General features: G+C 41.0%; 4 protein-coding genes and 1 long non-coding RNA gene across 12 annotated transcripts; 4 read left to right on the plus strand and 1 right to left on the minus strand.

Annotated features, from left to right (window-relative positions):
- Positions 1-2378: 2378 nt before the first annotated feature.
- On the plus strand, positions 2379-5442 carry msantd1 (Myb/SANT DNA binding domain containing 1). Its single transcript, XM_004079786.4, has 3 exons — positions 2379-3355; positions 3447-3734; positions 4665-5442. Exons 1-3 carry the CDS (start codon positions 3102-3104, stop codon positions 4951-4953), a joined length of 831 nt encoding a protein of 276 aa, XP_004079834.1. The 5' UTR covers positions 2379-3101; the 3' UTR covers positions 4954-5442.
- Positions 5443-9233: 3791 nt separating this feature from the next.
- LOC101160594 (regulator of G-protein signaling 12) lies at positions 9234-49265 on the plus strand. Of its 2 annotated transcripts, none has more exons than XM_023966027.1 (18): positions 9234-9428; positions 12698-14467; positions 16154-16246; positions 32923-32944; positions 36050-36216; positions 37300-37392; positions 37602-37745; positions 39348-39530; positions 39622-39772; positions 39856-39947; positions 40136-40327; positions 40397-40470; positions 40551-40677; positions 41059-41155; positions 42763-42821; positions 43564-43666; positions 43835-44395; positions 48180-49265. In XM_023966027.1, exons 2-18 carry the CDS (start codon positions 12749-12751, stop codon positions 48401-48403), a joined length of 4101 nt encoding a protein of 1366 aa, XP_023821795.1. In that variant the 5' UTR covers positions 9234-9428; positions 12698-12748; the 3' UTR covers positions 48404-49265. The 2 variants fall into 2 exon arrangements, with proteins under 2 accessions (XP_023821795.1, XP_023821796.1); XM_023966028.1 differs by lacking the exon at positions 48180-49265 and adding an exon at positions 44566-44975.
- A 5342-nt stretch (positions 49266-54607) lies between these two features.
- On the plus strand, positions 54608-74842 carry hgfac (HGF activator). 2 transcript variants are annotated; one of them, XM_004079804.4, is made up of 14 exons: positions 54608-55969; positions 56042-56105; positions 56245-56332; positions 60002-60075; positions 60152-60295; positions 61307-61438; positions 63037-63147; positions 63576-63750; positions 65006-65103; positions 68853-69117; positions 70704-70852; positions 71025-71165; positions 72740-72879; positions 74538-74842. In XM_004079804.4, exons 1-14 carry the CDS (start codon positions 55916-55918, stop codon positions 74709-74711), a joined length of 1809 nt encoding a protein of 602 aa, XP_004079852.2. In that variant the 5' UTR covers positions 54608-55915; the 3' UTR covers positions 74712-74842. The 2 variants fall into 2 exon arrangements, with proteins under 2 accessions (XP_004079852.2, XP_020567298.1); XM_020711639.2 differs by lacking the exons at positions 63576-63750; positions 65006-65103 and having other exon boundaries at positions 54610-55969.
- A 1581-nt stretch (positions 74843-76423) lies between these two features.
- On the plus strand, positions 76424-119096 carry LOC101161092 (protein Dok-7). 4 transcript variants are annotated; one of them, XM_023966184.1, is made up of 13 exons: positions 76426-76695; positions 76794-76839; positions 78445-78675; positions 87471-87671; positions 92858-92977; positions 101072-101170; positions 102836-103596; positions 104788-104839; positions 104988-105515; positions 107398-107486; positions 108813-108882; positions 114639-114818; positions 117492-119096. In XM_023966184.1, the coding sequence occupies exons 1-13, from the start codon at positions 76642-76644 to the stop codon at positions 117626-117628; spliced, it is 2568 nt and encodes an 855-aa protein (XP_023821952.1). In that variant the 5' UTR covers positions 76426-76641; the 3' UTR covers positions 117629-119096. The 4 variants fall into 4 exon arrangements, with proteins under 4 accessions (XP_023821953.1, XP_023821952.1, XP_023821951.1 ...); XM_023966183.1 differs by having other exon boundaries at positions 76427-76695; positions 102833-103596; XM_023966185.1 differs by lacking the exons at positions 114639-114818; positions 117492-119096 and adding an exon at positions 110216-111504 and having other exon boundaries at positions 76424-76695; positions 102833-103596.
- Positions 119097-126156: 7060 nt separating this feature from the next.
- On the minus strand, positions 126157-134776 carry LOC111946328. Of its 3 annotated transcripts, none has more exons than XR_002872007.1 (9): positions 134024-134776; positions 133768-133880; positions 131700-131767; positions 131328-131381; positions 131026-131250; positions 130546-130793; positions 128961-129923; positions 128446-128678; positions 126157-126465 (listed from the first exon to the last, which is right to left on the minus strand). It is a non-coding gene; the product is annotated as an uncharacterized LOC111946328 (long non-coding RNA). The 3 variants fall into 3 exon arrangements; XR_002872008.1 differs by lacking the exon at positions 126157-126465 and having other exon boundaries at positions 127732-128678; positions 128961-129047; positions 129706-129923; positions 134024-134775; XR_002872009.1 differs by lacking the exon at positions 126157-126465 and having other exon boundaries at positions 127732-128678; positions 129706-129923; positions 134024-134775.
- Positions 134777-144179: the final 9403 nt, after the last annotated feature.

Raw genomic sequence — 144179 nt, forward strand, 5'->3', positions numbered from 1 at the left:
AACTGAAGCAGCACGTGAAACTGGTTTTCCCTTAACTTTTGAAGTGGTGTCACTTACTTACATTCATTTGCAGACTCAGGCACCCTAAACGTTTGTTTCCTGAGGCTGCAATGATGCAAACATCTAAACTTTTTCCAAAAAGAGTGAAATAACTCAATTTATCTGGCCAAAAACCGACACATTTTTCATGTTTTCATTGCAACTTGAAATGAAAACTGGCTAGACAGATGTCATGTACATCAAAATATTTCACTTTGCTCAAAAAACCCTTTCAAAACATTCCTATAAATGAGCTGCAAAAAGGACCGGTAGTCAATTTAAGAGTACTACTTCGTCTAAAGTGAGGCAGTGTACTTGAAATGTACCTTTTATACACAATTCATGTATTATAAACCTAAAAAGTTCCAATTTAGTCTGAGGAAGTGTTCAACTGCCATACTTCCTACATGTACATAGTCTATACCGGTAGTAACCTTGCTATACTCATACTCCAGTAAACTGTTTAGACCGCAGAGTTTACCACTTTTTGCTGAGGGGTACCTTGTTACCAAATGGCCGGATTATGTAGATCACTGAGAGTTTTAACCTTTGCCTCAACGTGAGCAATCAGTATCTTAATCTGCTCACTAGATTAGCAGACAGGATTACCCTAATTAATGAAAAAGGGGGCTAATTATAATTCTGGCTGCCGTCCTGGGAGTCCTGAACTGCAACGACCTCGCAATTTTCTTTTCTTACTGCACCTTTAACCCTCATATTGTGTTCAGGTCCAAAATGACCCCTAAAAAAAAATAAACTGGTCCAATTTGACCCAAAAATAAGGGTTGAACAAAAACGTTGACGCTGCCACTTACTCAAAAACTCACCAAAATATGCACGCACCTAATACTCTGGTGAAAATGAATTTCTGGTAGAGTGACCCCCCAAAATAAAAAGAATACATCACAGCTGGTAAAACTGTAACAAAACATTAATAGGGCCAGCCATTGTGTCAGGGACATCCAAAGGAGGTTAAATTTTGGGATGGCCACAGGACTCACGGCTCGGTGACCATTTTGTTGCAAAGTGTGAAATTTGGCAACTTTCACACAATGTGGGAAAAGAAACCTTTAGTTTGAGCAATCTTTAAAAAATTTCCCCTACAGCATAAATCTACAACCACAACTTAAATTTCTTTTACCTTTGACCTTAGAAAAAATACATCATCCTAATTTTTCCTTGAAAACAATCGTCTTTAGTACTTTGTAGAAATTTAAACTCCTCCTTGAATTATTGCCTCCTAGCTCCTAAAGCATGGGAAGCTACTTGGGGGAAAAAAAATGCTCTTTTTAAAGTTTAAACCTTTTGAACAGTGTTGTGTGGCGAGTTCACAAAAGTTGTGTTTCCCCACTCCACACACATTTTTTTGCCAAAATGCTGTCACAATTTAATGCATGAGTCCCTGGCTTAAGATGAACAAAACAGTATGAAAATATCAGGAATGTGGGTGTGGTTAACACAATCCCCTCCGTTGCCAAGGAAATGCAAAAGTTCACTTTTGAGGATTCTTCTAAAAATTACATAGATGTGTTTGTCACCTCCAGCTGACCAAAAAATAATTAGGTTGCTATGGAGATAAACCAATAGAAAAGCCGCCATTTTGAAATAAGTGTTTTAGTTAATGAATTTGCAGCTCTGACCAGGGTGGCAGGGGCAGAAGGGGGAGGGTGAGGGGCGTGTAGCTGCTGCTCGGCCAGTGAAGGCGGGTCAAGGCGGGGTGGTGAGGGGGGGTGACGGGTAGCAACATCCAACAGCTTTGATTAGGACATTCTAACCAGACCAGCAAACAAACCAGAAAAGCAACATTATAGCCAAGTTTGTCCACCTTGTTTTCTCTTTCAAAAAGCAATTAAATGATAAGAATTAGCGGGGAAGTGGTCAAATTCAAAGTATTGCTGTAGAGCGATATCCAAAAGATCCCTAACCTTTTGTTAACTCTTCGTTGCTGCTGTGCACTGGGTAGAAACGTGGCGTGAAGTGCAGCCGCCTGTGGGGTTCAGGCAGCCAGCAATGAGATCTAATCGTTCCTTAAGTGGCCAGACCGACAACTTTTGAGCAAACACAGATGAAGAGATAAGAGATTCTATCACAAAAGGTTTTTTTGTGTGTTTTAGAATGAAAACAACCTAAATGTTGCACAAGAATACACATACATTTTAGTGCAGAAAAAGGGTTGCAATGGCGGAGGGAAAAAGTGCTCCTAAAATAGCAGATTAAGCAGGGACCTAAAGTGGGGGAGGGGGTCTTCTGCTAGTCCCCCCCCCCCTCTTAGAGGAGCCTTCAGTTTAGTATGCAGAGAAAAGTGATGGTGCAGGATATGATGTGGATTGCTGCTTTCATGTGGCAGGTCAGCGTATTTCCATCTCCGCCTTTGATTCTGACTCAGACGTTGGGCTTTGTTTTGCTCCAAGCTGCAGGCTTGAGCTGCTCGCTCCTGCATGACTCCAGATAAAGCAAATCCTTCCTCTCAAAACGACTTGTCTATTATTAAAAGCTTTTAAATGGAGCAGCATGCTGGCTGCCTACCAAGCCCAATGCCGTGTTGCCAGGGAAACACATCCCCACGGTCTGGGCTCGCTCTCTCTTTGTGTCTAATTCTATTCCTCCCCAGAGGCTCATATTTCAGAGAGTCAGCAACGGCGCTCGCTTGCTCACACTGCTGCCTTTCAACTAAAAGCTTTTTGTGCTGCCATTGGAGCAGAATGGAGGGCAGGAGGGAGTGGTTAGAGGAGAGGGGAGGGAGAAGAAAGGGTCTCTCTCTCTCTCCGTTGCCGAGGCAACTTGATGTCACGATGACATCACGCAGCATTAAAAGCTTTTAACCGGATTCCTCTCCTGCCTTAGGTCCCATTTTGAGTTCTCTTTCAGCGTGGCTAAGGGGGGGGGAAGGGCACGGGCAGGCAGGAAGGCAGGCAGGCAGGGATCTGGTCAGGACTTTGCTCGCATGTCTCCCTCCCTCAGAGCGCCACAACGGCTCTTAGCGCTGTAAAAAGGCTTTTAAAGCAACCTCTACAGATCCTGCAAACACAGCACGGGCCAGAGGGAGGCAGAGCCTCAAAAGCATGGCAGCAGATGATGGTTTCAGCTACCTGATACCAGGTCATAGTGAGAAACACAGACGGGCCCCAAACTGGACCGACGCCGAAATGAAAGCGCTCATGTATGTTTGGGAGGAATACCACAACGATCTCAAACTGAGCAAGAGGAACGCCAAGGTGTACGAGAAGATGTCCCAGAGGTTCTTCCAGCTGACCGGAGAGCAGAGGTTCAAGGAAGAGATCAAAATGAAAATCACCAACATGTCTTTCCAGTACAGGCAAGTGCTCCCAGCCCAAACTTTTCAGCTCCCAGCAGTTGCATGATTGATAAAAGCCCAATTTTCTTTTGTCCCCTTTCTACCCCTGCAGGCGACTCAAAGCCACAGCCGGCGAATCTGGCGAGACGCCGGACTGGCCCTTCTACAAGCCCATCGAGAAGATTCTCTCCAAGCCTCCAACCATGGAGACCTCTCTGGAATTTCAGGTCTCCACCGCAGGTCCTTCCACTTCCTGTCAGTCCACAGACAATCTGTTCTCCCAGCCAGAAGAAGGCGCGGTTGGTTTCCTGCCAGAGTACACGGGCTCCTCAGATGAAATGGAGATAAAGCAAGAGATGGACTCCTTAAACTCTGACAGTGAGCACACGCAGGGCTCCAGGTAACAGGCTGCTTGAGATCAGGCTTTTCAAGGCCTACACCAACCCAGCTTTCTTCACCACACCTGCTAGATTATGTGGACTCTTCCCACCTCAGAAACCGATCCACATCTTCAGGGTTAGTGGGGTCAAATCCAACCTGGATTGCTTCTGTCCCAGAAAAACCCTTTTCTTACAAACAAATAATCATTTTCTTCTTTTTTTTTTCATTTTTTAGCTAAAAATGGTTAAAAAAATGGGGAAGAAAATGTTTTTTAGACAATGAGCAGATAAATTATATTATGATAAGAGGCTAATTTAAAACTTTTTCCTAATTTACAAATGGTATCTGTCAGAGTGACATAATTTGTCGGATAGGTTAAATTAGACCCGTACAGATAATTTTAGTACAATTATAATTATTATTTTTGACAAAAACTTATTTAAAAGAGGAGATGACATTGGTATGATGTTTATATATAATTTATTTATATATTTACATATATAAATACATGTATTATTACCAATGTCATCTTCTGTTTCAAAAAAAGTTTATATACATATATATATGTTTATATATATATATTGCAAACTGTGCCATAGTCAGTTTTCTGTGTGGGGTCATTTTGACCCGTTACTCAGATAGCCTTAAACATAGATTCTGTCTTTTTTTCACTCAAAACTAAGCAATTGTTACTTTCTGTATATAGAAAATGGGACAAATTTGACTCTAACAGTACAGATGTAATGAGGTTGTGAAGAAATGCATTTAATCTATGTTAATAATCTATTATAGGTGTCATTATTACTCAATTCATTTGTAATTTCTACTATAAAATGTTTATTCACATTTAATTAATATATTTGACTAAATATGAATGAATTGAGTTGTTCTTTACAATGGAAGTGTAACATTTAGTTTGTTTTTGTAATCAATTTCCCGTGTTCTCCAGCTCCCATCCCATGTCATCCAGGAGGCATGCAACCAAGCGGCTGTCCCTAAAGAAAAAGAAGGTGCAGGTCATGCAGGCCATGTTGCAGCAGCAGAGGAGGTCCTGCCGGGCCATAGAGGAGACGTGCAGGGAGGTCCGTCGTGCCATCCACCAACAGAACCTCCTCCAGGTCCAGTGTCTGCAGCTGCAGGAGCGCATGATGAACCTCCTCGAGAAGATGATTCAGCCTTTGCCTGCCAGCTCTCCTGCATGTGGTCATAATGGAGCGAAAGATTCTGGAAAACCTTGAGGTGTTAGGATTTATAGAATGAGATGTAAGGAATTAGTTCAATAATGGAAGAGCTTTTTTTTTTAATTACTTTTTTGCAATAGTTAAGATTCAATCCATTTAGTATAGATATGCATTGAAATAGGCTTTTTACAGTTTTAGAGGATGCTAGTAGATTACTAGAGAATCGTTAGTTCAATCTCTGTAAATAAGCGTGTTGATATTCCAACTTCTAAAAGTCAGATACTGTAGACAGAGCAGCAGATCTTGTCTAAGCGTTCTTCATCGTGCATGGATAATCACGTTAGGGAGGCAAAGTGCCAAAACAACCAATTTTCTACATAATAAACTAGGAATTTAGGCAGCAATTCCGCTGTCACTGAACTCAATGGTAAGAATGAGTCAAAAGAGAGCCCGAAGCTTGTGATCACCAGAGAAAATGCTATTTTCAAGTTTTTTTTTCCTTGTACAGCCTTATTTATATCTATTAAAAATTGTTATACAAAAACTGTTTCAGATTTGGATGAGACTTTGATGAGACCAAGCGACTCATCATTGATTGCACAATCTTACTGTAACTTAAGAAAAAGAACACAACCATAAGACACAAGGTGATTAATACGAGGAGTTTTATTGCCAGCTTACAAAGAATTTTTTTTAACCTAAAGTCGTAAACTTACGAGAAAAAAGTCACAACTAGTAAATTATGAGAATAAAGCCTTGAATTTAAATCTTCAAATCTCATATATTTACAAGAAAAAAGTCGTAAATTAACGTGAAAAAAACCCAAAGTTGTCTGTTTATCGGAGCCTAGCTTGAAGATGAAAGACGTGGAGCATTTTTGAGAGGCTTTATTTCTGAACAGGTTTCAAAAACAAAGAAACTCTGAATCTTTTGGCGACTCAAAATCAAATCTTTTTTAGTGTAGCCAGCTTTCCGGGGTTCGGTGTCGGTAAAGCTGAGTTTCATCAGTAAAATCAGGAGCTCAGAGACACATTTGGATGTAGAGGACTGCTACTTTATTCTGCCATCATTATTCACATACCCAGAAGTCCATTTGTCTCAATACATCATGAACCTGTCATGCGCAGAATGCCAAAGCGGAAGGAAAACAGTGCTACAAACTACCTCTCTTCCAGATGAAACGTCCCGTTTCAACATAAAAACAACAAAGATAAATAAAAATGGTCTGCTATATTAGCAGAAGAACCTTCCAAATGCCTAAAAGTGCTCCTCCTCAGACATTCATTCAGTTCACCTGGTCAACTAAGTTTAGTCGGTCTGCTCTGCTGCTGAGCGGCGTTCACTTGCTGCTGCACTGTATGCTGACTTTGACTTTAATCTCATAAATGTACGAGTTTAAATCTCGTAATTTTACTTATTATTATTTCTTTTTGGTGGCCCTAAAACTCCGTTGTAGCTTAAGACTCAAATACCTTACTTGAAATTTTTCATTTTGTTCAGCATTTCATCCTGGATAGATATGACATGTTTGAAGGCCATGTCACCTAGCTACTACTTACATTTTGTACATTTTCCGCATATGGAGTTTCGGTTTCTTGTAAGACATGCGTGATATGAGTAAATTACAAGGGTTTTTTTGCGTATGTCAATGTGCAGAGATTTCCATCGAGGTTTTTGGGCTCACAGGCCAAACGTGAATTCGGTTTTGGGCTGTTCAAACGTATTAGTTGGTTAAGAATTATGTCGTTTACGTAGTTTATACGCACTTATTACGTAAATCTTATGCAATTGTCGTTTTTGCGAGATGTATACGCAAATTTATGATTTTCCACGACCGTTCCATGTAAGTCTAACAGACTTTTCACGCATGTTCCACCGATGTGCACATATCACATTCAAATTACATAATTGATGCACAAACGACTAATGAATTGCATATCAAAAGTACAATAATCACACACGGTTCATGTTCTACGGGTGTTTATGTGCTCTTTGCCTGGTTTATTCAGACTTTATTCACATACAGACCACATCTTTTCTCACTTTTTCCACGTTTATTCACGAATGAGCAATCGTCATCCGTGCAATATGCGCAAAATGTACGTAGTAGCTGTGTGACACGGCCCATTGATAGTAGCATTATTAGAGACGCAGATGCCTTTTTTTTTTGTTTTAAACGCGCATTAGAATTACTTCAGCATGGAGCCAAAAGTGTCCGTTTTATACATAGTTTTACACATATACATGAAAAAAAAACTTTTCCTTTGTAAACAAAGTTGAATTAAAAAAAAAAAAAGATATTTATTTTAACCAATCAGTGCATTATATTGCAAGATCATGCAGAACACTGAAGGACCTGTATATTAATAAACCTGATGTCACATGGTGTTAAGTCAACTAAAACATATCCTTCCCTCCTCTTGAGAACTATAAACCTGACTGCAGGTGTGGTGAAACCAAACAGCCGCTGCAGCCCTTTGACCATCAGACTTATTGGTTCCAGTAGACAGTAGGGAAACAGTGCTGTGAGGAAATCAGATGTGACTGTGAAGTTATTAATCGACACTAATTAAACTTTTTGGATTAAAATGTTTGTAATCTATCTACATTTTACAAAGTAACCCTTAGCAAAAAGCAGTCCATTTAAGTGTACTACAGGTATACTAAAAGTAAGGCAGTACACTACAGTTTACTTTTTATATATTGTAAACTAAAAATGTTCAAATTTAGTCTGAAGAAGTATTCTCTTAGTATACTTCCTACTCTATGTGCAGATGGTCTATAGCAGGAGTCTATAACCTTCACATGTGGCTCTTATGCCCCTATATTGCAGCTCTTTAAATTGAAAGAAAAGTTTTTAATTTATAAAAGTAACTGTAAAGTAAATAAATTAAGTAAAAATGAAGTCAAGTACCTCAAACTATTCATTCACAAACCGTTCTGAAGTGTGAATTACCCATGACATGTTTGTTTATTAGAGGTTGTAACATCCTTTTGCTTGTTGAATGGTTTATAGGTTTAGTTTTGCTTAGATTCTTGATTTTGTTTGCACCAATAAAAAGTAAAAAGGAACAAATAAACAGTCGAACTTAAACATTTAGACAGATTTTTGTGTTGCGCAGCACAGTAAATCAACTGGAGGTCACTAAGCACAACCAGAATTAAGGTGCACTGGATTATGAAGAGGATTATCTATTTTTGAACAAATTCAAGGATTTTAAAGACCCACTCCAATCATATTTTGATCTATTGTATCAGCCCAGTAATCTTTTAATAACAATTGTGGCATTTTCAAGCAAAATAAAAAATCCTGTGTTATTTTCTAGGGCATAGTTTCTGCAGGGTGGCAGGAGTTAATTAAAATTCACCTCTGAGTGTTGGTGCAAAGTTTCCCATCATCCCTTTGTTTACACTGTCTATGGCACGGACACATTGTGCCTTTTCAACTTTTAATTGCAGGTCATCTTTGGTTTTCATGAGCAGATGAGGTTAGTGCCCAGCCTGTTTGTAGTTTCTTGTTTCTTTGCTTCATGTACACAACATAGCTCATAAAACAATTAGCATAAAAACAGGAAAAATTAGAACGAAAAACACCCTTTGACTGTACGAAAAAAACTAAATGAAAAACACCTGTTGTTTTTTTTACTGCAATATGTTTCCATAATTACATTACTCATTTTTATATTTGAGATGATTCTATGTGGCACAGAGAGTCTTTTATTTTGAAAGGAAGTCTTGTGAATGTCAAAAAACTATAAACTATTTAATATGACTTTTTTTCATTAAAATAACATTTTTATTTATATTTTATTCCTAAAAACATTGTTTATAAATATTTATAATAATAACAATAACATAAATACAAAGCAGTGTTTTAATTTTCTAAAGGGTGAATGAAGTAAGGCTTCCTGGCTCCTATGGTCAGTGAGAAAACGGCCCAAATGGCTCTGTAAGTGTTAAAAATGGCAGAACCCTGTTCTGTGGTACACTTGCTATACTTACACTCAAGTATACTTCAAAAAATCAACTTCAAGTGTACTACTTTTTGCCAAGGTAGGCTTCTGTATTGACAAGTGTTGACCAAAATAAATAGTTTCCGGTGTGGGTGACGTCATACTTTGAAAGGGACAACATACGGAAAAGGCCAAACTTTTAAATTTCACGTCCAGCATGAAGCTAAAGGTTGTCAACCGCCGTTAGCATCAGCCAATAGAGTCACCCAGACCTTTTAAATATCGAACCTGACAGGCGCGCTGATTGGTCAGAGGGACGCACGACGTCCCCGCGAGACGTTACGCTGTCATGGTTACCTTGAAAGACGCTTTGTGAGCTGAGCGGCGAGTCAATGGAGGTAGGCGGAGCTCTCGCGCGGCGGCGGCGTGGAAGTTAGGACGACGGAATCACGGCAACGAAAAGTTGTTATTAGGGGGGGGGGTGGAAAGTAAACATTTAGAGTAAAAAGTAGGTCTTTTTTTATATAAAAATGTAGCTTTTTCTTTGTTTTTCTCCTTGAACTTTCAGCTCCGGAACAGGTAAAACAGCAAGTTTGTTTTTAGTCGGTTGTTTAAAAAATGTTGGTTTACACGTAAAATACAGTTGTTAACTTTTTTACGACAGTGAGGTTTAAAAACAGCTACTAGCTTAGTTTAGCTTACAGGTTTTGAATAAAGTTATTAGAACGACACTAAAAACTCGGGGTGTATTAAGAGCCGAGGAGTTTGGTGCCATCTGGCACTTTGTTTGTGGAGGGTGGAGGGGTGGAGGTGAGAAAGATGCAAGCTGTGTTTGGACAGAAACGCGACCTCTGTAGGGAATCTGACAGCTAATTGCTAAAATAAGATGGATGTGACTTTTGTTACCCTGTTATTAAATGATTTCGTTAAGCAGGTGATGGGAAAACCAGGAGTTTCAGACACGTACACCATTGAACATGGATAAGGACTGACAGCATAACAAAATTTTAGTCACACCTTATGGGGAAAAAGAAGAATTTTAAATATTAAAAAAGTATTCAACGAGAGGGGTTTCACTGACTAAATAAAACTATATCTACTTATTTTAGGATTATAAATTAATTGCATATATTTTTATATTCTAAAAACGTAGTAGCAATGCAGTGCCATAAATGACCCTGAATAGGGGTTAATCACCCCTATTTCTTTACGGAAATTGGACTGTTCCAAATGTCGATACGGTAGGAACCATTGATATGGGTACGAGTAGTCCAAAAAAACTTTTAAACAAGGGGTTTCTGATTAATCAAAACATATAGTTTACTCAAAAAAATGTTATAACCTATTCAAGCATAATCAATTCCACAGTGTAGGATTTTTGCAAAAAAAATGTTTTAAGAATAAAAAATTGATAGTCGTAGCAGCAACAGGTTGTGCCCTTATCAGGGAACAGATACCCTGACATAAAGAAAGTGGACTGTTCCAAAAATTGATATATATTGATATAACGAACGAACGAATAGGCTTACTTTTAAAAAGTATGTAAATAAAAGTGTTTCAGATTAACAGACACATAAAGTTGACCAAGTAAAAAAAAGTTACGGTGGTGTATTCTAAAAAAACAAAAAAAACAAGTCTAGTTTCATTTTTAAAAACTGTACCTGAAATATGGGCTCCTTTTGAAGTAAACTGGAGTGTTACAAAAGTTGAACTGCGGTAAAAGCTTTACTTCAATGAAGTATTTAAAGGAAGGGGTTTCAGATGAACAAAAACATATTTTTGACTGTAAATAGACCAAAATAGCGATTCAGTACCCCTATTCAATAAAAATGGACTCCACCAAAAATCTCACTGAGATAGTTGTTTAAAGAAATATCAAGGTTAAAGTTAAAATTAGTAATTCAACATTTATGAGTTCAAAAGTAACTTCAAAGGTTTTTACAAGTAGTTTTCACATATTTAATTATTTAGTCCAAAACTGGTGGAATGAAAATCATTTACAATTTTGAGATATTGAGATTAGGTTTTGAATTATGGTACTTCTTAAAAAAGAGGTACCGTATTTATTTCAGATTCATTGCGTTTGGAGTATCGACAATCACCCTGATTCTTTCTTCTTCTTCTTCCACTTTCGGCTTCTCCCATCAGGGGTCGCCACAGCGAACAAGTCGCATGGTAAATTTGGCAATGTTTTACGCCGGATGCCCTTCCTGACGCAACCTTCTCAAACCGGGCTTGGAACCGGCAGAGGTAGAGAAGGGAACAGGGAGCAGCCCGGAGTCGAACCCGGGTTTCACGGACGGAAGGCGCCGCAAACCAGCACGAGCTAAACTGGCTCCCTAATCACCCTGATTCTTTCAATGTGGGAAAAAAAACTCAGATTCACCAAATAAATACCCAATAAATAATTAACGAAGGTGCAACATCAGTATGAAATAAACACAACAAGGACTAAATAAAAATAAGACATTCAGTGTACACAGGTGCTGTAGTCCATGTTAATGTGCAGCAATGCAAAGTCCAGTTCACAGTTATTTCGAAGTGGATATGGTTATTGTGGAGAAAGTGTGGGGATAGTATATACAGTCTGATGGGATATGAAGCAGGGGATATTTATGATTTTACTGTTTCAGTAATAACAAGGCCGATGTGTACAGTAAATAATACCAATATTTAAACTTTTTTTTCTTTTGTTGAAGAAATTATATGAAGTCTTGAATGCTTTTGAACTAAAAGTGCAGTGTTTCTCTTAAATGTTTTTTTGTTTTTGTTTTTACCACACAGTACATCAGTGATGCTTTACATATCAAACTGCAATGTTTTTTGTCTCTTAAGTAAAAAAAAAATGATTGCAGGAGCTCCTAATTAAACTTTAATACTATAGGATACTTTGTAGTGGCCAATGCAAACATTTAGTTTTTGATGCTAACGTCGATGACACTGTTAAAATATCATTGTGCATTGCTAGAATAAAACGAAAAACAGAGAATAAGGTAGTACACAATAACAGCCCACTGTAACTAAGAATTGTTGTGTTTTTTTCAAGAAAAATCTACACAAGTAATAGTAGAAAATACAAAGCTGTAGACTAGTACTAAAAGTTGTTTTTTAGTAAATTGTACTGTTTTTTTTACCTTTCTGCGTTTTATGTGAATTATCCAAATTAAAAAGTCACAGCAAAGTGCTGCTAAGCTCATTAAAAGGATTATCACTAATTCATCTAGATAATGTTGTTCCTGTTACTGCATTTTCCATCGTTTTTAGTTTGTTTAAAATGCGTTTGAAGTGCACATATATGCAGATAGTCCTTTTCACGTTTTCAACATGCAAAGTCTGCAGTATATACTGTATACTGTAGTATCTGTATATATGTGTGTACGGTATATATATATATATATATATATATATATATATATATATATATATATATATATATATATATATACATGTGTGTGTGTGTGTCTGTGTGTATCATGAGTTTAAATGATTCTTATAGTTTAAATGAGCTAAATTGTTACAAAATATCAATTTGACCTCAAGGGCAACAGTTGAAGACACCAGTAATGTGACTCCTGTGTGTAGAAAATGACGGCGTCCTATTTGCATAAAACAGACTGAACTTACGGTATTTCATTTGGTTAAAGCCAGAAGTAAAGCATTTTCTATGGTGACGTCACACTCACTTGGTCTAGTTGACATGAGAACAAGAAAGGACTTAGAACATTAAACATTGAGCAAATTCTTAAATCTCTGAGGCTCACTCTCATGTTTTCCATACAAATATTTATGTTTTTTCTCATATTTTTTGGTGTAAAACTCTTAATCTTTGATCTTCCTTTTTCCTGTAGAATGACAACAGAGTAGTGTGGACTCTCACACGCTGAAATCCTGCAACAAAAATGAGGATTCAAGGACAGCCCGAGGGCACGCGGAGGCGCCTTGATTTCGGGGAGCTCAGGAGTGTGGAGATCATCCGAGGTCGCGCGGGATATGGCTTTACCATTGCGGGACAGAGGCCGTGTCTGCTGAGTGGAATCATGGAGGGGAGTCCCGCTTACCTGGTGGGGCTCAGACAGGGAGATCAGATCATGTCCATCAATGGGGCGGATGTGTCGGCGGTGTCGCACGAGGCTGTGGTGCAGGTCATCGGCAGCTGCAAAGGACCCCTACGATTGGTGGTGTACACGGAAGGCCGAGTAATGGGAAATCCCATCCTTAATGATGCCAAGTTTGGATTCGCTCACAAAGGTAATGTTTTCCAGAAGCCCAGTGTTTTGCGCAGCGTATCGGATGATCCCAGCCACCCCTCCTTTAACTCTAGCCAAGCGGCTGCTCCTAAGCAAAGGCCGGTTTCAGAGCCCGACATGTCGCAGTGGAGTGTTTCAGCCCATGGCTCAAAGAGGGAGGAAGCCTGGGTGAAGGATACCGATTCTGTGTTCACAGACACCGAAGAAGCTAGCCGAGACTGGGCCAATATAAATATGACCTTGGTGGTGGGGTACCTGAGCTCCACTGAGCTGATTTTGAACCCCAGAGAATCCGACGACAACTGTGTGAAAGCCATTCGAGAGAGAATCCGACAGCTGGGCATGGAGCAGGACACCCACACTCTGGTGATGATGAAGATTATGTTTGACTGCGTTCGACTGTGTGACGACTCGGGAGCTGTCTTGGCTGCCTTTCCTGCAGAGAACCTGGTATTGGGAGCTGTTTGCGCCGAAGACCCCCGATTCTTTTGTTTGGTTACCACTGCACACATCATCAATGGCCGTGTCCCTGACGATGGCCCTCTGAGGGCCTCCTGCCATGTTTTTTTTATTGACCCCGACCTGGGAAACCACGACGACCACTTGGGGATTGCTGGTCGTTTTGGCTTTGACTGCACTCCAGATCCAGAAGCTATGGGCTGTCTGGAGTTCCCTCAAACCCCCGCAGACGTCCTCCACTTCGTAACGGTTCTCTACAGTGACATGGGGGAAGCCGTGGAAAGGCTTCGGGTCAAGCTGGACGCAGAGGTTCAACACCAAGCCAAGGAGAGTGACGAAAGCAAGCAAGGCAGCACCAGTAGCAACGGGGACAGTGGGATCGGAAATGCCTCTCCCCCCGAGAAGAGAGGAGACAGGGATTTCCCTTCCGAAATCCAAAACCACCCAGAGGCCCACCTCCCCAGCTGTCCTTGGGATTATCCTCCGGCTATAGACCTCACCCAAATAAACCTCTCCAAAGATGGCCAAGGTCTTAATCCGGAGGACAGCTCTGGCACACATTCCCTTTCCGAATCACTACCAGGCCCGGATTCCCTAACTAGCTTTTATGGAGGGCCTCCCCCCAGGCTGGAGTTCCAGTTTAAGCCCCCACCCTCACCCCTACCTTTGTGTAAGAAAAGCTTCTTCTCAGGAGATCCCCTCAGATGTAGCCAAAGGTGGTTCTCAAAACCTAAGTGGCCTAAAGTACCTCAAGAAACAGCCAACAAAACATGCAGCTTGCCCCCTCAAACCCTAATACCCCCATCGAACCTGGAGTCAACAGATCTCATGATGCTGCCCCCCAGAGAGGAGTGGACCAAAAGGTTTTTGGAACAGAGACAGAAACAGCGGACAGATGGCAGCAATAAAATTGTAAGCACTGCACCCTTTTTTTTTTCTTTTCCTCCAAGTGTGTCGTACAATGACTCTTTGTGTTCATTTGTGTTTGTTTAAGGCCCTGGTGTGCCCAGTTGGTATTTAGGGCCTCCTCCACGTTAAAATAGGTCACTAATGAATCAGCACAGAAAGGTTAAACTCCTAAAAAGAAAAGTCTTTAGTTTCATATTTAGTAGATGATATAATGGGAAGTCATTGTTAGGCTGCTTTAGAGAGGTGCTTAAAACGTAATCCAACACTACCACTTTAACAGTCGGTTGTCAGCGTGAATACAGTTCAGAAAACATCTGGTAGGGTTCTTTCCAGCATGATTCGATACATAAGAGTCATCTAACTTTGTGGCGATACGACACAGTCTAGTTCTTTCAGCTAAATGGACAATATCTACTAGATATTCATTATTCAATTGGTGTTTAAAGTTATACATAAAAATGCCTTTTACATAACAACTATAAACATAACATAAGCGCAACATGACTTTGTGTTATGCTTTTATATGAAAAGTGCTTTATAAATAAAATTTGATTGATTGATTGATAAAACATAGGCATTTCAGGCCTGATTGGATGTATTTTTGTTTGCATCACGTGTACATGAAAAGAAAAAAACGTGTACATGAAAAGGCAGACAGGAGAGACACAACGGGAAGAGTCACAATCTATTTGATACCTTTTTACCAACATAATATTGTTCATATCTGTGGTTTTAAACCAATACTGCTGTTACTCTCTGTACTAGATGGGTTTTTCTCAATGTATCTGTCACATCCCTAGAATCACTGATGTCTCTGTCAGAAATTTAAAAAAGGAACTCCCAAGTCCGCTTCTGTTGTTAGTTTCTTCTTTGCCCACAAGAGGTCCCTCTGCATCCACATCCCGGTGCTCCTCTGAAGTCAGCATTCACCCGAAGCCGAGTGTTTTCTGTCATCCTCAACCCAGTACGGCCACGGGCTCCCGATTAGCCAACGTGTTGGTGAACCCACGCCAATGCGGGGTCCACACAGATAAAGTTGACCCGCTCCAGTCTGACATCCACCTACTTTTTCTGGTTCTAGTCTGAGCCGGATCACGGCTTCATCGCGCCCTCCCTCTTCCTCCAGCTCGCCTTAAGATCAGAAAGAAGACAATCTTAGACAGGAAGCCGGGCAAATTACAGGGTTCAGCCCATGTCATGCAGTGGTAATTATCTGCAATTCTTCAACTGCACTTTAAATATTAGGCACAGCCGCTCCAACCATAAGAATAAGGAGAGCTGGAATGTTTGGTTTAAAACACCCTGTGGTGGGTTTAATGGATATCTAAGACTTACCAGACTTGAAAGAAACAGTCTGCACTGGGATATTTCCAGGTTTTTTAGTGGCAATTCAAGGCATCACAAACTCCAAACTGTTTTTATCTCCAGAAAAACTCCTGCCGTTTAGCATGAAATGTGCATTATTCTAAGGGTTTGATATATATACCGTAAATATTTTTATGGGGTTAAAAAAAGAAAAGAAATATTTTCATATTTTGCCATGCGATGGACTGGCTTCATCCAGCTGGGGATAGGCTTCAACCCGTTGACCCCAAGAGGGAATAAGCGGGTTTGGAGGATGAATGAATACACTTTCAGATGCTGACAAAAGTGTCAGTAATGTTTGTGTCTTTGTGTTGTTGTTGTCAGACGTCCAGGTTTTGGGGGATGGGAGGGATCCGTGCCTCCAAACGGCGTTCGGCCAAACGTCTCAGCCTGGCTCGATCCCTGGATGACCTTGAGGTGGGCATCATCTTCTTTGTCTTTTCAAAATGTCAGCTTTCATTTGTGTACGTCTAATGACGGTTTCAAGCGATCCTCCGTACCTTCCATCACGCTTTCTGCTCGCATAGAAGCTGGACTGGTTTTTCTATTGGTGGACCGTCACCTTTTCAAACCTTTCATTTGCTCGGCCTTCAGCTGCGTTTGCCGCTTCGCTTGTGGCAGGAGGGTCGCTCACAGAGTGGTCTTTGTTGCGCGCCAGAGGCACGGACCAATTTGTTTGGTTGCTAATGAGCGCCGCTGCGCCTGCTGACTGTGCGGCGACATGCATTCCCTCGCATTAATGTCAGTCAGGGCCGCTGCTTCCTCAGTTGTCTGTGTTACTCATGCACTGTGAGTCATATTCAGATCATGCACACTCCCGACTTCCTCCATGCTTTTAATTGCTACAGACACACTCAAAACAAAAGTAAATTGTCTTGTTGGATACTTTGGTCCTTCAGAAAACAGACAGCAGAGCTATTCTTCATCTTCACCTCATTCTGAAACTGTCCTGGACGTTGCAATCACGTGTGACGTAATCCTTGTCTGCTTTACTCACCAAAGTTCAGGTTCAGAAGACAATTTGGATGACCTTTTTAGGGAGTTATTACAAAAATTTTAAGGTAATGGCTGCAACTGAAATGATTGTTAGGTCATCCTGCTGTATCTTGTTGCAATTTTAATGTCAGTTTCTTTTATATTCTTATAAATATTGCATTTTTGAGTTTCTACAGTCTCTCATAGCAAGAATTGGTACTTTTCTGCGAGATTTGGTTTAAGTATGTTTTCAATAATGTGAAATAAGTCTATAGTCTTTGGCGGTCAGGCTCTGGGATGACCCCTGAAACCCAGAGGCTACACACTAGCTGTGCTTACATGGAAAAAAGTATTTGGAAAGAATGACTGATCGGAAGAAACATGCGTCATACAAAACACGCCGTTCGGAATACTCTGCCCCGATCAGACTCGTTCGGATCAAAATTTCTTTCGGATCAAGATAGATGGATTATCCCAATTGTTGATCCGATCGTTTTGCATGTAAACGGTTTTTTCCGATCGTGTGTCTGGTTTAACGCCACACATAAACGATGCGGTGCTCCAGAGAAAGCTTTGGAGCGCATAGAGTACCGGCCGGCTGCTCCACACGAGTGAACCGTGTCTGCGAGCAGACAGCTTTGTGTTTGCGGACAGGGGGGTGGGGCTTTGTTACGTGTTTGTTACGGGTGCTTTGTTATAGGGGTGTGTATTGGCAAGAGTCTGGCGATACGATACGTATCCCGATATGCGCCCCCCGATGCGATACGTATCCCAATATTATATTATACCAAAACATTTTTTCTTTCTTTTTTTCTTTAAATATGAATTTGAAAAAACTAAACCTGAATTTTAATGTCTCATCTGTAATAAAATGGTCAAATTCCGTTTATTTAATAATCATAATGTTAAGCACTGCAACTGGATCTCATATATAAGTTGCGTTTACCAAAGCAAATTCCTAGTGCTTTCATTTTGGTAAGTTAAAATAAAGAAAGAGAACAGGCAACATTGTCTGACTTCCACAACAAAATATTTTTCAGTATAAGAAAAACAAAGAATGAATGAGCCTTAACCAATACGTTTCTATTAGGGAAATAAAATGCTGTTTATTTACAACAATGCTCAATGTAGCTTCACCAGTGCTTTTAAACAGTTCAGGAGCCTGAATGGTGATTCAAAAATTAGGGGGGGGGGGGGGGGGGGGGGGGCGCACTGATTCTTTCCAGAAACAATAAACTGTGATGATGAGGCAGGATGACAGAATGAAGGAAAGTTGCTTTAATGTGACAAAGAAGGTGCTTTGTTTACATATCAGTCTGCTCTGCTGAACCTTTGCAGCCACGCTTCTCACACACAGAAGTAATAAACTAACGCTCCTCGCCGCGATGTCGGCCTTTTTTCAGAGCGTTCTACACATTCCTCTGATCCATCAGGTCGCTAAACTAGAATTCATTGCTGGGAGGTTCTGTAGAACTTTAGCCCGCTTTGCCCGCATTTTAGCCATGCTTCACTCGTATTTATCTGAGCCGCTAAAAAGCACCCCAATCCTTGCTTTTATATGTTGCTGGCAGCAACATGGCTCAGAGTTTCTGTTTGGTATCCATCCCAAGTAAAAACGAAGTAGTTCATGTCTCATAACAACAGAACAAGCTGCCTCTGGCTGCAGTCTTCCTGTTGTTTTGTGCAGAGTAGAGCTGCTCTAAGAGGCTCAGTGTGCTCTGCTGCCAACTAGCGGTCGGAGGGTGAAGTGGACATCAAGAGTCAGACACTGAAGGACACTCAAAAAAATATTAAATAAATATCGTCCTGGCAACATTTTGAATCGATAAAAGTATTGCCAAATGAACTATCGCAATTTTTTCTTACACCCTTACTTTGTTAGGCTTCCGTACCGCTGCTCTTAGAAACTATTGAAAAACAATCATGGATTTGTGTTTCCAGTCGTGTCCGACAAAAAAAGCCTGATGTTATTCCCACATATTTACGTGCAGCCAAGATGCAGGTTGCGGCATTTCCCGCATGGATTTTGTTGTTCATCAAAAAAAGGCTAATGTTGTTAACCTTCTTAGCCTACTCCTAACCCTGGCTTCTTCCAGCTCCGTTCTTCCACAAAAAAGCACTGACCACACGGATTAAAAAAAAAAGAGCGAACAAGCGCTTCATAATATTCATAACACTAATAAAAACACGTTTAGAAGATCATCTCGTATATTACCAAGCTGCCGCATAAATGTATGTGGCATCTCGGTTTGTTTACAGCGGGAATCATTTCCTCTTCCGGTATTTTCAACACCACTGCGCATGCATATGACATCACCCATTTGGGCAAAGTAAAAATGCATAACAAAGACTAATCCACTGTGTTCTGACAACTTAGATAATTTATAAAAAAAATATGTATATATACATTTTTTTAAATGAATAATTGTTCAAATGCAATGCATTGTGGTCTATATTTGCTAATTTAGTAAGCATGGAAATGGGAAATTTCTAGGGCACTGGATTTCAGAATTGTAGATTTGGATTCTTAAATGCATCTTTCAGTTGATGCTCAGTCCTTATCTGATCATCATCAATTTTTAATCTGCCCAGTTTCCTCTTATACCTCTATGCATTCTATCCAACTTTGGGAATTTATTCTGCTTTTTCATTGTTCTCTTTAGTTTGACTCGTTTTATGCTTTGTTTCAAAGCAACATTGCATTTTAGTAGACATTTTTTAAGCTTTTTACCTACTGTGGTTAAAGTGGGGTAAGGGGTTGGTTGAAGAACAGAGTGATTGTCAAGATCAGGTGTTTAACCTCCAACTAGTTGACTGATTGAGCAGCAAATCAACTTTTTAGGGGGTTAATTTGGGGAAAATGCACTAGACGTCTGTACACAAGTCTTCTAATTGGCTGAGATGAAACCAGATGAGACTATAGGTATATTTCAATGCATCCATGTAACAAGAACATGGTTAGCATTGAGTACCTGTAACCAGTGATTTCCAAATTTCACAAAAACCAGAAAGTCTGTTCCTGTAACTGAGGTAGGGATTTACAGAAACATGGTTTCCTCAGAAGGGCTGCACGGAAGCGTAGTGGCTAGCGTTCTCGCCTCACAGCTAAGCTCTGGTTTTAATCCTGGCTGGTACATTTCTGTGTGGAGAATGCATGTATACATAACTATACAAAATAGTTATATCTACTTTACATAATTATGAAGTAATTCAACATTGTCATGTGATTTATTGATAATTAAGCATACGTAATGACCTGAAACTGTGTTGGTAAAGCATTGATATCAGATGAAAAGTTATGAACCAGGTATTGATAAATCATGTAATAAAATGATTACGGTAGAACAGGGGTGGGATTATATAAATTCGCCTCCTTCCACCCCCTTTCAAGCAATCTTTGATTTAATATCTTATTATCCTAAGTTTGTTACGTCTTTGTATGAATGATTATTGTATCGTTTTGTGCATTATTCCTTGATTGCTTGGAATAAACCATTTCAAATCAAATTAAAAAAGAAAAAAAGTTGTTCTCTTGATCCCATCCCCAACTCACTTTTTGAGTCAGTTTTTTACATCCTGTGAGGAGAGTTACGGAACATCTTGAACTGCTCTCTTCAGACTGGAGTCTTCTCTGCATCCCTAAGGAATGCTATTGTGAAGCCCCTTCTGAAGTAGAGTGGTTTAGATGTCTCCAATCTAAACAACTGCCGGCCAGTATCCAACCTGTCATTTTTAAGTAAAATTTTAGGAAAGCTTGTTTTTATTCAACTGAATGATTTTATTAATAAAAATAAAATTTTAGAAAGGTTTCAGTCTGGTTTTAGAACTCACTGCTCAACAGAGATGGCATTTGTCACAAAGAAGGCTAATCAAATATGAAATAGGAGTTACAATCTTTATACCTATCCAAAGCAAAGTGATCAAGCAAAATACCCAAAATAAAGTTGGCAGCTTTTGGAGCCAATTTATACTTTTGTTCCCCTTATTTTACTGCTACGCTACTAATTTAGAATTAATTTAGACTGTTAACGAGTGTCTTTTTACCCTTGGTTGGGGTGTTTGTGTTCGTGTTCCCAGAGTTTTGGCCCTGTTTGTCCTCTGGCATCTCTTGTTCTGGGTCCGCCCACGTCGGGCACATTGGTCTGGGGGGTTTGGGGACTGGGAGGTGCTGGGGATGAGTTGCGTTCGTGCTGCTTGGATGCTGACACCCCGGTCAGCAGTTGGACAGGGCGGACGGCGGCGGCGCCTTCTGGGTTCTCTTTTTTAATTTGTGTTCGTTTTTGTGTATTTCATTATGAGGGGCTTATTTTATTGTTTTTATTGCATGTGTGGGGATTGCTGTTTTAGTGTTCTAGGTTCTTGTTTGTTTTTATGTACAGCACCATAAGCTGTTCTTTTTTCATGAAAGGTGCAATAGAAATCAAATTAATTTTAGTGTGAATTTAGCCGATTTCTTGTATGTACAAAACTTGTGGCGATATGCTTCGGGCACTAGTTCATGTGCCCTCAAAACGGTTGCTTTTACCACATCAAAATCCCAACTCTCTTTAATAGAAAAAGCAGAATGCACTTCTTGCGCTGGACCCACAAGTTTACATTGGAGTAGCAAACTCCACACATTTTTCGGGCATGCCAAAGTGGCTGCATGCGCCCAAAAGCGCTGAAATACTAGTCCACCTTAGATTCTTGAAAACTTTGAAAAAGAGCAATTTATTTACTTACTTAAAACATTTCATGAGCAGTGGATGTTAAGGGGACATCAGGAGCAGCTGGTTTGACTTTTTGCGTCTCCAAAGCCCGCATTCGCAAGTGCATTAGCTCTACTTCCAGAGTCTTCCACACAAGCTCCACTTTCTTCATCCAAAGCATGAGTTTTAAATCCTGTGGCAACCCCAGCCTGGAGCAATGGAATTGGGACAGCCCCTGCATTGGCTACGGCTGCAGGAACTTCCGCACCTGCCTGCGCCTGATCGGGGTTAGTGGTATTAGCAACAGCTGCAGCAGCCTCCACTCCAGGGAGTCTGGAGGAGTCTCCTCCAAGTCTGCAGGGTTAGGGTTAGTCTGCTCATTTAACTATTTTATCAAAATGCTCTTGATCTCAGGTTTGCGTACTACTGAGGAAACGTGGCAATAATCAACAGATTGGCTTTTTCTAGTGTCATCTAATTTCTCTTTGTTCGAACAATGACAAACAAGGTTATTTCAAGTACAATACAAATTATACAAAACTCAAATAGACCAATTACCAGCAAAATTAAATTAATCCATATGGTTACCCATCCCAGACTTAAAGACTTGTATGTAGACTTATATACTTCTATGTAGACTTATAGACTTTTTGTAGACATAAACTTTTATGTTGACTTCTATACTTTTATGTGGACTTATAGACTTTTATGTAGACTTATAGACTTTTATGTAGATGTATAGACTTGTATGTAGACTTATAGACTTTTATGTAGATGTATAGACTTGTATGTAGACTTATAGACTTTTATGTAGATGTATAGACTTGTATGTAGAACTATAGACTTTTCGGTAGACTTTCTAGACATTTATGTAGCTTTCTAGACTTATATGTAGTCTTATAGACTTGTATGTGAACTTGGACATTTGTACATGGCTTCATAGACTTGTATATGGACTTGTGGACTTCTATGTGGATGTATAGACTTGGTTGTGGTCTTATAGACTTGATGTGATTGCATACACCTGTAGGTGGCCATGGCACATTGATTTAAGACACATATACCCTGCTCTTTTTTTTCTAGTTTCACATTTACTATTGAAGTAAATTTGTTCCTTGCATTCACATCGAACACACAAGTCTTTGCTCATGTTCATTACCACTCATATGTGGCTGTGCAAATGTGTGTCTGGGCATGTCAAGGAATGTACTACTTTGGGTCTTCCTCCTCTTTCCAGAACTTGTCAGAGCACTCCTCCGGCAAAAATGCCCTGACATCACTCTGTATTGGTGCGGCCGCTGTGAGCCATTTCTTGCTCATCTGGTTTGCAGCTCGATTCAGACACGTTAAGCCTCAGCAGCTGACGGTGCGTTCAGCTTTTTAAGACCATTAGCCTCTGTTTGCACTGACTCCGTCTGAACTAGACGTGTATTAATGTCAATGTGATCCATTAGCAGGATTGTCATTCAGAGGAAACTTGTTTCTTTTCTCTTGCTTGAACATCCCCCTCTTCTTTTAGGTGTAGATACATTAGCAGCTCTTGTTTGCGCACATGTGGGTAATAGATCCATCCTGTGGGTGTAGCAGAAGACACACAGACAGGGAGGGGGGGTAAATAGAGAAGGAAAGAGGAGGAATTCACAGGGAAGGGAAGGAGGGAGGGAGAGGAACCGGCAGTGGAGGAAGAGAGAGGGAGCTTTTGAACTCCCAGTAGCTGTCAGGATTTTCGGTTCATCTGCACACACTCCTTCTCCTCCTCCTCCTCCTCCTCCTCCTCCTCCTCCTCCTCCTCCTCCTCCTCCTCCTCCTCCGCGTGCAGCTCTTGCGTCTGCCTTGCAAACAGACTCGCGCCGTTGAGATCCAGCCGATGGACTCCTTTACGCACAGCAGCAGCCGCAGGAAACAGCGCTGAAGACGAGCCTGGCACCCAGCGCCATACATGGAGCAAATTTTAACTCTTAACTCAGTAAGTGATGAAATCCCCTTATTTTGTCTGATGACTCCGCCGACTTTTCTCCCTGCTGTAGCTGCATAAAAAGCTTGTGTGGTCTTTAAGGAGAATGTTTTGACCCATGTGTCGTGTGACACACACCGCACTTCTGTATAAACCAACACTACAGCAAGAGGTGCTTCTGCAGCAGAACGCGCGCTGACTTTTTTGGCGTTTTAGGACACCCAATAGACTCATTCTCCATAAATGCACTCTGTTGCACTTGCCCTGAGAAATGACCCCCAATCCGCTGTCAGTTAGCCGCACTCAGAGACGTCTAAGTCAGTGTGAAGGACACTGAGATGTGAGCTTGTTGCTGCCTGATAAAATCAAGCCTACAGTGGATGTTCATCGCCATTGCGCTTTGAGGTCACCGCGTTACAGCCAGCTGTTTACTTTGAACTCGACACGGTCGCCTCTGGTTTTACTTCAGCTCTGATTTGTTTTGCAGAAGCCCGTTTCTGTTTCCAATCACTGCCCCTTCATTGTTTTCGTCTCGCCTTTAAGGCTTTCTTGCTCATAAATGAACTTCACTGCACCATAAGTTGTTGATGTTTCTGCTCGTCAAGGTGCAATATCTTTTTTATATGTGATGGGTTTTTTTCTTGATTTTTTTGTTTTTTTTTTACATCAGATGATGTAGTTGTGGAGATTAGCAGCACGGACCAGCTCTAGAGTGTGGGCGGACAGTTCTGCTCAAAAAAACTGTCCTTAGGCTAGCATTAAATGATGCACAGACCGTACAGTACAAGCACAGCAAGCTCCCTTACTGTCTTGCATTTTTTTTCCCCCCTGAAGCTTTTTTTTGATTGCACATTGATGGACCGAAACCCACCAAGTGGTAAAAAACCCCAAGTAAGACACCAGAAGTTGTGCAGTGGGCGTTCTCGTTGCTATGAGCATGCAACAGTCACCAGCCAGAAGACCAGATGTGGCTGTTGGCTGCTGAGTTTGCTGTGTGGTCACACTGTAACCACAAAAATACAAGCTATCTATCCCTGGACATCCATATTTAAGAAATAGTTTTTTTTTAGTCAAGACCAAGGATTAAACTTTGAGAATTGATTGATCCCTATTTGTTTTTTTGTGGTTTATCCTCCTTAGTATAACTCTCATTTACTACCCTGATTTTATGCTTCACTTAGGGACAAACTACTACAAGAGTTTGTGGAGATTACTCAACCAGAACCAATGTCTTCTCCTCTGTGTTGACAGTTTGGACATAGCTATCTTACGTGTGTCGACTTGGCGTGTTCAATCTTTTTTTTAACCTAAACACCCAGAGCTAAACACATGCGGCATGTTTGGGCCTGTTTCCTTCGTGTCCCTCCTTAAATGAACTGAAATAGGTGTGAATGGGGGATCTTTCCAGGCTTGGATTGATGCAAAATGTTTTAGCTCCAAGCTGAGGGTCTTGTTCTATCAGGCCTTCGTTGATTGACGGGGCCTTTTGTTGGCTTTAATTCTTAACCCCCAGCTTTTCTCTCATAGTCAAAAAGGAAACCTGCTCTTAAAGTGAAAGAACTGTGTGTCAAATGACTCATCATAACATGTTTTAGTTAATTGAAAGACGATTGGCTGAGCAGCATTAATAAGTGTGTCAGATAGACAAAGCATCCAAATTATGTAATCAAAATGTTCCACTAAGCCAAACACAGCCAAAATGAGAAGATGCCACCTACTGTAGATTCCTATATGAAAGTAAAAGCTTTCAATTGAAAAAGCACTAATTACAGTAATTCTAACAGATGCTTTGGGTAGTACTGTTAAGACATTGAGATTAGATGGAGGAAACATGTCACGTGTTCTGAGTTGGCACACTGTGGGTCCATCTTCAAACTGCTGCAGAGTGATGGGCACATCTGTCCATCCCTGTAGGGACCAGATCACATTTGTGTGACACCTGGAGACAGCCCTTTAACTTCCGGGTTGAAGCACGTTTAAAATCAAACGTGGCTTGAAACAGGTCAGGTCCCCAATAATCACCTGGAGTTTGTTATACACAGCAGATGTCAGTCTCTCCTTAGTTTGAACTTAAAAATAAATGAATATATTTTTTATTCATTTAGTAGATCTAATTTTTTGTTGTGTGTTTTTTTTACCCTCTTACACCAGAACTTTTAACTCCACTGTTTAAATTCTTTCAATTACCGTAACTCTTCAACCGTCTTGAAGTGGAGAAAAACAGCTTTGCGCTGATATGCAACACTTTACAGTAGTTTAATGCCTACGCAATTGATGTCGATCAGCACTTAATGTTTGGACAGTATATGTTCTGATTAAACAAAAAAAAAACGAACTCTTCTATCAGTAGATTGTTTTCTTATCCCTGATATTTTTTGTGTTAGTCAGAAAAGTCCCAAAAGTATTTGGGAAGACTTCACATATTGAATTCTTAGGTATAAAACGACCCAGATCTTAACGCCTTAAAACAGAATCAGTTTGAAAAATAAACCATCAGACTAAAGATCTGTGTGTTTCAAAAATCTTTGCCTACAAAGTAAACATTTACCTACAGGTTTATTTCACTTAATTGTCGGTACTTGTGAACCTCCAGGTGGGCGATACTGTTGTTTTTTTTTTTGTGTACTCGATATATCCCATCACAACAAAAACAAACATTTTTTCCCTTAAATATTGCACAACAAAGCCTTCCTTTGGTTCTGTGGAAACTTTGTGGAGACTCGCAGAGCTAATTATAAGTGTCGAGTTTCAGGTTGGAAATTCCGTTTGTGTTTTGTACTTTTTTTTATGGCAAAGAAAGGCATTGGTGGGAGGTTGTGGTGGCATCTCATGTGGTTGATCTACCCTAGCCCTTCAGGCTCATGGAAGCAAATCCCTCTCTGATAATAAACTGGGGGTTGATCACTAGTTTCTGTGTCCCTCCTGAATGTGGTGGAGTTCAGCTGTGTCTTAAATCAAACCTTTCATACTTACTTCCTATCTAGAATTTCCTCCACCCAGTTGGATCACGAACAAATTATTACTCCTCTGCTCTTTAGTACACAAAAAAAGCTAATTTTAGCAATTGGTCAAATCTAAACTTAGAAAAAAAAATGTATTTAGCTAGCAGAAAAGGCTGCAACGTGTTGTCATATTTGACATGCACCATAAACATGTTGATGCTTCATAATATATGATCTTGTTAGATAAACACTGTGCAAACAACAGAGGTACAATAAAAGAAAGGGGTGGAACTATTGTCTATTTTAGTTTTTCCTCTGTGGTTTTTCAGACTGTTAAATGTCTTTTGAAAAGTGCGTCCTTCAGGATAAATGACTTGACAAGGCCAAATAATTCCAAACTTAGCTCTTTCACACCAGAGAAGTCGCCGGCGACACCTAGATAATACGCTTTTTTTACAAACCGTAACTCTTTGACCGTTTATGCCATCAACATAAAACAGCTGCTTCTGTCTCGGAGAAAAGAGGCTTTTTATATTGGCTTTGCGCTCATATGCAACATTTTACGTTAGCTGCTTTGCTCCGCTTTGGAATCCGATGGAATTAAGTTAATTGCATAAACAGTTGAAGAGTTACGGTAGCTGAAAGAATGTCAACACTGGAGATAAAGCTCCATTTGGTAAACGTCATGGGGTTGCTAGCATTGTAGCATGATGCTAGCAGCAGTTTGCGAAGCTTTAATTTAAAGAGTAAATAAAACCAGAACCGAAGATCGTTTCTCACACACGTCAGTAGATAGAGATAGAAATAAAGCTTCCAAAATTTTTGCAACTAATTAAGAAAATCCAAACTGCTTGCAGCTGCGAAAAACCAACACTTAAGCAGCAACAAGTGGTCGATATAGCGGACTGATTAGAATAATGGCATTTTAATCCACGACACAACATGGCAGCACCCATCTGCTACGGCTTACCTGTTTGGGTTAGGGAACAGGCAGGAGGATTAGTTGCGATCAGAAGGATTAGGAGATGAAATGTGGCTTGATGATGACCTCGGTTTACATGTAAATCACTCTTGTAAGTCTTTTGAACGACTGAGATCACATTTAAAAGGCTGGATTGCTTTCGTAGTCAGTGTTTGATGGAGCGTCCTCATCCATGGAAGCACACTTTTGTCATTTCGGTTAGGGATCTTGAATAATTTAAATACGCTTTACTCATTAGAAAGACCATAGTTACCGGTATTCCTCATCAGATGATTCTTAATATAATGGACATTAATCAGAATCTGTTAAAATGTCTCGTCACTTGCTCACTAACTTTCAAAATAAAAGTGTTTACTCCTAAATATTGTCAGAGGACTTTCTTCCTCTCTTCCTCTCACACCCAAACTCCTTGCATGGTTTAGGGAGAAGCATGTCTCCCAATCTTATCAGCTCACCCCGCCCTTACCCTCCCTCAAAAGGAAGTTGCCCCCATGCTTGATTCTTTGTTGATGTTATTTTTCAGTGGTTGGTTTGTCTTCTGCCGCAGATAGCAGACTTGGATAATTTTCGAGACTAGGTTAAGAGGATTTCCATGGCTATACCTTCCTTGTGTAATTTTTTAAATCTATTTATTTGATGACAAATTGAGTTTTTGCATCTTAAATGCAGTTTGTTTGCATAAAAAAAAGAAGGTTTGAGATTTCAAAAGAGATTTTACTTTCAAGTGCTACAATATTCTCTGACCTTTCCAAATTATGTGACCTCATTATTATTGATAAGTTGTCAAGCAATAGATGTTATTTTCACACCAAAATGCCACCATTAAGTGTACAAACCAGTAAAGTCTTTCTGCTGCTAGTAGACCTCAAATTCATAATTTTAGTTTAAGAATAAGAATGTATCTTCAGTGCTCTTTTCTTTAGGTGAAGCCCCAAAAAAATGAAACCTCAGGTATTTCCCATTTTCTCTTCCAAGGTAATGTAATGTCGTTGAGCAGGAAGCTGAGCTCTTTATCAAATAAAAGCCTCATTTCTTCACTGCGATGTGAGGTCCTGCAGGCATGCACAGCGTTAGGATCATTGCGCGGAAAATGCATCGCTGATTAACAGGATGACTCCAACCTAACAAAATAGAAAATTAAAGACAACCCACCGGCATCTGCACCAAAATGTATGTTCAAACCATCCAAGTGATCAAAGAAGCTCTCTAAATTGGCCACACAAATGAAAGATCCGTCATTGAAGCTACTTCCAGTGGATGCCTGAAGCGGTTGAGTTTGGGTTGGTAGAAATTGTTAGAAGTTAATGTGTTGGAAGATGATCCGTTCCTTCCTCCTTTTCACTCTTTTCTAATTATATCAGCTCACACCGCTCCTTAGATATCTGCGCCACTTCTCCCCGCCAACCAGGAACCGAACGCACAAATCAAATAACTATGGTAGTAAAAAAAAAAAAAAATCCATCACAAACAGAAGGGGGTGGTTATTGAACGTCTCATCCGGTCATCACGGCAAAATTGACTTCAAAGATGGCGTTTCATCTCTGAGCCACCTGCGCTGGAAGAACAGCTGGGAAAAAGAAAAGTGAAATCTCACCTCAGGAGAGAATCCGCCCCCCCCAAAAAGAAGTATTTTTTGTTGCATGAGTTCAAGAGTTCCATTACTGGACGACCAAACTTTTACTTACACTGACGAAGAATTCATATGGCTTCAATTTTCCAGAGTGCCTGTTTCTTGTGTCTTTCATGAAATGCACCAAAAGAGAGGGTTTGTGGACCCTTGTGGTTTTTAAGTGTGTGTTTTTTTATGGGGGGGTGGGGGGGGTGTTAATTCCTCTGATTCCTTCTTGCCTCTGTGGCATAGTCAGTATGTATTGTCAGCCTCGTTCCCATGGCAACAGCCGCCGAGTAAGGGAATCTTTCTTTCCTCTTTTGTGCCGCCTCGTCCTGTTTGTTTCTCCCCCCTTTTTTCTTTTTTCTCTCTCTGTCCTATTACCTTGTCAAATCTGTGCCTCCTACTCCCTCCCTCTTTTTTCCCTTTCTCCAACTTGTACAGACATGGTTTGTGGAGATTTGGGTGGAGAGTGTTCAGGTATGCGTTTGCACACACACACACATATTTTGTCTGCATGCTGCTAGTGTAACAGACCAGGGAACAATGAGTCTTAAAAAGAGACTCTCCTTCAAGAGGAGCTGGAACTTTAACTTTGTAAGTAGACAGTGGCTCGCCCGGTTGCGCCTCCTCTTCCTCAACAGGATAAAGCCAGGAGCCTCCTTTTCTTCCGTCAGCTGTTTTTCTCATTAATCTCCTTCTTTTGTAGCTCATCTCTGCCTCTTTCTGTGTGGGGCTCTTCCTCTTTGAACAGCTGCTTGAAACGATCGGCGCTCCTGCTTGTTTGTTTGTTTGGAGGCTTCAGACCTGTGTAAAAGTGAACTTTTCCGAGCAGTAACCAGAAACCGGGAATGTGTAAAGTCAACGTTTAAAGACGGGGACATGTCTAAACAGGTTTCAAAGTTGAAACATTTTAATTTTGACCAAAAAAGTTTGACAAGTAGGGAAATATTGTGTCCTGTTGATATGGTATCACCTTCAGCCTCTTCTCCATGGAAACGTCAGACCGTACGGCCAGGTGGATCCACCACCACCCTAAGGTTTCAGACTAGACAGCTGAAGTACTGCTATTTTCTGCCCCATCGTTTGACTTTGGCATTGATCTGATTGACAATCTGAAGTGGATGACAACATTCCAGGTAGACAGCGAGAAGTGGTACAGACTGAGTCGCCCACCCCGCAGCCGTTTGTGTACAGAGGTGTTAGCAGAGGAAGGGAACGGACGTTCAAGAGGTGACGATCTCATCGGGTCATCTCTGCGACCAAACCTGTAGGCAAGAGAGCAGATTGTTAAGCGCACAGAGGTGGTGTGTGTTTGATCAAACCCCCTTAAGCATCAAATTATTTGTTTACGAAGCTTTTTTTTTTTTTTTTGCGTTCCGATCATAATAATATTTGAAAGTAGCCCCAAACTAACCATACGGCTAAATAATTAAGTGAAGATTTTCCATATTTTTCCAGCGTGGTTTGATGTTGGACGCCTCTTCCTTGTAAGGAGATCGGTTAAACAATGCGGTATTGCATCAACTCTGAGAATGATTAATTCTTACTCTTTCGCTTCCCAAATGTGTCATGAAGAGCTGTCAATAGTTCATGCCTTAGTCACAACTGTCCTTATGGGGCAAAAAACTTGACAAATGTGTTTGAGCCATGAAATTTAAAAAATTGTCAACAACTCTGAGTGAAAATGTTCATGCACATTTTTTTTTTCTACTGCAAACAACAGGTTGTAGCGAAGACTTAAACAAGACGTAAGGGTGAAGTAGATGAGACGCAGGCAGGTTGTACAGATTTTTCTTTACTTTTTTTCAATCTCCGCCCAGCTCAAGGGGCCTCTAAGTACTGTTCAAGTTAGAAGTGCACGCTCCTCGTCTGTCCACAGTCTGTTAGAAATGAGGAAATTAGACCATCAGAGTGTAGAATGTCTGCGTCCTACAGGAACTTTTGTATCACCTGCACACCCCGTCCATGCAGCTTCAGTACAGGAGTTAGTCCCATATGTCATAATGTGTGCAACTTCCATTACCGTAACAAATACTTAACGATACACTTACCACACGCATGACGATGGCATGTTCCATTTATCCCCACAAACCTCAAGGGAACTGCAAGACACACCTGTGCTCCTCTTAAGATGTGGTCTACGAGCCTTTACAGACCTGGACAACGCAAAATCCCTCAGCACCCGTACGGGTCAAACCCCTTACAGGTGCATGTGACCAAGCCATAAACTGGACTTCTCAGGGTACAAAGAAATGGACTTGACATTTAGCGTCATTATTCCAAATCTTGATCCTCGCTTGTATCAAAGGCTCGAGCCTGAGCTGTTTTTAGATCTAAAGAGACACATGGATTGAGTGGGTGTTTCTGTGTTCCAGCTTCACGTTGGTCCTCATCCCACCCATGATTACTGTACACATGCAAACCACCACAGAAGTGGTGGCCTGCTGCTGCAGGGCTGGACTCCTCATGGAGGAGTTGTAAAAAAAGGCAGTGACAGACAATTAGTGGCTCGGCGGTCTGTGTCTGATAGAGTTTTTACATGTGGAGTTCTGTGTCTACCATTGCTTTATGTGGGCAGGAAGACATCCACAAAAGAACCGGCCGGGTTTTTGTGTGTGTGTGTTTTTAACAAAACAACCACTATTGTGGCCCTTCAACAGCCTGGTGATCTGTTTAGGGTGTACCTCATCTTCGCCCAAGAGCAGCTGGTTTGGCTCCAGCAACCCCATGACCCCAAATAGGATCCAGCAGGTTCTGAAAATGGATGAATGGACCACTATTGTTCTTTTATTTTTTTCCTTTATTATCTTTTTGCTACATCCCAGTTCACTAAATGAGGAGCACTGCAGCAGAAAAACCTTGTGCTTTTTCTGCCAGCTTAAACCTAAAGCTTGGAAGGAAACGCATATTATCAGCCTTGAACATTCACACTTTGAAGTGGCAACTCTGTAAACACTTTTCTGGAAATAGTCTTCCCTTTTTTATTCAGATGAATCCACCGACGCATCAAGAAGCGAGTGTTCTTGGACAAAGTTTTTTTTAAGATGTTCTCCACGTTTAATTAAAACCGTGCCAACCCCGTCCAAACTTCTTTTAATTAGTCTTAAAAAACATCGTTTTAGTTCAGTCCTGGACAATTTTTGATGAATAATCGCATACGAAAATGACAAAAAAAGTCATGTATTTATCTGTGTAGTCTCCTGTTAATTTGTTTTTTCAGAAATCGCCACATCTCCCCTAGAACATTGGCTTTTACCTTGACTTCCTTTCTTTTTTTTATGTCGATCAGATACAGCAGACATCAGTGCAGAAACACTCAAAGGATAAAGCTTCTCAACAGGCTGTGAAGACAGTACCGTTTCCCTAAGCAGGTTTTTTTTTTTTTTGGTTCTTATCTTCTGACTCAACCTCAAGACTCAACATTTGCTCAGTTTTGAGGTCTTCGTAGGCAGAGCAAATACAGATTTCGACTTTTCCTTTTTTTTTTTGCTTTTGTCTTGTAGTCAGGGACCTTCTTCCATGTGTGAAGCACTCGGTGCTTCATTTGCATGTGAGCGGAGGGCCGTCGCACACGGAGACGGCCTCTTCAGCCCACTGCCTTGATGAGCTCTTATCAATGTGACTGCAGTTAGCAGGAATGCAAACAGTTGGAGATGTGGATGTGTGGGCATGCGCGTGTGTAGAAGAGGGCACTAGAAACTGAAGTCCAAACAGGGAGGTGTGAACAGCTGTGGGTCCACCCACTCGCAGATCAATTGGTGCGTTTAAGGTCCCAAACTCTTGAGAGCCAACCCAGCAGAGGCACACTCTTCAGGGACAGAAGCCAAGAAAAAAACAAAACTGCTCGGATGTCTGCAAAAACTCATGGTTTAGTGTCTTTCTCAACGCCGGAGGTCATGAGGGCAGCTTCTCACTCATGTCTCTCTTTGTTTTCTTCCAGTCTGCGGCTTCTTCAGATGGTGGTGAGTACAAATCCTTTTTTCTTTCTTTTAAAACCCTAAAAAAAAATCAAGAAAATGACAAAAAACAAACTTTTGTTTCGTGTTTTCTAAAGTTTTCTGTAAAAAAAAAACAAAAAAAACTTCCTCTTGGGTTCTTTCCCTTCCTTTGTTCATTTTCCCACTCGATCCTTAAACCCGTAAAATGGTCTGGTAAAACATCTTTCTTTGAGTAAGACTCGCCGTCGGCATCATGCCTCATTAACGATGTTTGCTTGGGGTGTTTTTTGGGATTTCCATATATTAATGCAGCTTGGCTGCACTGGTATGATTCATAGCACTTGGAGAAGAAAAAAAATAAGGGGGGAAATTTCAAATTTTGTTTCGACATCGGAAACTAAAACACAAAGAATGTGGAAAGAAAGAAGTCCGTCTGCCTCCATATGAATAGCGTGGGAAATAAAAGCAACAAGCTGTTCATCACTTGGTAAACTGACAATCTGTAGGTGTGATTGCGCCTATAAAAGCAGAAGTTTAAACAAACAGTCTATGGGGGGGGGCAGATGGAAAGCAACGTTTGCCGCCTGTCAATCCAGAGAAAGCTCATATTACATTTTCTATTGTGTGGTGATCCGTTATTTAGAGAATATTTACAGTTTGAAGAAATTCCAGACAAGAAGTGGATGTCCCCGCCAATCATGTCATGGTCAGACCGCAACGTGCCTGAGAAAGCAAAAATGAAAAAGTGAGACTGATAGAGAAAAGGGCAGAAGACTGGAAATGAGGAATAATTGATTAAAGTGAGCTTGGACATCATTTGATTGGTTGGAATCATGGGACTAGGGAGCCTCACAGCTACAGATCTAGAACTTTTTTTTTTTTTGTAGACACAAGGGATCTAGATTTAAGGTTTTGCCAGAAGTGGGTCATTTGATAGCCCAAATATCTCATGTATCCTTGAAGGTCCAAGACAAGAAGCTATCATAGAAAAGCACTGCTTTATCAGAGCTTGAAAAACCTACTGGAGTCATATTTTTGGAAGTGTCTAGTTTTTTAATGACCAACTTTATTGTCAACTACTTTAGCAAGAAAATATTAGAAAACAGCACTGTCTTTAAGTTAGAAATAGAGCTAAACAAATACAAATAAATATTATATATTATATATGCATACTCTAAAGGTAATTCTATATCTGCTGTCTTTTACAACAACATTACAGCAAAAGTATAAGGATGCAGCAGTAGATGTGGTAAAAATTTACAGTAGAGAAGGAAGAAGCAGAGGAAGAGGAGGATTTGTTTTGTTACTTTATGCAACTGTTGAGAAGATAATGAGGGGGGGATAAAAGTAGATTTCTTGAATCTGACCATGATTTCCAATCACAGCATGTGCCAAAAGGAAAGCCTTTTGACTTCCGGGTTGAAGCATGTTTGAAAACAGAAGATGCCCATTTAGCTTAATGTCAACTTTGTTCGGTTTTAAACTTTAGGCAGATGTAAACATGCTCTCTTTTTCAACTCTATGGGTGAAATTCTTACGATTTTATTTGTGTGTGTGTGTGTGTGTGTGTGTGTGTGTGTGTATATATATATATATATATATATATATATATATATATATATATATATATATATATATATATATATATATATATATATATTTTAGAACTTTTCTCATTTTGAAATCCCCCACAGGGAAAAAAAATCCACACAGTTGTTCATCAATTTGACAAATTTTATATCATTTTAAGCTAATTTTTTTTTTAAATGTCCTACTTTTTCTTTTCTTTTAGCTTTGATCCAATATAGGCGCACAGGTAGCGACAGAGAGACAATTCTTCTTTTGTGTACATTCTTTATCAGCCTTCGTCCGCCATCTACAAATAAGAAGAGGCTCGGAGTGCAAAGTCAAAGAGGTGTAAATTCCACAGATCTTCCTCCAGACTTTTTGTTTTCTCAGCTCTGTTCTTATAAATGTCCGTATCATTTTCATCCGACCGGAGAAAAACCACAATTACTAATGTCTCCTTCGTGATCATGTTTACAACAGCTGGTACTTCCGTGTCTTGAAGCGAACGCCACCCACACGTCACAAACAAATCTGAATCCCCGATTGGTCACAGGGCTGTGTTGCTTTGACTTAAACTTTTCATCTTTTATAAGGTAACATTAAAATTCATGAACTATCCATGTAAAATTTCAATTTCTGTGATCACACCAAACGCCGAGTATCAGCAGTACCATACATTATGCGAACTTCCACTGACCAAAACTATCACCTTTTATTAAAAGAATAATTGCCCATCACCTTATGTACACAGTAATCGTTGACTAATCAAAAAAATAATCGTTGACTAAACGACTACTGAAATAATTGTTAGTGACAGGCCCTACCGTCAATGATAGAAACCGGCTTGTGTGTGTGGAAACAGGACTGTTGATGTACATCGGATTCAAGTAAACCCTCCCATGAAGTGAGCAGCACACTCTGTGGTAAACACACATCCCAAAAGCTCAGCCTGAATATATCAAAGCCAATCCAAACACGGGCTTGAAATAGAGACTCGGTGTGACACAAAGCAACACACCATTTGGCTGTGGAGTCGAACCCCTCCCTCATTGTAATGCTCTTCCCAAAAGCAAACATCAAGGCAATGATATGCAGGCTAGTTGAAGAGTTTGTTCAACTCTTCATATTCCAACACAGGTCAAACTTGCTCCATATTTTCTGATGTCAGACAGGTTTATTGCTCTTATACTTCCTAACTAAAGCTGTGTGTAAATTCCTCCCACCCACAAACAATGAGGATCTGCAAGATGGTTTTAACCTTTACAGAGTATCCATAACTAATGGTTGACCCTGACCCTTTTGTTTGTGATTCACGGAGCATTCTTTACCCTGTCTGCCCACAGCTTTAAAGTCTTGGGTAATATTTTCTTTACCACCTGTGAAAATACAAGTGCTTTATTAAAAAACAATTTTTTTTTGTCTTTTTTGAAGATCTCTTAAGTGCTGGTAAAGCAGATTTAAGAAAAGGAGCATAAACATGAAAGAACTAACCAAGAAGAAGGGTTTCAAAACGCTTACAGGACATACAGATTTCTCATATACGTCTCATTATCTTTGCAGACTACAGTGGGATCCAGTTGCAGGGGTGCTGCAGCCAGACCAGCTTGAACAGCAATGGCAGTCTCCCCGGAGCAGGCGGTCAGGGGAGTTCGGAGCATCGCGTTGAAAGCTGGTCCTCCTGCTTCGAGCGGCTTCTCCAAGACCCCGTGGGAGTGCGCTACTTTTCAGTGAGTTTGGCTTAGACAAAAAGTCTCATGGGTTAACTAATTTGACTTCAAGGAGCTGACCTGAATGCTGTTAGTGTCGTAGACCTGCTTATCCCTTGTGCTATCCAAGGCACTTTAACGTTGGGAGTGGGGTCATCTAGACCCACTAGACAGTGCACTAAACCTTTTTTCTTCAATGATTTGTGATCTTCACTGGTATTCATGGATTACTGACCCCACAAGATAGCACAAGGGTTGTAGAAGTTTGGCTTATATTAGTAGTTCCACTGAAAAAGGTAACAGTAGTCCCTTGTCTATCGCGATAGTTGTGTTCTAAGAATAACCCGTTCAAGTAGTGATCTTTATATTTTATGCTCTCCAATTATCTTTTGATCTATTGTAAAAACGTTCCTTGTTGACAATGATGATTATGCCTTTTTTAGCCAAAATCTTGTGGGCGGGATTGTTAACCAGGATTGAGCCCACCCCCGCTTCCCGTCATCCATCTGTTTACACGCTCTCCTGCTAGCTCAGAGCCCTTCATAACACCAACTTAACATTAGCGGTGCAACAAAAATGGCGAGCAATATTGGAGCTACCCAGGTCAGACGTAGAAAGCAAGTTTTCAACGGAAGCACTTTCATGTTAACAGCCAGTTTCTCACATACAGACAACTTGTATTCGCTAATAAAATCGATTCCAATGAAACTCCTGAGGTGTACTTGTCAGGAGGAGTACTCAGTTTCAAAGACTTAAACCAAAGTCACAGTTTTCAGCATTTTTGGTTTTATTACCAAGTACTTTCTCCTCCTCCTACACAAAAGATGTGTCTTTGTATCTGGTCCACAACACCTTCGGCTTGCTTCCACATTAAATTCTGGCTTCCCAGATCCACCTCCCTCCTCACCTTCCCTCCACACACCGATCAGCTGCGGTCGCCCACACCATCCTGTGCCCACACTGGCAAGCGCACCGTTCTCATTACACTGCACCCAGCAGTTTCTGCCTTCGCTAATGGCCTCAACAGCAGCACAACTGGCAGGACGAGAAAGCGATCCTCTTTCCACGTCTTACCAAAAAACATCCTCTTGTGTGCCTCCGTAGGAATTTCTCAAGAAAGAATTCAGCGAGGAGAATATCTTGTTCTGGCAGGCCTGTGAATACTTCAGTCATGTCCCTGCAACAGATAAAAAGCAGGTAGGTACAGCTACAGATGTGGTAAGAATTTATTAGGCAGGTGATTCATGTTGAGCAAAGAGGTGTTATTCAAAGGAAACACTGTCAAGTCTCACTTTCCTGGACTTTTTTTTGCTTCGTCAAAGCTTTACCCTTGGTAATGAAACACAGCTTTTATTGTGAAGGGTCGTCTTAGAAGACACACTCATTTCTCACCTTCCCTCCTGCAGCTGTCCCAAAGAGCGGGAGAAATCTACAACAGCTTCCTGTCCAGCAAGGCCACCATGCCGGTCAACATCGACAGCCAGGCCCAGCTGGCTGATGACGTCCTCACCTCCCCCCAACCCGACATGTTCAAGACCCAGCAGCTACAGGTGCACATCTACAGACTGAAAACACCTCCTCACGCTTCAATCGTTTCCCTGGATCTTTTATCGCGCCATAGATCAAGGCGTCTTCCAGAAAGCCTTAACGAAACGCAGGATTCCTCGTCCATCGGGGGAGGGGGGGGGCTTTGTGCTCAGCTGGCCGCCCCCTCGCTGGGCTTTTCCACATATTGGCTCTTCTTTTTGTGGCCGTCTGGGTGTGTTGACACAAACAACGGCGGCTTTCCCCGAGAGATAAACACAAACTGGCGTCCACCCACAGACAAACGAGACAGCTCTTTTGACACGCTTCCAGTCAAAGATCTGAGGATTTTCATCTCCCAGATAGGCGTGTTTAGATGTCAGTTGCTGAGACTGCTGTCATGATATTAGACTAACTACATGCTAACACGTTTCCCCTTGTGCATAATGTTGTTCTGATTCACTTGTTTTTTATTTTTTTTATTTTCGGAAACCAGTGTAACAATAAAAGCTCAGCAGTTAATTAGCAAAGACAAAGTAGTGTATTTTCCACACTGTAAGGCGTCAATGAATGGTCTCTTTTCAAACGTATGTCATATATAAGGAGTCCGATGGAAGTCAGGCAGACTTTATGGACTGCATTCACAGTTATTCTAGAACTTGTTTTTTTACCCGCTACACTTTAGCCACGTTAAAATCGTTAGCTGCATTAGGAAATTCACAATACCTGTAACTTTCGACCTTGCTTGCAACACTTAAAAAACACAGACTGATATCACTAAAACAAATGTTGCTGTGACTATGCTAACTCCCAATCTTGTAAAAAATAAAACAGTCCGAAACCGCTACATGTTAGCAGTGTTTGCATATTCACAATAACACCCAACCATGGTTTGGACATCAGTAAGCAACCAGAAATAATCCCCATTCGCTCCAGATCATATAATAGTTTCCTCTCTATTTTTAGTTCATAGTATTGGTAGTTAAAATATTAGTATTATTAGGGCATCAACATCATTTTTTGCACTATAGGTGTGCACCGGATTATGAGGCGGACCATCAATGATTGGTCTATTTTTCCCTTGTAACTCGCTCCACTTTAGCCACATTAAAAGCATTCGCCGCATTAGTCCCAATACCTGTAACTCCTAACCGTGTTTTCAACACGTAAAAAAAAAAAAACAACCGATGCAGCTAAAACAAACGTTACCGTGACTACGCTAAAAAACAGTCAGACGGCACTTAGCGGTGTTAGCCGCTTTAGACATTTAGACAGAGCGCAGTGAAACCCTTAAAATCATGTCAACCTTAGCAAGCACGCCTAGAATGGATCCATATATAAGGTGCTCTGGATTATCAATCAATCAATTAATCAATCAATCTTTATATCTTTATTTATGAAGCACTTTTCATATAAAAGAATAACACAAAGTGCATTATGAGGCGCACTGTCGTTTTTTTTTTTAGTTAAGGCTTCAAAGGGCGCCTTTAAGTGCAGAAAATCTAAGTGAAAAGAAGAAAATCTATGAGTTCTGCAGTTTTTCAACTCTGTTACTACAACCATTGGCTCATCTTCCTGAAAATCATTTTGTGCTTTTCATCTTTTTTCTTTTTGTGCCTTGTCTGCAGATCTTCAACCTTATGAAGTTCGACAGCTACTCCCGGTTCCTCAAGTCCTCTCTGTACCTGGAGTGTTTGCAAGCTGAGGCGGACGGTCAGCCACTTCCAGATCCGTACCAAATTCCCTGCAGCCCTGCGCCGTCCAAACACAGCGCAAGCTCTGACCGCTCAACGGTCTCTACCCCAAAAAAGGTACCCCAACCAACACCACCACTCCATCCACTGCATCAGCAGCTTGTTACACTTTAGGGTCCATTTCATTTCTCTGTTGTCTGATCTGCAGGAAGCCAGAAAGCAGAAGTCAGGGAAGTCGCTGAATGAAGATAGCAGGGACGAGAACGCAGAAAAGAAGCGTGGCATGTTCTTCCCGTGGGGCCGCAACAGGAGCTTTGGGAAGGGGCCAAAGAAGAAGGACATTGGTGACATCAGTCTTGGTGAGAATGGCGCGACGTTGTTGCCAAAGATCTGCGGGTTGTGTGTGTGTCTTTTTAGCTTCAGTCTTGTTTTTGCCGCGCAGACTTCCCAGGCACCAACGGACGGAGAGAGTCCCAAGGCTCCTTGTCTTCCAGCGCCAGTCTGGAGATTCCAACCTCTGGCTCTAAGATTGAGGTAAGCTGCCTCTGGTCAGATCACCATGGTAACAAAAACGCTCATAGAGCTGCCATAACACCACCAGAATTTCCTTTTATTTTCTTTTTTTTTTTCTTACTGGTGGAACCCACTCACTTTTTCATCGTACATAATACAAACAAAGATGATTAACCCTTTGAATCCTGCGGCCAACCTTTTGACTTTAGTCGGATAATCGCCACTCAGTGGGAGCGTGGGAGCGCTCACCCAAACACTGCGGCGTGCTGCTGCCTTCCGGCTCCTGCTCTTCCCTCACCCTCCGCCCCGGCGCCTCCATCCGAGAAGTCCTCCAAGATCTGTGTCAGAACATCGGTGTCAACATCGCTGCCGTTGACCTTTTCCTGGTGGGAGGAGAGAAGGTAAGGAGCATCCTGAGGAAGTGGGTGACACCAAGACATTTTTTTACTTTTGTTTTCCTCCTCTTGCAGCCTTTAGTGTTGGACCAAGACTGCATGACTCTTAACTCCCGGAACCTTCGACTGGAAAAGCGGACTTTATTTAGGTAGGCCTCATTCTAAATTTCCATCCTTTCGTGGTTATAAATGTTCTCTTGTTCACTTGAGCTCCTGGTTTTGTTCTCAGGTTGGACCTGGTCCCCATTAACCGCTCCGTGGGGCTGAAAGCCAAACCTACCAAGCCCGTCACCGAGGTCCTGCGACCTGTTGTGGCCAAATACGGCCTCCACCTCAGTGATCTTGTGGCCAAAGTAGTAAGTCACAACGCTTATGTGTCTTTCAAGCTGACGTGCTGCTCGTGACGCTGCAGCAGGGTGGAGTACGGTGGTCAGGAGACCGCATCCCCTTTTCCATCTCCACACAGTGGTTAGCCCTGTGACTCAGCCGAGCATGCGAAGACGGAGCAGCAGGGCTGTAATTAGGAATGACGACACTCCTCAAACATGCCGACTCTTTATTCCAACCCCTTAACCTCTGGATTTATTTTAGTCCGCTGGCTTGAAAAGCATCGCCGCTGCGTTATGCCATGAACTCCAGCTGAAAGGCAGCTTACAGGGCTAATCAGCGACATCCATATGTAGGATCTGTCAGTGTCCCGTCCAGCAGGAGAATCTCTAACAATCTTTTGCTCGTAGATCGGAGAAACCGAGCCGTTGGATTTGGGCGCCCCCATATCGAGTCTGGACGGCTTACGGGTGGTGTTGGAGCGAGCGGATCCGTGCTCAGGGAAAGGTCAGCTCCTTTTTCCGTGGATTCAAATCAGTATGGGTATCAGGGGCGGAGCTACAGGCGGGGCAAGGGAGGCCAGCTGCTCCCCCAGCGTAAAGCTCTGCCCCACACTTGCCCCCCAATTTTTGAATCAATACTAATAAATTATTGACAAAGATGAAAAAATCATCAATACAAGCCTCTTTAAGCTTTGCAAAAATAAAAAAGCAACATTTTTAAATAAAATAAAATTAATAACAATTATAAAAATGTATTTTTAATGCTTTAAGCCTTCCACTATTTTGCCAGCCTTCCAAAGCTCCGCCCCAATGAAGTGCTGGTTTTTAACCCTTTAACATCGGAGATGTTGGTGAAAGTGAAAGCTGACTGTCTCCACCTCAGAATCAGGTAATATATGTTGATTGCAAAAACCGTCAAAAAGTTACAATACTTGAAAAAATGTAAACACTGATGCTGAAGCTCCGATGTTAAAGACTTAGAAAGGTCAACATAAAAATACTTTACACCAAAGAATTGGCAGAAAATTCAATACTTTTGGAAATCAGTTGCTTTTTAAACCTTTTGGTGAAATCCACAAATAAAGTTGCAATGCCATTTTTTCTATGAAATATAAATAGCATAAATTATGATACGTTGGTAGGTTTTTACTAACAAGTATGTTAGATTAAGAAATATTAAGGTGGGTGTTCAGGATAAAAACACCTAAATTATCTGCTGTCTCAGATTTGATCCACACATTTTTAACATCCTGTAACTGTTTTAGAAAGAATCAGTTTCATATTTTACATTTTTTCTAAACAATAGATGAGTTATTCTCACTATAAAGTTTAGAAAGTTAGCTAAACCTTTTCCCGCCAAAAGTGGTTTTGAGATTTCATGGAGGCAGCCGTTTTGAAAGGAGCAGGAAAAGCCCTTCTTCTGCCCCTAGTGGAACAATGATGAAGTACAAGGCAGAACATATGGCCTAAGTTGTTTATAATGCATTTTAAAGAAAGGTCATGCTAATGACATATACGTCGCAGAAATGTGTGTATTACATAAGATATGGATAGTTATATCAGGTTAAAGTTTAAAAAAGACAAGTTTTTACTGTAAAAGTTTAAGACTTTCAGTTATTTGGAAAAAAAAAGGTTTTTAGGCTAATTGTGTTCATAATAAATTGGGGGCATTTTATATTACAAAAGCTGTTATTTTAGTCAGTGTTCATTACTTCACCTAAGCTTTTTCTCTTTTTATTAAAACAATTGTTATATTAATCACACTGCTTTTTTGACGGCTATAATTATTGAAAACAGTCTGGATTTGTACTTAAGTCAATTCAAAAATGAGTACACATAAGTGGAAAAGTTAGTTTTTTATTTTTAATATCAGGACAGTTTAATGAAATTAGTTTTAACCCCTTCATGCCTGACATTATTTCCAGTTATATTAAAAAAATGTTCTTTAATGTTTTTTCCGTTTAAGGTGGTAAATGAAGTGGAGTTCATTATTTAATTGTACATTCCCAATTAGTGACATACAGGCTGAAGGGGTTAAACAAAAAAAATGTTTTGCTAGAGCCCACCCTTCCATGTCCTTTCTGACTCGTATGTTTTTCTTTGTCAAAACAGAGAAACTCAAGTCTTCCTCTCTAAGAGGCCACCCTCCACCAAGGAGTTTTTCTGCCGCCGTGAGTATTTCCACCTTTACTCTCATCCATGTCTGTAAAGACAGCAACATAAAGGTGTTTTGTTTTTTCCTGCTGTGCTGCCTTTGCATCATTCATCATCAGAATGAGTAACCTTCTTTGGATACTAACTCCTCGTTGGGTGCTTCATGGCTCGAATTCTTGCCTCTATGGCTGCTTTTCCCGCCGCGCCACAATCGGGCAAGATGGTAAAGTCCCACTCCGATCAGCTTTTGATTTACTGTCAAACTGTTCCCAGTGGTCTTTTATTTTGATTATGTCATTTTTAGCCAAAGTTTAAAAAAACAAACAAGACAAACTGTCGTTTTCTAAGACGTCTTCTGCAGAGCAGCAGTAGTTGATTAAAAAAAGCAATAGCCGAGCCATACAGGTTGGAGCCTGATGCCAGTTTAGACGAGGAAGATGAAGATGACATTTCTTCTATTTGTCTACAAGTGGATGCATCGGAAGGGAGCGGGCAGCATTTTCTACGATCTATTTCAAACGACATCGTGTCACAAGAATTTGAAAAAGAAAGAGAAAAAAAAGAATAGAAAGGCAATTTCCAATGTTCACCGGAGTGGGTCTTTAAGAGAGTAAAGTCACAACACCAACAGATTTCTGTATATGGAGGGGTGGGGGTGGGGGGTCCTTCTGCAGTAAGGTGCTTAGCAGCTCGCCCCCTTATGCCCCCCCCCTGCCACCCCACCCCTAACAGAGTCCGTTGTTATTGTTGCATCTGCAGGGAGATGACAGGTCAACACCAAAGGACTTTGCTCTGAGAGCGAGTGGACCCGACTCAGCACTGCCAGGGAAAAACAGAAAGATTAATATAGATGAAGCCGAAGGTAAACCCTCCTCTTCCTCCGTTTGTTCACCTGTGTCGGATGTCTCTGCCTGCTTTGCATGGGGGCTCACTTTGTCGGGGGTGCTCCTCAGGGGGGGGAGGCTGCATGTTGGACGCTCAGCTTCATTGCTTTGCAAAAGTGTCCGACTTTTGTTTCCTGTTTTTCCAGAATTCTTTGAGCTGCTGAGCCGGGCCCAGAGCAGCCGAGCGAACGACCAGCGCGGACTCCTGAGCAAGGAAGACCTGGTGCTCCCCGACTTCCTGCGCGTCACCCCACCCACCTCCTCCTGCTCGGCCTCCTCCGACCTGGCCAGCTCCACCCCCTCCTCGCTGAGGCAGGGCCGAGAGAACGGGCCCCCCCCGCGGGGGTCCCTCACCTCCGGCATGCGCTCGGAGAGCCTGGACTCCTCCCTCAGCTCCAGCGCCAACGGACACTCCGCGGCCAGGCGCTGCCTGCTCCCTCCTCCTCGCCACCCGACGTTCGGCACCCACCTCTCCCCCATCCCGCGGCCCCCGGAGCCTCGCTCCAACCTGCGCACGGTGGAGGAGACCCCCGCCGACCTGACGCTGGTGGGCGAGGGTGACATCAGCAGCCCCAACAGCACGCTGCTCCCGCCTTTACCCACCCCAATGTCCTCCTTCGACAGCAGCGTCCCCGAGGCCGACTTCACCCCGCCGCCCCCCTGCTCCCACCCTGAAGGCACAGGCGGAGGCAAACAGTCCACTCCAGGTATTTCTACAGTGTAACCACCCAGTGTTTGTGCGTGCGCGCGTGAGTGTGTGTGTGCGTGTGTTTCCTGAGGTCACAAATGGACCAAAGTCATGACTTCCTCTATTGACTGATGCACTTTAAAGACTAATCAATGTGGATTCTTTTTGTTTCTTCCGGATAAATCTCAGTGAAGCAGCTGAAGGCAGACAAAAACAAACAAATCTCTGCTCCACGTTTACCTGGAGGCGTGCTCAACTTTTCTTCACTCCGAATCATGTTGTAATGTTTGTGGACGCACGCAAATGTGACTCCTCTACAGATATTTTGGTGATTTTGGAGCATTTTCCAGGTTTGTGCTGTAGATGTTCATCAACATGTAAAAGCTGTTCTGTCTTTAATTTCTAAATTGTTTGGTTTTGGACCGGCTCAGCAGACTGAGCAGTGGTGAACGCAGTTAGTCAACGGCGCCACCGCCGCCGCTGCCGCCAACAGTGCGTCCGTCCCACACTTCCTCTCTAGGTGCCTGTTGTGGATAATCACTGCCAATAAAACTCTGTACCTGTGATTGAATAGATCTAATAAATGTTAGAATTGGAAATCACTCTCGTTTGTCTTTTTACACGTTGTGCCCCCCCCTTTCCGTTCCTCCCCCGCACGCCTTTTTTGTCTGTCCTCCTTTTAGCCTCATCTTGTCTTGTGGCGTTCTCCTCTCCTCACCTCCCACTCCTTTGTGTGTTTTCCCGCTCGTTTTGCGGCGGCGCTGCTGTGTGTTTGCTTGGCCTTCTTACCCTTCAGTTTAAGCTGAACGCTCTTTTTTGAAAACCTTTTTTGCGTCACGTCGGTGATCTGTCGGGTCTTGCTTTGGCTAAATTTTATTATCAGATCTTATCAGATCCATTGCTTCATGTCTGCTTGATGCTGCGTTTCTTCTTTTTTTCTACCTGTTTGGATATTTTCACTCACTTGTATTCTTCTGGAATTTCAACAAATTTCACCATCAATCCAAAAAATGTAATCCCTTTTTAAGGGGGGGGGGGGGGGGGGGGGGGGGGGGCATGACCTCAATGCCGATGAGGAGATATGAGCAGACGAAGACGACGGATGATGATGGAAGCCCTTCAGTTCTGGCGCTCGGTTTCTTTTCTGGTTGCTAAGCGCATCAGGCTCATTCTCACTCCCACCGCCGGGCGCCATGGTAACCTTATCCATGGGTTGTGCTACAGATAGAAACTGTCACTTTTGTTTTTCACCCGTCTCCTTGCCTATTTCTCCCTGCCTTTTTTTTTTATTATTGCTCTCTCACGGACGGGCTAAAATAGAAAGTATGATTCAGTGCAGCCACCTCGCTGCTAGAAACCTGGAGAAGTGCAACAAGTTCCAACGCCTCCACTTTCCCACTTTTATTTTGAAATCTTCGCCGCGCCAATCGGGATTCAACATAAATTTCAAAGGCGTGAAGAATAAAGCGCCTTGTTCCAGGGAGCTAAATATAGCCTGAAAGCCTTTTTTCAGGATGCTTGAAAACCCCACTGCACATGAACGTTCGACTGTCACCCTCTGCTGTACAGATTGCCTCCCTTACCAAAAGAAAAAAAAACGCAGATCAACAAATCTTTGAATTTCATAAATAAGTAAAAAAACAAATGTCAGTGTGTTTAAACACACACACATTTGCACTTGTATAAGCTTTGTGTTTTCCAGCTAAACTTGTGGTTTCATTGTTTAATTTGATATTTTTTAAATGTAAATCAATAAAAAACAGTTTTTCTAATCTTAATCCAGAAAATCACAGCTCCAATCAGATCGGCAGGAGATAAAATGTCCACTAGGGGGCAAAATAACACAGTTATCAACACAGTTATCAACACCCAAAATCTGTTAATACTACCATAAGGTCAGCTTATTTACAACATTTTGGAGGAATAATAAATAAGAGATCGGATTTGAAATGACAGTTAGATGGCGTGTTATTACCAGAGAAAGCATTTTAACCCCTTTCAGATAAAAAAAAACAACTTTTTTGGAGCTTTTAAAGCAACACTTACTTTAAAGGAAGGAACAATTTTTTTCATCATGTTGGATTCACACCTGAGCCTCTGCTTCCCATTTTTATGCTCTGTACCTCTGAGCTCTGGGACAGTCGCTGCGGTCGGAGCCGGGAGGGTGGCGAGCTGAGTCTGTTGGTGCAACAGGGTTCATTCCAAAACGACTGATCTGCTGACCGGAGGCACGCTCGTGCTAAACCCTTGTTTTTTTTACCTTTCAGAGCAGTCAGAGCTTTGCTTCCTTTCTTTTTCTTATAGAATATGGTATATATGATATATTTCTTTCTGCCAAACAGCTTCTTTTTACATTTCAGTTGTAAACTGTCTGCTTTTTTCACTGTTTGCGTTCAATACTCATATTAATTTTGATTTATTCCTTTATTTTGAAAGGCAAAGTAAATTAAACATAATTTTTAGGTAATTTCTGGATCAAAGACTCAAGAAAACATTAATACAATTTTTAAAAATATAGCATCAACCAAAGCAGAAAAGTGCAAGCTACAAAATAAATATATTGGTATAAAAACAAGCTAACTTTTTTAAAAAAATGTTTAAAAAAAACCACCACTTTTGGTAAGGAGGTGTCAGCGAGCGGTTAGCCCACAGGGCGTGAGTTTACACTCGACAGCAGTGAATCACGGCTCCTGTTTACCGCCAGCGGGGGCCTCGCTTGAGCCACTTATCGCTTATCCTAACCACGATGTCGGCAGCACAGGAACGCTGTGACTCCTCACAGGACGGAGGGGGAGTTTTATTTACAACAGAGGAGCAAATTCACATTGCAGCCTCTAGTTTTCCATTAGGATTTGTGCTTTCTGTGAGTGTTTGTCATCACAGCAGCACTATAAGTCCAGATGACATCACTGCGGCCATAAATAAGGAAATGTCAAAGGTCAACGTGCTGATAAAAGTGTCTTAGGAAACAGGCTTTGGTTCCCACAACTATAGTGGCACTTTAGTCATTTACTCTAGCAACTTTTCAACCATTTGAAGCTACTTTTTGTTTTTAAATAGTGTGGTTTCTGAAAGAAAAAAAACAAAAACTTTTAAAATATGAATTGGCTAACAAGCTGCTAATTAGCGAAATACCTTACCAACCCTTTGTGGTGACCATAACAACGTGCAAATGACAGTGTGCCAAGCTTCGGAGGTTAGCTAGTGTTGTCGTATTTAACCTTTGCAAACTATACTGTATGTCCAGCACTATACTTTGTTTTAACGACCGTGCGCCTTTTATTCTGAAGCATCTTATACATGGATGAATTCTTGTTGTGTTTACTGATGTCGAAGTGATTTTGAGATGTACACGGCGCTCTGTCAAAATGTTTGGAAGGATGTTGTTGTAAATACGATAATGCGACTAACATGTAGCGGTGTCAGACTAGTTTTTTTTTTTACGTGTTATTAACAAAGTTGGGAGTTAACGTAGCATCAGTAACATTTGTTTTAGCGGTATTAGTCTGTTTTTCTTATGTGTTGCAAACAAGGTTTCAAGTCACAAGTAGTGTGAAAACGCTAACGTGTCTCACGGGTAGCGGTGTCGGACTTTGTTATTTTTGACACGTTATAATAATAATGTAGTAATAGCCATAACTATTACTACAATGTAAATATGTATTATTCTTTTTTTTTAATGACAATGGGAATTGGTGTTGATTTGGCAACATGCTAACAGCAGACATTAAGATCAACTACCTCAAAATACTTCATCGGTGTAAACTCATGAGAACATATCTGTCTTCTTTCTTTCTTCCCAGCGCCCCAGGAGGTGGTAAACGTGGAGGGGGTACACCTGGAGGAAGGTGCATCGGAGGCTTCCCAGGGAGAGGACTCGGAGCTGAGCCTCAGCTTCCAAGGCTACGTCGCCGAGCTGCGGCAATGTCAGACCAAAATGAGGAACGTCCAGATGGCTCAGAGCACCCGCACCTCGCAAGAGGTCAGCGACTGCCAGAAGGACCTGTACAAGGCCACCATTGTCTAGCGTTAACTCCCCCGCCTTCTCCCCATCTCCAGTCCACTACAGCACTTTGAAATCCAGAGCCACTGTCGTCTGAAACGAGTCCAAAAAGCGGCTGCATGCTTGAGCTGTCAGTTCTTTACTAACCATAGACGTTTGTTTTTGTCGCATTGTGGTTTTTTAGTTTTAGAGCTGATTGTACTTTTGGGACAGTGGCATGTTTTTGTTTCTTGGTTCTATTTATGATCGAATTGAAGTTTTTTTTGTTTTGTTGCCATTTTCAACTAGTCTTTTTAAAGCCATACATTAGAAGCGACTTACAAGTTACGATTTCCCAACCCGATAGCGTCAAGGTTTTCCCATTAAAAGAGGAAAAAACATTTCGATAAACTTATTTTCAACTCTTAAAAAAAAGGAAGAGATTTGATTTTATAGCCTCAACAAAAGAAAGGGGGAAAGTTGACTTATTTGAACTATAGTAGCTTTGTGATGATCGGATTCTTGGAAAAATCCGAAAGATTCTTGAAAAAGATCTGGGAAATGAGATGAGAGAAAAACAAGTTAACAACATTTAAATACAAATGTCAATGTTTTCTCTTGCCGTCTGCCGACAAACCATCAGCTCAAAGCTCGGAACGGAGGGCGCCAAAACGTTGAACAAAGTCCTTTTTAAAAGTCGTCGTCCTTTGAACAGCAGAGCACATTTTAGGATCAAATAGTGGAAAAACGCTATTATTTCAGTGGTTTTACTGTTTTTGTTGTTTTCTATATAATAATACACGACAGTGACTTTATTGTCTGTATTTCCCGCTTGTGTGGTTTCCAGGTTGTTAAATACTTTTTTTTTAATGGTTGCAATTAAAGGAAATAAAATGTAAATATTTGACTTGTGGCATGATTTTATGAAAGAAAAGCTTATGACATCCAGAGAGCTCTTTACTGAGCATGTGCAGAACTGTCTCCATGCGCTCCGGTTTGTAAACAGAGTCTAGCACTCCTGGCCCTTGTGACCTCCTTGCTAGCTTAGTTATTACTGTCAATAATTAGCGGCACAGTTGAAAAATTTGCGTCCTACAGGCTCCTTCACGTTTCGTTTTTTTTTTTTTTTTTAGCTCAGCATCTGGGCAGAAGTTGTTCCAGGTGGGGAAAATTACAGTTTCGATTGTGGGATCGGGCAGTTCTGTCTTGACGCCGCATGTCACTGCAGGAATGCTGACACAACGTGAAGCCTAATCGTCTATTTAAGCTCCTTTCTCTTTCTTTGAAGCCCCTTCCCTTATCTGAAAGCTACCGTCGTTAGGAAGGGCTTTTGTTTGAAAAGGAACTCCTTCCAGATGTTGTTTCAAGAGAAAGAGCCACCTGCAGCTGCTCAGGCTGCTCTCACGGCGCCTCAGAGGGACAATGCATGAGGGATCAGCTTTCTGGTTTGCAGCAAAATTCACTGAGCTGAGAAAGGAAGCTTCTTTTCTGCTCTAACAGGGTTACAGCCAACTAGTGTACAAAAGACTAGGTGAACATCTCCTACATTTGGTTAAAAACAAAAGAACAAAAATTTCTGGCACCATCTTTTATTTACATTGGAGAGACCTATAAAAGGAAAATTGTAAAATTTAAACAAAACTACCACAGGTAATTAGATGTTTTTGTAGAAAATGTTTTTAATTTGGGTGTCATTGTTTATTTTTCTGATTTAAAAAAACTTTTAAGTCCCAGTCTGATCATCTTTTCATTGTAAAAGCGTTCCCAGTGTTTATTTATTTATTTATTTATTTTAACTATGCAATTTTATCCAAAAAAAAAAAATCAGTGTCTTTTTCTAAGACAAAGTTTCTGCAGGTGTTCTTTAGAAATTCACTTGTGGGCGGGACTATTGGCATGGAACAACCCCGCCCCTTCTTCCCCTTACTGTTGCTGAGAGCTCTCTGTTTACATGCCCTCTTGCTAGCTTACAGACCCTCACAACCTCAACCGTTAGCGTTGCAACCAAGACGGCGAGCAATATTTGAGTTGTCCAGCCGTACAGTTTGGAGCCAGACGTCACGAAGACGAGGAAAACGAAGACGAATCCGGATGTCTGCAAGCGGATGCATCAGAATGATTGCAGAGAGATTGTGACCCGCCCAGCGTATTTTCTACGTCACAAATTCAATCTTACAATGCAACCTGCATTTTTTGTCGGATTCACAATGATTAGATTAAAGAAATACCCAGAAATTTCCTTTTGAGCTTAATTTCCTTTAGATATGTCCTCCAATCATGAGAAAAATGTGATCAAAGAGGGTTTTTAGAAACCTTTACACTTCACAGACAAGACTGCAGAATGTTTCTATTTTTTATTTTGCAAAATAAAAAAATATGTACATCAGTGCTTTGAGCTGGTAGCAGTTACAACGGTTCATTTCCTTGAAAAAATTAAGATAATACGCCTGTTCTTAAACATTGCATATTTTTTAACAACAGTTTAGTAGTAATTACTGCTTAATTATACTTAATTATAGTATTATGTGGAAAGAATCCCTAGTGTTGTTGCTGATTAAGCAGATTTGGTGTGTGTAACTGCTTCCCTGAGATTACAACAAGAATGATGAAATAATGATAAATCTCAAAAAGCTGCACTTTGTTCTGGAGCATTTAATGGAAGCCACCAATGTTGTCAAAGTTCCTTCAGATTTTTACTCTGAAATAATCTCCGTATTCAAGTTTTCAGCAACATGTTTGTTAACTCTCCCCCGTGAACCGCCACCTTAACGTGGTGGGGGAGTTTGAGAGCTCGAGTGATCCCAGGAGCTAAGCTGTCTGGGGCTTAAGCCCCTGGTAGGGTCTCCCATGGCAGACAGGTCCTGGGTGACGAGCCAGACAAAGAGCGGTTCAGAGCCCCTGATGAAAGGAAACAACAAGGACCCGATTACGTCGCCCGGATTGGCGTAACCGGGGCCCCACTCTGGAGCCAGGCCCGGGGTTGGGGTTCTCAGGGGAGCGCCTGGTGACCGGGGCTCTTCCCACGGGCCCCGGTCGGGCACAGCCCGAAGGAGCGACGTGGGACCACTCTCCCAAGGGCCCACCACCCATAGGAGACCTCAAAAGGGACCGGTGCAATGTGGTTTGGGTGGCAGTCGAGGGTGGGTGCCTCGGCTCCCTGGTTTCGCTGGCGGGGAAAGAGGCCGGAAAGACTAGGAAGACCCAAAAGTGCTGTGAGGGTCTGCTGGGAACATCTGGCTGAGCCCTCCGTCAGGGAAGTCTTTAACTCCCACATCCGGGAGAACTTCAAACACTTCAAGCTGAAGAAAGAGTCCTACCACGCCTGGCTGGCTTGCGGGACTCCAGAGGCAGCTGACAGGTATTGGCAGTCTAAGCGAGCTGCGGCCCGGACTGTTGCGGAGGCAAAAACTCCTGTCGGGAACTGTCCCACTGGACTGGCAGACAGGGGTGGTGCTTCCCCTCTTTAAGAAGGGGGACCGGAGAGTGTGTTCCAACTACAGGGGAATTACACTCCTCAGCCTCCCTGGGAAAGTCTATGCCAGGGTACTGGAGAGGAGAGTCCGTCCGATAGTCGAACCTCGGATTCAGGAACAACAGTGCGGTTTCTGTCCTGGTCGTGGAACAGTGGACCAGCTCTACACCCTATCTAGGGTGCTGGAGGGATTGTGGGAGTTCGCTCATCAAGTCCATATGTGTTTTGTGGATTTGGAAAAAGCGTTGGACCATGTCCCCCGTGGTATCCTGTGGAGGGTGCTCTGGGAGTATGGGGTCCGGGGAGCCTTCCTGAGGGCTGTCCGGTCTCTGTATGACCGGAGTAGGAGCTTGGTTCGCACAGCCGGCAGTAAGTCAGACCTGTTTCCGGTCCACGTTGGACTCCGGCAGGGCTGCCCTTTCTCACCGGTTCTCTTCATAGTTTTTATGGACAGAATTTCTAGGCGCAGCCAGGGCCGCAAGGTGTCTAGTTTGGGTAGTGAGGATGCTGTTGTCCAGGGTGCATTGGGGTGGTTTGCGGCCGAGTGGGAAGCGGCTGGGATGAGGGTCAGCACCACTAAATCTGAGGCCATGGTTCTCGACTGGAGAAAGGTAGTTTGCCATCTCTCGGTGGATGGAGTGTCCCTGCCCTAGGTGGAGGAGTTTAAATATCTTGGGGTCTTGTTCACAAGTGAGGGAAGACCAGAGCATGAGATTGACAGGGGGATCGAAGCGGCGTCCATAGTTATGCGGTTGCTGTATCGGTCTGTCGTGGTGAAGAGAGAGCTGAGCCAAAAAGCAAAGCTCTCAATTTACTGGTTGATCTTCATTCCAATACTCACCTGTGGTCATGAGCTATGGGTTATGACCGAAAGAACGAGGTCCCGAATACAAGCGGCTGAAATGAGCTTCCTCCGCAGGGTGGCTGGGCGCTCCCTTAGAGATAGGGTGAGAAGCTCGGTCACCCGCAGAGAGCTCGGAGTAGAACCTCTTCTCCTCCACATCGAAAGGAGCCAGTTTAGGTGGATCGGGCATCTAGTCTCCTGGATGCCTCCCTGGGGAGGTGTTCCGGGCATGTTCCACTGGGCAGAGGCCCCGGGGAAAACCCAGGACACGCTGGAGAGACTATGGCTGGCCTGGGAACGCCTCGGGGTCCCCCCAGAAGAGCTGGAGGAAGTGGCTGGGGCGAGGGAAGTCTGGGCATCTCTGCTTAGACTACTGTCCCCGCGACCCGGATAAGCGGAGGAAGATGGATGGATGTTTGTTAACAATCTGAACATTACAACAAATGCAAGTTTTTCTGCACGTTATGATGTAAAGATGGGTGGAGATAAAATGAAGCTGGAGAGTTTACGGGTGTATTCAGACTGGATTTATTGGCTTCCCTAAAAGCTCAACAACGTGCGTTCAAGCGCCTTCTTCCATTGGAAAGTCTAGATGAACGCACTTTCAGGCTTCTGGGTTCAAGCGTCGCTACACAAGTTGCTACAGCTGTTTCTATGAACAAAGCTCGCGGCCGTTGAACAGGCGTAGAAGGTTCAACCAGTTCAACTTTGACCAATCAGGAACTCTGGTTTAGGCATATGGATAGTGTCTTTTTTAGAGTCTGAAAATTAATCATGGAGGACTAATGAATAATTATGGTTTGTGCCCGACTGGAATTCTACGACACCAAGTCGGAATAGACCTAGGAAAGAAAAAGCTTGGAACAAGATTGAGTGATTGGCACCAAGCCTCTGCAAATTGTGAGTAAGTGTACAAGTATTAGCTACAGTCCAGTGTGAACACCATGTGCTAATGGTGCACACGCGCATCACATGCCTGGTGTGTATGTGGCTTAAGAGTAGATTTTCTTAGCAGATTCATGCTTTATTTATATAGAAGAAAACAGATCTAAAAAGGGTTGTTCTTGACAATTATCTTGTTAATATTTGTACCATATATTCTAGTGACAACATTAATATTGACAAATATATATATTTAAAGAAGAAAAGATAATTGTGTATCTAATAAAAAGATATCTGCCAATAAGTGTCTCCATGAAAATGTTGCATCCCTGAAACAACATTTTAAACCTTTGCTGTTTTATTAAACATGAAATCAATCTGTGGGAGTGCGATATTTGAATATAATGTTAGAATATATAATTAGAAAGAACACTGAGCCTATTGTAAAAGCAGCTGGTTAGTGGGTTCAAGCAACTTCCTGCTTCATGGGTGAAAGCCTTGTTTTTGCCAAAAGGTTCTAAACAAAAGGACATTCCTTTTTAGTTCTGTTATCTTAGGATTTTATTTGAACACTTTCATATTTTCGTTTTTTGTTAACCTCGTTTTGTGTTATAAATCAGAAACGTATAGATGGCTCTTCGGTCTTGAGCAGCTTTATTGTTCCCAAAATGTTGATGTTTCACCATCCAGTCTTTACTTCTAGAATAAAAAGATACTTTAGAACTTACAATTTTTTTGTTTGTTCACAAGATCCCTTTGGTAAGATTCTCTACCGCTAACAGCCCCTCCCACCCCCAACCTAACATTAGCAGTGCAACAAAAATGGCGAGCAATATGGGAGCTGTCCAGTTCTGAGCCAGGTGCTGATCGGACGAGGAAAACAAAGACGTATGTGGATCTAGTTGTCCGCAAATGGATGCATTGGAATGGAGCAGGGAGTTGCGGCCTTTTTTTCGTCTGCTCCTGATTAGCAATGATTTGAATAAAGAAATATTCATGACGTTGTCCAGTATGAGAAAAAGGCTACAAGAATGTTAAAAACGCCAAAAACACAATTTTCATTGGAGTGGGTCTTTAAAGCCTTGTTTCAACTGAGCAGTACAGTACGGTAAGGTGTGGTATGGTCCAGTTAATTCTGGTGAGCGTTTCCACTTAGTTGGATTCCACTTAGTTAAGCCTCGCTTCCACTGAGCGGTCTGTTTTTACTGTGTTTGCGTGGTGTAGACCGCTAGCGTATCGTGCGTCATTGTAGTGCGACAAAGAGGAAAGCAACAACAAGGGCGGTCATCCAGCAGCTCGTCTTTTCATTGCTTTACTTCTGATGCATCCTGTATAGCAAGAATTTTATTTAGTTTGTAAGAAGATTGTGGGCAGCTAAGAAGGCTTACAAAATTTGCTGACTTTAGCTTTAATGAGCGGCGCTTTCTAATGTCGTCATCACTTTCTGCCAAATCAACGGTAGCCACAGTGGCTCCGCCCCAACCGTTCCATTCCACTTATCAATGGACCTCCAATCGATAGGGGCCCTCAAGAGGTTCGGTCCGGAACTTTTTAACAGAAATGCTCAAAATACCGGTCAGTGGAGACTTTAACGTTTGGAGTGGGGTCATCTGGACCCCACAAGACAGTGCGCTGAACCTTTTTTCTTCTTTTCTTCAATTATTTGTGATCTTCACTGGTGTCTCTGGATTACACGAAATCCCCTCCACCTTTATCCACCTTTGTCATGGGAGGGATAACATGTCAATGTAAGGGTGGGGTCATTTTGACCCCACAAGGTAGCACAAGGGATACTTGAGTATGAGTACTACTACAGACCACGCGTGTGTAGTGTAGGAAGTATACTAACTAAATACTTCTTCAGACTAAATTTGAACATTTGAAGTTTGCTATAGATAGTATATAAAAAGTCGACTTTAAGTATACCACCCCACTTTCAGTACAGACTAAGTATATTTGGATTTCCTTTTTCCCCTCCATGATATTTCAGTAAAGATGTCTGCATATCTGTGCAAAAACGTGAAAATGGCAGAAAAAAAAACAGAGTAGTTTAGTGAGACTGAAAGGAGCTGCTCTGCACACAGTTGAAAGAGTAAACCCTGGGCGTGTGCGCAGAGGGAACACCAGCCGGGACATACATATGATGCCTCAGCCTGATGACGCAACAGGTTTACTCAATCGGCCCTGAAATGGTGAGGGACAGGATAATACATGCAGGCTTTCTTATGACCAAAAGCGGGCTGCGGACTCTGTCACTCACAGCTGTAACGTGACATGGTTACTGTCTTCTTCTTTCTTACTTCCCCCCCCCTTCTTTCGGCACGAGGAAATTAGCTTCCCGGGACCCACGCGACCTTTAATGATGGCGCACGTTCGGCTTCTGCTGGTGTCGGTCGTTTTCAGCGCGGTGGCGGTAAGTTTTAAACGTCGGCGGCCGTTTTGACACCTGTAGCGAAGAAACTGAGCGCGTGCCGTTTGATTTCAGCGAACTTCAAAGGCGGCTTCTGAACCTGGGGTTTCCACGGACGCGTTCAAAGACAGCAGGAAAGGTAAACTTTCACTTTAAAACCAAAAATTATTTGTAGATGCACAGTTAAGCGATTATATGCTTTTTCGTGTAAAAAAAAGCCAATTACGTTTTTTTAGCATCAAGATAACACATTTTTTTAACTTTTCTTTTTCATTTAGTTCTTACTACATCAGGAAAAGAATGCAAATTTCCATTTAGACAGGGAGGAAGGATCCATCACCACTGCATCTCCTCTTCCAGACCCTGGTGAGTCCTTTTCATTGACTTTATAAGAGAACTGGACCGAATCAAGTCATCCACAGAAAAAGACTTTCGTCGGGCTTCATCAACATAAAGTCAATTCAGTGGCCTTTTTTACCCTCTTCTTCTTCTTTTTTATATGGATATCGCTAATGTGGAGCCAGACGACATCAGTAGGCAGTGGTTGGTCCGAATCAGTCTGAGTCATTGTTTCTATGGCAACTGCTCTTGTCAATCTTGTTGTTGGAAGGCGACATCCCTACTACTCGAAAGCAGGCTACGCAAAATCTATCGAACGTTTGCCGTGAGACCATACTTTTATTGAGGCTTCTGATTGGTCAGTTTACAGCTTGATTACTCTTAAGAAAGGATATAATAATAAAGAATAGGATTAGCAAGAACATTTTTGAAATAAGTATCAGAGCAAGAATAGTTACTGTGACAAATAGAATAACTGAGTAATAGCTGTTTGTTTCTCTATAGAAGTCAGCAGGTACTTCCTGTTTGGAATGTGAGTGTGTGTGTTTGTGTGTGTGTGTGTGTGTATGGGGGGGGGGGTTATTCAGTCCACTTCTCATATACAGTCAATGGTCATTCTCCATACGTTTTAATGTAAAAGCTGCTAAAACAGGTCAAACCTTCTTTATTAGGTTCACATGTGTGGCGCCTAATGCAGCGCACATTGATGCTGCTACACCTAATTTACAGCTGGCAGTGATGAGGCAACACTTTGTGGTTTTTAATGAGGCAAAAGGAACTATTTTTTCTACTTTTTCTAAAGATCATGTCAGGAAAACCCCACATTATCTCACATTCCTACGATTTCTCCTGGGGGATACATCAACAGCTGCCACAATAAAACCTTTCTAATGAAACACATTTTTTCTCTTTTTTTTTTTGTAACCTGGCAACATCATCTTTTTTATTATTTTGGAAAAAGCGCTAAAGGGCTTTTCCAGCCCTCTTTGCTTGGAAGTGAGATAGGGGGGGTGAATGTTAAAAAGCTGAAGCAACTTGTTTTGCGACTGTTGCACGCGGCCCCACATCTTTTGTCCACCTACACGAAAAAGTTGCTGCAATATGTCACCACGTGTTTTTGTGTGTGTGTATGTGTCAGTAAGTGGCAGAGAGGTGAGTCACGCTGTTAGAGAGTGTCACGCCGCCTTCGCCGCTTTATGTAGGTTGGTTTAACCAAAACAATGACGTTTTGGGAATTTTGAGAACGTTTTTGCTAAGTAGGAGGCCAATTTTCTGGAGTAGATCTAGTAAGTGGGGATAGGCTCCAGCAACCCTGTGACCCTGAAAGGGATTAAGTGGGTTTGTAAAATGAATGAATGGATGGAATGTAGAACCACATGAGGACAGCTGTCATTTAGAATCACTTGCTGAAAAAAAGGGTCATAAGGCCCATAGGTCTACTACGTCAGGAATTATACAAAAAAGCATTTTAGCATATAAGCAGACTTCAGTGCGTCAATCATTGGGATTCATATATGTCTGGACACCCCACATCACAGAGTCCTTGTCCAAGGCTGCAGCAAGCACACAAAATTGCTGTTTTTACCTGTGTATCGCTCAGTCGCACATGTCTACTAGCTACATTTTAACTGTTGAAATGCTGACATTCTTCCGCATACTGGAACTCTTCAGCTGTTGATGCATTTCATGTAATTCCAGCAAAGTAGAGAAAAGGGATCTTGCACTGAAATGCAACACTGTACAATAGTGATGTGCTTATGCAATTTTCGTAAATTTGCTGAGAAAAGCAGCTTTGCACTGATATCCAACAAACTTTAAGTTTACATCAGCATAAAGTGTTGTTTTTTTCCGCTTCAGAATCAGCTGATTAACGTCGATCACATAAAGGCTTGTGATATGTCAAAGAGCGTGACTTATTTAGGTGTCATCGCCGAATCTCTCCGGTGTTAAACCTTGTGCTATCCTAGGCACTTTAACGTTGGGAGTTGGGTCATCTAGACCCACTAGACAGTGCGCTGAACCTTTTTTCTTCAATGATTTGTGATCTTCACTGGTGTCCATGGAATACATGAAATCTTTCAACCTTTATCCACCTTTGTCATGGTAGGGAGAACACGTCAATGTAAGGGTGGAGTCATCTAAGATAGCACAAGGGTTAAAGGGTTATTAAAGAAGCCATAGAAATCCCCCAGTCACTGTCATGAGAAGAAACTAGCGCCCCACTTCACGCCCAACTTTGCCCCCAAGTTTGTAAAACTCAAATATAAGGCTTTCAATTTCCTGAAATGCTTTGGGACTTGATCCATGCTCCTGCAGCACTGAGCTTGTAAAAATAACCCCCTTTGTGTGTAAAGAGCTGGACAAGTGAAGTACTTTTGCTGTATTTTTTTAATACTTATGTTTGAATACCGAAAATCTCTGGACTCGTATGGAATAACCACACACAGCTAGAAAAGTCTCATTAAAGGCAATATTTACACAAATTTTGGTCCAAGGTTACTTTGCTCCGTCCTTTGGGTTTCAGTTTGAGTCCTATCAGGAATGCAGTTTATCAGTAATCATCCACCCACTATGCTGGAAGGCAATGGCGGAACTAAGTGCAAATGGACACGAAATTGGGGAATATCAAGAGCAGTTACGGCCCGAAACATCGACAGGATAGATCCTTACTGTCTAAAGAAAGCCCAATCTATGATGGAACCAGCTCCAGAAATAATATATCTTGACTTGGTGAATTTTCTCCTGTCATGGAACCGGGTTTACGCTATGCTAAAGATGTGTCCACACAAGGGGCTACACACTCCAGTGTTCGTACACACACGCATCGGCTACACTAGCACGAGTGCTAAGTCCTAGCGGATAAACTCTGAAGTCAAAGGAGATTTGGCAATAATAACATTAAAAACATCAATTTTATCTGACTTTTGCCAAAATGAGCAAACTTATAGCTTAGTTTGAGTCACGTCCTGTTCCTGCTGTCGCTCAGTCAATACCATTTTTTGGTGGTTTCTCAACGATGACTGCAGGGGATCTAAAATATCCACGATCTGATCGTGGTTTTATGGTTTTTCCAGTTGTGGCAACCATAAACATCAGAGGTGTTGACCTTTATGGCACCTCAAATTTAAAAGAATCAACTCAGTGTCCAGCTTGTTGATGCTAGCAGTTGTTAAAGTATGTTCGGCATGGCGGACAGGAAGTTCGGGGATGTCATTTGCAACCCCTCTAAAGACTGGCTTTGGCTCCATCCACAAAGCTCTTCTTCCTCTCATCATTTGCTCTTCCTTGTTTCGGCTTGGTTTCCATGCCGACTACTTTTGTAATTTGGGATTTCCTGCCAGGGCAGCAGTTTAAGTTCATGTTCTACTCCAAAAAAACAGCATAAATCAAAAAAGGGCGTTTAAAATACCGACTAAAAAAACTGACAGGTAAAATTTAGCAGAGATAAAAAGAAAAGAGTAAAATGATTTTTATATAATAGTTTTTTGGTATTAAAATGTAAAAACTTCATTTTTAGTGTTACTTTTGTTGTTTTAAAAGAAACGTGAACAGATGTGGCATGTTAAATGGTGGAACCAAACAGTTTTTTTGCTGAGGGAAATTCCCGCCTTTTTGTTTACAAACCCTTTGAATATTTAGTTTAACTTAAAGGTGACTAAACCATGACTGTGTGGCCTTCCTGTTTGTCCGCCGCAGGTGTTCTCTCACGCACAACTTTGACCGGGACCGGCTGTGGGGCTTCTGTGCCTCAGAGGAAAACCAACCAGAGGGTTCGTTTATCCAACAGCGGAAATGAGCCGTTGATGCCGCTCCTCCTTTTCTTTAACTCTCCATCTCCACTCTCAGTTTTTCTTCACTCCCCCCGGCGGCTCGGTGATCCGTGCCGGCTGAAGCCGTGTCAGAATGGCGGCGACTGTAGGCATATCCCCGACACGCTCTCCTTCGAGTGCCTCTGTGCGGAGGGCTTCGCTGGAAGACTGTGCGAGCAGAGTACGGAGCTTTTCTGTGCTCATTTTCTCTGGTTTCCATTTGGAATGAGATAAAACCTTTCTGTGTTAGCCAGACGATGAGCAAATATATTGCACCCAAACTTGGAAAATTTTAAAAATATGTAATAATGCAGATTTATTTAGCAAAAGAAATGACAATTCTCCGTATTTTCCGCACTATAGGGCAAACTGAATTATAGAACGCAATGCAATGCCAATGAATGGTCTATTTTTTTTTCAGGTGCCACATATAAGGCGCATAAAGTGAGACAGAAGAGTCAGAGTTTTGTCTGTCAGTCAGACTTTATCAACTAAATTTATAGTAATTCTAGAACTTCTTTGTAACACGCTACACGTTAGCAACGTGTAGATTGACATTTTGGCAGAAAGCCATGTACCTATCAAAACTGCTTCATGATCAGTAAACACAACCAGAATAAAATCCTATAAAGTGCTCCGGATAATAAGACACATTGTCATTTTTTTGAAAAAACTGAAGGCTTTTAAATATACTATAATTATAGTATATGGAAAATACAGTATTTTTTTATGCATATGATGAATGAAAACAAACAAAGAAGAATCACAAATGTAAAATCTATCCTTAGATTGGATTCTCCACTGGAATTACGTCAATTGCGTAAACAGTTGAAGAGTAGTCAAAATTATGTCAACACAGAAGTTAGAGCTAATATGTTAAAGGGTTAAGCATGTAGAAAGGGCTCTATGGTGCCATTGATCGGCTTCAGTCTCCTCCATGATATGATGAAGCAGGTTTGGATGACGAATAAAAGGAAAATCTTTTAACGTATTTACCTTTTTTATGTAATAGATAAATAATTCATTATTCATAATTTCTCTTGTCTCCCAACAATTCAGAAAAGCCACATTTGTCTTGCAACCAAAACAGACAAATATAAAGGGAAAAAAAACCAACCCATCCATCATTTTTGTGCCTTTAGACATGTCTTCTCTTTGATCCCTTCTCACATTTCAACCTGCCTCCTTTCAGAGAAATGCTATGAAACCACACACTTGCGCTTTTATGACACCGGAGAGTCTTGGGGACGGATTCACCTGCGGAATGTGGAACAGTGCACGTGTGTGGAGGGGGAAATCCAGTGTCAAAGAGTTCCCTACACAAGTAAGAGCTGCGGCCAGCCTCCTTCAACTACCTTTACAGCTTCGCTCTGTGGCTCCATTTGTCACTGTTTGCTTTGACGACCTGTGCAGGTATCCAAGCTGTTAAACGGAAAAAAAAAGAACAAATTTCCTGATTTCCTGGCTCAGACGGATCGGACCTCCACCCAACCTAAAAGAACTGGTGTTTCTTATACGTAAACTCTCAGCAGAAGCAATAAAAGACAGGCCCCACCCTCTCTTTGATCACACCTCACCGCTCTAACCTGGCCATGGAAGTGCGGGCTGATTACATGAGTCATTGTGACTCAGGTGCTGTGTTACGGGACACACCCCGTGGGTCCTTATGGCGTGTTTTATCTCCACTTGTGGGATGATAATGGCTGTTCTCTGCAATTTTCTTTTTTTTCGTTGGACATCTCTGACACTGTGACGCAAAAAGAAAAAAAGAAAAGAAAAAATAGTTTTGTTTTACTTTCAGTTAATCCCCGTTTGTTTATTAAAATACAGTTATTTAAGTGTTTCATTCTGGCTGCATGCTGAAGAAATTGTAAAATATGAACGTGAAAGCTTTTCCCGTTTTGGGTTTTAGACTGGTGATGCGATGCATTTGTGTTTTGTTTCTCATGTTGCTTTGATGATTTATACGGGTTGACAGCTGTTGAGAATGAAACCAGTCGTGTTTTTTGCCTTGCACAGAATGCTGCTTCTAGAGGATAGATGTAGAAGTAGAGCAAGAGGTAACCCTTTCACTTCCGAGTTGAAGCTCTGTTAAAAACAAAACCAGCTGGAGCCAAGTCAGTTCATGAATTAACCAACAGGGGGCTGTTATACAAGGATATTAGTCTTGATTTAGTCAGAGTTTGAACCTGATTTCAAAGACTTTTGTTGTCTAAACCAGCCTGTCTGAGGCTGAATTGGGCTTCCATTTTTTTAGCCTGCAGTTACCCTTAAAGTCCAACTCAGATCATCTTTTGATCTATCTTCAAAGCGTTTCCAGTGGGTTTTTAAATTACGATGATGCCCTTCTTAGCCAAAATCAAAAAACCTGTGTTGTTTGCTAGGACATAGTTTCTGTAGAGCGGCAGTAGTTAGTCAGAAATTCACCCCTGAGTTGTGGGCGGGACTGTAGGCATGGAGCAACCAAACCCCCCTTTCTGTCACCCATATCTGAGTGGTTGCTGTTTTACATGCTCTCCCTCTAGCTCACAGCCACAAGCTAACATTACCGGTGCAACAAAAATGGCGACCAATATTGCAGATATCCAATAGTTTAGAGCCAGATTCCAGCTCAGACAAGGGAAACAAAGACGTACACGGATCTATTTGTCTCCAAGTGGATGCATCAGAATGGAGCGGAGCAGGGAGCTTGTGGCCCACCCAGTGTCTTTTCTATGTAAAAAACAACAATTTGAAAAAAGAAAAACTCAGAAATGCAAATTAGGCTTTATTTTCTCCTCCACCATGAGAAAAAATGCCACAATAACATGTCAAAAACACCAAGAACACCATTTTTATCAAAATGGGTCTCTAAATGTTGTACACATGCTGGTTCAGAGTCCGTCATTCAAAGGTTTTTTGTTTTGTTCTCTCTTTGTCCAGCGTGCCACTCAAACCCTTGTCAGAACGACGGAACGTGTCGTCTGATCACCTCCACGGGAAAGGAGGTGTGTAGCTGCCGGAGCAGCTATGCCGGTCCCCACTGCGACCTTCGTAAGTAAACCTAACAGGATCTGGCTTCATCCCAAAAAGTGGATGTTTCAGGCTGAAAATGCAGAAAAGCCCGAGTTTTTAGAGGATGCCGCATGTGCGGGAATGAGCTTTGGCTCCCATTAATCAGACTGGTGAATGACACACGCTCCCTCTTGGTAGTTTGTGACGTCTGCATGCCGGCAGTGTTCCTGCATGTGCATGTGCTTTGATGAATGGCGGCAGCTGAAGTCACCGCCGAGCGTGCATGCAGCTGCTGCAGGGAGACATCCAGGCATGCTCCCTAATCGCCTCATCACAAAGAAGTCTGTCGTCACAAACCGGCTCCGCTCGGGGGTGGGTGGGGGGGATGGGTGTGGTGTTGCCAAACCTGCAGAAACCACTGCATGTTTTTTTCGGCGTGTGACTCCCTGTGGTTTTTGTGTGCGCAGAGCCGAACACAGAGTGCTACAAGAGCAGGGGCACAGCTTACAGAGGAGTGGTGGACACCACGGTGTCCGGCGCCCGCTGTCTGCCGTGGAACTCAGATCTGCTCTATGACGAGCTGCACGTGGGCACAGTGGTTGCGCCCAACCTCAGGGGCCTGGGCGAGCACGGCTTCTGCAGGTGTGTGCGCTCAAAGCAGCTGATTGATGCAGCAGAAAAAGGATGTCGAGGATGTTACCGAGCGCCACAAACACGGCGGAGGTTATTGGGGAAAGTTCGCCTGTCTATACATAAATTCTATTGGAGCATCCAGCTTATGCTCCTTATCCTCACTTGTCGCTCAGGGGGTTGAAACATGAAAACAGGTGCCTAGCTTTGACAGTTACTATGGCAACCCAGCAGTCGCGGGACCCGCCATCCAAATGTTACGACCTAAAATGTCCATAAAAAACATTGGATTCAAAGACAGAGTCAACCAGCCGCTACGTACAACTTGCGCATATTGCACGGGTGGGAACTGGTCATACGTGAATAAGGAAGTGAGAAAAGTTGTTGTCTATACGAGAAGTTTTCACAGATGTATCACAAATGCACCACGGTAAAACCACGGAAGAAGTACAAACAAACGGAAACCGGCACTTCATGGAATTATTTCACTTTGACATTCAGAGCACTGAGCAGAAACCACATCGCGTCAACACCACGGTCAGCTTTGTTAATGTGCTAACCATTTAATTAAACACTCAGATTCCCCTGGTCCACACCGAGGGGAGGGAAGGGCCCCAGTGGGTGTCCAGAGCTGCAGCCACGCCCACTGCACCTGGCCACGTACCACGACTCAACTTCCGTCACATAAAAACGCCAATCATACGTGGGCCGTGTCTGATAATTGCACTTTCTTAAACGCAAGTCATTATTGATTTGTGCAGCAATTGCACAATTTTAACGTGATATGTGCGTTGTACACGCGCTATAAAACGTAAACATTGGTGGTACATACGTGAAAAGTCCATTAGGCATACATGGAACAGTCGCAGAAATTATGCACAATTGCATTTGATTTATGTAATCATTTTGCATAAAATGCGTAGTAATCAAACACATTTTTTTTTCAAATCGGTAGACTCGTTGGGTGAAACCCTTGACGGACATATGCACGCATCGACAGACGCAGGGAACACTTTGTATTATTATGAATTACGTATGTATCACAAAAGATCGAGATTTCATTCCTGGAAAATGCACAAATTGTACATAGCGACAGCGTGACACGGTCTTAAGCTCACATGAATGTGTAGCAAAAACTGGGACCCATCTGGAAAAGTTCTGTAAGAAAAATTTCAGCTTTAAAACCAGAAGCAACAAGAATAAATCATAGCTTATTTGAAAAAAAAGTTTAGAAGCTGCTGCTATAACTGTGTTTCTGTGTGTGCAGAAACCCAGATGGGGACCAGAAGCCGTGGTGCTACACAGTAAATGACAGCGCCATCTCCTGGGAGTACTGTGATGTCCCTACTTGTGTGAAGCCTTCGTGTGAGTAATGACAGGAAAGGGGAGCAAAGTGTCGCCTCTGTGTGGTCTGTTGAAAGCTGTCTAATGTCCTGTGGATGTCTAGGACACACTAAATGGCAAGAAAATCCACAAAACAAGACAGAAAAGGCTTGTTTCGCTACAAAACACAATTTTAGAACTTGTATTTAAATTATAAAGCAGGTAAAGATGGACAGAAAAAAAGATGACTAGAAATACTGGAAAAAGACCACAGAGACAGAAAAAAAGCTTGATAATTTATTTGCATCATTAGGCATTAGGCAAATGTCCTTTTTTCTGTCTGAATGTCTTGGCTTTGTTGATTTTTACAATTTTTTGGGACTAATGTAGCCTTAAACATTTTTTAGGTGTAAAATGAGAGAACTGAGCTTTTTTCAGGGTGGCTGGAATGAGGTGGGGTGCTTTTGGGATGTGGGAATGCCTTTGTCTTCTTTACATGGAGTGTATATGAGAACTGGACTGAGTGACTGAAGTACGCACTGGCTCAAAAAAGTCAAAATCCCAAAGATTTTTAGTAGGAACATTTTTTTTTCACGATTTTTTCTCTGTAGTAAAAGTTACTTAAGTTATAAACTGACCAATCACATCCATCGATAAAAGTATGTGGTCTCACATCAAACATTTGAAACGTTTGATTGAACAGATTCTACCAAGTCAGCTTTCAGTTAAATTCAATTTCAATTCAATTTTATTTGTACAGCCAAAATTCACAACAACAGTCGTCTGGGCTTCGTATCGGTTATAAATGGTAGGGGTGTGGCCTTTCAACAAGCTCACTCCTGATTGGAGAGAGTAGTTGCCATAGAAACGACGACTCAGACCGACTCACTGCTTACTTACTCTGGTTTCAACATAGCAGCGTATGTATTGCGAAAAAATGCCGACTAAATTAAGTAATTTTGTCAGAACCGGAGGTTAAGCATTTTCTATGGATGACATCACACTCACTCTGTCCAGTTCTCATATACAGTCAATGGTTCTTCACGGAAAAGCTGGAGGAGGTGCTTTGGGAAGCCACAAACGGCCTACTCCCCCCCCCATGTTGTCGTGTTAATGCCATCTATTATCACATCAGCACAAAAATTCTTGTGATGACGAGATGTCATTATTGCAAAAAAATGGAAAAAAATAAAGGTACATGTCGTTATCACGAGAAAGTTGGGGGGGGGGCAAGGTAGGCCGTTCCATAAATACTTTGGCCCAATAATTGTAAAAATAACTTGAAGGTCTTGTTCTGTTGTCATGGTAACATTTTTTCCAACGTTGCTTATTTTGCTAAAAATTCACACCCTTCATACATAACATAGTTCCACATGAGAAAGAAAATCTGGTGGCGTGTCGGGAAAAAAAGTTTAGAAGAATCTCAGCTTCTCCTTTCATTTGCCTTTTTATTAACATCACAACAAGTGATACTGCATATATATAAAAGCAATAATTATTCATGAATGTCCTTCAGTATCCTAAACATCTCAGCCTTGTTTCTTTTTTGCCGTCACTGACACTTGACATTTTAAAAAAACAGATCTGCAGCTCATTAAAAGCTCCCACGTTTGATTAGAAAGCTTGCAGTTAAAATCAGAGTAAAACGTGCTGCGAATGCAGCTCATCTCTGCTGAACCGAGCACTTGAAAGCTGAGTTAAGGTCCAGTTAAAACCTTTTTTTCTTTTCTTTTTAAACTCAAGGAAGATATGTCAGGTGGAGCCAAATGTTTATGTAGTGAGTGGGATATGGCCCAGTTGGCTGTCTGACACCATGCCAAGGCTGTGAACAGAATTCACAAGCCTTCCCCATCTGCTGGGCCCTCTTCAGCATATGATTTATGTCACCAGGATGCTCCGTGGCCCAAACTTTATTAACATAAAGAACAGGAGACGACAGGTCGGTTCAAGAATATTCTGAAGTCATAGGAGAACCAGGAAAAATCCAGGAATTTATGCATCCATGCTAGGGCTGAAGGGGTTCATAGAATAAAAAACAAAAAAAACTTTATTGATACCACGAAGGTGGAATTACTGTTACCAAAGCTCTATTAAAAAAAGCAGATAGATCATAAATAATGCAAAAATACAATTTAAAAAAATATTAAGAATTATTAATTAATAACAACAATAATCATTGTTCATTGGGAATACTAAGCCATTTTAAAAAGCTAAAAATGTCCTAAAGATAACAGGTTAATAGGTGTTAGCTAAAATAACGGAAGTATATACAGTACAACATACCAAAAAGATTTAATGAAAAAAAAAATGAAAAAACATTTTTTAGGTTGCAAACTCTTGTAGCTAACTTCCCTAAAATAATGAAAAATATAAAAAGCTAGGCTAAGCTAAAGCCAAAATGTGAACTTTTTTTTTCAGTCAAAGCTAAAGCTAAACAGGATAGTGAAAAAAATAAACGCTGTGTGTTACCTATTTAAACCAAAAATGTTTAATGATGCTAAACTAAAGCTTTTATTTGTTTTGTTTTTGTCCTTTTTTGCTAAAGAATACGGATGAAAATGCTACATTTTACTCAAAGAAGAACAAATGATTGGAATTATCTGCTACACTTGTCAAGTTAAATGCTTAATGCTACATTAAAGGGCCTATTTTATGCCATTCTTTAGCTTTTCAGAGTAGGAAAAATGTATGACTATATTTGATAAAATATTACCTTTGGCACACTACAGAATTATATTTTTAATGAAATATTAGTTATTTATAAAAATGATAAAAGGAAAGCGTAGCTCAACGTGAAAAGTGTTAGCCTGGGGGCGGAGCTGGCAGCACAGACACTTCCAGGAAGGGGCGGTTCCCCCACCTTCATGCAAATGAATTTGAGGACCCACCACTTATATGGATTGGTGCATGAATGGATCAAAATACGCTTTGAGGTTGTCGTTTTTTGTGTGGGATGAACATTATAATACACTTAGAAGCTCAAAAAGTTTATATGACCCTTTAACTTCATAAACTAAAATATATGAGAAAAGCTGAACAATACTGTGAAAAAATATTATATTACATACCAAAACAAGTGACATTAGCTAAAATTCGATATTTTAAAATTGATATAAAAAAAACATATTCACTCATAAAACCTTCGTAATTAGTGCTAAATTAGCTGAACAATGTGAAAGTGTTTAAAAAAGCAGCATAAAGCTGGAAAAAAAACTATACTTAGTTCTAAAAGGACACTTTTATAGATCACATGGTTTGGGCATTCTTTGCATTATTCTAAGTAAAGATGTATTCCACCATAGCTAAATAATCTTTAGCATATAGCAGAGCTAGCTTTTTCATGCCTTGTTTTAAGCAAAAAGAAATGTTTTTTTAGTAACTAAATACACCAACTGGTGCAGCTCGGACACATCCTCAGTGATGAACCCAGGGTCTTGGGGTGTTTCGGGTCTTAGATCATCATACACCCTCACCTGGGCGACCCAGCCGGGGGTGATCAGTCCCCAGGTTGTGTCCGAGCAGCGCTACACCACGAATCTGCCCTCTTGATCCACAGCCACCTAGAGGCTCTTTCTGCTGCCTCACTGATGGTTTTTTAAAGATTTATATAAAGTACAAACTGATTTTTTTTAAAGTCCAGAATTTATTTTTGATTTTACATGCTGAAGAATATTGGTAAAGTATATAGGTAACACGACCACATTATTGTAAAATGTTGATTAGTTTTGAGCAGATTTGAGTTGGAATTGCCCGCCTGTTTCAGAAATAATCTCCGTTTTGAACTTTTTCAGCTTTTTCTCCGAGGACTTCGCCGTTCAGGGTTTCTACAACTGTGAAAAAGCCCACCTCCACCACAAAAACCAAAAGCCCCACGTGCGGGATGAAGCACAAGAAGAGGCTAACGCTGCCCAGGGGCCGAATCCTGGGTGGATCGTCAGCTTTGCCAGGTAGCCATCCGTGGATGGCAGCCATTTATATTGGAAAGTCAGACTTCTGCGGCGGCAGTCTGATCTCTTCCTGCTGGATCGTCTCTGCAGCTCACTGCTTCCTTAGCAAGTACGCAATGCCACACAGGTGCAGTTGTCATCAGCTGTTGTGTTCGCCTTGCTGCAATTTAAACCACATTACGGCAAATAACACAGGAATACAGGCTAGTTTGGGGGAAAAAAGGGAACTGTGCTCTTTTAATGGCTCTCAGATGCTCATGGTTGAAGAAGAGGTCAGAAGCAGAAAAAAAAATTCTAAGGAGGAACATAAAAGAGAACCCAATAAAGCAAAAATGACAGCAGCACAAGCATCTCCTTTGATGTCAGAAAGCAGGAGCCTCGTTACCCACCAAAATCTGACTCAACAGAGCTCAATTTTTTACAATCACGTCCTATTAAATAGATCAAGGCGTCATCTATCAAAGGTTTGACATTGTAATTGCTAAATGATGTTTAGGCCTAGTTTTAATTGATCGGTTTATGATACAATTCCATTTATGATGAAATTTTGAAGGAAGAGATCAAATTACCTTAAAACAAAGCATTTTGAAAAAATAAAAGCTGACCACAAAGAGAAGGTAAAATGCTGATAAGATTAAAAAAAAAACTTTTTGGAAAATATATCTGTTTATTTAAGGAGCACAGAAAGTTTAATCAATCTCTCCACTGTTTTCTTTTTTTGACAGATGTGCTAAAAGGGTTTAGTTTGATCATTTTCTTTTCAAAATAAAGTCTTTTTTTTTCAAGGTCTGTATTTTTAGGTCATAAAAACACTTTTTTTTTTTTTTTTTGTCTCTCACAGCTGAAGTGTATCCATGACACTTCAACATTACAGACCTCTCTTATCTTTTTAATAGAGACACAATCAAAAGTGGTGGAGATACAGAAATAAGGACATTTCTGTCCTAGTGTGCAAGGGAATGATGTGTGCTGCAGACAAATCTACTTTTTTCCCTCATTGCAATGACAAAAATGCAAAAAAGGGTCTTCTTTTATTTTGCAGTACAGCTATATGGTTACTGCAATAAAAATAATATTGTTATAAAAATGCAGAGAAACTCATACTTTTTATTTATAAATTTACTTGTTTCTTTTTTATTTTTAGTTTATAGTATTGGTGTTCATCAACTTCATCAGATTAGTACTATTACACCTACTGAAAGGTTACAATTTAGACATTTTAAGACTTAAGACGCATTAAAATTGCAACATAACTGACTGAATAGTTCAACTATTCGAATTGAATTTTAAAAACATTGAAATAAAGTCCTGCATTTATTCGAGAGATTGTAACTGTAAAAAACAGTGTGCAAACCTTTATGGAAAGGTTTTTCACATTTTTCTTTCAACAACAATTTAATTTCTAGCATAATAGGTTTGTAAAATGATCCGGAAATAGCAAAACAAATGAATTATTTTAATAAATAAGGATGCAGGATCAAAATTTTGCAGCAGCATGCGCAGGTTGTTAGAAAATCTCCTCTGAACTTTCCCTTATCTGCCTGCTGCAGCTGTCCAGCAGACCTCAAACATGCAATGGAGGAGAAACGTTGTGTTGAGATAATCTGGGATGTGCCCAGATGGGAATATTTGTAGGGAAAAGTACAGGTGTTTTGTGAGATTCTTTGACTAAACATGAAAAGTGTCTCCGTACAGCCCCCTGAAGTCGCAGCTGCGCGTGGTGCTCGGCCAGCACTTCTTCAACAACACCAAATTCCTCAGTAACCACTCGCGGATCTTCGAGGTGGAGGACCTCATCTTACCCAAACACTTCTCCGTGTTTAACCCGACGCTACACGACATCGGTAACAATTCAGACAGTCACTCCTGACCTCTCTCTGTCTGCGCAGCTGTGCATCATTAAGCAGCTGCTGCCCCCCCCCCCCCCCCTCCCCGGCATAAGCACAGTCTCAGAGTCTGCCTTCTGCTTTCAAGCTCATTTGCCTGTTTATCATCGGCCGGCTCTCTGTTTGGCAGTTCTGATAAAGCTGAAGAAGCAGGACGGGCGGTGTGTGAGGAAAAGCCCCTTCATCAGGCCAATTTGCCTCCCAGAGAAAAACATGCAGTTCCCTGACGGCTACTGCTGCACCATCAGCGGCTGGGGGTACACGCAGGAGAGTGAGTGATGCTTGCTTTGTCCCGAAGATTTTTATCCCCTTCCAAAAGTTTGAATATATTTATTTACAAGCAAAGAAAACAAATAAGTCATTTTTCAGGAGCTGGATTTCCTCAATTATTCCCAAAATGCATTGCATACACAAAGTACAAAAAAAAGAAGTAACAGTCCTTTTTCTTTGACATTTATGACATTGAATTGGCCTTCAGTTTGGAGACGGCACTAAAAGTCAGGGAAGCAACTTGGTTTAGCCTAAAATGATGACGATAATGTAAGATAATAGAAAAAGTTTTCCGAAAAAAACTTGTACCAATACAAAGGAAAGATGGGATTTCCTAGAACAGTACCACTTTAATGACCCACTAGAATGAAAATGGTGTTTTTGGTGTTTTTAACATGTTCTTGTGCATTTTTCTGATGATGGACGACATATGTTAAGAGAATTAAGTGTAAACTCGTACTTCTGAGTATTTCTTTCTTCAAATCGTCGTGATTTGGGAGCAGATGCAAAAAAGGCAGTCAGAGAAAGCTTGTAAGTTTGATGTAGAAGCTTTTACGGCAAGCCACAAGCTCCATTCGGATGCATCCGGTTGCAGACAAATAGATCTACGTTTTGTTGCAACATAGTCAGAGATTCTAGGATAAAGTGAGAATTGTCCCTTGTTTATTGGACAATATAGACTATCACGTAAAAGTTCAAAAATGTCCACAGACTTTTTTCTGTTCTCTGCAAACTTTTCTACTCAATCTTTTCATTTTCTAAACTCTCTTTATCCATTGTGGAGTCTCAGAGTAGCTGGAGCCTATCCCAGCTACTGTTAAACAAAGGCAGGGTCATTGACTGTATATGAGAACTGGACTGAGCGACCCCCTCCCCTCTTGCATTCTCTCTTTGACGTGGTAGGGATGTGAACTTCCAATAAGCTCGCTCTTATTTGTCGGGAGTGGTTGCAATAGAAACGTTGACTCATTCTGACTTGAACCAACACAGTGGAGCCCATATCACGAAAAAATGGCGAATGAACCAATTTCATTTCATCGGAGCCGGAAGTAAGCCATATTTATTTATGGATGAGATCCCACTCCGTTACAAAGTGGGCGAGGACAGCTCTGGACAGCTCGCTTGTTCAATATTTCACAATGTTAGCAACTGCTAAGACAATTGTCTAGAACAAAAAGAGAACATTTGTCGCATTTTTTACTTCCTGGTGTCACATTCTTCACTGTTGCCTGTTTTAAAGACCAAACAGGCTTTCCAAAAAAACGTAATTTTATTGCCAAAAAGTGACGCAAAGAAGTAGAGAACCTACAAAACACAAACTGTCTTACATTTTTGTATAGCAAAATATAATTGTTCCTTTACAAAAAGTAGAAGATATGATGGATTCTGCATTATTTATTATTATTATTTTGCTTTTATTCCCCTCAAAGCTAATAATGTCAAGTATAAAGAGTATCTGCACAATTTTTAGATACTTAGTATTATAGAAGCTTGTTCTGTACAATCTGTACAGATAGAGGAAGACAAATATTAGACTAGAGTGGAGTTTCATTTTCTATTTTTTTGGTTTTACAGAAGCTCGGGATTATTCTCCACTGCAGGAGGCAAACGTTCGACTGATTCCTCATGAAACCTGTAAGAAACCGGAAGTATATGGAAACCATGTGACGAGTGACATGATCTGTGCGGGCCTGGACTGCGTGGACGCATGCCAGGTAGGAAAACACGTCTCCATACTGGCCGTTTTGATCAACTAAAGCTCATTTTGACAACAAAGTGTCCAAATGCAGATCGATGTTTAAGTCAAGCCTTAGTCACATGCACCCGTGCGGGTTTTTGGGTTGTCCGGGCCCGGGCGCCATTTTAGCTGGAGTACAGTTGTACCTTTGAGGATGGAACGTACCATTGTTGTGCGTGTGGTAAAGGCCGTGTCACACAGTCACCACGTACATTTCGTGCATTTTCCATGTATGTAATTTCGTTCTTTCATGATACATGCATGATATAAGTAATTCAGAAGTTGTACACGTCTGCACGTGAAATTAGTTTTGAAATGTTCCAAAACTTTGGTCGGTTGAGAATTACGCAGTTCATGTGTAATTTACGTAGTCTATACCCAAAATTATTACATAAATCTTACGCTACTGTGCGTGATTTTTGCGAGATGTTGTAAATTTGTGGCTTTCCACGACTGTTCCACATATGTTCAATGGACTTTCCAAGCCTGTATAACCTTTTAATATTGCACGTATGGCGCACATATCACATCAAAATTACGTAATTGATTTTAGTGTGGGTCACCTGTGTGCCCCGTACAGATATTCCCATTTTTTTTAAACCGTAGTCCGTATCCTACAACGGAGTTTTACGGCACGGTGAGAGAAAATTTCTGGAGGATACTTTTATTCTCTCCTCATTTACAGGAAAAAAAAAGTTGAAATGGCAACATTAAAGTCAAATCAAAGTTTCGAAAAAAAGGCGAAATGTTAATTTATGTTACTTTATTTTCCTTTTCATTCACATACCCAGACGTCCATTTGTCACATTACGTCATTAACCTGTCATGTGCAGAACACCAATGGAGGAGGGGGGAACATTGTTTTTCCCGTTTCAGCATAAAACAACAAAGATAAATGAAAATAGTCTTGTTATATTAGCATTAGAGCGTTGAAATGCCAAAAAGAGTGTGCCTCCTCAGACTGATTGAAGTGGACAGCTGCAGGGTTACCGATGTCTTCATCAACGGGCTGCAGAGATCTTGCAAACCACCCATCAAGACTCGGCTTTACTTCTCTCGTGCAACATTTCGACTTTTTTCTCGAAACTTTATTTCAACTTTAATCTTGCCATTTCGACTTTTTTCTCTGTAAATGAGGGGGGAAAAAATTATCCTCCAGAATTTTTTTTCTCACCGTGGCCCTAAAACTCCGTCATATTGCATATATGGCACACATATCACATCAAAATCACGTGCGGGTCACCTGTGTGCCCCATCCAGATTTTCCCATTTTTTTATTCCAAAGTCAGTCCGGATTCACCTGGAAGGGCAGTTGTGACTTCAGTATAACCCTTGTGCTATCCTAGGCACTTTAACAATGGGAGTTGGGTCATCTAGACCCACTACACAGTGCAATTAACCTTTTTTCTTAAATGATTTGTGATCTTCACTGGTGTCCATGGATTACATGAAATCTTTCCACCTTTGTCATGGTATACCATGTTCTCCCTATAGGGAGAACACGTCAATGTAAGGGTGGGGTCATCTAGGATAGCACAAGGGTTAAGACAGGTGAGGTTCCAGGTCAACAGTGTTAAAAAGTGGGGCTCAGCCATCACTCCGTAGACTTTATTTACCTGTGTTCTTCATCGCCAGGGTGACTCAGGAGGCCCTCTGGCCTGCGCGAAGGGTGACGTGAGTTTCCTGTATGGGATCATCAGCTGGGGAGAAGGCTGCGGGCGCGTTGGGAAACCCGGAGTTTACACAAAGGTGGTGAATTACATCGACTGGATACAGTCTGTGATCAAACGCAAGGCCAAAGCTTCATGAAAGCACCAAACGGACATTATAGAATATCTCTTTATTGCATAATATATATATATGTGTTAAAAATAGTTTTTTTATGAGATGTTTCTCACTGTGAACAATGTTTCTGACTGAATAAACTTTTTATGACTTGACAAAACTTTGTGTGTCATTAAAGGGAACGTTCATAACAGTAGGAGCTGAAACTGGGTTGTTTACCAGCTGTCTTTACTGGAATCCTCAACGAAAACATGTATTTCTAACACAGTTTGCATCATTTATAACACTTGAATTTAACACTTTTTTACCTTGTGGTCTATATTCGCCAATCTACTGAGCATCGATGCACACTGGTTTTTTGCAGAGAATTCTGGGAAATTTCGAGGGCACTCAAATTCATTTGACTATCAATCTTGATCGTGATATGTAAAAATGGCCTTTATGCATGACTTCAAAGTATTTTGTGTTTATTTTTTTTGAATAGATTCTGTGCTTTCAGTTTTTGTCGTTTTTTTTTATCCTATCATGTTTTTGTACATATCTGAACCAAATAGTAATTTTGAGCTTTTATAATTGATCTATTTCCTGGTTTATTGGTCTATTACTTTATATTTAAAAAGAAAAAAAAATGATGACAATATTGAAGGAAAATCAAAAGTATTAAATCAAATCCAAAATCAAACAACAGAAAGATTACAATATAGTACCACTTAAGAGATATACAAGTACGTTCTAAAATATGTTCTTAGAAATGAATTTTATTAGAACAAACAGCAAAAACTGCTGCAAAAAAGTGAGTTTTTAAATAGAGTTTGTACCTTAGGATTCTGGATTTTATTATTTATACTTTTTAGTCCATACAATCCAGACATGAATTAAAAATGCAACTTTTTACTTAACTTTAATCTCAGAACTTTCAAAAAAAAAATTTGAAAGATTTTCTAAAATTTACATTTATTAAAAATTGACTCAATTTGTAATCACTGCAAAAGAGAAAAATGAAAATAAACCTTTTCTCCAAAAAAAGTCTAAAATCCTAGAATTTTTTATTTTCTTGGGTCTTTCAGTTATAGAATTCTGACCTTTGTTCTGAAAAACTTCATTTAAACTTTTTTATTATCATCAATGTTTTCTGAATATCCGACTTTTTCCAAGATTCTGATTCTAATTTAAGTAAAACATATTTTTACCACAAAATCAAGACTTTAATAACTATTTTCCTTATATCCAGTTTGATCTTAGAGCTTTAATCTTTAGTCAAAGAAATATATATTAATCTCAGAATTGTGTCTTTAGCCGAAAAAGTTTAAATTTAACTTAAGACATTTGACACAATATTCTAAAATAGGCCTGAAATTAATGAGGTTTTTTTTTTCTCCAAAATTCTCTTAAATCAAAATTTATTGTTTTTCAATTATAGAATTCTGACTTTTGTTCTAGAAAAATTTTCTTCTTATTAAAGATTTAAGAATCTATTTTCATCTTTTCCTTAGAATTTTGCCTGTTAGATTTTTACTTTTCAATAAGTTAAATTTTGAAATTTAGCCCTTTTATTTAGCAACGGGTTTTCTTAGAACTTTAGAGTTCTGACGTTTTATAACATTTTCTAATATATCTCAGAATTCCAAATCAGCTTCAGAATTCCATTTTCCTCTCAGAAATCTGGTTCTAGAACCTGAATCCAGGCCAGACAGCTGCTGGATCACATTCCTGATGATGAACCCGCCGCGTGCGCATTTCCCAGCAGCGGTAGCGGCAGGTGGGTCTGACTGACCGTCCCGGGCTGGAGGCAGCAGGAGCGGACACACGCGCGAACTCTGGCCGTGGCATTTTCCACCCGCTCTCTTTGCTGGGGGGGCGAGTTTGCGCCACACGAGCGGAAGAGCGCAGCTATTTTGAAAGTGACCCTTCATTCGGACAGCAGCACTGCAGCTGTCAGGAACCATGACTGAAGATGACGGATTCTGTTATCGTGGAAGGATACGCCAGACTCCGAGATGGGAAAAAGGTGCTCGCTTTTTCTTAAGTCGCTCGCGGAAAAACAGCTCGTGCGCCCCGCACTTTCCTCCGGAACTAACGAAACTTTTGTCTTTTTCTATTCGACAGTGGAGAACTAGGTGGCTCGTACTTCGAAAACCGTCGCCTGTTGCAGGTAAAAAAAGTCTTAAGTTTACAGGATTGTTTTCATCAATTTAGCTTTAATTCGGAAATGTGACGTAATCATACACAGCTTGTCCAGGGGCGCTTCCGAATATTTTCGGAGAGGGCCAAAGGGGGGCATATGGGGGACTTTAAAGAGAAACCAGGAGAGCTTTATTGAAAGTGTACGGTTAAAGCTTAATCAATCATACAAGAAACAATTTTGATATATATATATATATATATATATATATATATATATATATATATATATATATATATATATATATATATATAAGAAAGCAAAAACTAATGTTTTGTAGCTTATTTGATTAGTTGGTTTCTTATTGCACAAGGCAAAGTTAATCAGTTAAACCTGTGGATTCATTTTTTTATCAAAGCAGTTTCTTATATTTTTGTTCTGGCAAAAAAAAAGATTATTATTTGAAACTTTTTTTTTCATATAAAAAATTTCAATGTTAGACAAAAATTGACATTAAACAAAATCAATCAGTATTTTTAACAAGTTGTAATTTTTTTTACTATAAACTAATAAAATCTTCTATTTATTAAAGTCTAATTGATTTAGGATCATGACAGTTATACGCAGCACCAAATAACCATCTTTTTAAGTGTTTCATATTTACACTTCATTTATACTTGAATACAGATTTTAAATAATGCAAAAATGTATAAAAAAAATCTGCAAGCACCTTTAAAAATCTAAACACATACTTTCATTTAATTTCAATAATTATGGTGGCAACAGCCTTACTTGGTCCCCCTCTATACAAGCCCCTGAAGAAGCTCCACCATCACGTCTCGTTCTTCAGTTGATTCAGTCTGTGGAGGGTCGAATCTTAGCCTGACAAAATTGTACAAATAAAACATACATTTACTTCCTTTCACCTCAAATTGAGAAGACAGGCAAGGACAATTTTTTTTAGATCTTTATTTTGGTAGTTTTTTTAAAAGATGGCTTTACTGTTGTCACTAATCTTACATGGCTAATATTACAATATGTGAGACAAAAAAAGCACATTTTCTTGGGTGTCTGTCTTATCAAAGGAAATGGACAGCCACAAGTCATCTGTAAAGTGTTGTTTTCCTTATTTTTCTGAAAGCACATTTACGATTTCTTAAATTATTATTTATTTAGTTGGATTTTCTAAATGAAACATGACATATTGCATAATAACTCAGCCTCTCATTGAAGTAGTGGGTATGTGGAGTGGGGCAGCTTAACATGCTGCACAGGTTGAGCTCTACTCCTCCTCAGGTCTTTGATGTCAGTGTTGTTGCAGCTGTCTTCACTCGTGCTTCAGTTATGTGTGGAGAAGTGTGTATGTGTGTGTGTGTGTACGTGTGAAGATCACACAGACACACACCGAGCTGTTTTGTCAGCCGACCCCGACTGAAAGGTGCTTGAAAGGTGTCAACAGTCCAAAGTACACTGCAGCAGCAGCTACTGTAGGTCACAGCGTGATCTAAAATAATCAAAGATTTGATGTTTTTTTTTGTTTTTGTATATTAATAACGTGAGTGAGAAATGGGAACTAATTTGACATCAAAGTGTTTTTGTGTTTCTGTTGTATGTTTGTTTTTTTCATCGATCCAGATTGCTTGTTGTTGCTGGTTTTCAAGGACAAATCAGACAAAGTTCAGGGCAGCAAAGAGAGAGCGACCATCACTTTGGAGGAGATCTGCGGCCTGGAGGTTGGGCAGTGCTACGAGGGCGTGGCTTTTACTTTGGCCATCCTTTGCCTGAGACAGACCACTCTGCTCGGCTTCGACAGCAGGGAGGCCCTTCAGGCGTGGGACATCCGAGTGCGGTACAGCCCCGGTGAAGGTGAGAGCATCTGAAAGTCCTGTTTCAGTCTGGATGTTGCCGTTTTAGCATTGCCACATTTTAGTGCTTTATAAACAATTTAGGAGGCTTTTATTTTGAAAAATACTTCTTAACCCTTTACTACCAGCTATGTTGTTATTGACATACTTTTTGACAAACCGCAACTGTTAAAGCGTTAATGCCAGGGGTGGCGAACAAGTTTGACACCAAGAGCCAAATTTTTTCACTGTGAGAGTCAAAGAGCCACACTACACACTGACCTGCCAAGACGCACACACACACACACACACACACGCAATTAAAGCCGTATTATTGTCCATAACACACTCCTCTCCCTACAACAGAACAGCAGTACTGTACTTGTGTTTATTTCAAGGAAAGTGTCCACCCTCAATACACACATCAATGCAGCTTAGCCAGGGTTAACACAGAGACTACCCTAGAGGTCAGATACCCCCTCCACACACACAGGCACCTCTCTCTCATTTCATACACACACTCTCTCTCTCTCTTCATCTCACTCTTTTCTCTGCCTCTCTCTGACACACAACTACTCAGTGACGGGCAGTAAGGTTGATGCTGGTGAGAATGTGACTCCTCTGAAGTCAGATTTATGATGATAAAACTGAATATTTCATCGTTTATCCAACAGCATTCAACTTGTAATTCTTTGTGTCTCAACATTCCTCTTTCAATGATACTTACACCAACAAATACACAAACATCTGTACAGAGCATCCTTCCGGTGTCTGAGTCATTCATATTCACAATAGACACATTAAATACATTACATTTCAGATGTGTGCAACTTAAATTAATTTTGACCTTCATTATAATTTCTTGTTTTTATATGTTTTTTTATTTAAAATTGTATGACTGACATTTGCGTCAAAAGCAAATAATTTATTAAATATTAATACATTGCAATGAATCAGTTTATACTAAGGAGTAATATTCCAACAAGTGCTGAGTTATAATTTAACTGACTGCGTCATTCACGTCCTCTCCTTCCTGCTCACAGTAGGAACCCGGTAACTTCGATACAGCCAAACGGCATGCAACTCAATTCTGCTAACAGCTACCTGGCTCATGGTTTTACAATGAAACCCCCCCCCCCCCCTTCCCATAAGTCTTAAGGGCTGAAGGCAGGGCTAAGCCACAGGCTAGTTGTTGTAGCCTCTCTGATCAGCTCCTTTACCTGAGTGTCGGTCAGAACGGCCCGATGTCTGTTCTCCAAATTATAACAGGGCCTTCTTTCAAAGAGATTTCTGCTTAGTCATCTCCGGTTCTCTCGCTGCCTCATCAGTGACCAGCAGGGATCTCAGGGAAGCAGTCTCTGCATTAAAGGATCCATTAGAAAAGTGATCTGTGGTCGTTTCCGTCCAGTTGCGCAAGCAGCGTCACGTTCTGCGCTTCATTCATTCTGATTGCAGCTTTCTGCTGTGAGCTCCACAAAGAAGGAAAGTGGGATGATGGCCGTTTTGAATGTGCACTTTGAAAAGCTTCAACTTGTTAATAAAGGAGACAATTTGTGTCAGATCAGGAAGTTTTTCATTTTCTCCGGGATACGCACATAAATCATTTTTATCTATGTGTTCCGGCAGTGGGCGTTACCCGCGCAAATGATTGGCGGTCACGTATGTGAATCAAACACACACACACTGGCAAATTACTTTTATTATTAATTGTTTATTTTTAATACCCTCTGATGGTTTGAGTGTGGTTTAAGAGGGAAAAAATTATGAAATGAGGCACAGTATATGGAAAATATGACGAGACGCAAAGAGCCGCACGCTCATTGTCCAAGAGCCGCATGCGGCTCGAGAGCCGCGTGTTCGCCACCCCTGGTTTATGCGATCAACGTGAATCAGCCGATTATGCCACGGAGAAAAGCGGTAACACATAGGTTATGTCTGAATTCCTTCACTACTCACCACATAGTGCACTATATTGTGCGTTCACCATGTTGTAGTGCTGTTCGAATCTGCAATTCCATAATCCATCACTGTTGTTCAAATTCATTTGAACAATTAAAGAAAACGTATCTAAACTATTTTTTTAATATCAACGTTTTTATCTTAAGAACACAGTGTACTCATAGATAATCGTCGCAAAACGCTCACATCTATGAGATTTCACTTCATGAAATCGAGGACGTCATATTTGTTAATTTAAAAAAAAAGCAAACGATAAATAGTGAGCCTGGTGTCCAAGCTGCTTTTAAAATCCAGGACACTAGATGGTCCCACACTGTATAGTTTTTTAATAGTGTATTGGGTTGGGAATTCAGACACAGAAGTTACTACTGTATAGTGTTCCATATCACAGCAAAGCTGCTTGTTCCCGCTTCAGAATTTGCTGGAACTACTCTAACTGTGTAAGCTGTTGAAGAGTTAGGATTGTTAAAACGATGTCAACACTTTAGGCCGAAGCTCAGGTTTAAAAGGGCTAAAAAAGAAATCATAGCATTGTCTTCGTTCCAACTGTTTTTGTTTCTCTGTCAATTGTAGTTGAATTGACCATTGGTCCAACTTTGTTAAACTAGTCTGGTGTTCATCAACAAACATTCTTTTTCTTTACTCATGCTGAGTCATGGTAACCAGCGCTGCGCTGATTCCACATTTGTGAACCCCCGCACTCTCCCTGGCACGGATGGAAGCAAATACTCAATAGTGGAGCAGCTGCGTTCAAATGTTGCATAATTAAATCCAACGCCAAGCAATGCAGTGTAAAACACACCACCAGTGGACTGTGGGGCTTTTGAATCATGCTCTGCTGAGTGACGGGCAACGTTTTGCCAACAGACACGTCTAGATTTCACGTCTGGATTTGACCAAACACGCACTGAACGCATCATCTATAGCATTCTCAACGGTGAAAAAAATGAAGCCTGAACTGGTGACACTAAAGATTACCTGTCTAGTACTTATATGTCTATGAACCAAAGTGAAAATTTGGTTGAATTCATCCGTAGTCAACCCAACTTTTCCAACAAGTCAACAAACAATTGGTATGGCACAATTCTTACTTTAAATTCAAAGCGTGTGACACTATTGGACTGAATCGTCTGGATACATTGAAAGGATCAGACACATGTGGTGATAAATTGAATACATTGAATATTGTTCTATTACTTTACATCAGGCTTAGTATAGGACAACGGTTGTTGGCAAATATCTTTCACTCTACTGCCTAACTATGTAGCCACAAGGGGGCCTTTGTCTGGGTCCGCCTGTGAATAATACTACTGAACCCTTTACCACGGCTATGATGCCGGTGACACGCCAGCCCGGACCAAATACAAGGTTGTGTCAGGAAGACCATCCAGGGTAAAAATCTCTGCCAAACCACCTGTATGAATCAGTGAAAGCTGATTCACTGTGGCAACCGCTGATGGGATGTGCTGATAGGTGAACGAACGGAGCAAATAAAAGAAAAAAAGATTTTTCTGAACTTTTTAGTCTTATTGTATTGTAACACAGATCATATTTTGAACCAAAACGAAACCGTGACTCAAAAATGAAGGTTTGAACCTAATCGTGGAGAAAAGGAATTTTTGCATCTAAAAAAAACACCAATCATTTTTTGAAACCGTTACATTTTATTCGTGGTCTGAAGTCAGACTTTTTTAACATCAGACTCAACAATGCTTCCTTCTAAAACCTGCCTGCAGCTGCCTCCAGTGGTCAGTTGGGGAATTGCACCATCTTTTGTGACATGTTTTTCTTGATTTAATGTTTTTGTTTTATGTTTTCATGTTTTTTATTTTCTTCTTTGTGTGTGTGTGTGTGTGTGTGTGTGTGTGTGTGTGCGCGTGTGTGTGCATGTGTGTATGTGGTAATGCCTCTTGGCCAGATCTCTCTTGAAAAAGATTTTATTTTAAGGGATGTACTGGTAGAATAAAGGTTAAAAAGAAAAATAGAAAAAAATAATTATCTGGCTTTAGATTTGGGGTGTAAAAGCTGAGGCTTGGGTTAGATCAGGGGTCGGCAACCTTTTTAGCACTCAAAGAACCATTTGGATCAATTTCCTACAGAAAGGAAAACACAGCCTTTGGAAAACCCAGTGTTTCCAGTGAACGGCATCATTTCACTCATTTTTAAAGTTTGTGAAGAGGTGTTCATTTTTTTATCTTTTGTCATTTCATGGGATCTGATGAGAACTATTTCCCTAGAGGCCACAACACTAGCAAATATGTGGTAATTAACTATCAGTTAATCCGTTTCTCCAATAGATTTTTTTCAACAAAACAATGTTTTTGTCTCATCTCAATCAGGATGTTTTGGACAAAAGCTGTGTGTTTATTCTGGAATGTCTCGCCACATTTGAGACTTTGTTGTTGGCTAATTCCTCATTACAAATTAATCATACTGGTAAAGGTTTTGAACGCAAGCAAATCTGCCCAGGTGCCGTTAAATGTACATTTTTCTTCAGGAACTTCAATTTTCTCAAAAATTTCCATTGTTGTCCCACCTGGGTCGGAACATTGTTGGGATTACACGCCGGTGGGAGTCGTGGCGGTGACGCAGGCCGACCGTCGCATTGAACTTTACTTATAAAAAGTCTACATTCAGATTTTTTCAAACGACCCCTAGGTTAGACAGTAGAGTATAACTCATCTGACTGCTATAAAGAAGCATGGGGGAGGAGTAATAATGGTTGGTAGCAAGGTTTTAGCAGTTTAGCTGAAGCAGTTTTTAGTTTAGGTTGAACCAATGTGACATAATCAGACAGAACATATTTTTTCTTTTCAAAAATTCCTTTTTAACGTGCTTGTTGGATACATCGTCCTTCCCCGTCCACAGCCTCCCAGGAATACAGTGGCTCGTAAGACGATGGGAGGCGTCTTGTTTGGATGGATGGATGGTTGGTTGGTTGGTGTCACTCAGACAGGTTTGTGCATTCCTCAGGCGTTGCCTCTAACTTCTCTCACCGCGGTGCTGAAGGCGTTTCCTCACAGAGGCGCCCAGCTTGTGCTGCGGACCAAACCAACTGTTTTGCAGTAAGAGCCATTACAGGACAGCAAAACGCCCCGAGGAGGGGAGGTCGGACTCTCATCTATTAGTGAGATGTTGCCAAAGGTTTCACCCACTGAGAGACTGTGCTGGCGTCTAATGGTTTCCCCTGTGGTTGATGCTTTTAAGGTCTGGGTAACGACCCCCGCCATCTGTCACTCTTTTAGGGAATGAGTCTGCTGTTTACCAGTTTCTCTTTTTATTTTTTTCACCAGTTTTCTGGCTAGCTCTAAAAAGGATCTTGGAGATGCGGAGAATTGAACCAAGGGACTCATTCATGTGAAGCAACACCCTAAACTATATAGCAAAACATTAAAAAAAGGGAATTTAGAGCATTCACAACATGAAGTGAGAGAATTCAGTTATTTTTCTCCTCAAGCATTCCAGTTGAGGTTTCTGGTTGTTTTTATACATTTCTTTATTAGCTTAAGCTGCTACGTGTTATGCTGAGAAAGAAACTTGTTTTAAAAAACATTGATTATAGATAAGAAATGTCCCATAAAAGGTGTACTTCTGGATGAAAAAAAGGCACCGTGGGCTGCAACTTTCCTTTCATATCATGGCAAAAAATGTAGCCTGGCAACCCCCTATTCATTAAACTGGTTGAAAGGTCACATGTTGAATTCCTGCTCTGCCAAGCTATGTGTCAAAGTGTCCGTGGGATAGAAGCTGAACCTCATATTGCTCCTGGTGGTCTTACATTGCTGCTCAGCCACCATCAGCTTGTGTTTGAACGACTGAATGGTAGTGATGGGAAGTTTGGTTCTTGTCAGAGAACTGACTCTTTCAAACAGCTCTTTTTTTTTCTTTCTTTTTTTTTAAGGCTTTTTACCATAACTTTGCAAAAATGAATGGTTTGTGTTTTAAAAGCCCTTTTAAGTGCAGAGTTTAATGAGAAGCCGAAAAGCCGAATTTTGTGAATTTATTCCATTACAAAATCATTCTTTTGCTTAACACTTGAATGTCGTATTTTTATTGCACAAGTTAACAACAAAACATAAAAAAATAAAAATCCAGAGATCAGAGCGGTATTAATTTCCTCAGGGAAGTTTGACATCTGATGCCTCAGCCATCGATTTGATGGTCTGTACTGTTTTTTTCCCAGAAGATTCTCTCAGAAGGAACAAATGTTGTCACAGTCCATTCTCCCCTCCAACACCAGATATGGAAAGGCTGAGGCCTAAGCCTGATTGCTGACCAGTCATAATTAAAGTTCTTGAGAAGAGCTCAGGCTGAGCACTGAGGTCAAGCCTTAGTCATAACTGCCCTTATGGATGGATACAGGCTGGGGAAAAATGGCTAAACCTGTACGGGGCATTAAGGTGGCCTGCATGACATTTCACAGTTGTAGATGACTCAGTGACCCTGTTATTGCTGGAATCAGCAATACAACAAAACCGTATTAACTGATTTATTCGGAGCAATAAGCTACAACTGGTTCTGTCACACAGATATCCTCCCACATGGGATCACAACGTGATGTAAACACTGTTAACAATAATCAAAGAACATATGCCCGTAAAAAGAAGCATTTAAACATGGCGAGGATAAGTAGAAATCATTCTAATGTGCCAAGAACCGAAACGAAACACAAATAAGTGCACAGAACACAAATGGCGAGCTGAAGAGTCAGCCGCCCTGGTGCTTGGGCCACGTCAGCTTATGTGTCCGTGCCTCCAGCGCAGAGGGGCGGGGCCGACGCTGCAGATGGAGTGACAGGCCAACCAGGACGACGAGGCAATGACGTCCAACCTAGAAGAAAGGAGATGGGCCGATCGCCTCCCAGATACCACTGCGTTCAATTAACATAACTAATAATCCAAAGCAAGAAGAAAGCTCATCCACCCCCGAAAGACTCGGCACGTAACAGACCCCCTAGAGCAAAAATGTTTCTGCACATTTTCCGACGGGCATGCTGCGAGTCACACATTGTAGCGCACACTTACACAACACGGAATGGGTGTGTATCAAACAGATTTTTCATTTTTTCAATTCCCCCCAAACCCTGCTCACTGCACAAGGAGCCTGTGAGTTCTGTTTCAGTGATAAGTGTGAACTCCTAGCTTGGAGTCGAGCTGATAGAAATGAGGAAATTAGGCAATCACAGTGTAGTTTCATTGTTTCTCTTGAGCCTCGTTTTCACTAATCCTGTCCGGTCCGGTTTAGAATGGACCAGGCACATCAGGTGAGCGTTTTTACTCAAAGTTGGAGAAGGACATATGCAGGCGGGGTGAAGCTGACATCAACAATGGAGGTCATCCAGTATTTCATTATTTCCCCTTGGCTTTTGATGCTTCGTATATACAAAGCCTTTAATGTTGTTTGAGAGAAGATTGCGTGCGTAGTGGAGGAATACAGCGGCTTTCTTGGCACCTTCTTTTGTCGCAATGACCTTTTGGCCAGTCAACAGGTTTTAACCGTAGCTCCACCGTAATCGGATCTTTTGCATTTTTCTATGGACCTACAACCCACGGGGGCCCAAAAATTGTACGGTTCGGTCCAGCTCAATGGGTCCCTTTTGAAATGGAAACGCTCAAAATTCCGGACTGTACTGGACTAGACTGGAAAGGACTGTGTCATACAGGACCGGACCGTACTGGTCTATCGCTCAGTGGAAACTAGACCTTTACCTAGCTCTTTGAGACAACTAAGGTTGTCTTTTTTAATAAAGAGAATTAAATTAATTTGAAACAAAAAACAAGTCTTAAGGTAAAAACACAACACCAGATTGCTCAACTTGGTTCTATAGGAGTTTTAAAACATTACATTTAGCTACAAAATATATAGCAACAAATCTTTCGACAAAAACGTAAGTTACTGGTATTTTTAGAGTTTAAAGACTGCCTGACCTCAACATTAGAGCAGTTTTCATCACTAAGAATGTGTCCTGTGAGAACCTATTATATAAGTTACATCAGCAGTAAAATTATGGGTTATTAATAGCTTTGGACTGTTCTTCAGTTGGCAGCTCAGCGTCACAGACATATACCTAATGACAGCATTGAGAGACCTGCATGTTTTGAAGACGCCAACAAAAAATTATGCTGCAGTTGCCTCTTGCGTGTGTGACCCGACCGCTTAATGCCACATCCACGCCTCCAGAAATGCCACCTGCACTGGGCTGAAAGTCACCGCTCACTGTGCTTTTGTTGTCTCGTGTGGCGCCACATGAATCTTGCTTAGCTCCAGTGATGAGGTGAAGGCGCCTGCCAACGTTTCCTCATCATTACCTTCATCAATCTCACCTCAGCTTAGAGTGGTGAAAGTGTCTGGTCGCTTTGGAATAAACTGCTGCCAAAGGTTTTGATTTTGAATATAAAAGAAAAACAGCAATTAATGTTTTCAAAAAAGTTTGTCCAAAAGTTATTCGTTATATTTTTTTCTTTTTTTCCACTTGTTTCTACAACTATGTAGATTTAGGCAAATTATCGTAGCCCCCCATAACATCAGAGATGTTGCCGGTGACACCTTAATAACACCCGCTCTTTGAAGTACTGTTACTCTTCAACAGTTTAGGCACTTAACACAACCCCAACGGATGCAAACGAGGAGACAAGTAACACTTTTGCACATTGGTGCTATTCTCTACTTCAGAATCTGCTGGAATTATTTCAATTGTCTAAACGATTGGCGTGCTACGGTTGTTCAAAGAGTGTCAACACTGGAGCTAAAGCTCTGTAAAAGGGTTAAGAGTAGGCATGAAATCCTGATAGTTGGTAGATGATGCTACAAGTTGTCTTGTGTTTCCGTTGTTCAATTTATACGCCTTTGTTTGTTCAGTCCATAGGTTCAGTGTTGGAATCTTACCAGGGACCAAGTTGGAGAGCGGTCCCGCCACCCTTCACTTGTGCAACAACCTGCTGGCCGTTGCTCGGGACATCCCTCCGGTCATAATCGCATACTGGAATCTGTCAGACCTACGCAGATACGGACCAGTGCCAAATGGATTTGTATTTGAAGGAGGGACAAGATGTGGTTACTGTAAGTTCACTGTTAACAAGTTGGATGTTTTTTGTTTTTTATTTGCTTTTATGCTAGGTACACACCAGGCGTGTGATGCGTGATCAAGAACGCGCTAAACGTATATTCTTCACATATATTCTTGGTGTCATATAATTCCGGCTAGGCACAAACGGCAATTATTAATTTCTCCTCCACGATCAATATTTTCATGGTTGGTACCCCTGTGTTTTACAAAGGCCGCAACTTGTATGTAACTACCAAATCGGGGTCCCTGAAGTTACACTTGTTGAACTTTGACAATGGCCATTCACTTAGTACGTAGTGCCTGAAGATGGACTTAAAAACTTGCATAGTGATGTGTAAACGTGAGTTCTAAACGCAGAAGCCTGAAATGCGCATATACACGCAATTACATAGACTTCTCATTGAAAGTGGCCGCTTGAACGCACAATTCCAAGCCCGGTGTGAATGTAGCTTTAGATTAAAGAGACTACTAGTCATACATGTCTCTTTATTTTGATATGCTACAAAAATCGAAGTTTTAAAAAAAGAAACTTGCTGTGTTTTTATTGCGACCAGAAAGTGCTTCACATGCTCATTTATTTATCAGACCCTCTAAGTTTTACTTTGTCCTTGTGTGATGAAATCCTGTTAACACACAACAAATGGTCTTAGGCTAATTTTCTCTTTCCTTTATGGCTGCGAAAGATTTTCTTGATTTCATAAAGTTTGATTTTTTTCTTTTGTTCTGCTCTTGAAATAAGATTTTAGGTAGTAGTGTCAGGCAAATGTCAGGTCAATTTCTAGTTTCCAGTTGTCTTTTTCCCTGTGTACCAGAATAAGACGCTTTAGGACTACTCTAAATATCGGGGATGTGTGTAGACATACCAGTAAATTTGACTGTTTTCAGTGATTTTTATTGCTAGACCCAAAGGCACACGTTGAGAGTAATAATTTCAAGGGAAAAATAATCATTGTGATTAAAGAGCTTATTTGCTTTGTTAAGATTTTGGTATAGATTCATGCACAAGTTGATTGCAGCCTCTGGGGTTTGAATTCTAAATTTTGTCAAAATGTACAGCAACCCCCCGTCCTTGATTCAATTTGGGACATTTTTTCTTGTGAAAATTTTGTGCTTAAACCTGCCAAAAGTCCACCAAGTTTAGGCATAATGCCACTACGGGACAACATTACAAAGCATTGTTGGTTGTTTTTTTATTCCCCCTTGAAATCTGTTCAAAAGGACTAACACTATGAACTTAAACACTGTTCAACACTTGTGTTTTGTCGGCAGAAACATTTTTTTCTCTTTCCAAGGCTTTTTTTTAACAGGCTGCAGTGGATGCAGTTTATATATTACATCAGAAATGCACCTGTGCTGATTTTGTTTATTCACTCTACTTCGCTGGAATTAACTTTGTGAGCAAATCTCAGTATGAAGCAGAATTTGCCACAAAACTGCTTTTTTAAGTAAGGAGTATTCTACCCGGCCAGTAGTCTGCTGAAAAAACAAGTGTGTTTCAGATTATAGCAATCACTTTGGTTACAATTGTTGGTTAACATATCCAAATGGAAGAAATTGACCTTCACCATTGGCGGAACATCACTTAAGGTGTTGGTGTTAGACAGCTTGATGGGATAGGAGCAAAAAAATATAGATTTACTAAAATAAAAGCTCTTGAAGTGTAAAATGAATGTTAATGTTAAGCAATACAAGAATACCTAGATAAAGCAGTACTTATGAACCCTTTAAGAAACTTATTTTGATGAAGTGCTGCAGTAAATGGGGTTTGCAGATGCAGGTAATATACTATCTTTTCATTTAGGTTTTTTCTAAATTTTCTGTAACCAGCTAGAGTGTGTGAGCAAAACATAACAAAATGATTGTTACACTTTATGACTAACCTTGTCTTTTTTTGTAAATATTCGGAAACAAGTGAAATATATTTAAGCTTTTTGAAAAAAAGTAATTTGAAGTTCAAATCTTCTTCAGTTAGGTTCTATTTTAAAATGTCTGTTGAGTTTCATAAATCCATTAAACCTTTTTGTGTAGCGCATTTACAATTCTGGTCTGCTTTGCAAAAGGTTTGGACACCGCTGCTTTAGACAATTCATGCAAAACAGATGTCGAATGAAATAAAGTGACATGGGGGAAAAAAGTCCTTGCTTTATTTAGAAATCAGAGTCATTTCTCCGGCGGAGGTCTTGAGAAATGAAATATCCTCGAAGTCAGATTTGACACGCGGTGGATCGAATTAGCTCAAAGCCGTGTTGATAGAAAGTTGAGGATCCCTGCCAACACCGCCCTCGTTTTTCACATGGCGGCTTTAGAAAACTGGAGACAGCTGAGATTAACTGATGCTCTGCTAACATTTTATTAAAGCTAGACTGACTTTCCACTGACTGTGTCAACAAGTCAACTTCCATCAAAATAAACCCAAACCATAAGGGTGCAAGTTATACATGTAATCAGTGCATCCAACTAAAACAAGCTCCACTGATGGAAAAGCCAAAAAATGGTAAATATTGGCTTTATTTGGGCGTTATAAGAAAATGGTAGAAGTACAAGATCACTGGCAATTTCCCTCCATAAAAGATCTCCCCTGGTGGGGTACAAATGATGTTTACGCAAATGTTTACTCGCCATGTGGCGGCTAACCCTCTAACTTTTTCACTTCTACCTTTTTCTGGCCAAAGAAGAGAAAATGCTCACAGCTGGTGATTGTCAATTTTGGCCCCTTCAAAATAAAAGTCTATTGCTATAGACCTTATTCTTCTTTCAAGGAAAAATCTATTGCAATATATTTAATTATCGCTTATCCCCCAGCCCTACATGTATGATGAGGTTTTGATCAGTAAGATCATTTAGGATGAATCATGACTGGAACTTCCAGGATGACAATGATCCCGGACGTATACAATAGCAGTAAAGGAGAGGCTACCCAATAAAACATTTCAAGGTTCTGGAGTTGCCTAGCCAGACCTTCAACTAATCGAGTATCAGAGAATTGGAAAACGTAAAAAGTCCATGTTGCCCAGCGACATCAGAAGATCTTAAGTAGATCTGTATGGAAGAATGGACCAAAACAGCAGCTTCAGTTTGTGCAAACCTGGTGATGACCTATAGGTAACCTTTGACCTCCATCATTTGCAACAAGGGTTCAGGGTACAGACCAAACTCACCTTTTTAAACTAAACTAACAGAATCGCTGACAGACAAATACTTGTTTTGCTCTCCTGTATGTGCATCTATAACACATACAGGATAATGTATGATAGTGATAACACACTATCAAGGAGTATTTTAGTATGTCCATCTGTAAACTTGGTTGCAGCTTTTATGAACCCTATAGATCCATTTTTATACAGACTTTTTAAGAAACAGTTACTTTTTTGGCAGCTCAAATGTGTTTTCTGCTGCAAAAATAAAGATGCAAGCTGCGGCTCCTCAGCGTCTGGGAAGATCCAAGCTAATTTACACTTCCCACTTACTGAACCCGATTTAATGAATTGTGTTACTTTGGGTGAAGTCTGTTTTTTTTCCCACTTCTCTGAGGAGAGACTTGAAGCATCTACTTGAGTTGTTTTTCATTCTTTACAGAATGATGAAAAACCAAAGAAGCTCTGCCACCTGTTCTTTGTTTTCCTTTGTGTTTTTTTTTTCCGGTTTCTGCTCTCCAGCATTTGGCACCTGATGTTTTTTCATCTGCCATCCAAAGCTCCTTTAGAAGTGCTTCAACATTAGTCTGTATGGTAGGTCTTCATTTGACTTGTTAGAAAGGCTAGGCTACTTTGGTATTGCAGAGTATGTTGACCCCACAGCACCGGACAGGCGAGTCACATGGGTGGTCTTAGGGAAAGACTGACACTACGACCCTTTGATGTTGACACCTTAAAATGAACACGCAGCTATATTGTTGGAGGGGCTCCAGAGATGTTTACAGAATGTGACATTTAAGCCTCACAGGCGAGCTGTCCAACACATTTTACTCTTGTTGACATTAAATGGAGACAAAATGGAGACAAAGCAACCTTGCGCTGATATCCCACTTTTTCTGGTACTTGCAGATCAAACATTACATACCCAAAACAAAACACACCCCCAAACTAACATTTTTAGAACGCATTCTTACACAACCCCAACCTACAAGATTTATCTCCCACATTTATAGAAACTTATCTTCAAACATTACCCATTCTACAGATTACCTCAAAAGACAGTGGCAGACTGACTTAGGAGAAGAAATAAATGATAATGAGTGGACCATGTGATAGAGAACATGCTAAAACTCCTAACTTCAAACTCACATAGAGAAACACAATTAAAAATGTTACACAGACTCCATTTTACACCATTGTTGAGGAGCAAGCTGGGCTTAGACTCTCCCCACTGCTGCAAGTGTAACAGTGAAATAGGTACATATGCACACATGCTGTAGAAAAAAAGTGGGATACAAAAATACTGGATTGAAATTAAAAAGGAAGTGAAAATTCTGTTGGGATATAGTGTGGAACTCTCAACCTTTCAGTGTGTTCTTGGCACTAAAGTGAGTGGCACTAGGTACAAACACAACGCCAAGCTGGTTGAAATTCTTCTGTTTGTAGCAAGAAAAACCATTCTGAAATTCTGGATTTCCAAGGACATTCTAACAATGGAGGACTGGTACACAGAGGTTTTGAAGATTCTTCCTCTGGAAAGACTAACGCATACCCTTCATAACAACATTGAGGAGTTCAAAAAAGTCTGGCAACCAGTTCGGGATAAGACTAATCTTTCTTTGGATTGAACTCTGTTCTGGTGAAATGCGAAGAAGAAGAAAAAAAAACCTGTACTAGCCTTTTGGCGCTGGTGATGAAGGTTGATTGGTGATTTTTTATTTATTTATTATTATTTTATTTTTTAATCTGCTGCCTGTTTATGTTAGGTTGTGATTTTAAAAAGAAAATATGGGTTTGTAAACATCTTGATGTTCTAAACTGAATTATGGTCATAGCTTTTTTAATGAGCTGTTATCTGATGGACTTGATCAACTACAAACAAATCATTTTTCAAAAACTGGACATAAATTAGGCTTTATTATTGATTCATTAAAATTGTTCCCATAGGTGTCTGATTAAAATCGTGTCTGTGTTGGAAAAACTGGTAAAAAGCAGACAACTGAACAAAAACAGTCAGTAAAATAATAAAGCCTTATGTCCTGCAGGGGCTGGTGTTTTTCTGCTGGCATCTGCGGAGGGCGAGCAGATCAGCTTCCTGTTCGACTGCATCGTCAGAGGCATCTCTCCCACCAGAGGCCCGTTTGGACTGCGTCCCGTTTTGCCAGGTATGCGAAAGTATATTTCCTGCCACGTTGTTTAAAAGTTCCTTCTTCAGACTCTGAGCAAATAAAGCCCCCCCCAATGTCTTTGTTGCTCAAAACAGGAAAGCAGGCTTCATGAAGAAGAAACGGCTCACTGATAGAAACCAGCCCCCACGGGGCAGGGGGGGTTGACGGGTCGGGGTCTCCGCTGAGGCCATCGGCGGTTTCCCCGGCCGGTTGGCTGCCTCGGTCCCGTCGAGGCCTGACCAGAGCTCTTCTAGGGCCGGCGTTTGGGGGTGGGGGCCTGGGCTTGCTCCGGGGGGAGCAAGCCCCCGGAGCAAGGGGCTCCTCTCTCTGGCTCCTCTCTCTCTGTGTGGGGGGGGTGGTGCTGGGCCTGGGGTGTCGGCGCCTCCGGGGGTGGGGCCCCTGGGCTGGGTGGGCCTGGCCCCCTTGCTGGGGGGGGGGGCGGGGGAAAGCTGTTTGACCACCGGGGGGTAAGTTGGGGACAGTCTATCAGCTGTCCCCAACTTACCCCCTTCCTCATATAACCTCATAATAGTGTGAGGGGGTGGGGGGCTTAGCCTGCGATGAGCCTTGGGGGGGGTTTACTAGGCAGTGGCCCCCCTCCTATGGTTGCCGTATGGAGTGGGCCCCCCCTCTTTCGGTTTTATTTGCACCTTAGACATGCTTGGACATCACTGCCAGCAAGCAGCGGATGTCCTCCTAGCACCATACCCGCCAATTTTAACCGCACCTTAGACATTTAGGGCCCTTTGGTGGGGAGGGTGAGGGGACGTCACTGTGAGTAATCAGGAGATGTCCCCTTAGTGCCCTACCCGCCAATTTTAACTGCACCCCCCTTAGTACACACACCCCTCCCCCCTCAATATATACATCCCAACATAAACACACACACATGCACACACACACCCTCTCAAACACACATACACGCACACACATTTTGCAAGGAAGGTGGGACCTGGGTCCATCTGTCCCCTGCCTCTTCCCTGGTGGGGGGTGCGGGCCCTTTTGCAACGGCGGCCGTGTCCCCGGGGTGCCGGCTTCCTGGGCCCGGCGGTGCTCTCTCCGCGCGGTGGGGGAGTTCACATTACATCTGAGCCGGGGGTGTCTGGTCCCTGGGGGGTGGGTTCTGGTCCTTGCTCCTGAGTGCTGGGCCCCGCCAAATTTCCAACTATGGCCGAGCCTGGTCGGGCCATATTTATAACACCCCTTGTGGGCCCTCTTTTTTTCCCCGGGGTTCCCCCCTCCTGGGCGGGGGCGGCGGGCCCCCTGCCTCGCTCCTCCCTGGACCAACCGTGGGCCGGGCGGATGGCTGCCTGGAGTGCGGAGCGGGTCTCCCTTGGGGGGTCCTGGCTCGTACCTGGGGTTGGGGCGGGGGGATGCCCGGAACTCCTGGGTGGTGGTGGGGTGCTCATTTGGGGCTGTGGGCGTCCTTCTCCGGTGGGGCTCTGCGTTGGGTTCTCCCGGCGCGGCGGGGGGGCTACTCTCCTGGTTGGGCTGGGGCGGCGCTCTCTTTCCCTCCGTGCTTCCCTGGCCTCTGGCTCTGGGGGCCTTGCGGCGGCCCTGCTGGCACTGGCCTGGGTGGCGGGCTTGGTCGCCCGGGCGGCGGTTGTTCCCTGCCGGTTCCCGTGTGGCGTTGGGGGGATTCCGGCTGCCGCTGCTGCTGCGGTGGGGGTCTTGGGGTGGGGATGGCTGGGCACTCTCCCTCCTTCTTTTCACGTTCCACCATCCATTTTAGAAGAACATAAACACTCACCTTAGCTCACCTTTGCACTAATAGCTTGCATGACTGAATGACTGAAATATTTCACACTAGTTGGTTTTAAGGCATAAGTATGCGTGTGTGAACACTATCTGTTTTGTGTACATGTCGAGAGGTGGACATTTTTGCAGCTAGCAGGTGTGTTTATAACATTTGAGTGTGTGTGTGGACGGGCCCCATCCTTTTTGTACTGCATTTGAACCTTACCATAATGATTAACAACCAGTAAACTTGTTGCTGTATGCTGCTTCATGGTCTTATCCCCCTTCCCCTCCTATTATCACCCCCTACCCCCCCTCTCTCTAGCGTCCCTCTCTCTTCTTCCCCTCTTTCCTTTTCCGTCCGGTCCAACACCAAAAATTTTCAGACATGATTGGAATTAATAAAGTTTGGCCTCAATTACAAAAGGGGTTTATTCAGACATACCTTTGGTTTGTCTGAAGATTAATAACCCCTCTTGTTAAAGCAAAATATATCCAACACAAGAGGCCCTCAGCTCTCGTCTGTCTGCCGAGCTGTTGGACAGGACAAGTAAAAAAAAAAAAAAAAAAAAGAAACCAGCCCTCTGATAGGTCAACTGCTGTGCATGTGTCATGTATTATATACGGGATAATGTTACGGAGTATTTAGATTGCAATTCAGGTTCCAGGGCTGCATGCAAATCTCAGCAGGTTTACAGATTTGGGACGACGGTACAGCTGGCAGATAACGGGGTCATGATATTGCATGTATAGCAGTTAAAGCAGTCCATGCCTTTAGACCCTGGTGTCACCCAAAAGCTATTTGCTGATTTTGAAGCCACATGGAACATCTTTTCATTAAATTCACGATTTAACCCTTGTGCTATCCTAGGCGCTTTAACATTGGGAGTTGGGTCATCTGGACAGTGCTCTGAACCTTTTTTCTTCAATGATTTGTGATCTTCACTGGTGTCCATGGATTACATGAAATCTTTCCACCTTTATCCACCTTTGTCATGGTAGGGAGAACACGTCAATGTAAGGGTGGGGTCATCTAAGATAGCACAAGGGTTTAAACTATTATTACAAAAAAATACTCTTCTGATTCATGGAAGAAGACAAGAAAGGCTCTTTCAATGACAAACTAAAACAACGCCCCTGTTGACAGGTAATCAACAACTAACAGCAGGGTAATTGCTGTTTGTTGTTGGATTTAACTGCTCCAACAACAAACAATTTCTTCATCATTTTAACATTTGTCACATTTAGATCCACTTGGTTCAGTTGCTGACAGTGTTTTACATTACAGTAGAGCTTTTATCCAATCATATTTCAGCTAGCTTAAATTGGCCTTCAGAATCCACTACGGATGCTGCCGAGTGCTGTAAGCCACAATAGCAGAAGGTTACACGCCAACTCTGACAATTACGTGTCCAGTCAACCTGTGAACCATGTTTTTAGACTGTGGGAGGAGAAAACATGAAAACTTCATACAAAAAACCCAGCTGGGGTTCAAACCTTTGCTATGAGGCAACAGTACTGTAAACCTAAACTAAAACCACTACCTAAACTTATACATCCGGACATTTTTATCCCTATAAAGGCCCGTACACACCGGGACGAATATTCGCCAGCGTTTTTCGCCACGTTTTTTGTGTTCACACCCAGGCGATTTTCGCTGACGATGAGCCGAGCGAACATGCAATTTCATTCCCTGACATTAGATGGCGCTTAATGTAAACAGAAATACTCCTGTACACAAGGTGGCGCTGCGCAACTTTACGCTTCTTAAAGTCGCTTTTCACTCAGAAGAAGAGAGCAAGTATTTACGCGCTTGTCAGAATCATACAATGAAAACATGAATATTTCAAGCACCAGTAGCTCCAACTGGTGCTTGGTTAGGGGATATTTTAGAATGTCCGTCATTATTTCTTCGCGGCAGTGTAGACGATACTTGGCGTCTATCTTCTTCGCTGGTATGTGTGCTCAGCAAGGCAGTTTTGTGTTTGAGCGCCCCCAAGTTGTGTTTTACTGTAACTTCAGAAGCTCCAGACACGTGTGCAAAAGCGCCGTTCTCATTGGTCGAAGAGATTTCGACGGTGTGCACACTCACATTGGTGCCCTTTGTTTAGTCACGAGGCGTTAAACGAAATTGGTCCCGGTGTGAACAGGCCTTAACACTGGAGATGACAACGAAATAACGCAACTCTTTGACTGTTTATGCGATTGATGAGAATCTACTGATTCTGACGCAGAGAAAAGCTGCTTTTTTGTCTGCTTTGCACTGCTACGCAACAAATGAGTAACAAGAGTGTTGTGTAATGCCGCAAAGTCGCTTTTCTCCACAAGAGAATAATTTGAATTATGTTGATCGTGCAAACACTTCACTACTGTAAGGTGTCGTACATCAGCAAAAGGCTGCTTTTCTCTGCTTCCAAAGCCGCTGGAATTACGTCCATTGTGTAAACGGTTGAAGGGTTACAATAGTTGAAAGAATGCCACTGGAGCTAAGGCTTTGGTGGAAAAGGGTAAAAGTAAACACGTCTTTAATTTGCTAATAACCATTGACTGGATAAGAAGACCTGGACTGAGCGAGTGAGACGCCACCTATAGAAGAATGACTTACTTCTAAATTCCAACCAGATGTTGGAACCAGATATCGTCAGTAAGCCGTGATTAATCTGTCGGTCGTGGTCTACATTTCTATGGCAACCACTCTCTCCAGTCAGCAGTGAGCGTGTTAGAAGGCCACACCCCTTCCACTAAAAGCAGGCTCGGGAGAATCTGTCAATCAACACTTGGATGAGAGGCCACCTACTTTTATTGAGGCATCTGATTGGTCAGTTTATGACTTGAATGACTTGCACTACAACAAAAGTATCATGAAAACAATTAGAATGAGCAAGAACATGTTAAAAACATGTATCAGAGCAGGAATTTTGATGCTGACAAATATAATAACAGAGTAGCAGCTGTTTATTTTGAATTAGATTTAGATTTTGGCTTCCTGGAACCAGTAGGTACTTCCTATTTTGAATGTGAAGGGGGAGGGGCTACTCAGTCCAGGTCTCATTTAGAGTCAATGCTATTAACAAAAGTAAAGCACATCTTATAATTCTGAATGCCAACATTTAGCTTAGGAAGCTATGTAATTCGTTGACAAAAATGTAATGAAGAACACATTAATATTCAAATTACCCTTAAAGAAAAAGGACATTAGTGTGTTTGTTATTGATAACCGGAGATGTTATTTTTGTTAGACTCATATAACATTTCTATATTTATGGATATCAACTACATGACTGCCAAGCCTTTTTTAGGTTTAAATCTTCAAACTTCTACAGGTTGTGGTTGATATTCACAAGTTCCACATCTGTAGTTGACAAGTAGGAAAAATGGAAATGTTTAGCTCACTTTTAACCCAACAAACCTAAACTAAACGCAAAAATGAGAACATGACAACACATCCGCATGAAACAATTTGAGAGCTTCTGCAGTGTAAAGAGGCTAATTAACAAAGATGAGGCAGCTGTGATGATGGCAAAACAAGATTCAAATGAGCAGTGATGAATATCAAAAAAGAAATACTCCAGTGTGGAAATATGTAAATCAATAAATAAAACTACCAATTTGACACATACTTATCAATAAGTATGTTCTTTATGATTATGAAACGTTTTCTTAGCATTAAAATAGTCAAAGGATGTCCTGCTTTCCACACGTCTTGCCGCTCAATAACTGGTTGAGCTTGTGCTGTTATGACAGCGGTGCGCAGTAGAATAAATAGCGGGGAGGACGTCGAGAAGGGAGTAGAAGATCAAAGTCCCAGTTCACCCAAGCACAGCAGCCTAAACCTCCTAATCACCCAGAGCAAGTATGTAACCTCATCCCAGCAATTCCACTGCTGCCGAACCCGATCCTTCTCACTCACTTTGACTTTTCCATTCTTTAAATCCTCTCTTCTTTCAAGGTTTCACATTTGTTTTGCTCTTTTCCGCAGAACGTACATTTGTTTTTAGTTTTCCTCCTTTGGGTTCTCCTCACAGTTCTTGTCTGGTCCCAACCAGATCTTTTGCTTCTGTCTTTTTGCGTCTGTTGTGATTATTGTTCTAATCCAGGCCTCATATTTTCACCCCCAGGCGTTGTGTTTGCCTCCCCATCCATTTTACTGCCTTCTTTCGGCTTACTTTCTTTCCTTGCAACATTTTTTAGTCGTACACCCATGTTTCTCCAGTGACACGGTCGGGAGCTCCAGTGGCACCATGAAAGAGAAGATAAAACTGATATTTGACATAAAGTTCTAATAGTTCCTACACTGTTTGACAATCGTTCTTTTCCTCTTAAGCTACTATCATTGTCATTAGATATTGTTCAACCCTTAATTCACAGCTATAGATGTGACAAAAATGTGGCGAGGACACGCTGGAGACTTGTTAATAGCCCAGAGATGTGTCCGCCAGGCCCTGGAGTCATAAACTCAAAGTTGTTCAGAGGTAGAAGGCGTTTAGCTATGATGTCAGATCTTTATAAATATCACCCTCTGTGACTGGCTTGGATGCCTATCAGTCAGGCAAATGTGACCCAAGACCCACTTTTCCACCCGTGTGCTTGTTTTTGTTTTTTTCTCGCTTGTTGTTCAGTCCAAATAAACAATGGTGTCCCATGAAACACTAAAGGGTGGTGGAGTGAAACCGGATATTATCACCTCGATATTTACAAGAGCAAAAAACTTTACATGTAAATAGGCTTTTTGCATTCTAAAAGGTCAGCCTACAACAAATTTGTAGTTACCGGTAGCATAATTATAAACATTTGTTAATTTAACAAAAATTAACAAATATTTTTCTTTTAAAATTTAGATTATGCCCTCATCTTCTTTTTAAATTTGTAAACAAACCCAGGAGTACCAAACATTTCTGTTCCTAAAACGGAACGGGGGGGGGGGGTATCAAAAGTGGAGCAATTTCACATTGACTTCCATGTCAAAAAGTTAGTTTTTAAACCAAAAATCAAGCTGCTGTAAAAAAAAAAAACCATTGATGGTTCAAATCACAAAACAGCACCTAAAGGTCAAAGGTCAAACAGAAAAGCTATGAAGAACCTGGGCTAAAAAGAAAGCAAAACACAAGGTAATATGGAAGCTGGTTGCCTATTCATGCACGCTCTGAGCATATGGTGTTCACACTGGACAGACAAGCAGCTTTTATTTTTCTAATGTCTGCCACTTACTGTTGGCAGAGGCTTAGTGCGAAAGGTCGAAACGGTACAAATCTTGCGAATCGTGCTCCAAGTTAGCAAGATTTGTTCCAAGTTCCTGATTGGTCAACTGGTTTAACTTTCAACACGGGTTCAATGGCAGCATGTTTTGTACGTAGTGACTGAAAACAGTTGTTGAAACTTGCTTACAGAGGCGTGAAAACGAGAGTTTTGAACCTTAAAGCCCAAAAAGCGCATAAATGAAGGCGAAGGTGGTATGCTTTACAAGACAAAACACGAAATGTGTTCTAACAGATTGCAAAGCAGCACAAAAAACCTAATTAATCATATTGCTATTCTAATTCTAATGTGATCTCCAAAAGAAGTTTAAGTTTTTGATCACAAATTGATCCGTTTAAACTAATTAATGAAATTGTTAAATCGAGCAGACGTTCAGAGTGCAGAAACAGAAATAAATGAGGAATATGACTTTTGGAAATTTCTGCAAATTAAAAAGAACCCACTGGAGTTATGACTTTTTCAGATATTCTTCTTCTCATGTTTTTTTGAGAGAAATCTAAAACTCAGACAAATACTTTTTGACGTACTGAGTCTGTTTGTTACATAAAAAGGCAAATCAATGGTAAAATTATGCACCAAAAAAAAGAAACACACGTGGTAAAAATAACATAGACAAAACAAGAAGTTATTAAAACAACAGTTTGTTGTCATCAGAGTTACTTCAGTGTCTCTTTGTGGCATGGAAACTGAGAATCTTTGTTTATTTGAAGCATCAAATGAGCCAAACAAAGTATAAATACAAGGAGGAGTCAACGCCGGGGTTTGACCTTGGTGGTGCAGGCTACATTCGATCCTTGTGCAGCACCAAGAATCTTTAGCTCGCCGGCAGCACAGCGCGTAGCGATGGAGCCACGTGAGAGCGCTAATAATAAACCCAGCGGTGTTAAAAACACTGCAAGGTGCGACCCTTTTTCACGACAGCCCAGTGGCTCATGGGGTAAATTTAACCCTCCCAAGGTGTTTGCTTTCATCTCACTTATGTTGTTTACAGATTCTCAGAGAATATGCCTCTTTTTGTATTGCTTAGGTTGTTGGATGTGTTTTTCAGGACACAAGACTTTATTGGAAGCAGAACTTCTGGTTGATCTTTTTTTGCAGAACTCGGTTCCGGCCAGACAAGTTCAGAGGAGAAGCTGAGTCTGGAAGCCCAGGAGCTGGAGAGGCGGCTGAGCATGCTCTCCCATGGGAGCAGCACAGGTTGGATTTCTGGCTTTCTCATTGAAATTACCGATCTTCCTGTGGTACCGTTTCATTACAGACCAAATCTGGCCCTTTAGGCAACAGTGGGGTAGAGTTTTCATTCACGGAAACTCTGGCTTGGGCAAACCTGTGAAACAGGTTTGCAACAATATGAAAACAACATATAAGGGTAAAATAAGTAGGTGAGACTTAGGTGCATCGGATGGATTTTTCATTTTTTCAGCCCCCCTGGACCCGGATGCAGAGCGCAAGAGGGCGTCAATACTGTTCAAGTCATAAGTGTGCTCTTGTTGCGCGCTGACTGCACGCTCTTTGTGTTAGACTGTTAAAATGTAAGAAATTAGACAATCTGGGCATAGTTTGTTTGGGTCTCCTGTCCTGTGGACACTAACATTCCACCTGCACACCTCATGTCAGTAAGGGCATCGAATGACTGCATCATCTGTACATCACAAGTGCATATAACTTATAATATCCTTACAAATGCTTAACGATACACTTAAGACACGCACGACAATCGTATGTAGCATTTTCATTACGTCCCCTAATAATAATAATAATAATGGATTGGATTTATCTGCGCTTTTCCAGACGCTCAATGCGTTTACAATGTAACTCCATTATTCATTCACTCCTCATTCATTACTTGGTGATGGTAAACTACTGATGTAGCCACAGCTGCCCTGGCGTGGCTGCCAGTACGCGCCTACGGCCACATCACCGGGACAGTCATATGCATTCACACATGGAGAAACGCTGGAGGCAGGGAGAGTGAGGTAGTCTGACTAGGGGAAGGGGGATCAAACTGCTAACCCTTCGATCATTGGCCGACCCACTCAACCGCCTGAGCCACTGCCGCACAAGCTCATGGAACTGCAAGATACACCTGTGCTTCCATTAAGATGGAGGCCCTCTTTCTATAAACTACCACTGGTCTGGGCACGAACCAAAAACCAGCAGCACCCGTATGGGTCAACCCCCATGAGGGTGCATGTGGCAAAGGCTACATTCACACCAGGCTCGGACACACGACAACTTCCAATGAAAAGGTTGTGTAAAGACGCATAAATGCACGTTTCAAACCTCTGTCATTCAAGCATTGCTACGCAAGTTTCTATCACCTTTTTCGGGCTCTACATAGAAGATCCACGCCCATTGAATGCGTATTGAAAGTCAAACCAGGTCATTCTTTGACCAATCAGGGACTCCGATTTGGTAGTGACGTGTGGACGGCGTCCCTTTTATTTTTCGAAAGTGTCAACTGTTTAAAAATTAATCAATGAACAATTGCACTTTGAAAGGCAGCGGGAGGAGCAATATGTTGGCAGTCTGATAGGCTAGTAAAACAAATGAGGCTTTTTGGTAAATGGTAAATGGCGTATACTTATATAGCGCCTTTCTTCCTACAAGGACAAAGCGCTTTACAGTCACAGACCCATTCACCCAGTCACACACACATTCACACACTGGTGGCGGCTCCGCTGCCAAACACAGGCGCCTGCCTACCACCAGAGGCAAGGTGGGGTTCAGTGTCTTGCCCAAGGACACTTTGACTCATGGGCGTGCAAGGCGGGAATCGAACCTGCAATCTTACGATCATGGGTCGGCCGCCCTACCGCCGCGTTTCAAAAGAGCTATAATCATTTTCTGTTTTGTCAGCAGTCTCGTCTGCCGGAGGAGATGACCGCAGCATATCGGGCTCTTCCGACACTTCAGATAACAGCCAGTCAGACTGCAGCGGTGGCAGCCGGCTGGCGATTTGGAGCGAGCCCGCGTCCAACCCACCTGGAAGTGTCAGCCGCCTGAGCAACAGAGCGCCCCCCCCGATGGGCGAGAAGCTCTCTGCCGTCCACGGAGGCGGCGCCCGCCCCGCAGCCACGTCCCAGCGGCAGCTTCAGGAGATCGGCCGTCAGAGTTCCTCCGACAGCGGAATCGCAACTGGGAGCCACTCCTCATACTCGGGCAGTTTCTCATCATACACAGGTAGTCTGGATATCAACTCTGGAGAGGACTTTGGGTCTGTATTCAGCTTGCCCCCCCACATAGCCCAGGATCTGTGTCGATGCAGCTGCCCCGGCGCTCCTGGACACAGGTACCAGGTTCCGACCTCGCTGCTGTGTCTTTACGACAGTCCTAGGAGTCTTTTACAGGAAAGCATGGAACAGGAGCCTTCCACCTCAACCAAAGACACTCCTGCCTCTTCTGGCCTCGTGACAGAGTCAGCAAAAGGAGATAAAACGACCTCTGAGGATCACTCAGAAACTTCTGAGACACTATCAGTCAGTGAACACTGTCAGGGCCTCACAGAGGAGGAGGAGAAAACCAGATTAGCGCCCTCTAGTGACTCCTTTCATTCCTGTGCTTCTCTCCTATTGGAGCCCAAAACCATTGTGATCATCTGCTCGGTGTGTGGTGGATTCAAGGTAAGCGAGGCAACGTCAACATTTTTTTTTCATTTGTCTGAGCTTTAATAAACTCTGAGATGAAGCCGTCAGCTTTTCAAAGTCAATTTGCTTTTTGGATAGCTCTGCTGTCAGGCGGCAGCAGCAGCCTGTGTACACAGGCTTTATCAGGAGTGTATCATCTGCTCGGCAGCTCGCTGTCAAAGTGACCTTCGTGGTATCGCGCAGGCTTCAAGCGATGAAAGTGTGTTTGGTGGTAGAACAACCAACAATCCCACAATCCATCTGTCCAACAAGTCAGCTTAGCAACCGATTCGCTTTGACACCCTCTCTGAAAGGAGCTGCTTCACACTTTGTAAGCTGTAAACGACTGCTGATCTCCTGCTCGCCGCGACTTTCCTCACAAATATTTTAGAGTTGTTTATATGGACTGTTTTTGCTGAATTCTATGGCACCTTAAAAAAACAAAAGACTTGTCAGACTCTTGTGGGGTTTCCTTTAAAAATTAATTGCAGCAGATGGCTGATCTCCACTTTGTAAACTAAACCAATTTGACAAAAATGTGTTTTTGAATTTAAAGCACTGGAAAACCCTGATAGGAGTTTTTTCTAACTGAGAATGAGGGTCTAAGGGCAGGGATGCCCAGTTTAGCTTAGTCTGTTTATTTTGGTTTAACAATTACGATATCATGACTGATTTTATGTTCTTATACAATCACTGCTTTGAAGCCCTTTGAGATGACTATGTTTTAATATTGGGCTATTTAAATAAAATTGAATTGAATTAATGAAAAAAATGATTCTTTACAAAATAACAAGATTTACTTTTTTTCCCAAAAAAACACTTTTGTGGGTTATTGTCTATCCAACTCTGAGTTTTACTCTCTTATTTCTTTGTTGCATTTTACTCTCTGATGAGGAAAAAAAGTGTTTACTTTGATTTCTCAGCACATAGCTTACATCTGCGGTGCTGAAGTTTGAGTTGTGTTCAATTTCTGCAGGAGAGTAAATTTGTAACGACAATGACAAAGTTGGACTTCCAATCCCATCCTAAGGACTCTTGGTCTGGCTCCATGGTGCTCCTCGAAGGGGCTAAATTCCTCTGTCTTTATCCAATGCTTGCTTGTTAATGTTGGCTCTATTAAGGGAGATTTAGCTTCACTTTCTTAATGACGTTTCCTTTCTTTTGTTTTTTCTTTCCCTCTTTTCACAGATGGGCCCCCCACACCCTCACTCAGGTTCTTCCTCAGTGCCAGTCATACCAGGTAAGAGTGGTCTTCCCAAACTCCTGTTGCATCCTTGCATGGATTTTTCTGTTGCATGCATGAACTCAAGAACTGATGCATGCTGGGAAAAAAGAGGAAGAAAAACTTTGACTAAGCAGCCGCGGACGACTCACATATACTGTTTCAGTGAAGGGAAGTTGGCAGGAGTCACGGGCCTCTCCTGGCTCTGGAAGCGTCCGCAGCACAGAGCCGGCAAACTCCAGAACGGGCGTCGAGTCGTCGCTGCCAAAGAAAGCTGGGAAATTAGTCAGTCTTTTAACAGATTTGCTCAGATTTCCAAGAGCGGACAAGCCTCCTGTGGCAGAAGGGCACAGATTGACCCCGTATGAGTCAATGAGCCCCGCTTTGGGAAATCAGCTCCGTTTGGCAGCAGTTGGACCATTACAGGAGTCACGGCAAGAAGAGAGAGCGGCCATTTATGAAAACTGCTTTAAGTGTCAGGTAGTGCACTGCCACCCTCTGCCTCGCGCTCTGCCTGCTAAAACGTACAGCGACAGACACTTTTTGGCTTCGCAAACCTTCCCAAACGGGTTAAATGGGAGGACGAGCCAAGAGGAGGACAGTGCTGATGAGGAGGAGCTGCTCTACGAGGTTCCCAGAGATGTAGCGAAGCAGCGCTGGTGTGAGGAGAAGAGTCAAACGGCGACCAGCGAAGGTAAGAGACTGCACAACTTCAGGTCAAACCCCTGGTGCCTGGTCCTCTCAAGCGGATCTCCTTTTCTTCATCCGTTCCTTTCTGTGCTTCTTCTATCGTCTCTCAATGACATCTTTCCATTTCTTGATCTTTTAACTACAACTGAAATAAATGGGAAGGGAAGTTAAGGCAAAGAAAACTTCCACTTTTCAAAAAGCCCTACCTTATTTTCTGGAGTAAAAGTCGCACCGGAGCCAGAAAATGCAAACTAAACAGGAAAAAAACATAGATACTGTGTATAGGTCGCTCTGGAGTATATGTCACACTTTTAGGAGAAAAATACAACACTACAAAAAAAATCTGCCAAATCCGGCATAATGCTGGCTTCACTCCGAATGCGTCAAATTTTCATCCACTGGCCCTTTTTCCTCAAATTCATTGCTCAATGTTTTTCTAAAAATGCCCAGACACTTCCGTCACGTGTTGGAGAAGCTACCGTCAGGTTTCTAGCCTCCTCGCTACATGGAAGCATCGACTGTTCATCTCATTTTCAATAAACAGAAGACACAGATGACGTTGAGAGTTTAGGTTTATTTCTTTTGAAGAGCTCCACAAAAGCATCGCTAAACACGTCTCCATGTCTGGGTTCAGGAATCCAATCAGTCCTTTTATTTTTATTTGTTTTTCATGGCGATCTTTACCATCTGCTGTAGAGACTGCATCTGAAGGACGCTGCTTTCAGCGGTTCTTCCATCCGTCTATAAGCCAGTTTGATGACTTGCTGTCTACAGGAAGGAAAAATAAAAACAAGAACAATAATGTCTCAGTGCAAATAAGAAAAATATAAAGTTCAGGAGGGGACAGATCTGATATTCCTCCATGTTTGTTTTGGACGCTTCTTCTTCTTCTGCGTCGATGTTGGTAGCAAATAGTAAATGTGAAGGTGATCTGTTTTCTCTCATTCTCTGTCTTGCAGCTCTGTATTAAAAATTGAAAATGTTTTGACAGTATTTCTCACTAAAAGCACTATTAAGCTTTTATTATAATTATGAATTTTGTTAAACCTTATCTCTATATATTGTTCTATTAGGGCTGCACGATATGAGCAAATCTTGCGATAAAACAACCACAAACATAATTACCATTTCACTGCTACAGTTTAAAAATTATACTCCAAATGACCCTCGTCGACGTAGGAGGCAAACATCTAACATAAAAGAGCTTATCTGATTGGTCAACAACGTGAAGGAGTTCCTCCAATTGGTCCAATGCATAAATTGCATTGGACCATAAACATAAATAAATGTATTTGATTTGTTAAATACTTTAAACTGCCATAAAATTGTTTTAGCACATTTAAGGTAACCATTTATTGCAATTTTTGCGAGCTTTTGCGATATGGATATTCCACAGGTTAAATTTGCGGTATATTGTGCAGGCCTATGTCCTATCAAGGCCCAGTTTTCATAAAAATACTGCTTCTATTGGTAGGAAGCTAAAGGTGTGGCACTTAAGTTACATTTTTTACGCGTTTACCTTTACTGTGGGAAAAATGAAACATTTTCAACGCCAAGGATTAACATTCTGCAAGTTTTATTGGTTTGAACAGACTCAGACTGACTTGGGTTGACTTAGATGACACAGGGTGACCGAAAGCATCCCAAAGGTTAACTCCATGGTGAATTGCTGTCCCGGCACGTCTGGTTTGCTTCCTGCAACTTGCATGTCAAATTTGAAAACCAATTTTATTGTTGTTTGTTTTAGCCAAAGGTATTAAGTGTTAATCGCCAATCTATTGACCCTACTACCCATTTTTTTACTACAAGAAAGAAAATATTTTTTTGAATGCTGTGGCATCTTTAAAGAGCTTCTATTGTATTGAATCTGTCTCATCTTCTACTAGACAAAAAGCTTAACGGCAAAGAGCAAAGACGCAGAACCGATCCTGCTTATGAGATCATGGAGAGCCGCATGGCAGAGAGGAGCTCAGAGGTAGGTCCCTCTGAACACGTTCCTTCTGTCTGAAGATATTTGATATCAGATGACAGATCTGAAGCTGAACGTTAGATTTTACCCTTTTTTTATGCCATGTGTAGAGCTCAAAATATTTGAAAAGGTCGGGTAAATCCAATACAGTAAACCCTTGTTTTTCACGGGGGTTACGTTCCAAAAAGAACCCGTGATAGGTAAAATCCATGAAGTAGAAACCTTTATTTTTTCTTACAATTAATATACAATTAAATCCTCTATTATACATTGAAAAGAAAGAACAGACTATTTTACAGGCTCAAGCATTTGTTTCACAAATAAAGGTACTTTATTTTTTTCAACTTAGAAACGTTTTTTTTTCAACAAATATCTTCTGTACTGTACTGTCAAATAATAATTTTAATTATCAATGTGAACAGAATACTTCAAATTGCGGAGATTAGCCCCGCCCACCGCGACCCGAGTACCGTACTTGGATTAAACGGGAGAAAATTTAAAATGATTATAAAAAAAAATACAAAGTACAGTGGGACAAATGGTGAGTCAGGTGTATTTACTGCTCTACAGACTGAGCCGCTGCATCCTGACTCCACTCTGCAGTGTTTTCTTTTTCTGAAGCCCGCGGTGCAGCTGTGTTTGTTTGGGAGAAGAACATAGTGATAGGCAGTTGTTGTCGTCGCTCTTTTTTCTGTGGGTTTTAGAGAAACTCGAAATTGCAAGAGAATTTGCACGTACGTAATGTTAATTTGGCAAGCTGTATTACGTACGTGTACATATTAAACTGCAACGTTATTGAGGCACAGGTAGAGAAGAAGCGGAGTGACTTTTTAGCCAATCAGAATGCAGAACACAATGCACCATGCAAATCCATGAAGTAGCGAAACCGTGAAAAGTAAACCGCGTAATAGACAGGGATCACTGTAAAGGTATTTTTTGTTGTTTTTTGATTAAAATTAAAGCTGCAAATTAAACAATAAAGCCCAATAATGATGTAATGGTTTAGTTCTTGGCTCATCCATACGTGAATGTGGTTCCATCACGGTATGCGTGCAGCTCATTGGGGCTGAAATCAATACGACTCGGAGATTTTACACCCCAGTTGCTGTTGGGAATCAGAGATTATGCGAAAGAAACAGTTGTCCTCCTTTAATGAAGACGTATGGAGACAGCTTTCCTACATGTGAGATGCAGCCCTCAGAGCTCTATAAATACTGTGCGCACTGAGCTGTTGACTCCATCCCTAAGTTGTGTAATAAACGGACGCTCTGATTATGGGCACTCAGTGCAAATTGTAATCAACTGCACCCACTATATGTGTGTGCGTTTCAGGCAGAAGAGAAAAGCAAGTACGAGTTAATGGGCAGCTATAGCCACAAGAGGTTTCTCCAAGAGGCTGACGGTAAGTCACTGTCATCATAATCAACACCACAGGTTGCTTTAGGGTTTTTCCATCATATGCACATTGTCTTCTTAGACGGTACATAAACAGTTACTTCAGCAAGTCACACTTTTGAAATTCAGGGTCAACCGATAAATCGTCCGACATTTGCTATTTTGGCGTGTATCAGTGTGTTTCTATTCTTTCTACTACCGTAACTCTTTAACTGATTACACAATTCATGTCATTCCAACGGACTCTGAAGTGCCGTTATGCAGCACTTCACGTTAGCGATGTGTTACATCACTGCTACGTTGATGTGAGATCAGCTGATACACATTGATCAGACACGGGTTGAAGAGTCTGTCAAACAGCTTTTGTTATTAACAACATCTCTGATGTTAAAATCCCAATCCCATCATCTTTTTTGGCTATAAAAGTCTTCCTGCTGCTCTTTTAATTATGATGGTGCCGTTTTTAGCTGAAATCAAAAAAACTTTTTCCAGGATCAGGAGAGCAGCAGGAGTTCATCAGAAATTCCCATCTAAGTTGTGGGCAGGACTGTTCACTCGAGACGATTTCTTTGTTTTATTTGATTTATTTAAACATGAGGATAAGCCCCCCCAAGTTGCAACATCTCGTTTTCAAGGGGCTCCTGTACAGCAGACATTTACTAAAGTAGATGAGAAGCAAAAGGAAAAACAAGCGAAAAAGGCAACACAATCAAGCTCACAGGATGCAGACACTCACTCACAAACGCACAACTCTCCGTATTCCCTACTCTGCTAAATGACATTTCAGAAAATAGGATTTAAAGTTTAAAGGTAAAAAAAGAATACAGGTAAAAAATAAAAATAGGAGTCATCATCTGAGGGGGAAAATAATAATAGTAATAGCAAAAATAAGAAGCAAGTAATATATAACAAAAGTAACATTAGAAACCACAAATTAAAATAATAATACAATTTAAGAAACAAATGGCAAATTTTATTGAAATGAATAAAGAATGATTTTAAATGATGAGAGCTTTGAGAAAGAAAGAAGAAAACTGTTCCAGTTGCTAGGTGCCTTAACACAAAATGCTTTTTTCCCAGCCTGCTTTTTTATCTAGGAACAGAAAACTGTAGTCTGTGGTCTAGATGACTATAGAGAACGTAGTACTGTTTGCAATAAAAAAGGGAGTAACACATTTCAAATAAAATTGTAGCCAGTGAACCTTGTCTTCTGTTTGATGGCGTGAGCAACCACGGCGTTAATAATAATAAAATAATAATAATGGATTGGATTTATCTGCGCTTTTCCAGACGCTCAAAGCGCTTACAGTGTCTCCATTATTCATTCACTCCTCATTCAGACTTGGTGATGGTTGATACAGCTGTAGCCACAGCTGCTCTGGGGCAGACGGCCAGTTCGTACCCACGGCCCCTCTGACCATCACAGAGACATTCACACACCTGCCACACTGGAGGCAGGGAGGGGGAAGTGTCTTGCCCAAGGACACAACAACAGCTGGCTGGGGGGAGCGGGGATCGAACCGCCGACACTTTGATCATTGGACGACCTGCTCAACCGCCTGAGCCACTGCCGTTCATATGAGCAGCGTTGAGTCAAATAAGGGCAGCGAAGGACAAAACCACATAAATTGTTGTAGATGAGGGTAAACCAGCTGAATGAAGTAGCATTAAAATAAAGAAAGTCTGCATAATCTAGAATGGGAAGATGTAAGTGTGACATGTAAGTCAAAGCAAACATTTTTAGATGTTGGTTTAACTTGTTAAAGATTAGATTTCCCGTGATTGCTTTGTTTACACTCTCTCCTGCTAGCTTACAGCCCCTCACAACCCCAAGTTGACATTAGCGGTGCAACAAAAATGGCGAGCAATATCAGAAATCTCAAGGCTAAATAATTATCGTTCCTATGAATAGCCTTACTGAATTGGCTTTACCTCCAAATAATGCTGCAAAGATGGTCAAATATCTGCTGGTATTTTGAATTTCACAAACACATTGATTTAACACAGTGACAACCCTTCTTTTTTAAGCTGTGAAGTTGTAAATGTTCAGCCCCAAATGGACAAACAGAGTGCACTGACGGGTTGCAGGGATGCCGCTGAGGCGAAAGGACCGGCGTCGGGAGAAATGTGGCTACTTTAGCCCACACCCCGAACGCCCTCAGTCTAATACAGACCGACTGGAAGACTCCCAGCGCTCCCACAACATGGTACCAAATCCATTGTGGTTTCGCTGGCGATGTTTTCTGTCGCCATTCTGACTAATTTAGGTTTGAAAAATCAAACAGACAGAAGAACGGAATAATTTCTGTTTAGCACGATGTAAACTATAGCTTCATTGATCAGCTCAGATCTGCTTAAATAGATTGAACTAAAATGTACAAAATAAAATCCTTGAGTTTGAAAATGACTCCACCAGTGTTGAACTTTAAACATGCCTGATTTGATCAGACCAACATGCCAATATGAACCTATTTCAACTAGACAGCTATTGATGCTGGAGAATCTGATCGGATCTACTTTTAATTGCAGGGCTTGTCTTTAAGTCTTTATTTAAAGACTGTCGAAATGGGTGTTTCTTTGTTTTTTAAACATGATTGTGTCATTTTTTCTGATGTTGGAGGACATATACTATGGAGTCCTATACTGTTCATAATTAAATAAATAAATATTTAATTCAATAAATAAATATGAAGTCATGCAAATACACAATCAACCAATAAATCTCTCATAAATATATAAAAAGATCATGAAATGGTGAAAAACCAGCACACTGATTTTAAATTAGCCATTGTATTATTCAATATATTTCATTTTGCTTTAAAAACATGTTCATTATTTTAAAACAGCATTTTAAAAATATTCATTTTAATCATGTGGAATATATTATAATTTTACGTCTTTTTTCAGAACCTCGGATTTCAAAATCAATATTTTCCAAAGTAGCTTTGTTTTTATTTAACGTTGCTGTTTTTCACAATGGTTGATTTATTTCATGAAGAGCTTTTTCAGGAGAATGGGTCTGTCTGTCAATCAAACTAGACAAGGCGGAGACACTTTTGTGATTGGCTATTCCTTTACCCAGACATGAGCAGCAGCACCCTAACTCCCCTGACTACATCGATCGAAGATGCTTCAGCAAACGTGACGGCGCAATGCACACCCCTCAACACTAGGGGGAGTGTGCACCTCAACACATCCACAGTGTTACAAGAAATTGGGCAGTTTTGGTTCTAAATTTGCGGATAAAAGTGGCTTTGGGCGAGTGTGCATAATTCAGGTGATTTTGTGGTCGGTTCGGCAATTTTCATCTTCTCATGAACATCTAGTAGTGGTCTAAGTTCGGCTGAGTGGTTGTTGGAGTTCCACTAAGCTTCTATGAACTGGAGTTCCATGAACGCACCGTGCCGCGTGTGGGAGGGGCTACCAGCTAATGTTTTTAGCCTTATAGCCACATGGAGCGGTTGCTTGTGCTTATCTCAGTAACAATGCATGGATGCACAATGTACATGGAGAGTGTTAAGATGTCAGAAACGTCATCGCAGGAAAGGTTCAACATTTTTCTTGAGAGGGAAAAATAAAACCAGAGGACCTGATTATAATCATTGTCTCATTGAAAATAGAAAAATATCATAAGGTTCAGGCCCGAGCAGGCTTGTCCCGCTTTGCACAGCTGCCTGGTCTCACTCTGTCGATCCTCCTGCGAGCCGACATATGTCACGATGTGAGCTGTGAGTGAATGGCGTAAGAATGAGGAGTGTGAAAGATGTTGACGACCGGAGCTCCTTTGGTCCACACAAACCCTCAAACTACAAAAACAGAGTCGTTCATATTTGCATCTTCTGCAGCAGACAGATAGTTTGTCTCTATTTGATCCTCTAATGTCAGCAAAGCCTCGCGGATATCCCTGAAATATGTCATCTCTCTGGCACACCGCTGAGCGGGTATCGAGGAATATGAGTCGATTTCCATGGATCAGCCAATGAGCGTTTAGATCCCGCCCACTTTCACTGATTGACAGAAAGACCCATTCTGCTGAAAAAGCTCTTCATGAAATAAATACGCCATTGTGAAAAACAGCAACATGAAATAAAAACAAAGCTACTTTGGAAAATATTCGATTTTGAAATATGAGCTTCTGAAAAAAGACAGAATTATAGTAAAATTCAACATGATTAAAAATGAATATTTTAAAATGCTGTTTTAAAATAATGAACATGTTTTTAAAGCAAAATGAAATATATTGAATAATATAATGGCTAATTTAAAATCTGTGTGCAGGTTTTTCACAATTTCAGGATCTTTTTATATATTTATGAGAGATTTATTGGTTGATTGTGTATTTGCATGGGGTCATATTTATTTATTGAATTAAATATTTATTTATTTAATTATGAACAGTATAGGACTCCATAATATACAAAGAAAATTGAGCTTAAAAATTGATTTTCTGATTATTGGTTTATTCAAATGGCTATGTGGCTAACATTTAGTGTGTGTTACTAACAAGGCTGGGAGTGAGCTTCGTCACAGTAACATTAGTTTTAATCTCTTTTTTGTTACCTGTTGCAAACAATGTTGGGAGTTATAGGTGTTGTGAGCATGCAAACGTACGTAGCTTCAAACAAATGACTAAATACTGCTAATAAAGTCTAAATAATGACTTTTCTTTAAATATTTTGTCTCGATTATTGCATCTGATAGGTCAGTGCGCCTTATGTATCACATAAATTCAAAATAAACCATTTATTGACGCTGTACCTTATAATACGACGCACAAAATATGGTCATCCCAATTAAAAGAGCAGTGGAAATACTTTTAAAATAGATCAAAAGATGACATTAAAACATTCCATAAACACACTGACGATCTTCTGTTTCTTTCACTTGGATTGCAGATCTTCACCCTCGCTCACGTTGCAACAGATGTTGACAAACTGCCTTTGAACGCCTCGCAGTACTAAATCACCTTACCTGGAAAGCAGTTGACTCAAAGTTTGGGTTCTGAAGGTGTTTTCTCTCAGAGCGTATGCTGTTTTGTAATGGGAGCCATTACAGGAGGGGGAGGTTACTCTGTCATCTGTCAGTGAGACGTTGCCAAAGGCTTTACCCACTGAGAGACTGTGCTGGCGTCTAATGGCCTCTCGCTGGCTGGGAGAGCTTTTCCTTGTGGTTGATGCTTTTCAGGTTTGGCCTGCTGTCACTCTTTTTGGAAAAAAAAGGCTTCCGTCCTCTTTCTTCTTCATGAATCTTTACTTACTAGATCTTTTCAGAGAATCAGAAATCATGACGATTCTGGGGATTGAGCCCAGGACATCATAGATGAAAAACCTGCTAGTTATGATCTTCTATTTTGGTTGTAGCTGTTCAAAGTGATCTTAAAGTAGGGTTGGAGGTACTGTGCTATCCAGATGATAAGAAAAAGAGGTCAAACTGAAAAAACAAACGGTAAAGAAATGAGTGACAACTACAGATGATGTCATTCTAAGAATGTACTATAGAAATGATGGTAGCAGCTGTGAGTTTCTGGCTGTTTTCTTTTTTAAAAAAGGGCTTGCCTAGCAGCATAAATTCATACTTTAATGCTATGATACTGTAATATTGAGGCTTTGACATTTGTAAATTAGACTTCAGGAGTAAATGGCAAAGGAAGCCCTGCAAAGGCATACTCGATGTAATGTAAAAAAAAAAAAAAAGAAGCAAAAAACAAGCATGCAGACCATCATTTCACTTCCATCATTCCAGTTTCCTCTTGTTTTTCTCCAGAAGCAAGCTTCGTTTTCTCCCCGGAGGCTCCGTTTCCCGAAAGAGCTCAGAGCGACGGTGCAACGTATGTAAATATCCCTGTCAGCCCCACGTCCAAGAAGCAGCTGAACTACATGGAGCTGGAGCTGCAGGAGCCGGGGCACGGGGGGAGAGGGGCAGCCGGGCATCTGCCGGTTCAGAGTAAGGATGGATGAGGATTTTCCTTCCACTTCCCATACTAAAAGTCGTCTATTGGTAGACGCCTACGTGTGTGAAATGTGTTCTCTGCATTTGACCCATCCCCCCGAGGAGAGGTGAGCTGCAGACAGGAACCAGTTGGTGGTTAAACCCCTGAGCCCCCCCTTAATGCTGTGTGTCAAGCAGGGAGGCATTGGGTCCCATTTTTAGTCTTTGGTTTGACTCGGTCATGGATCTGTGTACTGAATTTGATTCAAATCAGATAGAATGTGGTGTACCACAAGGCCTACTCTCAGGACACTACAATTTATCTGAAACCTCAAAGATATTGCTGCTGCATCCAGGATTCGACTTTTTTCTACTGCAGTGGAAATATAACACAAGTGCTTTTGGAAAAAAATGTAAGAAAAAGGCGGCATAAAATAAAAGTTTTTGACTCTGTGCTCCTTTTAATTCAGTTTCTTCCTATTTTTTTTTTGGGAAACAAATCCAAACTAGAGAATTAGCTGTCAGATTGACCGAGGCGTCCCTTTTTAAATGCTAACTTGGGTAATTGATAAATATGATAAAAACCGCATCAAATTTATTAACAAGAACACAGAACAGCACCTTTAATTGCATCTGGGTTAGCAGCAATGATTTATGTAAAGAGTAGCTTTTTTTAGATCAGTTCTTATACAGCCAGAGCAGAAGTCTGAATTAGATTCAATTAGTTTAGAATTACAGCCGAATGACCTCAGCGCTGCTTTCTTGTTCTAGTTTGGTTCACACAGCGCTCAAGGATTTCTTTTTTTTCTTCTTTCTGCTTTTTCTGAAAAGCCGATTTTTTTAATTCATCTAATTTTATGTGCAGCCACTGCAGAGTGAAATAAAAGAACTTACCCACAATGCATCTGCATGTCATGATCAAGCAACAGTGAAAAAGTCTGCAGATCGACAATCGACCTCATTAGACGTCTAGAACTGAGAGGACGGCTTCTCGTCTGACAGCAAAGCAGCTGAGTCCTCGTCATTGGAGATGAGGCGGCGAGGTGCGGCCGCTCGATAAGCCGGCTGTTAATGGCGCTGACCCCCCCGAGAGCACGAGGAACATTCGAGCGTTGACGCGAAAGGAGGTTAATGTGGAATGTCAGCGTTACAGTTTATATGTTGGCTTATTAATCCGTCACCTGGGAGGAGGGGGTGTCAGGGCTCCCATCAACACCTCCACATCCCCGCTGCTCGTACTCTTTAAGGCAGAGGTTCTCAAAGTTCTTCTAGCAGAGGATTTGGAACTCGACATTAGACTGGGGACTAATTGTGGGGAAGAAAACTGAAAAATGTTGTTTTTAATAACTTTAATGACCAAGTGTCATTTGTACAGTTAACCAGGCCCTCCAGATGTTTTCCCAGATGCTGCCGGAGGTCGCTGTCCAGATCGTCTACTCGTCTAGTAATTGTATCATTTGACAGACTTATTTCTTCAAACTCTTTTGCTTTCAGCATACAAACGCCGCTTGCTATTGCGGGCCATTTCCAAAGCCACAACGTAGCTAGCTTCTGTCACAGCTTCACTGGATTTAGTCATTTTTGTAAACTTTTCCTGCTGTGCAGCATAGCCTCGTTGTTCATCTGATTTAGTAACCATCAATGAGGATATATTAAAGGCCACTTTGAGAACCTCCGCTTTAAGGAGAAAAGGTTGATTTCTTTGACTGATTGTCAGGAATGATCACAGGGCTGGACTCAGATGCAGAGATTTTAGTGGTTTTAATTTCTTGAACAAGCTTTAACTATGGCTCTGGAAATAACCAAACAAAGTGGCACAGGACAAAGAGAGACTGAGACTATTTAAGACATAAAGAAGGGGCAAACAGATGGAACCAATCAGGGAAAATGACACAGTGACACCTGTGGGGAACAGACAAGGGCAGGAAGGAACAAGGCCTGAAACGAGAGGAGAGTTACTGTTTCAAAATAAAACAGGAAGTGCAACACGAGACAACACAGGTGACAGCCATAGACCAGAAGTGCACAACTCAGGACAAATGACAAGACATGACACTGATTAAGTCTTCATCTGTCAGGAATTAGTAAGAGCAGAGAGCACGCAGACGTGGCGCATACTTACCATTTAGCATCGGAGATATCGTCGGCGACACCTATATAACACACAAAGCTTCCAAACTCGTTGACTTTTAACACGATCGACGTGAATCAGCAGATTCTAGCGTGGAGACGATTTCCTTTGATTGCGTAAACACTTCACTACTGTAAAGTGTCGTGTGTCAACGCACAGCTGCTTTTGTCCGCTTCAGAATCATCTGTTCAAGAGGTATGCCATGTTTACACCAAAACACGATTTGCCCGTCAGATTTGTGTCCACTGCCTCTTTTTTCGATGCTCGGCAAATTGGCTGATCAACGCTTTTCCAAAAATGTGTTCATACGTCAAAAGTTTTTAGCCTCATCACTACATGGGAGTGTTGACTGAATGTCTACAATTTGACAGATCAGGCCAAAGTTGAGTCGGTTGACATGACAACCATTCACAGATACTTGAACTCTTAAAACGCTGTGCGGTGAAGAGCGAAATATGCTGCTGCCAGACCGCCAGCCCTCTGACCGCGTCTGTACATTGGCTTGTACTTCCAACCTGATGGATTGGAGCTAAATGTTGGGACGTGTGTCTTAACAGGAAAGGGCTCCACCAAGTACGCCCAGATCGACATCACCGCCACCGAGACGGCTCACAAAGTGGGAGCGCAGCACGCCCTGGGGCGTCAGGAGGGCCTGCACACTCTGGAGCTGCGGCGAAAAGGGACGCCGCACTGACAGCAGCGGGACGGTTCTGATGAGTGGTGGCGCTATGGAGCAGGCTGACGAGTTTGTAGGAGCTGAATATTTGAGTCATGATTTCTTTTTTTCTTGTTTCAAATTGGGTTTTCCTTTGTGAGCTCAGAGATGCCATTAAATGACATTAAGCTAAGCAGAGGATGATGGACCAGAGCTGAGCGAGTTCCTAACCACAATGACTAAGAACAATGCACAGTCATGTTCTCTGACCTTCTTTCTTTGCACGCAATATGCAGATTTTTGTTTCTTTCATTGTAATGATGTTAAGTTTAATATTTAATATTCCTGAGTGACCGGGTAATTCCACATGTAGGTGCACAAAGGTGTTCCCGACTTTCCATAGGTGTTAAAGTCAGCCCTGTTTAGAGTGAAGAAAGGAAAATAAGTAAGTGTCAAAGCAGAAACAGGAATGGCTCTGAGTTAGTCAGGCCGTCACGCCGACCTTTGACGACAACAGTCAGGAAGCGATTCTGAGTTTCTCTGCCTCTAGAGAAAAAGATTTTACTTTTGGAAAGTATTTCTGAAAATGCAAAGCTGAGAAAAAGTTGGAGGTTTTGCAGTCGGAATGTCAGTTCTGTTGAGTGTGCAGCATTTTATTTTTCACCTATTTAATCTTTGACGTCATTTAACCTCTAATTTGTAACCCAATCTTAGCAAAAGTTCCATGAAATTCACTGATCACGTGTAACCCCATATTTCCCTTTTTTCCTTGTATTTCATATGAAACCACTCCCAAACAACTAGTTGTTCATACGTTTTAATTGTATTTTTAGAGCGTACACCATCAGTAACTATTACTGCAGTGGCGCCATTGTCACGTCAACAGAATCCTGCTGTTCCCGTTCAGGACAGACGGGCATCAACCACAAAAATCCGGCTAGCAACCTCATTTCTCACTGATGTTGTGGTGAATTTAAATATTTACGTTTTTTAAAGATTCATCTGTGAATAGTGCAAGAACTGCGCCTTCTAGTGTTCCAGATCACTAATTGCTGTCAAATTAACAGCTTTTAAAGATCCATGATTTTAGATCTGCCCATATGCCGGACTCTACGTAACCGAGCTCGTAAATGATTGTCACCCAAGCCAAGGAGGGACATTAATGAAGTCCAAAATAAATATATATTATTATATTAATATAATTAATTAATATAATATAAATAAATATAAATATTAATATAATGGCAGTGATTTTTTTTGTATAATTTTTGCTTTAAAGGGATTTGTTTTATGTCGGAGATTAAAATTACATGGTGGATTTTGTCGATTCATTTCTATATTTATTTTTTTATTCATAATTACAGATGAATTGGTTAAAAAGTTTTGCTGACCCCCTTTTGTGTGTTGAATGGACTCATCCGTAGCTATAAAGCTTCCAGTGTGTTGTTTTTTTTTGATGGGTTCAGGCTCCAAATCTGTTCATTGAAGAAAAAAATACAAGAAGGAACTAGAAGGAGCTGCATTTCCAGAAGAAAATGCAGGGTTGAATGCTGTATTGCTGAAAGAAAGCTAAATTTGTAAAAGAAATGGCTGAATTGAGCTGAAAGAGCTCAACATTTTAAAAGTAAAATGGTTAATATAGGTGAAAACCTGTAAAAGAGGTTAAGCACAAGAATTCCCTATGTAATTTAATGGAGCAAAATTCCTGGTAAATCCTGGAATATCTTAAAAAGTTCAATGATTTGAATGACCAAAAGTAATAACTGTAATAAGTTGAAAGAGTTGAACATTTTAAAAGTTGGTTGGAAGAAAATTTTGAAGCGTCCGAACCGGGTGTCGAACCTGGAACCTCATGAACCGTAACTTCCCAATGTATTTTAATAGGGCAAAAATTCCCGGAAAAACTGGAATATCTTAAAAAGTAAAAGGATTTGAAAAACCAAAAGTCATAGCAGGAATAAGCTGAAAGAGCTGAACATTTTAAAAGTTGAATGGTTAAAATGGGTTAAAAATTGTAGAAGGAGTTAAGCGCCAAAAAACGGCGGAAGATACTATAAGATACGATAATAATAAACTAGAAGAAGCTGCATTTCCAGAAGAAAATGCAGGGTTGAATGCTGTACTGCTGAATGAAAGCTGAATTAGCTGAAGAAATGGCTTAACTGTTCTGGAAAAACCTTGAAAAGTTAAAGGTGCAAAAGTCCTAGCAGGAATAAGATGAAAATGTTGAACATTGTAATAGTAGAATGGTTAAAATAGGTCAAAGTTTGTAGAAGGAGTTAAGCATTAAATCTGAAATTGTTAAAAAATGGCTGAACTGTTGAAAATGTAAAGATAATGCTAATATGGCTAAAAGTGCTAGCATTGGAATCAGCATTATCAACTGACTCCAAAAAACACGTTGTTTGAGAGTATCATATTGGTAAAAGCTACATGTTCTAAGTTGATAGAAAATCCACTCTTTTCAAAATGGCGGCTTTCTATTAATTTTATCTCCATAGCAACCATTTTACGTTTGGGTCGCCTGGGTATGACGAACAAATCGACGTCAGTTTCAGACAAATCGGAAAAAGTAAACCTTTGGACGTCCTTAGCAACGAAGTTTGTTTGCTCAGCACGCCCACATTCCTTATATGTCCAGATCCAGTGAATTTTAATATGTTCTGTTCCAGCCATGGATGAAGTTTATTGCAATATTTGCTTCATATTTTGTCATAAAATGGCCACCAAACAGTAGGTTGTGTCGACATCCCATAATGATTTCTAACCGTATTTTATGGCCCAAAGCTGAAAGAGTTGAACATTGAAATAGTAGAGTGGTTAAAATAGGTGAAAGTTTGAAGGAGTTTAAAATTGCCTCACATTTTGGCACAAAATGGCATTTAAACCGTAGGTAGTGTTGCCATCCCATAATAAGTTCAAAACCAATGCTGAAATCAAAAGCCTTGTGAAAATTTCAATGTTTGAACGGTGTCTCTAGCTGAAAGCATGTTGAAGTTACAATGGTTAAAGTAAACAAAGGTTTTCGATGATTATGCTTGTATTTAAATGGAGCATAGCTCCTGTAAAATCCTGGAATTTCCTGGAATATCTTGAAAATTTCAAGGATATGAAAGACCAAAATTCATAACTTAAAGGAATAAGCTATAAGAGTTGAACATTTCAATAGTAAAATGGTTAAAAACAGAAGTTTAAAAACGCCTCACGTTTAGGCACAAAATGGCCGCCAAACAGTAGGTTGTGTTGCCATCCCATAATAATTTCAAAACGTATGTTGAAGTCCAAAGCCTTGTGAACATTTCTATGTTTGAACAGTGCCTATAGCTGAAAGCATGTTAAAGTTATAATGCTTGAAAGCAACAAAGGTTTTCAAGGATTCTCCATGTATTTAAATGAAGCAAAAATCTTGGAAAATCCTGGAAAATCTTGGAATATCTTGAAAAGTTCAAAGATTTGAAAGACTAAAAGTCGTAGCTGAAAGGAATAAGCTGAAAGGGTTGAACATTGTAATAGTAGAAGGATTAAAATACGTGAAAGTTTGAAGAAGTTTAAAATTGCCTCACATTTTGGCACAAAATGGCCGCCAAACTGTAGGTGGTGTTGCCATCCCATAATAATTTTGAACTTTATGTTGAAGTCCAAAACCTTGTGAACATTTCAATATTTGAACGGTGTCTCTATCCAAAAGAATGTTAAAGTTACAATTGTTTAAAGAAGCAAAGGTGTGGCCGATGTAGCAAAAACATTGGAAAATCTGGGAATATCCGGGAATATCTGGAAGAGTTCAAAGATTTGAAGGACCAAAGGTCATAGCTGAAAGGAATAAGATGAAAGGGTTGAACATTGTAATAGTAGAATGGTAAAAATAGGTGAAAGTTTGAAGAAGTTTAAAATTGCCTTACATTTTGGCACAAAATGGCCGCCAAACTGTAGGTGGTGTTGCCATCCCATAATAATTTTGAACCTTATGTTGAAGTCCAAAACCTTGTGAACATTTCAATATTTGAACGGTGTCCCTAGCCAAAAGAATGTTAAAGTTACAATTGTTTAAAGAAGCAAAGGTGTGGCCAATGGAGCAAAAACATTGGAAAATCTGGGAATATCCGGGAATATCTGGAAAAGTTCAAGGATTTGAAGGACCAAAAGTCATAGCTGAAAGGAATAAGCTGAAAGGGTTGAACATTGTAATAGTAGAATGGTAAAAATAGGTGAAAGTTTGAAGAAGTTTAAAATTGCCTCACATTTTGGCACAAAATGGCCGCCAAACTGTAGGTGGTGTTGCCATCCCATAATAATTTTGAACCTTATGTTGAAGTCCAAAACCTTGTGAACATTTCAATATTTGAACTGTGTCTCTAGCCAAAAGAATGTTAAAGTTACAATTGTTTAAAGAAGCAAAGGTGTGGCCAATGGAGCAAAAAGATTGGAAAATCTGGGAATATCCGGGAATATCTGGAAAAGTTCAAAGATTTGAAGGACCAAAATGTCATAGCTAGAATAATATGAAAGAGCTGAACATTTTCATAGTGGAACGGTTAAAATAGGTGAAAAATTGTAGAAGGAGTTTAACTGTGAACTTCTGAACGAAAAATTCTCCATGTATTTCAATGGAGCAAAAATTCCCGGAAAACCTGGAATATCTTAAAAAGTACAAGGATTTGAAAAACCAAAAGTCATAGCTGGAATAAGCTGAAGGAGCTGAACATTTTAAAAGTTGAATGGTTAAAATAGGTTAAAAATTGTAGAAGTAGTTAAGTGTCAAAAAACAGCGGAAGATAGTGTAAATAATAATAAAGAAATAAAGAGAAACAGGAAAACAAAGGGTTGAATGCTTTATAGCATTCAACCAATAAAACAATCTTTTAATGAAATGACCTTTTGTCAGATAGACTGATGGTTGACCCTCACAGTGTAGCTGTTTCAATCATATTTGATGCCTCCCTAAACATTTATGTTTGCTCGTTGTTATTAATATTTTGTAAATTCAGATTGAACCGAATCATTTAGATCAATGGAATATGGTGTGTTTTTGTTGTCGGAGCAGTCTGTATATATGTTTCTAATTATATACCTGTTTTCAGAATAAAAGTAAGAAAAATGATTTGATTATTTTAAATGTTTTCTTTTTTTTTCAAGTTTGATAAAAATGTATCAGTTTAAACAGACTAAACAGTAAAGCTAAAAGCAATCTTTAAAAAGGTTTCAGAAAGGCTGTGTCACAAAGTCACAAAGAAAAACGTATGCATTACGGATGTGTCACGCATGTACCACACATGTACCACACATGTATCATGAAACACCAACATTTCTTAGATGAAAAATGATCCAAATGTACGTAGTTGCTGTGTGACACCGCTTTCAAATACTTTTTCTAAATATAGCAACTGGTCACAAAGATAACTGGGTAAAATAGGCAGCTGCAGGTGGGATTATTTTTTTCTATTTAGAGGAAATAATATAGGAAAAATATTTTGATGTAAGCTATCAACCTTTTTTAGAACATACTTACTGTGTCCAGACTGTTGTTTTCATATTATCTGGGGTCACCACATAGGTTTGGCCCAAGTGCCTTGTTACAAAAGCTAGGCAACAATTTGCCATTTAGATTTGAACCACCAACCTGCAGAATCAAACCTGCTACCCACAGCCAACATCTGATTGTTGGCAAACAAAAATTAAAATATTCATCCATCATTGTTTTACACATTCTAATTCCTCACCTCCTCACCTACCCAACTTTTAAAATATTGGTATTTAAATGGGAATTGACTTCCGGACCAAAAACTAAAAGAACTAGAGCCAGGTCAATTTACTGTACTAAGAAAACTATTGGAGAGGAGTTGATTACAACTTTACAACAAAAAGGAATACAATTCTTTTTGGTTTAATAAAAAGTATCGATGGGATGTATCATTATAATATGTAACAGTATTTTTTGTTGTTTTAAAAAAAAAAAAAAAAAAACTGCATCCACTGCTGCTCTATTGAGCATCTTAATAAATCCAAACAATGGAGGTACTTCTACTAGACAGCCCAAAATCATACTTACTGATTTTATTAGGAGAATGTTGTAACAGCCAGCCTTGCTGTAACACCACCCTAGACCCCTCCCCTCCCACCACCACCACCCTTACCCTCCACCCCCCATGGCTTGCCCGGCCTATCAAGAGTCTGAGATTTTCTCACATCGGAAGTTTTATACTCCCTTTGGGAGAAATATGCTCAACAGGTAATTTGGGACTAAAGGAAAAAAAACAGTGTGCACTTAGAATTGTACGGTACTTAAGAAAAAAATGTAACTTTTAAAATCTCATTTCCTTCAAATAAATGACATTAAATCTAGATATTTCGCTAAATGTACATATTTATTGCAAGATTTCATGATCAACTTGTATTTCCTGCAGTGAAGTGGCCATGGAAGCTTCAAATGAACAGCCTCCACACAGAAGGTTCACTGATCTATAGAGATGTTGACATCCTCAAGACGCTGCTCCATATTCAAACTGACGTGCAATACGTCCACATGCTCAATTCCCATCAACCTCACTGACTTGGAACGAAAACACACAGTCCAGGAGATTGATTCTCCAAAGGTTGTTTTCTCATTAAGAAGTCAAAGAAAGCAGAAAAAAATGTCTCAACCCTCTCTGTGGTCTGGCATTAGTACAAATAAATGTATGGTGAATGCTGGGAAGAAAGTGACAGGAGTTTAATGAACCTCTTGACAGCTTTGAAAGAAAAAGAAAGTTGTTTTCATCTCTTGTCTGGTGCACTGCAGAGCCATGGAGGTCCATGTGAGTAATGAAAGCAAGAGGTGTAATGAAGAACCTCAGTAAAGTTTAGCTCTGTAGAAATAATAATAATATTAAAATAACTTTTCAACATTTTCCACGTATGAACTTTTGATTTTCGTGATTCATGCGTGTTATACGTAATTCATTTTTTGTGTGTGTTTGTCATACGTTGATACGTGCAGATGACGGTCGAGGGTTTCGGCTGATGGGTCTTTGTGCAAATTTGGTTTTGAGCTGTGCAATGTGTAAATCTAACGTAGTATGCAGGTCTGTGGCTTTCCACCACCGTTCAACATGTGTCTGATGGACTTATCACGCATGTACCACCGATGTATAATTGTTAGATCGCGTATACGGCGCACGTCACGTTAAAATTATGTAATTGACGCACGAATCACTAATGAATTGCATGTAAAAAGTGCGATAATCACACTTTGTTCATGTTCTACCTTGATACATGTTTGGTTTAGTCATTCTTCTGTGGTTTTGGCATGATTCATTTGTGATACAACTGTGAAAATTTCAAGTAAAGACCACAACTTTTCTCACTTTTTCCACGTATAAACATGCATGGGCGATTCTCATCTGTGCCATATGCGTAAAATGTGGCACATCAAATATCCAAGGGGTCTATAAAAACGAAGACAAAGGAAACTTTTTATAAAAGATTTTTTATCACAGATTTGATGGAAAGAATCTTTCAAAGTAAAAAAAAAGGTCCATCTTTCTAGGCACACAAATGTTATACGTCCACATTTATCTAGAAATTCTTTTAGCTAATTCATCCGTCCCAAAGAATAACTGACAATTAACTGTGTATTTCCCTCCAAATTACAACAGGAACCCATTATTTTATGTTGTTGCACAATCATGGGAGGTTTTTTTCAGCAGCTTCTTTTTCCAACTTATGGAAGGAATGACTTTCCACCCAAACGTGCTTCCCTTGCTCCCCTCCAACCCTGTTTCCTTCAATGATAGCTGGCATCTTTGTGCAAGTTTTTCTTGTTTCTTCTTGACTGTGCCCGTTCCAGAAAAAACATGAAAACAATCAGTTCCTGCATTTGACAGTGCCATGTCTTGATTTTTAGTGGAGCTAATGAGCTCAAGTGAAGTGACAGCTCTACTTTCTCTTTAGCTGACAGTTACATGAAATTCAAAAGTAACCCATACAAGGAAGAGAACAACTTGATGAAATAATATTCAAGCAACAAAACAGCTTTTGCTCTTCTTATATATTTGTGGTGTTTCTCACATACAACAGCACATCACAGTGCAGCACATTATTTGTAAACGGCCTGTACAGACCAATTTTTATATGTTTAGTAAATATTTATTTCTAATATCAAAATTTTTACCTGTCCGTCTGTCTATATCTGTCTGTCTGTCCATCCATCCACTCCAGTGGTGGCTACTGGTCTGTCAGAGAGGGGAAGCTCATTTTCGGCCTACATCATAAAATTGTCTATTTATTTAAAAGTAAATTCTGCCCTTTCCTTTTCAAGAAAATGGTCTGTGACCCTGTCGTACCAGCTAGGAGTCTTTTTAACTGACTTGACCAGTGTCCTCTCAAAGGCTAGCAGAGCTAGGCTGCTTAAACGGCCTTGGCCCATTGTGTTTTCAGGTCTTATCTTTCATTAATGAAAGTAATGAAAGATAAGATGGAAAAAAATTATAAAAAATGTAGCTCTCCGGAACTAAGCAAACATGTTTTAGCCAGAAATATAACCATAATACAGAGCTGCATATTGTATAATAATATTTCAGTCAGACAACTCATGCAATAAAATATTTATTTCACATCTTTTCATTTGCGTTCACATTCTTTGTTTGACATTCTCTTTCCTTTAGGTAAACATTTCACATTCCTCTTAGTTAGCATTTAACGTTCCTTTATAATTGCCATTTCACATTCCGAAGAACACAGTGCTGCAGTAAAGAAGGATAAACAACTTCCACACCTGGACTTAAATAGGATGCTGAACAGGTGAGTTTGATTAACTGAACCACCCTAGGGGAGAGACCGTAGTAAACGCCTGCCTGAGTTGCCTGCCCGAAATGCTCCCGTGGTCACTCACTCCTGTACTGTGGAATAAAAACAAAGATTTGATCGTAATCGAACATTTATGTAAAATTATCAAACTGAACTTATTCAGTAAGCACCGGGGTCCGGCTTCTTGGAGTCGGGTTGTTTGGGAATGCAGGCTAAAGCGGGTGGTAAACTCCATCTAAGGCTAAATACCGGCACGAGACCGATAGTCGACAAGTACCTTAAGGGAAAGTTGAAAAGAACTTTGAAGAGAGAGTTCAAGAGGGCGTGAAACCGTTGAGAGGTAAACGGGTGGGGCACAGAAACACTTGTTTGACGAGGGTCTACAGCCAATCAGGATGCAGAACACAGCATGCTGCAAAAAGCAAGACTATCGCAACTGATAGGTTTGTATTTATAAATGTTATGCTGTTACTAGTTACCTCTAGGAAATAAGATTACCAGCAAAAATGACATTAACCCTTCAACACCAGAGGTTAAACCGGAAGACGTTGACCTGATAGACTCACAGCCTACTACATCTGCTGCATCCTCCACCTCATCTGCCTCGACTGCCTCAACCTCACAGAACTAAAAGAAGATTTTTAGTGGCTTGGCTTTATATTTTAGTATCGTCTTCGTGTCATTGTTTTATTGTAAAAAAAAAAGTTTACCTGTACAGTAGTATATTTATTTCTTAAATGTTACATTTTCCAGAATTGTTTAGATCTTGTGGTTGAAGTAATTGTGGGAAAACATTTCACTGATTTATTGAAAAAGTGAAAAAACACTACTTGATAAAACAATGTTAATGTTCTCCTCTTTGCTTTTCATTGAAATGTGTAGATATTTCAGTATCAAGGATGCACATGTAGAGATTTGACTTGTTTTACAATTTTAAAAATTCCATACAAAGACAACTAAATTGCATTTTATAAAATGTTCAGCCGCGAATGATTGCTATATGGCACGTGTCAAACTCAGGGCCCCGGGGCCAAATGTGGTCCCACATGTCATTTTATGTGGCACGCAAGAGCATAAAAGTGTTTATTTTTTTAAAATAAAAATTGGTGTGTATTTATTCATAAGCGGGGAATTGGACTTGAAATATCGGATGGGGAAACTATATGATAGGACTTAAACACTGTCCATATAACCTGACAGAATCAAATGTAAAAGGATTTATGCTAGAGTAATGAGAACACATTTGTTTTTTTATGCAACTGTAATTGTCACTTTAAAAAGTTATGGTAAATAAATAATGAGTTTTTGAACATTAAGGAGTAGTTACATTTATTTTTCATTACATTTAGTTACATGTATAAGTTATATCTGGCCCTTTGAGGACAGCCACTATGCTGATGTGGCCCTCGGTGAAAATGAGTTTGACACTCCTGCTATATGGCAAAACTCATAGTTGGGTTTGCATTGATTATAAGTGCATCTTTCATGTAAACAAGACAAAACAAATACTTTGGGTGAAATTAATAAAAAAAAAACGTTTTTAAACTCTTCCTCTAAAATGCAGTGACTGTTTTCACTTGTTCTGTATCTACTTTGGATAAAAGTACTTTCTTTTTTTTTTTTTTTTACTTGTCCTGTCCAACAGCTGGGCAGACAGACGAGAGCTGAGGGCCTCTTGTGTTGGACATATTTTATTTTAACAAGAGGGGTTATTAATCTTCTGACAAACCAAAGGCATGACTGAATAAACCCCTTTTGTAATTGAGGCCAAACTTTATTAATTTCAACCATGTTTGAAAATCTTTGGTGTTGGACCGGACGGAAAAGGAAAGAAGGGAAGAAGAGAGAGAGATGTTGATGTGGATAAAAGTACTTTCTAAAAGTGGCCTATATCATTCTTTAAGCCTTTCATACTAAACTATTCCATACATATGTGAATATATTACCTTTGGCACACTAAGAACAATTTTTAAGGAAATACTGATATACATATATCAATGTAAGGGTGGGGTCATCTAAGATAGCGCAAGGTTTAATTATCATCTTCCTCTTCACTCATCAGGAGAGCAAACCTGTTGCTGATCTCTTCTCCACCTCTACCCCCACCAAGAGCCCCTCTTCCACCTCTCTGTCGTCCTCTTCTGCCTCTTCCTCTCTTGTTGGATGCTGAAGAGCGAGGATTCGCTCTGATGTTGCAGTTCCTCACATCATCCAGCAGAATGACCCCTCAGTTAGCAGCGACTCTGCAGGCTTGCCACCTTTCAGGTACATCAGGAGGCCATGTACCAAAGAACCACTGAAAATCCTGAGGAGGGATAAAAAGCTAGTCAAGTTATTAAAGAGATTAAAATACATCTCTGTCACTATTCTAATAGATATATCCTATTGTAATCCGTTATCTTAAAACATACACTTTTTTTATACCGTTAACTGTTCCAAACCCCATCTTTGTTATGTCTGAATAAGGTGTTTTTTTCAGGTGTTCAAATCTACAATTCCAAAATCCAGTGCCATGGAAATTTCCCAGAAGTCTCTGTGAAAAATCAGTGTACATCAATGCTCACTAGATTGACAAATCTACACTCACTGGCCACTTTATCAGGCATCTGTCATGTGAAGGCCTGACTTTTGTTCTGCTGTGATCTCTCCTGGAGGTCCTCCCCTTCTTGAGGTCCTGAGAGAATCACAGGTGTGTTTCATTTGATTCATTATCATTTTATTCTATTTCAGGATCAAGTTTCTGAGGTGCTGTGACAGATCGTTTTCTTCCTATACTCCTTTTCGAGTTGGTTTAGCTCTTGGCATTAAAGCCCTCTACTTGGATTTTGGATCGGTGTCTTTTCTTCCTGCTCCTGGTCCTTGTCTCCCCCGATCCCCCGTTACAGCATCATTCATTAATTATTAGGGGACATTTGGATGGTAGCATCAGAATTTGGCGTCAACAACATCAAAGCATGGATCCATCCTGCCTTGTGTCAAGCTATTCGAATGCCACACTTGATAGCCCCTGTGAATATTTTTTTCTTATGTAAAAATATGATACAACATGAAAATAGTAGAGTATACTACATCCTTATATTTAAAAAAAATGTACAAAATGAACAATAAGAAGGAATGCAACTGTCTGGTGTTACTGTGGGCTGCCCCAAAATCAACTCCTCGTCTCTCCCCTGGTCTCACTCGTTGTCGATTTATTAGATTTCGCTGTGCAGTACAGTTATGCTGTGGGGCTGGCATATACAGTTCATAAAAGTCTTTTGCCTGTTTTCACTTATGGAAGATAAATTGCAAGTAAATTTGAAACTTAAAAGAACAAAATTGGCTTAACTAACCAGCATGGCGGTGTTGAGGAGCTCCAGACTGGCTATTTAGTGACAGCTCACCAAAGATCATGCCCAGAACCAAAGCCTGCAGCACGTTTTGTGAAGGTGGTGGTACTGCTTCCCGTGACTGCCATTGCCAGCCGCAGGTGGGCAGGAACAGGAGCCAGGACGGAGTCGTTCACGACCAGAACATCCAACAGGCCACCGAGCCGCTCAGCCTCAGGCCCCTTGATCAAACGAGAATGAGCACAATCGCATAAAGCAAAACCATGTGTCATTTCTTTGACCTACAACTAATTGGGTAGTAATCATTGACTGTAAAAGAGAACTGGACAGAGTGAGCGTGATGTCACCCATAGAAAATCCCTTACTTCCACTTTTTTCAGTCTTAATTGTTTCACGATACAGACGCCACCATGCTGGAGCCACATGACAGAAGTAGTGATTGGTCCCAGTCGGGGTGAGTCATTGTTTCTATGGCAACCACTCTCGCCAATCAGGGGTGAGCTTGTTGGAAGACCACACTCCTACCACTTGAAAGTGGCCCACACGGAATCTGTCAAATGTTTCGCATATTTGACATGAGACCAAATACTTTTACTGAGGCATCAGATTGGTCAGTTTATAACTGAAATTAATTTCACAAAAGAAAAATTATCATGAAAAAAATGATTACAAAGAATGTGTAAAACAAGGCATCGGAGCAAAATGGTGACAAACATAACGACTAAGTAATAGCTGTTTATTTCGCTATGGGATTTTGGCTTCTTGGATTTTAGCAGGTACTTCCTGTTTGGTACTTCCTTTCCAGTTCTCAGTTACAGTGAATGAGAGTAATCAAATGTTCACCTGGCAGAGTTTGTTTACATGTGCATGCTTCCTGGGGTTGCATGCCTCCACTTGTTTTCTTTTCAGGTTTACGTCCAAACGGTCCTACTCTTCAACCAAAATCACTTCTGTACTTGCTGCCCTAAAGCCCATCTGTTCAGTGCCGGACTGACCGCTGCCTCCCTGCCCTCTTCCTCCTTTAGTTCTCCCAAATGGATTGCCTCCACCTCTTCCTTGAGTTGCTCTTTCTTGCTTTTCTGCAGTAGAAGCTGATATATAGAAAAAAAGGGTTAACAGGGAAGCAAAAATTACAAATCAAAATAAAAGGGGCTTGCTATTTTTCATTAAACAGAAGATAACAAAAAGAGCCAAAGCAAGCAGCTGGATTCCCCTCTATAGGAAAACTTAACTATTTTAAGGTCATTTTATTCAAAGAGGTCAGATCTTAAAGCCTGAAACACAACTTTGCCCTACAACTCTAATACAGTTTTTTTGATTTACCTCAAAGGTGTTTCTGAGATGAGGAGGGTAATCCAGATTTATGTTGTAAATAAGGCCAAGCAGCATGGCAACTGCCACTCTGACACTTGGTGGGTTGACCACCACAGCCTGGGAGATGTGGACCACGAGAATGTCCTCTTCCCCACCACTGCCACATTCCATTAGGAGGGAAATTCCCACCGTGGTGTCCTCAATTGCCTCCTGGATTGCTGCATTGTCTTCATTCTAAAGAACACAGACAATATTTGTGTATACAGTTAGCATTTGAAGATAAGTTAGAAAGTCTAGATTACACGACTCACCTGTACTTTGAATAAACCCCTGCACTTGCATATATTGGCGAGAAGGTCAGCAGTCTGAAATACAAAGTCAGAAATTTTTAAATTCACATGCAAACCTCAGAAAAATACAATTCTTACCATTGGCTCATCAATAAATGTTATAGTTACTGTGTTAACAAAATCATAATATTCTTAGTGTCATGTTAACAGAGATGGTGGGATAACTGATCAACCATCAATTTCATTATTTATAATGTATGTATCTTTCTGCATAAAAGGTGTGTGTAAAGAGTAGGGCTGGCAATCTTGATTACCTCCCGATTCGATTTGATTACAATCCAGGAGACAATAATTCCAATACTATATGGTAAATGCATGGTGAGGGGGACCCACCTGACTCAGTGAAGACTGGAGCATGGACCCCAGCATCAGGGAGGACAGTTGGTAGTGTGCGATGAGCTCTGTAATCAGGAGAGAGATTTATGAGTTTCATGTTAAATTTCAAATAAATGTAGAGTGACACTTCCATAGCATTGTTGTATCATTTTACTAACTAAACATGCATTGGTTTGAAATCAATAGCTGCAAAAATATTCTGAAGAAATTAGACCAGAAAGTACATTTGACCCCCACCTCACCCCTCCCCTCACAGAATTCAAACCGCGCTTAATGAGAAACCGCGAAGTTTGAAATGGAAACTGTAAACTCTAAAGCAGGGGTCGGGAACCTATGGCCGCGAGCCATATATGGCTCTTTTGATGGTCACATGTGGCTCGCAGACAAATCTTTAATTATACTTTTTTTTTCATTAGACCAGTCCTTCTCGGGCGCGATGCGATGCCAAAGGCGCGCAGTAGTAGCGGTGCTTAGAGAGAAAAATCTGCGCCAGCGCTATCAGTTACTATTATCCATTATTTCACAGAGTTTGTACCAGCCGGAAACCTGTGAATTGCCGTGCCTAAAACTGCGCGCTCCCGTTTCTGAGAAAGAGCGCGCAGATGCGGGGACGGGATGTGTGAGGAAGAAAGCAGAGGGTGAGGCTGAGGTGTTGTGGGGACAGGCAGCAGGTGAATCGCGCAGGGATTGTAAAAACGTAAAACCCGCTGCCTGTCACTCACTGCAGCGTGTGAGTGTGTGTTTGGCTCCGTATCTGCATGTGATCAGTCTGTCTCACATCTACAGAACAGTCAGACCTACGATCACGTTTAAAGTCTCAACGCCTGCGTGAAGCAGAAACTCACCACGTATCAACCAGACTAGACCATCAGCAAAACTACCACGAGAAATACTCATCATTTATTAGCAACAGCATAACAATGTTATTAAAAAGAATCCACAGACTTATTGTACTTTAAAAATGTTGAAATTAAATCAAATGCACACATTCACTTGTATTTTTAGTTTTAAACATATTGTCGCGGTCTGAGTTGGATGGCTGTTGGGCCGCATTAAAAGTTCTGGAGTTCATTGAACGCATCAAGCAGTGATCTGATTGGCCCTCAGTTCTGTCGCTCAGCCTGTTGTTAGGTAGTTTGGACCAATGGGGTTCAGCTATGGGCCGAATAAGGGAAATGGGAGGGCTGCAGCGGGAGCAGGGGAATATAAAGTTGGGAGAAGCGCTCTCATCTCGGCGGGAGAGATTCAGGAGTTGCTGAATTGATTGTACTGCGTTTGTTGTGGTCTGCAGTAACCCGAATAAAGAACCTTAAAAGAGGTTAAGTCTCCGTGCCTCAGTGTGGGAAAGGGACGCTACATTATTGTCTGGCTCTTTCGAAATTACATTTCAAAATATGTGGCGTTTATGGCTCTCTTGGCCAAAAAGGTTCCCGACCCCTGCTCTAAAGGTAGCATATCGGGAGTAGCTAATCCCCCCACCCATGTAAAGGATTCCCATATTAATTTATCACAAAATACGGGGGAATCTGTGAAGTACGATTACAGACGTTTTATAAGGCTGTAAAATTTTACTACACATTATAAATTATACACTTGTTCCATAAGGACATGAATATTTTCACTCCATTTTAAACTCTCAAAGCTAAAATTTCCATAGAAAAATAAGTTCAGCGTCATAGAATGAAAACAAAACTCTGATTGAAACCGAAGACTTAAGTAAACTGGACAAACTGAACGCATTCTGTGCACGAGACGCGCACGGAGAATGATTGACAGCTGACTCAGACAGAAGTGTGCTGATGGAAGTAATGCCGTCCTTTAAGCTAGCTCATGGGTGAAACGGTATGGAAAAGCTAAATAATGACAATAGTAATGATAGCTTCTCACACTTTCCTTCAATTGTGGTCTCCACAACGCGGAACTTTACTAGCAAAAAGAAATCCACTGACGATGAACCCCCCTGGCAAAACGTTGCCCCTGTGTGTGAAAGAAAAAAAAACGCCGTGCCCGCGAGCGCCCACTGCCCCCTTTGTCAAAAGCGAATTCCCACGGCATAACTACTCACCACTCTTCCCCGCACATCATTGGAAATCACCGCGTTTACAGCTGAATCTGCCTGCGACGTGGAAGTCCAACATACCGTGCACACCTCCCCCTACCTGCCGTCGAGGGCTGCGCCTGACAGGGACAAAAGTGGGGCGCAGAGCCTTAACTTTGATAAATACGACAAAAGTGGATTACAAAGCTCTTCCCCGTGAAAAACAACGCTAATGATAAATTAACGCAGTTTCATTTCCTTAAATTAGAGTAAATTAACTTACCTTTAACAAGTTCCTCCAGCCATGCAGCTTCTCTAAAATGGCTGACTGCAAAGTTTCTCCTCCTGGAATGCTTCTTGACATATGGGGTTTACTTATCCAAATTTAAGGGGCAAAGGATCAAGCATAACTATTTCATGTTTTGTCAACATGATTTAAATATATAAAGGTAACACAGCAAGAATTATGTGTGATTTTCAAGATTATATTATGTTTCGAAGATTAACATAATTTGTTCATATTTAGTATTTGTAAATCGAAAACCCCCACTTTTCCAGTTTTTTCAGTGTTCTTTCCTCTCTTTCTTCCACTGCCTTCCTCCCCCATAACCCTGCTCACCTCTTCAAGAGCCTCTGCCACGTTGGAAAAAGAGGACAGCCAAATGAGGAGACCCTCGATGCGAGAACTAGATGATCCACCTGTACGTCTTCCGCCACTGCTGCCTGCGTGAGAGTTTATCAGAGAAAGCAGCATCTCAGTCCCTTAGGAGTTGCGTAGTCATTACCAGTAAGAACTGCACACAGTGGTAACAGCTCCCAGTTCATACCACCAAACCAGCGACAAAGGCTGTTGGTGGTGTGGTGGCGAGCTGATATGTAGCATCGAGATGGTTTTCCATTGACGTTGGTCCACTGGCAATAATGAAGTGGCAGGTAACCAGCTAACATGAGAAAGCAAAGGACACAGACAGCATGTAAAAGGTCATCGCTAGAAACAGCTCATATTACAAGCAAAAAAAAAAAAAAAATAGAAACAGCTGGTTTAAAAAAAAAGATTTAAACGCACTCCGATCATCTTTGGATCTATTTTCAAGTGTACCCAGTGGTATTTTGTGATTATGCTGTTTTTAACCTAAAAAGCTGTGTCGTTTTCTAGGACAAAGTTTCTGAGCGGAAGTAGTTCATTACATATTTGCCTGGGAGTTGTGGAAACGAGTTGTGGCGAAGAGCGATTTGCCCCCCTTCCCCTGAGAAGCTGAGAGCTCAGGGCAGGGAGCTTGTGGCTGGTGCAGCGTATTTTCTACGTCACAGATAAGCTCTTTTTCATACAACAACTTTTATCTGCGCCTGATTTAGAACGATTTTAATAAAGAAATTCTCAGAAATGCAATTTTCAGCGTCATTTTCTTTATAAACGTCGTCCATCATCAGAAAAATGGCACAAGGACATGTTAAAAACACCAAATACACGATTTTCATCAGAGTGGGTCTTTAAACTAACCTTAAACTAAACTAAACTACTTGAACCGGGTACACCCAGAACAGGTCACCATGTCTGTTGCACAACCCCACTCGCATTCATACCTAGAGACAATTGAGAGTCATCAATTTACCTATGGGGCATGTTTTAGGACTGTGGGAGGAAGCCGGAGCGGAAAAACCCACACATGCATGAAAAGAACATGCAAACTCCACACAGAAAAAAGCCAGCCGGGATTTAAACCAGGACGAGAGCGCAAACCACTTTGCCGCCATGCAGCCTAAAAATTGAGTCATGAATTGACACAGCTGCTTTCACATTCACCTGGAAGGTCAAAGACATAAAAGTCACTGTCATTTGTCAGCACGGGACACTTCCAGTTGTATGCCAGGCAGGCTATCTCCCAGTCAGCCTCAGCCGGACACTGAACCAGCGGGATTCCTTTCTGGATGAGGACCTGGATGAAGACGTCTCTGGTGAGCAGTGGCAGGACAGAGCCGTTTCGACCATGACAGATGTGATCTGCGTCTCTGATCTTGGCCTGCATGCGTTCCCGCATCGTAGCAAACTTCTTATCACTGGGGTCCATTCTTTTGTAATAATGAAAACACAAATCTGTGTTACAACCTAACAAACTGCAACTTTCCTACACGTGTTAAAAAAACAACAACAAAAAAACGGTGCAAACTGATATTTCATGTAGATTGTTGTTGTCACCTTTTCGGCATGTCCAATCAGAGGTCGCCACAGCGAATCACAACCGTGACACAACACTGTATTTTATCCGGGCTGGGGACCGGCACAGGGACCGAACTCACTGCACTGTGCAATTTCTCGTAGAAGACGGTAACATAACATAACCTTAAAGGGGCTGTAAAAATAAAAACCTTGGAATATTTACATGAGAAAAACAAATGTTCCAAAGTTTTATCATTCAAATCACAAATAATGCAAGGTTCAACATAAATTTTTTTCAAAAAAATACAGCCATAGAATATATTTTATTACGTTGGGTAAAGTAGGCCATTTATTACATTTTGATTAATGATTGTAAATTAACTGTTAAAAATAAACATTGTTTTAAAAGAAGCTTTGTTGTCATGGTAACTTTTCTGTTTCATCCCAATCTTTTAGAGACGTTTTCTTAAATTTTAAATGTATGAAACTACAGCAAAAAATTTGTAATATTGGCAATGAGACAAATATCCATTGTGAATATAAAAAAGTATTCTTGATTAACTGAATCAGAGCAGTGGGGAATGCTCAACAAACATTAAAATCTTTTAAGCTGCGTGAAAGATCATGCTTTTCTAACCAGGCAATGAAGGTGAAAAAGGTTATTAGTTAGGTCTTTAAATAAAATAGTACTTTTATCAAACCAGTCGTGATTGAATATAGATTTTCTACAAACTAAAAAAGTTGTATAATTTCATCCATGAGAGATGAGGTTGTGATTGAAAATAAACTTGCAAAACTAGAGGATTTGTCTGTGAAAGTTGGATAAAACTGTTGGAATATCTCTAATCCCAAAAAGAAAATGTCAAAAGTAAGTAATCTGTTCCTCCTGTTACTGTTTGAAGAGGGGTTTTGGAATATGGAACTCTGATAACAGCTGCAAAAGAACAAGGACCCTGATAAACACTGTCTACACACATGACAGCACAGAGAATTTCAAGAACTATGGTCACCCTTGTGCTAGCCTAGGCACTTTAACATTGGGAGTTGGGTTACATTGACGTGTTCTTCCTACCATGACAAAGGTGGATAAAGGTGGAAAGATTTCATGTAATCCATGGAGACCAGTGAAGATCACAAATCATTGAAGAAAAACGGTTAAGCGCACTGTCTAGTGGGTCTAGATGACCCGACTCCCAATGTTAAAGTGCCTAGGATAGCACAAGGGTTACAGTACAGAATCGCTGTCAGTCACAGACCCTGCAGTCATCACGCAGAAGCTCGGAGTCCGGGCCAGCCCACTCTCCATTCACCCCCAGAGACACATTTTTAGTCAATAAAATGTTAATACAATAGTACATATTTGACTGTTAATTTTGTGACATTATAAGGGAAGCCGAGCTTCCCTTGCAGTCTTAAAGAAATCGCCACTAGCCGCGTTTACATGGGCAAAAGTAATCGGAATGAACGCCTGATCGGAAAGAAAATGCGTCATGTAAACGCGCCGTTCGGAATACTCTGCCCCGATCAGACTCATTCGGATCAGAATTTCTTTCCGATCGAGATAGGTGGGTTATACCGATCGTTTATCTGATCGTAGAGCATGTAAACAGTCATTCCGATCGTGTGTCACTACTGCTCTGGGTTACGTCATGCATAGACGGTGTTTCGCTGAGAGAAAGCTTTGGAGCTCATACGGGACCGACCAGCCGCTCTGCGGACGCCCCGTGAAAAGCGCCGCTCCGCTCTCGCCCCGCTGGCTCTCCCCTCTCTTTCACCCCTCACCGGGGAGATTCGGAGGAGGAGCGCTTCGTGCCCCCCGACGCTCACTCGGTCCACTGGCACCCGAGTGAGCAGAGCAGCTGGATTAATAATTTTGTGTCGGGGGGGGTTACGTGTGCGTTTTGTTGTTTTGTTATGTGTGGGAGAATTCAGACTGCGAGCCGTCCCGCCGCTCTGGGTTAGTGGCTGCAGGACTCAGGAGGACCCGTGTTCGAACAGAGCTCGGGGCGCCAGCTCACAGAGTGGCTTTCGGGGCGGTCTGTGTAAACTTTTCAGAGCAGAAAATAAATGTCGCTCAGTCCTTAGAAAGCTGCAGATTGCTGCGTTTCTCGCACGGTTGTGGATTTTGTGTCCATCCATCATCAGGCTAATGATGTTAGCCCGTGTTAGCCTGTCCTAAGCTTTCGTCCATCTTAATTCTTACACAAAAAGCACTGACCACACAGATTAAATATAACGATGAGCAAACAGGCACTTCATAATATTCATAACATTAATAAAAAGCACGTTTGGAAGATCGTCTCGTATGTTACCGAGCTGCTGTATAAATGTCTGGGGCAGCGGTTTGTTTACAACGGGACCTATTTCCGCATCCGGGTGATTTTACACTACTGCGCATGCCCAAATTATTCATTCCGAACGAAAGTGTGAGCCATGGGAACGTTTGTTCTAATCGGAAAAAAGGTTTTCTGTGCCCATGTGCACGGGTGAATTTTAACCCGACCATTGATCCGATCAAGATATTCTGCCCATGTAACCGCGGCTACTGATCCATTCACTTCTGAGTTTAGAGTAAACTAAATTGTGCCTAAAGGAGAAATTGAATTTATTTCTTGTCCTTGTTCATTTTTAAAACATCCCTTTTTCCTTAACAAAAAAATTCCACCTTCCTATAAAATAATACGAATTGCCAAATCAAACTGTCTGTTTGGCTCTCATCAGACTGACACTCACACGTAAAAAAAAAAACAAATTCAAACAACCGAGTCCTTAAATTATTCATGCGGGGCCTCGTCTCCTGTCTCCCTTCATAGGACTCAAAGGAAATTAAGACTAATATCATCAATTATGTAAAAACTGTGAGGAAGAGCAAAGTCCAGCAAAAGCACTTATATCTTTTGATCTATTTGCATGAATAATTCTTAGAGAAAATGATGATTGTTTGCTCAGGCAGAAGTTATTCTTTAGTGAATCCACCGACCAGCGTCTGATTTTCAAATTGCACACTGATCTTTGACAAGTTCATATTTTAAAGCCAAGCAAATAAAAACTTCTTAACCTTTTATTTGGGATCCAATCAGAATCATCTTAAAGGGAAGGAAATAACAAGTTAAATATTTAAAAAAAAGAACACTTGAAAAAAATTTTAAACTTGAAAGAATTACAAAAAAAAAGAAGTAAATTTGAGACTTTTTCATCCATCCTCTGATGTGCCAAGCTTTGGGAGATGCTAGCTGTGTTTATATTGACTATGGAACTGCACAAATTGGATTTGCAATACTAAAAATGGCCTTTTTGAAACACCACAATTTAGAAAAAAAAATTGCGCTTGGAGGAGGTGGTTGTTGAGGCTAATTATAATTGACATGTTTCACAAAACTGCAACAGAAATACTATTTTCAAGTAAATGAGTCACATGACCACAGTTGCCAGTTTGTAGATAGTGATGGCAATCCTTTTCTCTGTAAGGAACTGGTTGCCTTGGGCACTGCACAGCGGGGGCCACAAGACGTCCCACAGCATCACACAGCTCATCAAAAGTTTAGCGTGTCATGCGGAATTGTTGGATCCAGAGGTCCTCTGTAAAATCACCAACCATGATTCCCCAAAATGTCTTCATCTGTGGTCGCTCCCATGTACAAAGTTGCAAATGTCTCCTTTCATAGATGACGATGAGCGTCACGGCAAAAATATGATCCGCTGTAAATCAACGTATTGTTCACATCCGTGTTTTTTAATGACTTATCAAGTTAGTTGGTTTGTTTTTATGCAAACAATTAGGATTCAATTGAAACTGTGTAATTGTGATATACATGTATGTATATTTTTTTACATTTCTAGAATTTCGATAAAGTTTTGCGCAAATGTGGAACGAAAACGCATCTAATGTCACTGCTATACACCAGATCAGACACAGGCGGCGCCAACAACACACGCTGTTTTGGAGCCGAAATGACGTCACCGTAACTTCTGTCCCCTGATAGCAATCATGTTCCAGTAGCCAATGAGCTCAAAGCCCCGCCCCCATGTCAAATTAGGGTCAAATCTGGAAGCCGGAAAAAGTCTGAATAGATGATGTAGATTAAGGACCGAAAGCGAAGAGGGAGAGACACAAAAAGAAAAACAAAAATTGAAATAAAAAACAGCACTTGTTCCAAAACCTTATTTTTACCTGGTAACAGTATTATGTTTATAGTTTTTTAATATGAAGTTTCAATTTTCAAAAAATTCTTTTTAAATTTAAAATATATTTTGTCAATATACAATTTAAATTTTTAACAATTCCTTCAAGTTAATAACGTGAACTTTCCAGTTCAAAGCTATTTTTTCATTTTCTTTCATTTTTTTATTTTTCATTTACATTTAGGTTCAGCTGATTCTGATTTGACTTCATACTTTTATTGCATAAATCAGAATCAGAATCAGAATCAGAATCTTTTATTATCATTCTGCAGAGCACAATGAAATTTTTTCCAGCAACTCTCGATATAAAAAGGTAGAATAAAATAAAATAAGAATAAGGAGCTATATAAGGCATAAATACTTAAATACTGTACAGTAGAGTGGGGTGAATATTGCACGAGTGGGTATTCCACATTAGAATGGATATTGCACATACAGCATGAATATTGCACACAGTTTAATGAACATTCAAAAGCAGAATCAAAGCCATGTGGACATTTCACAAAGTCAGACATGCTTTTATACAATAATAAACCCATTTTTATGTCTTATATGTCTTAATGGGAAATAAGAAAGGCTTGACCTTTCCTGCTCTCCTCTCTATCAGACTTTTAACCCTCAGCCGAAGTCGATGCTTTCACTCCTCCACCTATTTCCCCCTCACTGTGAGTGGGCTCTCCATGCTCCTCCTTATAGTTCTCATTTTCTGCATGGATGATTTCTCTCCTCGCACTCCCACATCCAAGGCGAGTGGAGGAGGCGGAAAGCAGACATGAGGAGAGTGGAGGCGGGGCCACAGGTGTTTAATGAAAGGAGACATCTCGCCGCATTGTCTGTCGGTTATGTGACTACAGTCTGCTGGATGTCATAACCTTCAGATCAGCTTTTGCCGCTTACGTGTCGATGGCGTCAAATGACCTATGTGGACCCACTGGGAGAAATGCCTCCTAAAGCGAGAATTAAAACGACTAAAAGTGCACCTTAAGACCAAGACATAAAAATTATGTTTATGCTTTTTGTTAATTACAAGGCTGTGCTTCTTTTCCCTATAAAGCTTTAGTCACAGCTGCATTTACGGGTGGAATAATGGAAATTTGGGGAAAACCCGTACGGGTGCCCCGCACAAATATCAGGGGACTCAAGGGGGCCGCAAAGTAAAAGCATGCATGCGAATTTTTTTTCTACCGGTGGTAGCAAACACTCAAACAACACAGAAGGGTAAGTAAAGGTGAAGTAGGCGAGATTCAGGCGCGTCACATGGATTTGTCTTTTTTTTTTTTTCCATTTACATACCTTTCACATATGTGACTCAGGTAAGAGATGTTTGTCAGACTGACCAAGAAAACCATCCTTTAAAGACCCACTCTTATAAAAACGATGTTTTTGGTGTTTTGGACATGTTCTTGTAGCATTTTTCTCATGATGGAGGACATATATCAAGAAAATGAAGCTTAAAATTGCATTTCTGAGTTTATCAGAAAATGCTTTATTGCATACGTGAAAGGACAAAGCAAGCAGGGGCAAAACATAAAACAGTGTAAATAAAACAATAAAAACAACGGTGGTTTCAAAGTTCTCATGTTTTCATTCTTTACTCAAGTCACTGTGAATCAGAAGCAGATGGAAAAATGCAGTTTGAAAGAGAAGTTCACAATTGACGAAAAAAAGAGAAAACAGTAACCCTTGTGCTATCTTAGGCACTTTAACATTGGGAGTTGGGTCATCTAGACCCACAAGACAGTGCGCTGAAACCTTTTTCTTCAGTGATTTGTGAACCTCGGTGGTGTCTATGGAATACATGAAATCCTCTCCACCTTTGTCATGGTAGGGAGAACACGTCCATGTAAGGGTGGGGTCATAGGAAAGCACAAGGGTTAAATGTGTTAATCTTTCGTTACCAAAACAGCTACAGAAATTACCCCACCCACATAATGCACAGAGTGGGCGGAGTCATCACATAACGAATGCTTGATTCTTGATCTTGAGTATTTTGCATTATTTCAATAATTTAATCTAGCTCAGATTCAGATTAGCGAATGTCTCGACTCTTTCTCCACAAACTGTTGATTTGTGGTTTTTCAGCTCATAAAGCTCAAAAGCTTAAACATCAACTTTTTTTTCTCTCCTAAGTGAATGCTACTCGTCCACAAATAGCGACTGATTGGTTTATCTGTCGGAAGTGATTTATTCCAACAGGTCTGACCCTCCGGGACTCTGCAGCATTTTCCAACGCCAACCCAATAAACTGCGGCCATTGACCTTTTTGTTCTGGTCATTGGCCTTGTTCAGCCCAACTCAATTACTGCCCCTAATGTCTGACAAAAACACACTAAGAGCCCTGTGCTGTCACCGCCTACAAGCTATATCAAGAGAAAATACCCTAATCAGGTTCCCCTCCCCTTCCCCTTTCATTGAACAGCAGCTTTCCTGCTGTTCCTGGGATTTTTTTTTTTTATTCTTCACCATCAAATGTTACATCTCAGTAATTTAGGGGGTTTGAGTGGATTCAGGGACAGCTAAGTATACAAACAAAACCTACTCCAGGGCTGCTCATTTCTGGTCCTCAAGATCTACCACAGTGACTGTTTTCCAGATCTCCAAGCCCTGCTAGTGGCTGATCAGCTCATTCAGATGTCTCCACATTCTGACTGAATGAATACACCTGGTCCAGGTAATCAGCAGCAAGCAGTGCAGGGAGAGCTGGAAAACAGGCAGGGTGGTAGATCTTCAAGGACCAGGAATGAGCAGCCCCGACCTACACTGTATTACCAAAAGTATTCACTCACCCATCCAAATGATCAGAATCAGGTGTCATGATATTTTGGCCTGGCCACAGGTGCATAAAATCAAGCACTCAGGCATGCAGACTGTTTTTACAAACATCTGAGAGCTGAGTGAATTCCACCATGGAACTGTCATAGGATGCCACCTATCCACTCATGAAATGTTCTTGCTCCTAAATATTCCACAGTCAACTGTCAGCTCTATCATAATGAAATGGAAGAGTTTGGGATCAACAGCAACTAAGCCACAAGGTGGTAGACCACGAAAACTGACGGAGAGGGGTCAGCGGATGCTCAAGTGCAAGAGGTCGCCGACTTTCTGCAGTCAATGCAGCCAAACTCCGAACTGGAATGGGTTTCCATGGCCGAGCAGCTGTATCCAAGACACACATCATCAAATGGAATGCAAAGCGTTGGATGCAGCACGCCGTAAAGCACGCCGCTGAAGGTACCATAACCGTTTGGCCTGGAACTTCCGTTCGGGGTCCTGGGACTAATGCTGACGTCACATTATGTGATTGGCTCCTCCATTGGTCCGATGACATGTCAGATAGTGATTGGTCTGGACAAATTACGATACTACCATGGAAGAAAATAATATGAAGTCTGTTGTAAACAAACAGAGCTCCGATGTAAAGTGAGATTGTCTTCTAAATTTGCCTTTATTATTGTTATGATTATTATTGAATGCATTTTTACTTATAGTTTTTTTAATCTGTGCGCCCATTGCTTTATTATTGGCAGAACGGACCCAGAAGAACATTATTTAGACGTGATTACATTTTCAGCCACGGCTGAACTTAAACTGGAATAACAAGCGGATTGTGGCAATTTTTTTTAATAAAAACTACAAAGAATATTATCAGACACAATTTATGAGGGAAAATAACCTTAGATTACTTTAGATTAGAATGTGAAATGAAAATAGTAGTAGTAGTTTGTCCAAGTGGGGTTACCGTAGTGTGATGTTATCTTCAGTCAAAAGGACCCCGATCTGAAGTTCCAAGCCGAACGGTTGTGTTACCTACACCGCCACTGGACTCTAGAGCAGTGGAGAACTTTTCTGGAGTGATGAATCACACTTTTCCATCTGGCAATCGGATGGATGAGAAGTTGCCAAGAAAACGGTACATTTCGGACTGCATTGTGAAAGGAGGAATTATGGTGTGGGGTTGTTTTTAAAGACTTGGGGTTGCCCCTTAGTTCTAGTGAAAGGAACTCTGAATTCTTCTGGATACCAAAACATTTTGGACAATTCCATGCTCCAAACCTTGTGGGAACAGTTTGGAGTGTGCCCCTCTCTCTTCTAACATGAC

This window comes from Oryzias latipes, chromosome 18 (genome assembly GCF_002234675.1).
Source record: "Oryzias latipes chromosome 18, ASM223467v1".
In the NCBI taxonomy this organism is placed as follows: Eukaryota; Metazoa; Chordata; class Actinopteri; order Beloniformes; family Adrianichthyidae; genus Oryzias; species Oryzias latipes.

What these genes read in the sequence shown, in the direction of transcription:
- LOC101161092 (XM_023966183.1), top strand. Translation starts at nt 76,642, where the DNA reads ATGACGGATTCTGTTATCGTGGAAGGATACGCCAGACTCCGAGATGGG. An exon ending in GACTCCGAGATGGGAAAAAG is followed by an intron (nt 76,696 to 76,793) that starts GTGCTCGCTTTT and finishes TCTATTCGACAG; the next exon opens with TGGAGAACTAGGTGGCTCGT. An exon ending in CTCCCATGGGAGCAGCACAG is followed by an intron (nt 101,171 to 102,832) that starts GTTGGATTTCTG and finishes CTGTTTTGTCAG; the next exon opens with CAGTCTCGTCTGCCGGAGGA.
- hgfac (XM_004079804.4), top strand. Translation starts at nt 55,916, where the DNA reads ATGATGGCGCACGTTCGGCTTCTGCTGGTGTCGGTCGTTTTCAGCGCG. An exon ending in ATCTCCTCTTCCAGACCCTG is followed by an intron (nt 56,333 to 60,001) that starts GTGAGTCCTTTT and finishes TGTCCGCCGCAG; the next exon opens with GTGTTCTCTCACGCACAACT. An exon ending in AGAGGAAAACCAACCAGAGG is followed by an intron (nt 60,076 to 60,151) that starts GTTCGTTTATCC and finishes CTCCACTCTCAG; the next exon opens with TTTTTCTTCACTCCCCCCGG.
- msantd1 (XM_004079786.4), top strand. Translation starts at nt 3,102, where the DNA reads ATGGCAGCAGATGATGGTTTCAGCTACCTGATACCAGGTCATAGTGAG. An exon ending in AACATGTCTTTCCAGTACAG is followed by an intron (nt 3,356 to 3,446) that starts GCAAGTGCTCCC and finishes CTACCCCTGCAG; the next exon opens with GCGACTCAAAGCCACAGCCG. An exon ending in GAGCACACGCAGGGCTCCAG is followed by an intron (nt 3,735 to 4,664) that starts GTAACAGGCTGC and finishes CGTGTTCTCCAG; the next exon opens with CTCCCATCCCATGTCATCCA.
- LOC101160594 (XM_023966027.1), top strand. Translation starts at nt 12,749, where the DNA reads ATGAGGATTCAAGGACAGCCCGAGGGCACGCGGAGGCGCCTTGATTTC. An exon ending in TCAAGACCCAGCAGCTACAG is followed by an intron (nt 37,746 to 39,347) that starts GTGCACATCTAC and finishes CCTTGTCTGCAG; the next exon opens with ATCTTCAACCTTATGAAGTT. An exon ending in GTGATCTTGTGGCCAAAGTA is followed by an intron (nt 40,678 to 41,058) that starts GTAAGTCACAAC and finishes TTTTGCTCGTAG; the next exon opens with ATCGGAGAAACCGAGCCGTT.